At 49.6% G+C, this 126,252-nt stretch overlaps 1 protein-coding gene, 1 long non-coding RNA gene and 1 pseudogene across 2 annotated transcripts; 2 read left to right on the top strand and 1 right to left on the bottom strand.

The window, feature by feature from the left end:
• Positions 1 to 38,373: 38,373 nt before the first annotated feature.
• On the bottom strand, positions 38,374 to 43,615 carry LOC143434106 (uncharacterized). Its single transcript, XR_013103351.1, has 4 exons — positions 42,355 to 43,615; positions 40,367 to 40,585; positions 40,016 to 40,257; positions 38,374 to 39,557 (listed from the first exon to the last, which is right to left on the bottom strand). It is a non-coding gene; the product is annotated as an uncharacterized LOC143434106 (long non-coding RNA).
• Positions 43,616 to 43,681: 66 nt separating this feature from the next.
• On the top strand, positions 43,682 to 125,445 carry Myh9 (myosin heavy chain 9). Its single transcript, XM_034517390.2, has 41 exons — positions 43,682 to 43,845; positions 73,521 to 73,872; positions 78,552 to 78,708; positions 89,648 to 89,675; positions 90,399 to 90,492; positions 93,984 to 94,076; positions 94,565 to 94,628; positions 95,179 to 95,277; positions 95,564 to 95,707; positions 96,478 to 96,573; positions 97,382 to 97,500; positions 98,660 to 98,812; positions 99,656 to 99,829; positions 101,033 to 101,206; positions 102,925 to 103,039; positions 105,037 to 105,230; positions 105,335 to 105,456; positions 106,499 to 106,568; positions 108,577 to 108,737; positions 109,444 to 109,552; positions 110,555 to 110,686; positions 111,200 to 111,406; positions 111,805 to 111,942; positions 112,448 to 112,571; positions 113,035 to 113,206; positions 114,432 to 114,644; positions 115,189 to 115,333; positions 116,524 to 116,730; positions 116,891 to 116,995; positions 117,157 to 117,309; positions 117,485 to 117,733; positions 118,805 to 119,017; positions 119,110 to 119,322; positions 119,586 to 119,747; positions 120,560 to 120,688; positions 121,557 to 121,645; positions 121,727 to 121,850; positions 122,125 to 122,333; positions 122,709 to 122,817; positions 122,900 to 123,072; positions 123,980 to 125,445. Exons 2-41 carry the CDS (start codon positions 73,540 to 73,542, stop codon positions 124,095 to 124,097), a joined length of 5,883 nt encoding a protein of 1,960 aa, XP_034373281.1. The 5' UTR covers positions 43,682 to 43,845; positions 73,521 to 73,539; the 3' UTR covers positions 124,098 to 125,445.
• On the top strand, positions 45,052 to 45,149 carry LOC117719469 (U6 spliceosomal RNA; annotated as a pseudogene).
• Positions 125,446 to 126,252: the final 807 nt, after the last annotated feature.

Here is a 126,252-nt window from a genome sequence, read left to right as displayed (position 1 = left end):
AGCCCTGGGATTACTCCCTCCTTACCTGTCTTGTGTAGTTTGGGACAGGGCTGTGCATGCAGCTGGCAATATTTGAGAGTCTAATAACTAATTCACACTCAAATACAAATGACTGACAGCGACTGGGGGTGGGGGTTACCTGTTCCTTTTTAGGACATGTTCCTGGGAAACAGGAAGGAAGAAAGCTGGTGGTAGGATTTCAGCATCTTGTCAGGGCTGTCCAGGGGAAATGTGAATGTCTTGGGGGAGGGGCTGTGGACTTCTCAAGTGTTTGGCAAAATGAGATCACAGAGATGGCTTGACCTGGCTTCTGGAAGTCCTTTGTGGTCTCAGCTCTAAGTTACCAGCCTCATAGGAGGCAATGAGGGCTGTGCAGAGCCCAGAGCTGGGAGTTGAGGGCTTGGTCTTGGGGGTCTAGCTCTGCCTTTGCTTCTGATTGGCTGCACCTGTCCCTGAGTCTTACACAATTTTCTGTTCCTCTCTGGGCCTGAAGCCTTAGCTAGAAAATCAGGATAAGAATCTGCAGTGGGCACATTGACATATGCCTTTAATTCTAGGGCTTGGGAGGCAAAGAGTGAGTTCAAGGCCAGCCTGGTCTACATACCAAGTTCCAAGTTCCAGGACAACCTAGATTGTGTCGAAAGACCTAACCTAATCAGCAGGGCGGTGGTGGCGCATGCCTTTAATCCCAGCACTTGGGAGGCAGAGGCAGGCAGATTTCTGAGTTCTGAGTTCGAGGCCAGCCTGGTCTACAGAGTGAGTTCCAGGATAGCCAGGGCTACACAGAGAAACCCTGCCTCGAAAAACCAATAAATAAATAAATAAATAAATAAATAAATAAAATAAAGACCCAATCTTAAAAAAAAAAGAAAGAAAGAAAAAAGATGCAGAGGGTGGGGGTGGGGGTGGCTAGGGAAATGGCTTGGTGTCTGCTCTTCCAGAGGTCCTGGGTTTGACACCTAGAAACCACATGGTGGCTCACAACCATCATATAATAGGATCTGATGCCCTCTTCCGTATGCAGGTGTACATGCAGATAGAGCACTCATGTACATAAAATAAAAAAATTTTTTAAAAAGTGATAAAAAAAAAAAGATGTGAAGCTTTGTGCCAGCTGGTGTCCTGGTGCCCTGCAGCCCTGCCTGTCTCTCAGATCCAGCCCTGAGGTACATCCACTGCAGTTCTGTCTGGTTGCAGAGCCGTATTTCACCTGCATGATCGGAAGTGTTCTGCCCCAGTTCTGCTGGTAGCAGCCCCGAGCTCCCCACACCACTGTACAACCAGTGCCTGGGAACCCTCCTTTGCTCAGGAGAGTGCTTTTTCCTCTGGAGAGGCAGACACTGTTAATTCAAACCCCAGCCATCACAGAGCCGGCAAGACACTTCAAGAAGCCCACAGTGTGAACTAGCTAGAATATACTTCTGTTCAACCCTTTCTCTCCAGGACCAGGACCGGGACCACACTCCCCGTCCTCCAGCCTGCTCCCTCTCAGCTCCTTTGTTCTCCGTGATCTCTCTGCCTGGAGCTCTGTTCTGGGTTCAGCCTACACTGCCACCCTCTCCAGGAAGCCTTCCCACATCCTCCTCCCGGCAAACGGGGGTGCGGGGGGTGGGGGTGGGGGGGGAGGGTGCACTGCTCCCTTGCCTCCTCGGTTTAGTGAGCTTCCCTTTCAGACAATGAGGCTGCTGTTTTCACTGTTCCCAGCCCAGAGCCTGGCACACCCAATACGTGGGGATGGGATTCTTTTGACTGATAGTCTACGGCAGGCAGGAAGGGGAGATGTGCACATGGCAGGCAGCTGGAGGCTAGGGTGGCTGTGACTCACCGCACCCCTACAGAGCAGGGGGCAGCGACAGACAGGCTGAGTCAGGACCAGCAGCCTCCAGGAATTCTGATAAGAATAAGACAGAAAAAACGCCAGGGCATTTCTAGAATGCAGAGGGTGGGGGAGGGGAGTCGGGTCAGGGTAAAACTGCTGGGTTATATTGTTTACTTATTTATTTGTCGGGATGAAATAAATATTCTCATTCACATGGTTCAAAATTCAGAAGGTGCAAATGGGAGGATAGAGCATGAGGGTAGAACATCCTCCGCCCCCTGTACCTCAGCCTAGGTCCCCTCTTCAGATACAGCTGCCCCCCTCCCCCCACTTTCTGACACCAGTAAGCTTGTCATTCACACCATTCTTCACTGTACCTCTGTACCTCCCCCCCCCAATATCTTTCTCAGTGGTTAAGAGTCCTGCCTATTCTCACAGAGGACCCAGGTTCTGTTTCCAGCCCCCACATGGTGGCTCATACCACTTGTAACTCCAGTTTCAGACCTTCTTCTGGTCTCCGAGGACACCAGGAACACACATGATGCCGGGTACACGTACACACATATAGGCACAGGTATGCGGGGGGGGGGGGTGAACAAATATGTATTTTGAGAGCGCTGGTGTTGGGTATCCTTGACTTCTAAGTTTATATATGAAACTTACTCATCAGCGTGTGACCATTGGGATTGGTGTCCTATAAAAGAGCCTTAAGGGGCTGGTGAGCCCCTGCCCCCTTCTGCTGTGTGTGGAGAAACCCTGTGTGCAGGAAGAGGCCCTATCAGATATAGAACCTGCTGCTGCCACATCTTACCACCTCCAGGATGGTAACCAACTTTGGTTTATAAATGACTCAGTCTAAAAGGTTTCACTATGGCAGCCTAAACGGATGGCCAGAGAGCATGTCACGTCACGTCACGGCAACAGAAAGAATGAGCTCCCGCTCCCGCTCCCGCTCCCGTTGCGTGGCTGCTTTCAGGGTTGATAGAATACAGGATGGAGGGGGGCGGGGCTTGAGGCCAGAGTACTTGTCTAAGGCCCTGAGTTACTTCCTCAGTACCCAGAAATGAAGGAATGAGAGGATGAATGAAAGAATGAGGATACAGGATGCCCAGTTGCATTTGAGTTAAATAAACGTCTGATAAGCATTTTTTTATTAATCTGTGTCATGTGTGATTCAACCCAATGCTGAACCTCCAGTTTAACAGCATCTTGTGATCTAATCAATTAAGTGTTCCTTCCCCCATTTCGATGATAAGCCCCTTGCCCCTTCTTCTTTTGTCTAGGAGATGTTGACTACAGGAAATGAGTGTCTTAGTGTGTGTGGGACATTCCCTAGCCACTGTCACCTCCTCCTCCTTTTATTTCTTCTCCTATTTCTCCTTCCTCTCCTCCTCCTTCTCTTCTGCTCCCTCCTAACCCAAAGCTGAACCTCAAGTTTAACAGCTGTTTGGTTGGCTCCTCCTCCTCTGCCTTCTCTTCTCTTGTTTCTTTGAGACAGGGTTTTTCTGTGTAGCCCTGGCTGTCCTGGAACTCACTCTGTAGACCACGCTGGCCCCAAACTCGGGGATCTGCCTGCCTCTGCCTCCCAAGTGCTGAGATTAAAGGCATGTGACACTGTGCCCAGCATTTTATTTCCTTTTGCATTTATATATTGCTAATGCAAGTGTGTGTGCGTGTGTGTGTGCATGTATGTGCATGTGTGTGCATATGTGTGTGCATGTGTGTGTGCATGTGTGTGTGTGCATGTGTGTGTGTGCATGTGTGTGTATGTGTGTGTGTGCGTGTGTGTGTGTGTGTGTGTGCATGTGTGTGTATGTGTGTGTGCATGTGTGTGTGTGTGTGTGTGTGTGCGAGCACCTGCCATGTGCATGTATTGATGTACCTATGGAGCTTCCTGGCCACGGCTCTTCAGGACCAGGCTGATTTCCAGGACCCTGGCTAGTGATTGGGCATAGCAAGACAACAGCAGCCTTACAGCTTTTCTGGGAAGGTCTAGCCAGTCTCGTTCCCCTGAACTGGATGCTGAGGTTTGGGTATAGGCCGTATCATTGCCAGCCTGTTTTCTAGTTGGGAAGTGGTGATGGTGGAATTCTAACCCAGACATGTTTAGCTCAGAGCCTTAGAGCCTTTCACCACCCTGTGGTTCACTGGATGAAGTGGAGAAAACCCCTACTGGTCCTTCTTTGACCTTGGTGCCCACAGTGACTCCCTAGCCCTTTCCTCCTGTGTCACCCTGCTGTTCTGGCTTCCAGTCTGGTGAGTCCCCTTTCCTTGCTCCCACAGCACCATACTTAGGCATTCTGGGTCAAGTGGAAAAAGTTAAATAGAAGTTGAGCCAATATTAAGGCATTTACTTGCTGTGTGACCTTGGGCAACTCACTTAACCTTTCTGAGTCTCAATGACTGTAGACTGACTATATGTGTCCATTGGATGAATGAGAGGAGACGTTGATGGGGCTGCTGCTATGTGTCAAGTCCCTCTGGTCTTGGTGGACACCCAAGTGGGTCTGGCTGACTGGGGAACTGTATCTCTGGAGTTCTGCCTCATAGGGAAGGTGTGGCTAATTGTACTGTGAGGTTGGATAACTGAAGCTTTGTGACTGCCAATAGGAGATGAAGCCTAGACAAGCAGTGGGGCTGGAAATTATCTGGATCTGAGGCCAGAAAGGAACTGGTTCCAGGTTGCTAAGCTTTTCTAGGAGTCAGAATTAGAATCCAGGTTCTGCATTTTCAGGAGTCAGGATTAGAACCCAGGTTCTGCATTTTCAGGAAGAGTCGGAATTAGAGCCCAGGTTCTGCATTTTCAGGAAGAGTCGGAATTAGAGCCCAGGTTCTGCATTTTCAGGAGGAGTTGGGATTAGAACCCAGGCTCTGCATTTTCAGGTCACTCTGGCTCTTTGCTTGTCCCCAGCACTGGCCTGTTGCAGAATAAAGACACAGACTGGGGAAGGGACTAACGCTGAGTTAGAAAGAAATTCTGGCTGAGGCTGAGGAGCAGGATTTGGCTCAGCTGGTACAGTTCTTGTCTAACCTGCACAAAGTCCTGGCTTAGACCCCCAGCATTGCCTAAAACTGGGTGTGGTGGTGCAGACCCCCAGTCCAACACTCAAGAATGCAAGTAGGAAAACTAGAAGTTAAAGGTCATCCTGGCTAGATACTGAGTCACCATCCCACCTCATGCCTGGCTCTATAAAACATACCCTCGGCTCTTCCTTTTTTATAAAGCGCAGCATATGGGTTTGTTGCCTTACCTGGCAAAGAGGCTTTGCTGATGGGAACAAATGAAGGACCCAGGGATGGGCGAGGACATTCCAGGGGTGGACAGCTTCTGCCCAATCCCAGAGGTCCTCCTGCCTGTACACTCCCTCAAGTCCTGCATCGCATGCTGCAGTGCACTCTGCCTTCTCTGCCCCTGTCCCTCTACCCACGACCCTACCCATCTCTATCTCTGTGTGACCTACTGGTTCCAAGTCCCTTGACTGATACATGAGCCCCAGGAAACTGACCCCTGGAGTCTGTATTTGGGAGACTACTTGGAACATGTCCATGGTGGATAAAGGGAAGACAGTCTAAGAATAGTCCAGAAGGCCTGGGCCCTTAGATTAGGGCCTGTGTTTCAAGAATGACTCCAGAGATTGGAGGCTAGCCCTGCTGGCCTTGGCTGTGGGTCAGAGGCAGTAGAGTGCATGCTCCCCACTTCCTTGCCCCCAGGCAGCTGACCAAACACAGGAGTCAGTATGGGAGCAGGGGAGCAGCGGAGTCTGGGGAGGGCCAGGGAGCATATGGAAAGACAGAAAGGAAGAGCAAAACTTGGGACCTAGGGTGTCTGGGGAAGAGAGTGGATGAAGAGTTTCTGGGAAAGCAGAGTCATCTGACCAGCCCTGTGGTTCCACCGGGCTCTAGGGACCTTGCAGAAGACAAGGCCCCGCCCTCGTGGAACAAAGGTCCCCTCCTCACACCAGAGAGTGGGTAAACAGTGCCACAGATAAGGACTGACCAGGCTCCTCAGCTGCCAACAGAGGCCATGAAGGGGGCGTGCGACTCGTGAAGCCTGAGGCAAGAGAAGCCTGACAAGAGAAGAGGCTTAGCAAAGCCAGAGTCCCAGCCATCTGCACACACAAGACCAGCCCATAGTCAGGGAGACCAGACAGAGCTCCCGCCCTCCCTCCTAGGTATCCATCCAGTCCCACTGGTTAACTTTCTTGATTCCTCCCCTACTGATAGTCAGACCCAGAAAGCCTGCCCAGTTCCCCAGACCCCGGGTGCCCTGGGACCTCTCCAGGCTGCGGTTTTAGAAAACAATTTGGCTCCTTCTGGAGCCTGGAAGAAGAGGCTTCTGCCCCTTCCTTCTTAGTGGGGCTAAGAAATTCTTAGCATTCCCAGTGAAGAGGGCTGGGCTTTTCTTCCTGGTCAGCACCAGCAAGACCCACAGGAGCCATGTGAAGAGGGAACTTGACACCCCTCCCAGGCTCTCAACTCCCTCCCTGCTGTTGGTCAAACGGCCCCTTAGAACTGCACAGGGCAACCCGTGGCCTGCCAGAAGAGATCTGACCCCATCCAGCCCTGGGAATTGGAAGCTGGGAGATGAAGAGGGGGGAGGGGGTCATCCACAGAACAGGCCTGGCCTGATGCCTGCTTTTCTCCTCCAAATGCCCAGCCTAGCCTGGCATTAAGGAGGTATTCCATCCTTATTAAGAGTGGGAGAGTAAAGGCAGCATCAGAGAGTGGGATAGAGGACCACTTACGCTGTGACCTCAGGAAAGGGAGCCTGGAGCTCAAGCACAGGGTGGGGCACTGCATCAGCCAGCCACACCCCCATTTATCCTCACACAACCTTAAGACTGCACACAGCACAGGCAAATGGGCTGAAGCCAGAGAGGGTAATTAACTTATCCAAGGACACACAGCAGATAAGTGCAAAGCTGCATCTGGACACCAGAATGTCTGAACTTAAACAAGAGGTTCCATACCCCTGGGGAAAGGGAAGGAAAACATACAGGCCTGGTTAGATCAGCAGAGAGAGTGAGAGAGGCTCAGGGCTGTAGGTTATATGGCAGGTGAGGGGAGGCCACAGGAAGCCAGGCAGCCAGGCAGGTCTTCAGGGCCAGGCCAGGTGGACTCCAAAGGACATAGCAATGAGTGTCCCTTTTCATGTGTCTGGTTTTCTGAGCTTCTGTGCTTTGGAGAGGTGGTTTACAAATGGCAGGCTGACTGAAAAGATAAGCCAACCTCTAAAACCCTTGTATAAGGTTTCAGGAGTGCCCTGTAATCAGAAGGGGGTCAGTAGGTACTCGCATCTCTGCACTGAGGTGTTCAGCAGCTTGCTCTGGGCAAGGGTACCGGAGAGCAGGCACACTGGGCCAGAGTCTGGGTGTCTTGGTTCTATCAAAGGGCTTTAAACACTACTCTGCAAGCAGTGAGACCCTGGGCAGGTCACAGGACCACTCTGAGCCTCCAATAACCATACGCAGAGAGTGTTAGGGAGTCACCCTGACTCCACAATTTACCCAACACTTGCTGACTCATGCCAATGACCCAGAGCCACGCCCTTTTAGCCTGTTACAGGGACTTTTTTTTTTTCACAATCTGCAGAACACAATTACACAGCTAATGTCATTTGATCCTTACACAAACCCAGAAGCCAACAGGGGCACGGTTTATCATCTAGTTGGAAAGATGAAGAAACAGTGGTTCTGAGTGGAGAAGCCACTTACTGAGCTGTGGTTGTCTATACATGCTTGTCTCAGGGAGTAGCACTGTTAGGAGGTGTGGCCTTGTTGGAGAAAGTTGGACTTTGACATCCTCCTCTGAGCTTCCTGAAAACAGTCTTCTGTTTGCCTTTGGAAAAAGATGTAGAACTCTCAGCTCCTCCAGTGCCATGCCTGCCAGGACGAGGCCATGCTTCCCACCTTGATGATAATAGAAACCCTAACTGAAACACTAGGATTTACTGTCACCAGGGAGCAACAAGGCTCCCACCTTGTTGGTTGGCTCCCTGCTCAGGTTCCTCTTCCTCTCACGCCAAGGGTATGTTGTCCAGCGTCAGTCAGCACTGTTCAGCTCGCTGGGGGACCCAGAATTCTGATTGGAATTCCAAATAACAATAAAAGATAACAAGAAGCGGCTGGAGAGATGGCTCAGCAGTTAAGAGCACCAACTGCTCTTCCAGAGGTCCTGAGTTCAAGTCCCAGCAACCACATGGTGGCACACGACCATCTGTAATGGGATCTGATGTCCTCTTCTTGCACACAGGTGTACATGCAGACACAGCATGCACTCATGTGTGCCTCTGTGTGTGTGCGCGCACACACACACACACACACACACACACACACACGTGCGCACACAATAAATCTGTTTAAAAAGATAAGAATTGTAGTGATGCAGCCTGTAATTCCAGCACTTGAGAAGCTGAGGAGGCAGAAGGATCTCAATTGTTTCATTATGATTCTTATTTTTTATTAATTTTATTTTCTTTTATGTTCACGAGTGTTTCACTTGCATGGATGTCTGCGCACCACATATGTGCCTGCCTGGTATCCACAGAAACCAGAAGAAAGCATTCCCTAAGATGTTCTAGACCAGTGGCTCTCAGCCTTCCCAATGCTGTGACCTGTTAATACAGCTCCTCAGGTTGTGGTGACCCCCAACCATGAAATTATTTTGTTGCTACTTTGTAAGTGTAACTTTGCTACTGTTATAAGTCATGATGTTAATATCTGATATGCAGGATATCTGGTATGAGACACCTGTGAAAGGGTTGTTCAACCCAGAGGTTGAGAGCTACTGCTTTAGATGCATTCAGATCCCTTAGGTTAAAGTTACAGACAGTAGTGAGTTATGGTTTGGGTTCTGGGAATCAAACCTGAGTCCTCTGATAGAGTTCTCTCTCCAGCCGGTGGATTTGAAGCTAGCCTGGGCTACATACTGACTTCAAGACAGTACAACCCTGTCTTGAAAACTAAGTGGAGCTGGGGCTGTAGCTCGGTGGCTTGCCTCATATGTGTAAGGATTTGGGTTCAATGCCCAGCACTTCCAAAAAGATAATTATAATAATTATGAAATAACTAACTAGACCTAGAGGCCCACCCACTGTGTGGCCCACCTGCAGCAGGAGCCACTACCATGTGCAATTATATTGTGGAGAGATGGGAGAGACAGAGAAGTGGAGCAGTTCAAGGACTATGAAGAGAGGAAGAACTGGAAACACAAGGGTGGTAAAGAATGGGTTGATGTGAGTAGCCTGCTATGCCACCTGAGACCATGAAGTCCCAGCCCATGCTGCCGCTGAGCTGCCATGTCTGGGCCTGTGGCCATGCAGCACCCGGGGTCAATGTCGATTACCCATGTTACCCCCAAAGGTCAGATGAACATCCTTGATCTGGGCTGCCTCCTGGGACCATGTTGATGTCCAAGGGCTGTGCACAGCTGGCCCTGCCCCTCATGGGTTGTGACACTTGGGAGAGCTGGTCCTACATCTTGCCTGGGCAGCACAGTAGAATTGGCCCTGGTGACTGGGTGCGGGTGAGCTGCCCCAAAGGCATGAAATTTGGAGAGCTGGCCCTGCCCCACACCCACTGCAGCTGTGGCATCGGGTGAGCTAACCAGGGCAGTGCTGGAGAACTAGCCCTGGCGGTGAGGGTGTGGGAGAGCTGGCAGGCAGACCAACTCAGCTACCACCCAGGCTCAGATCCAGGGCTTTGAGTTGTCCCACCCCAACATCTACCCCATCTATAGACTGCTGGAGCATGTGTAGGAGCTGGTCCTGCAGATCCAAAACTACAGGATCTCCATGACACAGGGCAGCAATAGGGTATCTGAGAGGAGTCCCAGTGAGGTTCCAGTATTGATGGTGTAGCAGAAGCCAGAGGCCTCGAACCACACCAATGACTCATCGCAATGAACATTTGTAAGCAAAGAAGTGCGGACAAAAGGATACATTGTGGGATACACTGTGACACACTACAGCTTCCACAACCAGATGGTTTCTTTGGTTTTGTTTTATTTATTTGTTTTTAAAATTTCTTTTGTGGGGGAGGTTGTAAGGGTGGAGGGTGGATATGAAAGGATTGGGGGGATAAATGGGATTGGGGTGCATGCTGTAAAATTCATAGAGAATCAATAAAAAGTAAAAGAAAAGAGAGAGAGAATTAAATAAAGAGACAGAGACGAAGAAGAGAGAGAGAGAGAGAGAGAGAGAGAGAGAGAGAGAGAGAGAGAACTAATTGCCTTTACAGAGCTCTATACCCAGCCACCATCTTCTCCCATGCTGTCTGTCTAACTTGCTCCACGTGGCAGGTCTGTCTGTGAAGCAGAGATGTTACTCTCATCCTACACATGAGTTTCATTTCAGGACACACGCCTGGGAGAGGCTGAGCTGAGCTTCTGTTCGAAACCAGTGTTGTCACCCCAGGACCCTTGCACCCTAGAGGCCGTTCCCACTGTCTTCTTTACCTCTGTTGTCCCAGGAATTCCAGCAACCCAGTCCTCATCTTGGTGCCCTGGGACTCCTCCCACAGCCCTCAGCATTTTGTGTTGTGAATAGCAAGGGCTCCATAGATTGATAAAGGGAATTAAATACCATCTTATATTGTACATTATCCTGGGAGTGTTAGGGGGATTGTCCAAGAGTATGACCCTAGTCCTGCTTGCCTTCCGGTTGGTGCCATGAGGCGTGGTTTCAACTCACTGTGGGAAGCAGGGCGGCCAGCAGGTAGGGAGTGAGACCACCACGGGGAGGGTCTTTCTAGAGAACAACCCGTTTTGACAGATGTCAGTCTGGCTCAAACACCTCCAACTAGGCCCCACCCCTCAACACCATCATGTGACGAATTTAAGTTTAAACACAAGAACATTTGGGCACCTCTTCAATGCTAGAGACTGAACCAGGGCTTCACATGTGCTAGCCCAGCAGCACAGAAACTTTTTGGGTTTTTTTGTTTTTGTTTTTCAATACTGTGTAGCCCTGGCTGTCTCAGAACTTGGTCTGTAGACCAGGTTGGCCTCCAACTCAGAGACCCATCTGCCTGACCCACCTGCCTCTACTTTCTGAGTGCTGGGAACTTTTTTTTTTTTAAAGGTTCATCTATTTTATTTATATGAGTACAAGGTTGATGTCTTCAAACACACCAGAAAAGGGCATCGGATCCCATTACAGATGGCTGTGAGCCACCATGCGTTTGCTGGGAATTGAACTCAGGACCTCTGGAAGAGCAGTCGGTGCTCTTAACCACTGAGCCATCTCTCCAGCCCCAGGAACTTTTGATGTATACTCAAGCCGGAGTATCTACTGGCTGAATCAGTGACTGGGGACAGAGCCTTGAGTTTCATTCCCAGTTCCCCATAAACCTGGTGTGATGATGTACACCCTGCCTGTGATTCCAGCACTCCAGATGTGACAGGATGTGGACGATGGAGAATCATAAATTTAAGGTGATCCTCACCTACATAGAGACTTTGATATTTGAAGACCAATGACAAAACCGACCAATCAGACACCAGAGAAAGAGTAGGGAAGGGAGAATAGTCTATTAAGTAAGGCACAGGGCTGAGTGCATAGCTCAGTGCTAGAGTGCTTGCCTCAAAAGCACAAGGCCCCAGTGCCATAAAACAAAACAACCCACCCAGGAGAAGTGGGTGATCCCTGACGTTTGAGAACCATTGTTCCAGTACATTCTCTCTCTCTCTTTCAACAGTCTCTCTCTCAACTAAGCAATAAGAGTTCGCTTTGTCGACGGGCAGTGGTGGCACACGCCTTTAATCCCAGCACTTGGGAGGCAGAGGCAGGCAGATTTCTGAGTTTGAGGCCAGCCTGGTCTACAGAGTGAGCTCCAGGACAGCCAGGACTACACAGAGAAACCCTATCTCGAAAAAACAAACAAACAAACAAACAAACAAACAAACAAAAGAGTTCGATGTGTACCTGAGTCTCCTAACTGAAAAATGCTGCCTCAACGCTTCCTGGACGTTGGGGGTCAGGGTGGGATCGCAGGCTGATAGAGCAGTGTTTGACTAAGTTCCCACACACCCTGCTGTTCAGTGTTCCCTAGTGAACTCCCTCACTTCTGTTTGTACATACCAAACACAAAAGTAAAGCTTTATATTTTTATTTTTTTAAATGTTTGCTCTCACAGATAACATGGGGTGGCACTCATGGGAAGTCAAAGGACAATTTGCAGGAGTCATCTGTCCTTCTCCCATGAGATCCTGAATCAAACCCAAGCCATGAGGCCTGTGGGCGTCTTTATCAGTCGAGCCATCTCGATGGTGTGTGTGTGCATTTAAGATTTCTTTAAACGTTTTAAAATTCAATTTATTTGTATTATTTTATGTCTGTTGTGCCTGCGTGTATTTGCATACTGCATGCATGCTTAGTGCCTGTGGAGGTCAGAAGAGGGCATTGGATACCCTCAAACTGGAGTTGTGAATGGTTATGAACCACTATGTGGATGTTCAGAATTGAACCTGGGTCCTCTACAAGACCAACAAGTACTTTTAAAAAAAAGATTTATTTATTTATTTTATGTATATGAGTACACCATTGCTCTCTTCAGACACACCAGAAGAGGGCATCAGATCCCATTACAGATGTTTGTGAGCCACCATGTGGTTGCTGGGAATTGAACTCAGGACCTCTGGAAGAGCAGTCAGTGCTCTTAACCGCTGAGCGGCCTCTCCAGCCCCCAACAAGTAATTTTAACCATGGAGCCATCTCTCCAGCCTCAAGATTTGCTTTATTTTATGTGTATGACTATTTTATGTATGTGAGTATTTTGCCTACATGGACCTATACATGTACATATGTATACATATACAGGTACATATGTATGCATATACAGGTACATATGTATGCACATACAGGTACATATGTATGCACATACAGGTACATATGTATGCATATACAGGTACATATGTATGCACATACAGGTACATATGTATGCATATACAGGTACATATGTATGCATATACAGGTACATATGTATGCATATACAGGTACATATGTATGCATATACAGGTACATATGTATGCATATACAGGTACATATGTATGCATATACAGGTACATATGTATGCATATACAGGTACATATGTATGCATATACAGGTACATATGTATGCATATACAGGTACATATGTATGCATATACAGGTACATATGTATGCATATACAAGTACATATGTATGCATATACAGGTACATATGTATGCATATACAGGTACATATGTATGGATGCGTCTGTCCCACGTGAGTACCTGGTGCCTGGGGAGTTCAGATCAGAGGAAGGCACTGGATCCCCTGGATCTGGACTCTAACCATTGTGAGCCACCACATGGGTACTGGGAATTGAATCCCAGTCCTCTGAAAGAGCAGCCAGTGCTCTTAACCGCTGAGCCATCTCTCCAGACCCCACCCCTTTTTTTTTTTTTTTTTGTTTTAAAACAGGACCTTAAGTAGCCCATGTCAGTCTTGAACTCCTGATCATTCTGCTTCTGCCTCCCAAGTACTGCGATTACAGGCATGTGCCATCATGCCTACCTAAAAGATTCTTTAAAAAGTGCTTCGAACCTTGCTTGAGTTCAGGTTAGAGATACTAAAGATCAGGATGGCTGGGCGGTGGTGGCGCACGCCTTTAATCCCAGCACTTGGGAGGCAGAGGCAGGTGGATTTCTGAGTTCGAGGCCAGCCTGGTCTACAGAGTGAGTTCCAGGTCAGCCAGAGCTATATAGCGAAACTTTGTCTCAAAAAAAAAAATAAATAAATAAACAAAAATAAACAAACAAACAAAAGATCAGGATGGGGCAGGGAGGAGAGGTTGCTGAATGGGAGGAACCACCATGGGCCAAGGAAGCTGACCCTGAGGAGGGTGTGCTGATTAAACACTAGCTAGAGTCATCTGTGAAGAGGAAACCTTAACTGAAGGCTTGCCTCCGTCAGATTTCCTGTAGGCAAGGCCTGTGGGGCATTTTCTTCACTAGTGATTGGTAGAAGAGGGTCCAGCCCGCTATGGGTGGTGCCGTTTCTGAGTAAATGGTCCTGGGTTGTATAAGAAAGCAAGCTGAGCAAGCCATGGAATTCAAGGCAGTAAGAGGCACCCCTTCATGGCCTCTGCTTCACTTCCTGCCTCCATGTTCCAGCCTTGAATTCCTGCCTCAGTGTCTCTGAGTAATGTAATGTGACCTGTGGGTTGTAAGCTGAAAACAAACCCTTTCCTCCCCAAGTTGCTTTTGGTTATGGTCTTTATCACTATCATAGACACCTAACTAATACAAGGGATATTACTAGATTTTTTTTTATCTGTAGAGATATATTCACCAAAGTGGACTTTGTTTTTTCCCTGCTGATAGAAACTAGACTCGATGAGTTCAAAGAAACAATGAATGGAACGCATTGGTTCACATCAAAGCAGCATCCTAGGGGCCGATCTTTACTTTCAAGTGTAATGGGAAAGAGGGACTCAGGTGAGCAATATTGGGTCTCCCTTCTATGAGGTCTAGGCTGAGGTGCAGTCTTCCTCCACAGTGGCACAAATGGCCTGGAGATATAATACTATAGTCTGTCTGCTTAACAAAGGTGGGAGGAGCTTCAGAGTTAACTCTGAAAGCACAGCTTGGGCTACCTCTTCAGCCTTGAGCCTCGCCATTAAAGCTGGATGAATGAAGAGTTTTGATTGGCTGACTCCAAGGTCACATGTCAAGCCCTGAATTTCCCAGAGCAAAGGCAGCTTCGCGGAAATGAAGTGTACCAGAGTGGGGCGTGGGGGACAGGTTTCCCATTTGGAAATAGGATAATGTAAGAGGAAAAAGAAAGGGATGCGGAGAAAGTCCAAGGCAGCTTGCCTCCTCTACCAATGAAGACACATCCAGATCGTTAAATTGGGAAGAGGATGTTTATGGAGGAAGGGATGATGGGCCCATGGCTTTGTGGAGGATGGACTGATGGCTTCATGACCAGTGCTGCAAAATAGGTGACCACAGGCTCAATGGCTTAAAGCCATCAATATTTGCTATCTCGGATTCTGAGGACTGGGGACATTTTGTGAGCACAGACAGTTCAGGCAGGAACTCTGCTGCACTCTAGGACCTCATAAGGTGGTCAGCACAATGCTGGCCATCCTCAGGTGCCTAGTGGTCTCACCTGGTTCTCCTCACCTAGCTCACAAAACTGACAACGACAGCTTTAGGCATTAACCAAAGACCCCCTCACTTCCTTGCACTGTGGTCTCCCACTCCTTGGGTGCCTGCTTCCCTCAAGAGAGCAAGGGCTCCTCTCAAGATGACTGTCCCACTTCATGTAGCATCAACTCATGCTACTTGAGGCACCTTGGACATCCTCTGTGGATTAGAGACTTGAGACAGTATGGCCTTACTTATATTTGGGGGAGGATGTCACCCATGGGTGAGGCCACCAGGAGATGAGGTTTGTGGGCTTGCTCTAATACTCAGCTTCCACAAACCCAAGTACAGTGGCGTTGAGCTGAGCTATACCTTGAAGGGACAGAGGACCCGCAGAGTGTGTTGCTCGAAAGGAAGGCTATGTGGTACTGACGTTGTTTCTCTCTCTCTCTCTCTCTCTCTCTCTCTCTCTCTCTCTCTCTCTCTCTCTCTCTCCATCAGTTCTTGATGGCTCAAGTCTTGTTTTGTCACCTGCCTTGCCCAAGCCCAGCCACTGGCATGTTACAGGCCCTGAGCAATACACTGGACAGTTGGAATAGATGACAAATCCTGACAAATCCGAACTCTCCTTTGTTTGCTCACTCACTGATTTGCCATTCATTCAACAAGCAGTAACTGAACTCTTAGCAGGGATCAGACCCCTGCCAGATTCTGGGACACAGCTGGAATAAGGACAGGACTCTGGCCCCAAGAGTCTCAGACATCATAACTCAGCATCGCTGTTTATAGTCTGTGGTCTTGAATCTTTAGCACATCCTGTGTCCTGACTCTCATAAAGGACATTCTGAAGGAATTCAGAAGTTATCCACAAGGACAGTGACCCTGGGTAAGGCTCACCATGTGTCCACAGCTGGACTCCCTCTGTAGTGTTCTCCGGGACCTGCTGCCTGGCACTCATCAGTGCCTAGTGGAAGCAGGATAACCAGTCAGGGAAGGGAACCCCTGATCCCAGAGTATGGTTGAAGTCTGCTGCCTCTGGGAGTCAAGAATTCCAGCACAAAACTCAATGTGGAGTTTGTCTGTGGAGAGATGGTGTTCCTTTTATATCAAAATATTTCAAATAAAAATGTTAAAAGATCAACGAGTCGTGCCCAAGAGCCTACAGGTATATGGCCAATAGTGTTTTATGCGCACGTATGGCCAAGAATGGCCTTCCTCCTTTCTCAACTGAAACATGTGATTTCCTAGGAATCTCACAAGCCGGACTATAAACTCCGTTTATAGTAAAGGGCGTGACTTAACCCCAGGTGTATATAGCCTTTGTGACCAAGGGTTTCTCCTCATCAGATAACAATCCTGTCTGAAGCACCTAAGGAACCACCCTGTCATTTCAAGAGAAAGTGAGAAAAAAAAAGGCCCTTGAGAAGCTCTGAGATGGGACTTAAGGAGTCCCAGAAATCTTGTATATGACTGCAGGGAAGATTTGTATATGTCTTGTATATTACTTAAGCAGGACTCAGAGCACAGCAGAACTTGGGTGTGGCTCACACCCCCTCTCGGCATCTCTTTTTCACTGCTGTGATTAAATCTGCATTAAGGGCTCTTATGACCTCTTGCAGAGGATCTGAGTTCGGTTCCCAGCACCCCCTGGGTGGCTCATAGCCATCTGTAACTGCAGTTCCAGGGGACCAGACATCCTCTCCTTATGTGAAGACAAACAAGTAGAAACAAGTAAATCTGTTTTAAAAGATCTCTTTCTCATTTCCAGCCCCACCTCACACCAACTTGTCTTGAAAAAAAAAATCTTTTTTTCTAGGCAGGGTTTTTGTGTATAGCCCTGGTTGTACTGAAGCTTGTTCTGTAGACCAGGCTGGCCTCAAACTCACAGAGACCCACCTGCCTCTGCCTCCTGGGTGCTGGGATCAAAGGCTACTAGTAGCGTGAGACTGCCTTTCTAGCCCGTGTTCTACTGCCAATGATGCGGCCTCAGAACACACCGTCTGAGCTCCTCTTCTGTGTGCCTCACTGGTTCAGGTTTAGGGGTTACCCGGAATGGCCCCCAGGGAAACTGGGATGTACTCCTTGGGGAAGTCGCTTGGGGCCCTAGGAACTAGAAGGGCCTGATGTGTATCCACTGCCGCCTCCGCCACAAGCATGATAAGAAACTGACTGCAATCCCTATTGGGACACTTTGTTACTCAAAGGAGGAACATGGTCTGAGGTGAGAGGGGAAGATATAGGGTTGGTCACTGTGGAGGACAGAGACAGTGACAGTGACAGTCACTTGAGGGGTCTGGGCCTTGTGCCTGGGTTTAGGAGGTTCCCCTGAACCTCCAGTTGTGCTTTCTTCTTGCTTACTATAGGCAGGAGCAGTCTCTGGGAACTCTCCTGCTTAGTACAACCACCAACACCCTGTTCCTGGGGCCACAGCTGGATCTCCTTTCTCAAACCCTGCGGTTCTGACTTGGTTTCAAGGGAGTAGACTTGGAGGTGGGGATTTGAATATGCAGGATATAATTGGACTGTAGACCCAGGAAACCTGAGGAGGGAGGGAGGGAGAAAGAGGCAGTACTACTATCCAGCACTTTCCAAAGCACCCTAAGTTCCTCTCCCTGGGGAGCAGAGAGCATAGGGTACACATCTCCTGGTTATGCACCCTGGTGGCCTGGAAGCTGGACTCTGATGCCAAACTCCGGTCAAAAGGTCAAAAGCTGCTTCTGAAGGACGCTGAGCACAGTGTACAGCATCTCTGAATAGGGAGAAGCTAAACAAAGGGTCACGGGCACTGGCTGGGGGTTGGGGGGTGCACCTGCTTCAGTGTGAAGCTAATACAGAGTTTCACTATGAAACAGAAGCACTATTAAACAGGAAACCTGTGAGTGGGCGCCAGGGAGATGGCTCCGTGGATAAAGTGCTTGCCACAGAAGCTCAAGGACTCAAGTTCAAAGGCCCAGATCCCACTTCAAGCTGGGCAAGCCTTGAGGCTACCTATAATCCCAGATTCAGGGATCAGATACAGAGAATACCTGGGGCAAGCCAGAGTCAGTGAGGTGCTGGGTCAGTGAGAGACCCTGCTTCAGTCCGTTAAGTGTAGAAGGAGGACACCCAACATCATCCAGGGGCCTCTCCTTGTACATGCTCAGATGCACAATCCACCAGCACACAAGCACACAGACACTAACACATGTCCCAACAGGCACACACACATGCACACTTACGACCTCTTTTTTCATTTACACCCTGGCATGTGCACACACACACACACACACACACACACACACTAAATAAATGTAATAATAAAAACCAAACAAACAAAACAGTTCTGTGTTTTGATTTAATCATAGATACAGAAAATGGCAACATACAAAGCTCAGTTTGAGGAACAGAGCACTCTCTACTCTGCCGGCCCTCCCCCAGTTAGCGGCTTGTATAGAAAGAGGTCGCCTTTAATCCCAGCACTTGGGAGGCAGAGGCAGGCAGATTTCTGAGTTCGAAGCCAGCCTGGTCTACAGAATGAGTTCCAGGACAGCCAGGGCTACACAGAAAAACCCTGTCTCGAAAAACCAAAAAAAAAAAAAAAAAAAAAAGAAAGAAAGAAAGAAAGAAAGAAAGAAGTCAGACCCGGAATCTCTACAAGCCACAGCCCTCATTTGGATCTGGCTAGTCAAGCATTGTGATGGTTTGTATATGCTTGGTCCAGGGAGTGACACTATTAGAAGGTGTGGCCTGGTTGGAGTAGGTGTGTCACTGTTGGGTGGGTTATAAGACCCTCATTCTAGCTGCCTAGAAGCTAGTATTCTCCTAGCAGCTTTCAGATGAAGATGTAGCACTCTCAGCTCCTCCTGCACCATGCCTGCCTGGATGCTACCATGCTCCCACATACATGATATTTGAATGAAGCCTCTAGCTAAATGTTGTCTAAGAGTTGCCTTGGTCATGGTCATCCTTTCATAGCAATAAAACCCTAACTAAGACAAGCATGCTTTGTCTGTGTGTGTACGTATATAGCTCTGTACATTTTTTATCACATGTGTGACCAGCTGCCTTACTCCTGTATCTCTTGCCACTCACATCAGTCAACACCCGAGCTGCCCTGAAATGATATAGACTTTGAACTGTGAGCTGAAATAAAAACCATTTCTCTCATAAGTCAATCAATCTATCTATCAATCAATTTTGGTTTTCCGAGACAAGGTTTCTCTGTGTAGCCCTGGTTGTCCTGGAACTCACTCTAGACCTTCAATTAAGAGATCCAATACGTCTTCTTTCCAAGTGCTGGGATTAAAGCACATGCCACCATTGATTGGCCATGAATTGCCTTGGTTAGGCTGTTTTACCATAGCAACAGAAAAGAAGCTAGGACAGTTACTTATATTATCCCTTCCAACACAAGAGGGGACTGCACCAGGTCAAGAATTGAAGATCACCTTGGACAGTCTTTGGGCCTGGCCATGTTGCATGTTCGATAGGAAGGCAGTGTGGCACCTGCTTTCTCTGTCTGTATGACAGACAGATGGCCATTTGCACAAGTATAAGCACAAGTATAAACACAAGGTGACCCTCTAGGTATGAACAAGCAACAGAATATAAGGATTCCTGGAGCCCAGTATCCCAGAGTTTTGGTGCTGGCCCTGGAGTACTGCCAGCTGGGGAAGGCAAATATCTCAGTCCTAGCAAAGCAAAGACACTTTCTGCTCTTGTCACAGAGGCTTCATCTGTCCTCTAGTAGTGCTTTGCTGATACAGTGACAGTCCCTTCCCTCCCAGACCCTTGGCCTCTTGGTCTATGCAAGGCTTGTTGGGGGAATCCTGGAGACTGGAGACTGGGGTTCTTGTTCCCCATCAGCTTCTGCTCCTGACCCTCCTGTCACCCAGGCAGGGCTGACAGACTGGAAAACAGGATGAACAATCACGTTTAAGCTCCATTTAAGCTCCATTTACACCTCCCAAAGGGCCCCATCCCTTTCTATACCCAGCAGATCCTCTGTGAAGAGTTTCATGCCTTCAACACTTCTGAAAACCATAGGGTTTTTAACTGCCTCAGAACAAGCCATTAGCACCATCCTTCCCGATAGCCCTGGCTATCTGCCTAGATGTACTAGAAAGTTCTTTCTCACCGATCCATCTGCTTATATGAAGCTGAAAATGATCTTGTCTCATTTTCTGGAAGGTAAGGCTAAAGCTGAGCTGCCTGGTGAGAGGCAGAAGGAAGCATGTAGGGTTCGAGACACTGGTCCCTGGGTGGCATGCATTCTTCTGATCACAGCTTGGTTTCTCTGTCCAGCATACCTGCCCCTGCCCCCCATGGTCTTCTCTCTGATGCATCCCTGGCCCCCATGGCCTTCTCTCTAAAGCATCCCTGTCCCCCATGGCCTTCTCTTTGAAGCATCTCTTGCCCCCATGGTCATCACTGTGCAGCATCCCTGGCTCCCATGATCATCACTGTGCAGCATCCCTGGCCCCCATGGTCATCTCTGTGCAGCATCCCTGGCTCCCATGGTCATCTCTGTGCGGCATCCCTGGTCCCTATGGCCCTCTCTGTGCAGCATCCCTAGCCCCCATGGATGTCACAGCATTCTTGTTCTTAGTACTGAGTGTTAAGAGTTCATTGAATGAATGAATGAATGAATGAATGAAAGCAGGGGTGATAACTGAGTCATACAAGGGTCCTATGGGAGTTCCAGAAGTAGGGCCACAGACAGAGTGACAGTCTTTCTCATCTGAAAAAGTCTCCCAGCCCAGTGTGCTCACGACATTTATCACCTCCAAGATAGAGCCCTACAGCCATCTCTCAAAGCCAGTGTGCACAGAGCCTTTGTTACTGCTGAGCCATGCCCCGTGCATTTTCCATAGATGAACTCAGGTAGGCACTTTATCTTCCTACTCTCCAAAATGGAAGCTGAAGCCTCCAATAGAAAAATGTCTCCAACCCTCTGACAATCAGTGGTTCTGTCCGAGCCCCACTGGGAAACCCAGTTAGAAGAGTTCAGAGGCAGGTGCATGCCTCTGTCTTACCCCAAATTTAGAAGCCGTGGGGAAGGCCATGCTGCAGGGCCTGTCCTCTCCCACAGAAGAGTGTGTCCAGGAGACTCTTCCTGGCCCCAAGCAGACCCTGTGTAGTCTCAGTAGATCCTGGGCCTTCTAGATGAATACAGCCAGTCTCAATGGCTCCTCGCTCCCCCACCCCCCTGTATAAGAATGTGAAGAGGTGAACAGATGGCTGTATGGGGATGGGGACATCTATCACATGAGAGGCACTGAAAAGGTCACTGGGACACGGAAGTGCCTTCTGGAGGCATGGCCACTCATTAAGAGACTTACACTCTGGCAGAAAAGATGGACAGGAAGCTAGCAATGGTCAAAATAGTGAATAACTGCAGATTAATTGAAAATTAGAAGGTATAGTACTTGCAAGTGCTGGTGATAATAGAGGGAGAGGATCCACAGGGACACACTCTGGATGTAAGGATGTGTGGATGTGAGGATCTTTTTTTTTTTTTTTTTTAAATGTATATGAGCACACTGTGGCTATCTTCAGACACACCAGGAGAGGGCATCAAATCCCATTACAGAGGGTTGTGAGCCATCATGTGGTTGCTGGTTGCTGGGAATTGAACTCAGGACTTTTAGAAGTCTTAACTGTTCTTAACTGCTGAGCCATCTCTCCAGCTCCTGGATGTAGGAATCTTAATAAACAATCTGGAAAACAACTGGGTGCATATGAGCTGTCTCAGGGCCAAAATTCCCACTCCTGGAGTGTGGGCAGAGACAGTCACTGCACCACTGTTAGTACAAAGTGAAACAGACCACTTAGAGCTGGGTGACAATGAGACATAGCAGGTTAGACACTAGCACAGGAGCAGCTCCAAACAGAATCATATTGAGGTAGTGTGTGTGTGTGTGTGTGTGTGTGTGTGTGTGTGTGTGTATGAGCACACATGTGTCAGCATGTATATGTATACATGTGTGCGTGTGCATGTGCGCTTGTGTGTCTTAGTTAGGGTTTAAGAGTTTCTATTACTGTGATAAAACATCATGGCCAAAAGCAACTTGGGGAGAAAAGGGTTTCTTGTAACTTACAAGTCCCTATACTATGTCATGGAGGGAAGTCAAGGCAGGAACTCAAGACAGGCACTGAAGCAGAAGCCATAGAGGAGTGCTGCTTCCTGGTTTGCTCTTCATGACTTGCTCAGCTGCTTTCTCAAGGCACTCAGCACCACCATCCGGGGGTAGACACTGCCTACAGTGAGCCGGACCCTCTCATGACAACCACTAGTCAATAAAATGCTTCACAGGACTTGTCCATAAGCCAATCTGATGGAGGCATTTTCTCAGTTAAGGCTTCCTTCTCTCTGGTAACTCAAGCTGACCAACCAACCAACCAACAAAATCCCCACAAATACAACCAAAAAAACCTAGCCTGTGTGTGCACACGCGTGTACGCATGTACACACCCATATGTGCTCATGCAGAGGCCTGAGGTTTATTGGGTAGCTTCAGTAACTATCTTATTGTTAAGACAGGGTCTTTTGGGCTAGAGAGAAGGCTCAGGGGTTAAGAGCACTGATTGCTCTTCCAGAGGTCTTGAGTTCAATTCCCAGCAACCACATAGTGGGTTATAACCATCTCTAATGAGATCTGGTGCCCTCTTCTGGCCTTCAGGCATACATGCAGGCAGGACATTGTATACACAATAAATAAATAAATCTTAGGAAAAGAAAAAAAAAAAAAAAAAAAAAAAAACCAGGACAGGATCTCAGGATCTCTCACTGAATCACTAGCTCTTAAATTGGACCACCTGGCCACTTGGGCCCAGAGCCCTCCCTCATCCCCTTCCCAGTACTGGGATTATTCATGTATTAGCCAAGGTTTACAGGGTAGCTGGGGGAGGGAACTGAGGTCCATGAAGGAGCATTTGTAAGACTGGAAGGAGACTGGGAGCAGGGATGAGAGAAGAGAGAAGAGAACTTTCATACAGCACCAGAGGCCGTGTGTTCACAGAAGGTTTAGAGTTATGTCAGCTCAGTTCCCTTCACTACTCAGAAATAAAATAATGAATCCCAGCACTTGGGAAGCAAAGGCAAGCAGATCTCTGTGAGTTTAGGGCCAGCCTGGTGTACAGAGCTGGTTCCAGCAGGACAGCCAGGGCTGTATAGAGAGACCCTGTCTTGAAAAACAAACAAACAAACAAGTAAGCAAACTAATGGGACTGGAGAGAAGGCTCCCCAATTAAGAGTATGTATTGGTCTTGCTGAAGGCCTCAGTCAGGTTCCCAGCATCCTTGTGCTACAGAGCCCATGTGGAGGTCAGAGGACTTCTTCCAGGAATCCATTTTCTTCTTCTACTATGTGAGTCCTGAGCATTGATCTTAGGTCATCAGGTTTGGTGGCAGTTTATCCACTGAGTCATCTCTCTGGCCTAAACAGTTTTAAGGATGAGTTGGTACTTGGAAGGCAAAGGCAGGTGGATCTCTAGGTTCTAGGCCAGCCGGGTGTACAGAGCAAGTTCCAGGGCTACCCAGGGAATCCTGTCTTGAAAAACAAAAACAAACAAAGGATGAATTGGAGAGCTGGGTGTGGTGGCACATGTCTTTAATCCTAGCACTCAGGCAGGAGGATCTCTGTGAGTTGGAGGCTAGCCTAATCTACATAGTAAGTTAGCAAGGTCCAGGCTAGCCCGAGCTACACAGAAAACTCTGTCTCAAGGGGGGAAATATGAATTGGAGTTAAATTGTTGAACTGAGGATGAGCAAAGGTGACAAGGTGACCCAGTAGAATCCTACAGAGCATAAGAGTGGAGGCAGGAAGGGCCAGTAGACAGGGACCCCTGCAACATGGAGTATCTGGGGGTGGGGGTGGGGATGTGGCCTAGCTTAGCTGATGTTGGTGTGTGTCAAGGACTCATGACTGTGAACCCACCTGGGAATCAGAGAGGGTACCAGGAAGGGTCCTCCAGGGTGGAGTCCTGGCCCTGCCTGCCCTTGGCCCCAGAAGCCTTTGCTTGTTTCTGCAGCTTGTGACATTCCAGGATGTTTCCAGACATGTGGCTTTTGTACACACAAGTCCTTGTGGTCAGCCTGAAGCAGTGCTCTCTCATCTCAGAGTAAACACATTTGGGGTTTTATTTTTGCTCCCTCCTTGTTTATCGCTCTGAGCATCTCCCTGACTCCCCCAGCTGAGGCTCTGAAAGGAGGAGGGCAAAGGCTCTTCCGCCAGCCAGCGCCATCCAGCAAGAGAGGCCAGGGTGGCCTTTTGTTAAGGGCTTTCATCCTGGTCACGTGGACCAGCGCAGTAGTCCTTGGAAACAGCATTTTCTTTTTCCTTTTTTTTTTTTTTTTTTTTTTTTTTTTTTTGGTTTTTTGAGACAGGGTTTCTGAGACAGCATTTTCTAGTCCTTTATGGGCTAGCAACAGCCAGGGAAAGGAGCCAGCACAGCTCTGGCCCCCAGTCATAGTTTAATGGAAGGCAATAAAGACAGATAAACAGAGTATCTCTGTGGTCACATCCACTGATTCTTTTAATCCTGACTTCTGCCTGTAAGATAGATGTTTACCTACTCCGTGGACAGGTAATACTAGCAAGAGAGATACACTTACTGGTCTTAAGTCACACAGCAGCACATGGGGGTTGGCTGAATGGCTCTCTTTTCTCCTACCCTACCCTGAAATCTGAAGCATGGACCATCCAGGGTCACTGAGTTGATAAAAGCTAGAGAAAACATTAAGACCTCAGAGAAGAACGAGTTATTGTGTCCCCTTCTCCCGCCAGCTTCACTCCCATGTAATCAATGTAGAAATAATCACAGGTAACAATATGGAGGACATGGTTTGTCGTAGGTGCTGCTTTAAGCACTGTTGAGGTAGGTGCCACCAACACCTTCATGGGACAGAAGAAATGAGACACAGAAAAGGAAAACAACTCCACTAAGAACACACAGCCTGTGAGCATCAGTTAGGATTAGAGTCAGTAGCTTCCCAGGGGGCTCTGTTGTAGGAGACAGAGTCTCTGACTGGCCCTGAGCTCTTACCCCTTACTGCCTTGGCCTTGGGATTACAAATGAACCTGTTAAAAATGAAACTTTTTGTTATGCATGGTCTGCCACAATCCTCTAAGCCTTGAAAAGGGGCGGTAATGGAGGGAGAATGCAGCTCAGTTGGGAGAGCGTTGGTTGAGCGTACACCAAGCCCTGAATTTGATCCTCAGCACTACCTAGAATGTGGGTGAGAGGTAGGGGATAAGACTGGTGGTCCATGCCCATAATCCCAGCACTGATAAGGCAAAGGCAAGATGACCAGGAATTCAAGATCATCCTTAACTACATAGTGAACTATGGGCTAACCTGGGCTATATTTAAAGGGTGGTGGGTGTCCTTCCTGGCATTCAGGAGGCAGAAGCAAAAAGACCACAAGTTCCAGGCCCCCTTGAGCTCACAGAAAGACTCTGTCTGGAAAACAAATATTTTTTTCAGTTCATCATCTTTGAATGCCTCGTGGTCCCTGACATGGGAATGGTTCACAGAGTCATCAACTGTCACATCACCTATCTCCAAATCTTTTTGGCTTACAAACCTGGAACTCACTATGAGCTGAACAATAGGTGCCAGCCCCCTTTCTTCCACCCTGGGGCCACCATGCTCCCCCATCTCTATGTCAACTATGATGTTGTTTGTTTTGTATTTTATTAGCACAGATCTCTCTCCACAAGCCCTGGTCAGCCTTGAACTTACAAGCCAGCCTTGGCTGTGTTGGAAGATTTTGACTATTCTAGGACCTCTAGGATTCTCTAGGGAGAACCGTGGTGTGTGTCTTTTTGTGACTGGCTTGTTTTTCTTAGAGTAATGTCTTCAGAGTGGCCCAAACTGCCCCATGTGCTTTTGGGCCCTGTGTGAGCATGATGTTTCTGTTGCTGACTAAGCTGGGCGTGGTCATGCAAACTTTGATGTGCTGTTGAGGTGAGCAGAAGTGAGTGGATTAGGCACAGAGGTAACTTTTAGATTCTGGAGGAGATCCAGAGACCCTGAGAGCCTAGAATGTTCTTTGGAACACTGTTATAGGCACCCCTAGTTTCTGGTAGCCCCAACTTGAGACAGATGGGGTCAGTATCTTACATTTGACCTTCCCAGAAGCTGGTAATAAACACTCATCATCTGACAGGTGGTGGCTCTGGACCTCAGTGCTCTGTCCCCAGCTGTTTTCCACTGCAAGGAGAGAACTCAACACCAGGAAACCAAAGATGAGTTTATTGGCTAACATAGAGGAAAACCCAGAATGAACCGGACACAAGTATCTGGACAAAGTTCCAGTCAGTATGATATGAGGGAAAGCGACGTGGGTCAGCAAACAGTCAAGTCCCGCACTGCAGCCCCCACTCCCTGATTCAGGAAGGATATCGCAGTGTGTGCTGGCTGGTTTTATGTTGACTGGACACAAGCTGAAGTCATTTGGGAAGAGGGAACCTCAATTGAGAAAATGCCTCCATCAGATTGGCCTGTGGACAGACCTGAGGTACATTTTTTTGACTGATGATTGCTCACCGTGGGTGATCCTACCTGTGGAATGATGGTCCTGGGTTCTGTAAGAAAGCAGGCTTTGATGAGCAAGCCAAGAAGCAGCACCCCTCCATGGCCTCTACTTTAGTTCCTGCTTCAGGGTCCCACCCTCTTTGAGTTCCTGCCCTGACTTCCTTCATGATGGACTGCAACCTTCGAGCTGAAACAAAGCCTTTCTGCCCCAAGTTGATTTTAGTCATTGTGTTTCACCATAGCAATACAACACTCAACTAAGGCCTGGCCTAACGTGTGGTGTAGTGAGATACCACAAGGGAGAAAGGCTGAGACTTGGTTAGCATGCTTCCTTTCCTCCCTCTTGTTCAGTAGAATAAGGTCTTCTGTGTGGAGTGTGGCAGTTAGGCTTCCTCCAGGCTCAGCGAAAGAGAAACCGGAAATGTGTCCAAGGCTAGTGGTGTCCTGGAACAGCTGGAGAAGTTTGGAAGCGAGTGGCTCCTAGCCTGTGGGTGGTAGAGGCTCCTGTTGGACATTAGGATGAAGGGAGAGCAGCTGCCCCTTAGGGAGCGTGCTCTTTACCTTACTGGAGTGTCAGGGAAAGCCCAGAGGAGAGGAATGACTCAGCCCTGCATACCTCTGATGCTGGGGAAATCCACCACAAGACTTCCACACAGCTCACTTCCTTCCATAGCCTGTGACTTCAGAGCTGAGGATAACGTTTACATCAATGCATTGTCGGTTCTTCAGAGGTGACCTTTGGTGGCGCTTGATGTTTTCCTCATTTCCAAGGACAGAACATGACTCTAGCTTTCTGTGGTGAGTTCCAGCCCAGGAGACAGCAGACCACATCTGATCTCCTCATCCAGCTGGAGATGATGGAAAACTTCAGTTTATTGCTCCTTTATCATTCGTTATATTGCACAGAATTTTCATTTACATTAAAATGTGTTGCATCGTTTCTTTCGTTGGGTGCATATGACAGGCCAGTGTGCCTGGCATGCACGTGAACGTCAGAGAATAACTTCCAGAAGTCCGTTGTCTTCTTCATCCCAGGTTTGAACTCAGCATTTCAGGCTTGGTGGCAAGAGCCTTCACCCACAGAACCACCTCATAGACATTGTGTTTACATTTGAAACAATAACTTAACACATTTCCATGCTGGGTAATGGTGGTGCATGCCTTTAATCCCAGCACTCAGGAGACAGAGGCAGGCAGATCTCTTGAGTTCTATAACTCCTCAGGGAGGGGTGAACCCCTTAAGAACCCCTGCCTTATCCAGGATGGAATGTTGATGGGCCCAGTCTTGTGTGCTGGTAGCCACTGCTGTGTTGTGAGTCTATGGGTGTAACAGTTACTTGTCCAGAGATAATTTTTCCTTTTTGTCTTAAATTCATTCTATTTGTAATTGTGTGCATGTATTCCACAGCCCGCAAGTAGAGATCAGATAACAACTTTAAGAAATTTACTTACTCCTTCCACCATCAAGAGGGTTCTAGAGATCGAACTAGGACATTGGGCTTGTCCACAAGAACCTTTCCTATGTCCACTCACATACAGAGATGACTTTATTAACCGACAAGCACAGTGGTTTGCAAAAGTGGAGCTTCCGTTTAGCCTACCCACAGCTCATCACGGGCAGATTAGGAGGGTATTGTTACACCTTTTTCCAGCTTCCAAACTGAAGCCTCGGGAAAGGTCACACATTTAACCTGTAGATAGGATAGCAGCTGAGCCAGGTCCACCCAGGAGAGCAGGGGCAGGAAAGGGGCGGGGCGAGGCAACCAGGCAGGCCCAAGGTCAGGTCGCCGACTCCAACCTCCACCCCGCCTCCCTCTTGGTTCCAAGGGCCTCTTTTCAACCGTCCGGGTGCTTCCTGCTCCTGGATCTCTCAGACTCCGGTGCAACGTGCTGAACCGTGCCAGCTCGCTCAGAGCGGAAACCTGGCCGACCTGTTAGGCCTTCGCAACCATTGGTGGCTGTAGGAACGGGATAATTTACACGCGCGTTCTTTATTGGCTAGTAGGGCGGAAGTAGGCGGGCTCAGCCAACTACACCTGCCTGCGGGTGGAGCGCCGGCAACTTCTCCGCAGGCGCCAGGACAAAGAGGGCCATAGCTCAGGGGTCAGGCGGGACCCGCGAGCACTGAACCCTGGCAGCTACTTTGTGGGTGTGAACAGACTGGAACAAGACACAGCAATTACTTAGTTACTTCTGGGGGCTGGAGGGTAGGCATAGGAGGCAGATTTTATTCTGAAATATTTTATACCCAATCTGAACCATGGGGGCCTACCAAGCCATGTGTTTGTGTGTACATGTGTGTGTATGTAGTTGATCTTACCCAAAAGGCCTAGAAAATCTTAAAGGTATAGCCATTTTCTTAGGATTCTCACAGAAATTTTTTGTTTGTTTCATACTGTTTTGTCTCCAGACAAGGTCTCACTATATATACCACGATGGCCCGGATCAATGTTATGCAGACCATACTGACCTCAAACTCTCAGAGATCCTCCTGCCTTTGCTTTCCACATGGGGATTAAAAGTGTGCACCGCCACACCGCTTAGGTTATTCTTTTTATCCCTATGCGTGTGTGTGTGTGTGTGTGTGTGTGTGTGTGTGTGTGGTGTGTGTGTGTATGTATGTATTACGTACTATATGCACAGTGTAGATATTGGTGGACACTCATGGAGAGGCCAGAGGAAGACTTCAAGTGTCCTGCTCTCTCACTGTCTACCTTATTACCTTGATGCCTGGTCACTTATTGAATCTGGAATTAAGCTGATAGCCATCAAGCCACATTAATCCTCCTGCCTCAGCTTCTAGGAGTTGCAGTAACCATGATCATGCTTGGCTTTTCAGGTGGGTGCTGGAGATTTGAACCCAAGTCTTCATGATTGAGCAGCAATTGCTTTTCTCCATTGAGCTGTCTTCTCAGACTGTCCTTCTGCTCCGTGTCATTTCTTGAGTGGACCTGTATGAAATACCTGCTGTCTGTCAGCCTCTGTCCTCTGCATTAGAGATAGGGCAGGGAGCCTAGGCTGGAAGTCCCCCATCTTCTTGTAGTTTACAGCGTAATAAAGTGGATATGCTGGCAGACAGTGATAGAACAGGAAGAGAAGGCAAGCCACAGCTGCAGGAACGCCTCCCCTGGAAAGGGGTGATGACCTGTCACCCGGATTAGGGGCTTAGAGGGGACATTCGAGTGGAGGTGGTATTTTATTTTAAATGATGTAATGGGAGTGGACAGTTGACACTAGAGTGCTCCTGGCTGGGGACAGCAAGAGGAGTCCCTGTGCTTTGTCAGAGCCCAGAAAATGGATCTGGACTCACAAAGGACAAAGGAGGGGGAGATAGAGAGCCAGGGAGAGAGTAAGTTTGGGACCTTATATTTCCCAGGAGTGGCCAGCGTGGTCTCTAGTTCGGTCACTGAGCTGAGCTGTGACCAGTAGTGCAGTGTTCAGAAGCCGTGCTTCCTGAGGTTTACTTCTTCGGGAGGCAGCTCCCTCTGGACTTCAGTAAAGAGGATTCTTGATCTGGCCCTTGTCAGTGTGACCTTAGAGACCGCCTGGTCTGTTCAGTCTAAGTCTCCACACCATAGGTAAGGTAATAACAGCTATTGTACTGGAGCATGGTGAGGACTGTATATAACATTATGATCCTTTAATAAGACAATTGGATGTATGCCCATGTGTCTGTCTGTGTATGGTGCATGCATGTGGGTACCCACAGAGACCAGAAGAGATCATTAGATCCCCTGGAACTGGAGTTAGTGGGGTGTTGTGAGCTGCCTGACGTGGGTGCTAAGAACTAAACTCAGATCCTGGGGAAGAGTAGTCAAAGCTCTTAATGGCTCAACAATCTCTTTAACCTGTAGTACTACACCTTTAACCACAAATGTGCTGTCAGGCCAGGCAGTGGTGGCGCACACCTTTAATCCCAGCACTTGGGAGGCAGAGGCAGGAGAATTTCTGAGTTCGGGGCCAGCCTGGTCTACAGAGTGAGTTCCAGGACAGCCAGGGCTATACAGAGAAACCCTCTCTCGAAAAACTAAAAAAAAAATAAAAAATAAAAAAATAAAACAACAACAACAACAAAAACTGTGCTGTCAGGCTAAGCTTTTCACATACCTATCCCACTCCCAAGGCAAGCTGTCCTGCTTAGGGATAATACAGAAAACGCTCACGTGAGCGTGTTCTGTAGAGACACCTTATTTTGCAGTTATTTTTAGCCCCCAGGTGGATACCTGATGTAGAACCTATAGGTATGAGAAGCCAACTTAACACGAAAATGGTCTCAGAAAATGCCTGGCATGTTCTACAATCCCTGTACACGTGCCTCTGAAGCCATAGAAAGCCACAGGTGGAGAGACTGTAGGCAGAGTTGGACTCTCCAGCCCTGGGAAGCACCTCAAATTAAATCAAGGGTATTTACAGGAGGGCTGTCTCTGTCCCTTGGGCTCATTCCAGCAGTTTGATACTTTGGCCCTTGCTCACTGGGAGACACCCTGTCTGGGCCGCCTCCTCCCCCTCTTGCCCAACCGCCCTGTATGGTTTTGTCTCATTTCCGTGGTTGAATGACTTCGAGGTTGAGGGGCTTCTCTTGGGTAACAGTGGTGTTGTTGTCTCTGTCCCTCTTCCTCTCAGCCTCTCCCTCACCAGCCTTTGACCTCCAGAATCCGTTAAGTCATTCTCTGAGTTAGTTAAGACAACTGTCAAGATAGCACAGGCCCCTCAGTTTATAAGTTGTGTTCCCACATTTCCTGGATAATCAAACAAAGTGTAGCTTGGTGAAGTGTAGCATGCAGTTGTCATTTCTCGTTGCTTTCTATCTTTCTTTCTTGCCACCTTCCTTGTGACAGAGGTCTCACATAACCCAGGCTAGCCTCAAACTTGTAATGTAGCTGCAATGGCCTTCAGCTGTTGAACTGTATGCTCCCATCTCTCAGATACTAGGATTAGAGGTACTTGGCACTACACCTGGCTCACACTATAATCTTTTTTATAAATGAAGAATGCTAAGGCCCAGAACAGTCAAGTAGTTAGCCTAAGATCACACAGCAAGAAAGTGGCTTTTGTTTTCTTTCTCTCTCTCTCTCTCTCTCTCTCTCTCTCTCTCTCTCTCTCTCTCTTCCTCCTCCTCCTCCTCCCCTTCTTCCTCCTCCTCCTTCTTTCCTTCTTCTTCTTTTTATTTATTTTTTAACCAAACACATGTAACAACCTCATCCTGGTGTGCTGGGTTTCTTTCTTTAAAAAAAAAAAAAAAAGTTCATTTGTTTTATTTGTTTTGAGACAATGTCTCAATATGCAGCCCTAGCTGGTCTGGAACTTGCTATACAGATTAGGCTGGCCTCAAATTCACAGAGATCTGCCTGTTACCATTATACTAGGCTGTATGCCCTGGGCTTCTTACCTATGTCATTTTAACGTCACACAGCTGGTAGGTAGTAGAGCTAAAAAATTCCAACCCAAGTGTTAGGCTGCCAGGTCCAGGCTGCTCTGGACTAGGGTAAAGTTATGTTCTCTGCACACTGCTCAGAGCCTGTGCGCTAACCCATCCAGCCTGACTTGGCTGCTGAGGCAGTATAGGATGCAGGGATGCAGGCTTCCTTACATTGGAAGGACCTTCATATCATCTGGGCCATCTTCCCAGCACACATGACCATACACACAGCCTTTTGACATATGTAGAAAAGCAGTATCCAGGAGAAGAACCTGAGAGCTATTAGCACACCGAGTCAACCATGTACCACAGTAGAGTCAGCCACACTAGGGTATGGTGCCTCAGGGTGCTGTGCCTTGTTAGCCACAGGCTACAGGGTGGAAGAAGTAGGCTGGGCAGTAGTTTTCACCTTCAAATACCCTTTGTGTGGAACCAGGGAGGGCATCTTCACTTCCTGTTTTCTTTTTCTTTTTCTTTTTTTTTTCTTTTCTTTTCTTTTTTCTTTTTTTCTTTTTTCTTTTCTTTTTTTTTTTTTTTTTTTTTTTTTTGGTTTTTTGAGACAGGGTTTCTCTGTGTAGCCCTGGCTGTCCTGGAACTCACTCTGTAGACCAGGCTGGCCTCGAACTCAGAAATCCTCCTGCCTCTGCCTCCCAAGTGCTGGGGTTAAAGGCATGTGCCACCACCGCCTGGCCTGTTTTCATTTTCTTAAATCACAGAGTTATTGAGATATAATTCACGTGCCCCAAAGTTTCCCGTTTAGATTGTAGAATTTCATGGCTTTCAGGAGATTCTCAGAGTCCCACGACTAACTCCATGATGTAATTCCTAAACATTTTCATTACCCTAAAGAAACTTCAGAGCCAGAAGGATGCTTCAGCAGGCAAAGGAGTTTGTAGCCAAGCTTGGCAACATGACACCCTTCCCTGGAACCAACATGGTGTCAAGAGATAACCAATTCCCTCAAATGGTTCTCCAACCTCCACCTACATGCCTTGGCATGAACACACATGCTCACATGTAAATAAATGTAATTAATATTATTTAATTAAAAAAAGAAACTTCCTACCCATTAGTAGTCACTGTTCATTCCCTTGTCTGAGCCCTGTCAGTCACTATGATTGTTATGTATTGAGGGTGGCCTTGAACTCTGATCTTCCAGTTTCTCTTTCCCAACTGTTCAGATGACAGACACCACCACCATACTTACTTTATTGCCTTTTCTCACCAAACTTTTGGGTACATAATCTTGTTTTATTTGTTTATCAGGGACATTTGGGTCTGTGTAAGTAATGTTTCTGTGAGCAGTCATGTCTTGAAAAACGGTGTAGCTCTAGGTCTTGAGGAACTATACATTGTTTTCTCCCACTAACACGAAATACCACAGACTGGGAAATGTATGAAGAAAATAAGTTTAAAGCTTGCAAAGATGGTTCAGCTCTGAAGAGCACTAGTTGCTTCTCCAGAGGATCCGGATCCAATTCCCAGCACCTACATGGTAGCTCACATCTGTCTGTAATTCCAGTTCCAGAAGGTTTGGCCCTCTTTTGACCTCCTAGGGCATGTACACGGTGCACAGACATATGTATAGGCAAAATACTCATACACATAAAAGAAATAAGGAAATAAGTAAATTTTTTTTTTTAAAGTTAGATGTGATAGTACATGCCTTTAATCCCATACTGGGGATATAAGGCAAGCGTATCTGTGAGTTTGAGGTCAGCTTGGTCTACACAGTGAATTCCAGGGCAACCAGGCTATAGAGAGACCTTGTCTGAAACAGAAAAAGGAAAAAAAAAAAAAAAAAAGAAAAGAAAAGAACAAGTTGATTTCCTACAGTCCTTTAAGCTGGGTAGGTTAAAATCAAAGGTCCATCAAATCTCAGGAGACCTTTTTGCTAGGTCACAGTGTGAAGGGGCATATCAGGCATAGAGAGGGCTGAGAAAATCAGATTCCCTTTTCAAACAATACACTGGAGATAACTCACCTCCTGCTCAGATAATGTGGTATTATTATTTATTACTCTTTTAAAGACAGGGTCTCACTCTGTAGACCAAGCTGGCCTTGAATTTACAGAGACCACTTGCCTCTGCCTCCTGAGTGCTGACATTAAAGGCATCTGACACCACACCTGGCAGGATCTTTTCACTTCATAGTGTAACCCAGGCTGGCCTCAAATTTGTGTCAAGCCGCCTGCCTCAGTCTCTCAAGTACTGAGATCACAGGTGTGCACCCCTTAAAGGCCCTCACCTTCTAATCTCATCTTGGCAATATAATTTCCACATGAGTTGGGAGAAGACATTCTCACTTTGTTTGTTTGTTTGTTTGCTTGCTTGCTTGCTTTGCCCTGCTAGAGATCCAGCCACTATTTTTTTTAAATTATTCTTTGTGTAGATGTTTTGCCTGCACGTTCTCTGTGCCTGGTTCTCCACAAAGGGCAGAGGAGGGCGTATGACCACTGGACACTGGATTCAAGGACAGTTGTGAGTTGCCATGTGGGTGCTGGGAGCCACACTTGGATCCTTTGCCAGAATAACGAGTGCACTTAACTACTGAGCAGCTTCTCCCCTTGTCACCAGCTTCTCACCCACCTCTTTAAATGTATTCTTCTTTCTGTTTATTTAAAGTGATTCTTCTGTTTGAATAGACAAGGCAAGCTTAAGCTGCTAGAGCAGTCCGATCATCTTCAGGTTGGGAGGATCCACTTCGCCTTACAATAACAACCAAACAGTGAGCTCGGCTCACTATCAGAATCGAGAGGAATTTAGTATCCTTATCCTTTCTGACTCTCTTAAGATGCTGTGGACAAGACTGCTTTCTTCATTTCTTTTTCAGCTTCCCTGTGGAAACCGCCAAGTGGTGCAGGGTGGTATGGTGTGCGGTGTGGCTGCGGGCTGAAACACTCTGCCCTAGAGAGGGCTGGCCTGGCTCCTCCCTCTTTGCTGTGTCCTTGTGAACCACTTAAAGTCTCTGAGCTTGAGCCTTTCCTCTTCCTCTCCCTCTCTCCTTCCCCCTCTCCCTCTCCTTCTCTCCCTCCCTTCTCCATCTCTCTCTCTTCCTCTTTTGGGACTGAGGATGGACCCAAGGCCTCATCCTTGCCAAGCACATGCTCTGCCAATACATTCTACTGCAGCCCTAGTTTTCTCTTAGACCTGATGTGGGATCTAAGGAGATCACAGGACAGTTGGGTGTCTGTCTGAGCTCACTTGTCCATTTTAAAAACTTACCCATTCCCAAAGGCTTGATTCTCAATTCATTCACTCCTCCCTTCCTTCCCTCCTTCCTTCCTCCCTCTTTCCTTAGTATTGTGCATTGAACCCCAGATCTCTCACACATGTTGAGCAAGCCTCTACCACTGAGCCCAACCCTTTATTTTTTATTTTGAGCATGACTTCACTAAGTTGCTCAGGCTGGTCTTGAACTTTCCATTCTCCTGCCACAGCTACCTGAGTACCTAGAATGGTAGAATGGTAGGCCAGGCTCAGCCTTTCCTTCTTGTCCTTCTCTCTCCCTTTCTTTCTTTTTTTTGTTCTGTTTCTTTCTTTCTTTTTTTCTCTTTTTCTTTTTTGTTTTTTGAGACAGGGTTTCTCTGTATAGTCCTGGCTGTCCTGGAACTCACTCTGTAGACCAGGCTGGTCCTGAACTAACAGAGATATGTCTGCTTCTGCCTCCCAAGTGCTGAGACTAAAATCAGGGGCTACCACACCCAGCTCTCAGACTCTGATTCTAAATTTGACACTTGCTTCTCAGTGGGGACATCTGTGGCCTTGGAGGGGAAGCACAGGAAAAAGATATTGAAGATACTCTGCCTCCTACATTCAATTCCCTTGTCACCCCGCCCCCAGGAGCTGGGTTGTAAACTTCACCCGAGTGTCCAGTTTTTCTGCTATAAAAAGGAGATTAGACACACCTCACGGGGCTATTAGGATCAAATGGCTTTTGGAAAACATTCAGCCAGTGGCTCGCACTGTCATTAAAACGCAGTACAATGCATCCATCCCGCCACTCCAGAGAGAGTTAATGCAATGGTAGCTCACGAGAGGCACACAGCTGCCAGGCTCAGAGGAGCAGACACAGAGGAGGTCAATCATGCCCTACTGTCACAGCCACTGTCACAGTGGCATGTTTAAAGTTCTCTGCAGGTAGAGAGGAAGGGCGTGGCAAGATGGCTCAAGCAGAAGGAAGTGGTGAAGGACGGGTTGGGTGGCAGTTCGGCAGGTGGCAGGGGCCCTTTCTCTGCAGGGTAGATGAGAGAGGCAAGGAGTGGGAGGAGTCTCCTCCTGGCTCTATTACTTTCACTAATGCCAGTGCCTCACCAGTGGCCTGTCTCTACTGAGAAGGAAAGGACTGGCCTTTGATGTATAGATCCAAACCAGGAGCCAGCAAGATGGCACAGAGGATATGCGAGTTTGCCACGAAGCCTGAGGACCTGGAGTCCATCCCTTGGATTCCACATGATGGAAGACGAGAACTTACTCCTGTAACATTGGCTTCTGACCTGGACACTCATGTGCATGCACAGGAGCACACACACACACACACACACACACACACACACACACACACAAAATCAATCAACAATCATCAATCCAGCACACTAGATGAAATGTAACTTGACCCTCTTCCTCTCAAGAACACACCCAAGTCTTTGGGAATCCAAAGCCTGGTGGATAAGGGCTAAGTCAACACAGCCAAGTGGTTCAAGAGGGAAAAAAGAGACTGTGAAAGCTACCTGGGACCTGAGGGAGGGGCAGAGTAACACAGAGTAGGGGCTTAGCAGTCTTCCCTTGCCATTTAATTGCCTGGGATCTTTGGCAAGTCTCAACGCTGTCACATAGGGCTCAGTTTACTCATTTATGAGAAGGAGGTAAGCACAACCCCCCTCAAACAATAAACACCAAGATGAATGAAGTGAGGCAGTGCGAAGACTATCACAGTCTCCAGCCACCACACACCTTCATGCAGCCTGCTCATGACCGGGTTTTTGAAGTGGGTCAGTCACATATGGTCTCTCTGTACATGGAGACACTGTTCAGCAGTAGGAAAGAGTGAAAGACCGACGGATGCTCTGACGAAACCACGTTCCCGAAACACTAAGCTAAATAAAAGCAGCCAGACACAAAAGCCCACACGCTGTGATGCCACTTCTGAGGAATGTTCTCGAGGCCAATCCATCCAGAAAGTTGATGAATGGTTGTCTACTTCCAGACAGGGTAGGGGTGGGGTGGAGAAGGTTGGGGAAAATGGGGAAAGACTGCTGATGAATATGGGGTTTCCTGTGGGGTGTGGGGGATGAAAATATTCTAGAAGCAGACAACGATAACGATCGCACAATTTTAGACAACAAGAACAACAATCTACAGACTGACGGACTCTGTGTGAAATCTGTGGAATGGGCGTTATAGTCCAATAAATGTGCTTAGAAGAGCCGGCAGCATGTTTGTGAATTTGGTTCCCAGCACCGGTGTGTGGGCCCAAACAAATGAAGAATTGTACTCTCCAGCATGCCTTCGGTGTAGTGGGTTCATATGTGCTCTTGCAATTTTTATTGGCTTATTTGTTTGTTCATTCACTGTACAGATTGAAGGTCTTTCAAGATTCTGAGTTCCATGTTGGGTCCCACGGATGCGATGCACACACACAGACACACAGACACACAGACGTATACGTATATGTATATATATATGTGTGTATGTATGTATGTATATATGCCCTGAGGCATCTTATCAGGAGGTGGGCAAGCTGGAGGGGTGGAGAGTGCTGTGACAGTAGGGATTCCAGGGTGCTGTGGGGGAGAGAAGGGGGGCACCATGCCAGGTAGGAGGATGCAGAGAGGTCCCTGGAGGGAGGTCCACACTCAGAGGCTCCAGGGAGAAGGGCAGAAACACGGAGGCCAAGCTGGGCTCTAGGCAGTGTTGCCAAACAGGCTCAGGAGCCATTCATTGCTCCAGAGATATGGGGTCATGCTTGTTGACTGAATGCTAGTGAAAGAATGCTAGGGAGGGCCCTTCTAGGGGGAGGGGAGGCAGGTGTGGTCCTCATGGCTGATGATCAGTGATTGCTGAATGAATAGCAAATTGTGTGAAAGAATGCTGGACTCGCTGCTTTAATTACCCCCTCTAGAAATAGGAGACCTTTGAAGGTTTGTTTCAGGTAGGTTCTTACTGTGTACTCCAGGCTGGCCTTAAACTTGTGATCCTCTTGCCTCCGCCTTAGGCGTGCTGATATGCCAGCCTTAGAGCTAGGAGTGCGTGCTTGTGCGTGCTAGGCAAGTGATCCACCACAGAGTGTATGCCATCTCTCTGGAAATTCAATGTCTCGCATGGTGGGATCACCCCAGCCAGCCCATAGACATCTGATTAAACTCATTGCTTTTTGTTTGTTTTGTTTTGACACAGGGTCTTCTCAGTAGCCCTGAATAGCCTGAAATGTAGTATATGGCTCAGGCTAGCCTCAAACTTGCAGCAATTCTCCTGCCTCTGACTTCCAAATACTGGGATTACAGGTTTTGGTCACCAACCCTGGCTGCTTTTCAGACTTTGTTAGGATTCAGACCCAGCAAGCAAATTGGATCCAGTGCATCAGGGCTCTTGCTAGTTCTTGCCCTAGGCTAATTTTCACTTTCTTTCTGCTGGGTTTCACATCTGGGGCTCGGTGGGGGCTCTGCCCTCTGTTGCTGCACTTAACTTCCCTGTCCTGGGACTTCCCATTTCTACAATGCTCTTACAAGTAAGGCTGATGCTGCAAAGCCAGCGTTCAAGGACTTCACTTTCCACAGCAGGCTCTGGCCTTTTTCTAAGCTCTGCTGCTTTCTGAATGACACACTCCCCCTTCTGTCACTAAGCTGCCCGAAGTCCTGCACAGGCTGTGTCTCCTCCCTTCTGTCCTTGTGTCAGTGTGTCCTGCCTGGAATGAGCTTCCTTTGCCCTTTACCTGCATGTTCTCCCCAACCCTGGCTGAGCCACCTTTGCCAGAGGCCCAAGTATAGGACTGTTAGGGCATGCTCTACACTGTTTCTGAATGCCAGTTTTTGCCATGTGACCTGGCAAATCAAAAGTCCAGAGGCAGCACCATGACACTAGCGAATGACCTATTGGAAGTAGTAAGGCAGGAACCTGCATATTCCTTGTCCTACCTGCTCTGGCCCCACTGTCAGTGCTTGACACGTATAGCAAGCCACCAGAACACCATCCTCAGGAAAACCCAGTTTTGCAGGAATGATACCAGCCCAATCCTAAGAATGAAAACTGAGACACAGAACAATAGTTCAATATAGGCAGAGTCTGGATTCTGCTCAGGCAGCCCAAGACAGACACACAACAGAGGAGAATCCTGCCAGAGAGATACAAACATGTCAGGTGAAGCAGAAGGAACACTCTCTTTCGAGTGGGGGTTGGGGTTTTGAAGGATGGGTAGGAGCCCAAGGGTCAGAATCCTCAGAGAGCGAACGAAGGCTGTGCTGTGACAGTGGCTTGTCTGTAGAAAGGGCTGGTGGATAGTGCGACAAGCAGCTTGGACAGAAGGCCATGTAGGAGAGACACAGCATTCCCAGAGGCTGGGGTCCTGGTGCAACAGTCTAGGAGGCTGAGATTTCCTGAAGACACCAAAAAGGCTCTCGGGCAGGACAGGGGCACTTAGAGAGTTGGTCTGTGTCTTCTTGTGCAACAAAATGAGTTTTGTGAAGCCGGACACACCTGCATGTGTACACACACACACACACACACACACACACACACCGAGAAAAAAGAAACATGTAATATATATCTTTCTCCTTCCCCATTCCTCTTCCTTGCTCTCTGTCTCCATCTTTTAGGCCCCTTTCTTGGGCAGCATAGCCCCATTCATGTTTGGAATTAGAAAATTAGCCTTTAAATTCCTAATCCTCCTGCCTCCACTTTACAAGTACAGGGATTACACGGACAAGCACTATCGTATCTGGCTATAAGTACATACGTTTTAAACTTAGATTCTGTATATCAGAGACAACAAACATATGGTAACGTATGTTTCATAGCTCAGCCTGGCTTATTTCTCTTAACATAATGATCTCCAATCCCACTCATCTTCCTGTGAGTGACATCATCTTGTTTCAAGCTTCTTAAAGGTTAGAAGTCCATTGTGGACATTCAGAACATCTGCTTCAGCTGTTTACCTGGTGATGGGCATTCAGGCTAGATCCATAGTAAAATATAGATGTGCACGGAGCTTGGTGGTGGTTGGCCTAGATTCCTTCAGATGTTTATTACTTTTTTTTTTTTCCCAAGACAGGGTTTCTCCATGTAGCCTTGGCTGTCCCAGAACTTGCTCTGTAGACCAGGCTGGTCATAACCTCAGTGATCCGCCTGCTTCTGCCTCAGAGGGCTGGGATTAAAGGAATGTGCCGCCACCTCCGGGCTGTTTATTACAATTTTATAAAGTTGAGAAAATAAATAAATAAATAAATAAATAAGGAAAAGACTGCTAAATCGGAGGGGCCTGGGTGGAGCATGGACTTGGCAGTTACCTCCGTGGCCGGCACAGTAGGAGGTGGCAGAGTGGGTTGAAAGCCCAAGAAGAGAGGCACAGTCTGCAAGGAAGAGACCTTCTGCTGGTCAGTGGCCAGTGCATCGCTCTGCGCCTGCGCAGCTGGTTGCATGTGACTGGCGTGCGTGTAGGTCAGTTCCGCGGCTTAGTAGATGAACGTGGATAGTCCTTTAATTTCGCTGAATTTCACTTTTCTTACCTGCAAAATGGGGATAATATCATTGTGACGATGAAATACGCTATTTTTTAGGTTAAGGCATTTAATATAGTGCCTGCCACACAGTAAAAAAAAAAAAAATTCTTTCAGTGTGCGGCTCTTACAGAGGTGTGGGCAGCTTAGGTCCACACAATCAGAGGGAACCCAAGCAATTGAACCTGCATTCCTGCAGAGTGTCCACCCACCTACGTCACTAGGCTAGGGAGGAATCTGCAAGAATGGAACCAGAAAGAGTGAGTGTTCCTGGGGTTTCTAGACATCATTAGGGGCTGGGGTTGTTGATTTTCTCTCTTTTCATGTCTGCATAGTAAGCAAGTATGGACCGATTTATCCACTTTTTAAGCATCTATTTATTTTCATTTTGTGCGTGTTGGTGTTTTGCCTGCAGCCATGCCTGTGTGAAGGTGTCAGATCTTGGAGTTACAGACAGTTATGAACTGATGTGTAGGTATTGGGATTTGAACGTGGGTCCTCAGGAAGAGCAGTCACAGTCTTCAACTGCTGAGCTATCTCTCCAGCCCCTACCCTTATTATTATTATTATTATTATTATTATAATTATTATTATTATTATTTTTTATGTCAGAGTCTCATTATGTAGCCCAGGCTGGCCTCCAAACTCACTGTCTGCTGCAGCTTTTGGAATGTTATGAGTGTTGGAATTAGGAACATGAAACACTATGCCTGGTCCCATTTTTCTATTGAGTGACTTTTCTCTTACTACTTTTGGGGTGTGTGTGTGTGGGGGGGTCTAACTATATAACCAGGGCTGTCATGGAACTCATGAGATCTAGCTTACCCCTGCCTCGAAAATGCTGAGCACCAACTTTAAGGCATAAGCCAGTAAACTTTTTTTTTTTTCATTGACAATTTTATTTTGTGTGCATCAGAGGACAACCTGAGGTAGTTGGCTCTTTCTTTTGCCAGGGGACTCCCAGGGATAGAATACAGGTTTGGCAGCAGGCACCTTTACCTGTTGAGCCATCTTGCTGTTCCCTTTTGGCTGTTTTAAGCTTTGGTGAGCATTTCTGAACATCTTTTGAAGACTAAATAGTCATCTTTTGTTGGATACATGCTGAAGAGTGGAACTGCTGACTCTTGAGCTATATGTCAAGCTTTGGTAAATAAAACCAAGGACAGACTTGCTTAGCCCAGACTGGCCATAAACCCACTATGTAGCCAAGAGTAACAATGACATCCTGATCCTCTGGATGCTACCTCTGCAGTGCTGAAATCACAGGTGTGTGTCACCATGTCACATTGTCCCAAAGTGGTTGTAGGAGCACACTTTCCTGTAAGCAATGGATGAGCTGGCTTCCTCCCTATCTCTGATAATGCTGGGCATTTTAATTTTAGCCAACCACCCAAGGGTCTCTGCGTGTTGCTATGGCATATTTTATTATTTTTTTAATATAATTTTATTTTGTGGTGGTGGGCTTTTGAGACTAGGTCCTGCTATATACCCCAAGCTGGCCTCAAACTTGCAGTGACTCTGGGTTTACAGAGTGCCGCCATGCTGGGCTCCCTCATCGTTCTCATGCACATTTCCTGTAATAATGAATGTTACGCTTCTCTTTTAATCTGCTTTGAAAGTCTGTCCTTTCTTTAGTAAATTGTGTGTGTTGGTGGTGATTGAACTCAGGCCTTGCTGAGGCCTGTGCTGGATAAATGAATGCTCTATTGCTGAATTCCATCGCCAGTCTCTTGATGATTAGTTTTAAAAGTAATTATCTGGCTTTATATATTTCACACCTTTGAACTGCTTGTCTGTTTAGTTCAGGGTAGTCTTGAACTCCCCCTCCTTCCCCAGCCTCTTGAGTTCTGGTGTACCACCCATAACCCCTTGGACGGTTTTCTTCTTCTTCTTCTTCTCCTCCTTCTCTTCCTCCTCCTCCTTCTTCTTGCATTTGGATTTTTCTTATCAACTGGGAGGCAGTCTTTACTGTAATGTGGGTAGCAATCATTGGTCATCTGGGCTGCAAAATCTCTTTCTTTCTTTAGCTGTCTTTTGGCTTCAGAATGTAAGTTTTCCCTGCAGTTCATTCAGAAGGATCATTTTAACTGTGTTAGCAAGAACATTCCAACAGTTAAGAGCAATGACTAGAAATTTGCCTTCATAAAGTGATCTGAAAGCTATCCCCACTGACGTGTTGCAGGATCGACCACACAGATCAATGGGCACAACTCGGAAAAGGATAATTAGAGCAGAAAATAATGCATGGACAGATTCCTGATGGATTAAAGGCGAAGTACATTTTTTTTTTTAACGGAAAAAAATCCTCTCGTGGTTACCAAAATAAAACAAGTAAAATCTATCCTTAAAATAATTTAGTGACAAATATCTGAGATGCGTGTGAGTTAATTACTCAAAGGTTTACCACTTTAGTGTGGCTTCGACCGCATTCCAGCCAGAGGCACCCGTCAGAGCAAAGGTTCAGAGGCTGGAGGACAGCCGCAAGCAGGCTCCAAAATCGAACTCAGGACGCCCACACGGAATGCAGGGTTGAAGCCATGCCCGCCCCCACAGCCATCATAATTATGTAAAATACCACTTTTCCCATATATGGTACTTAATATCTGTTCTCCTGGTAGGACAGGATGAAGGGAAAACACGGTTCGCGGGGCGGAGTGTCAGAGCCTCAGACCTTCCCAGCACGCTCCCTCCGGCCCTGGCGCGGCCCAAGACTCGCACCAGAGCCGGGACCAGGAGCCCGGCGCGCCGGAGCCGCCTGCTCCTGATTGGATGAAGTCCGCGTCAATCTTGGTCCTGTAACCTGGCTGTCCGTTGGGCCCGCCCTACAAGGCGTGGCTCCCGCCTAGGAAGCGCGGGTGGAAGGTGGGGTGGGCGGAGGTGGGGACAGATTGGGAGGATGAAGCCCAGCCCTCTGGCTTCCGTCTCTTGTCTGTTTATAGGCCGAAAATCTGTCAGTTTAGGCCAAACTTCTGTTGGATTGGGCAGTGTGGAGAGAGGCGGGCTCCTGGAAGCTCCACCCCCGAGCCAGCGGCGGGTTGTAGACCCGCCCTCCTCTGGAAGGGCGGGGCAGGGAGGGCGGCGAGCACCAGAGCTGGGTGCGGTGAGGCGCGCAGATCACCGCGGTTCCTGGGCAGGGCACGGAAGGCTCAAGAACCTGACTTGCTGCAGCTCCTGTCTCGCGTTCGCCCCACCCCGCCGCGCCGCTCGAGCGCTCGAGAAACTCCACTCGGAAGAACCAGCGCCTGTTCCCCGGGCAGACCCAGGTTCAGGTGAGCGAGCTCTGCCGGTATGTCCCGCCCCGGAGCTACCGAGCGCGCGCGCGCGCGCGGCGACAAGACTCTAGGCGTTTGGGGCCGGCGGCCCTGTGGTTCTCGGCCTCCGCGTGGCCGGTTTCGGCGCGGTCGGGTGCGACCGGACTCCGCATCCTCACCCGAGGGGTGATAGGCAGCGAGGCCTCCGCTTAGGGAGCCGGGGGACGCGGTCCCCGTTCCTGCTGGACGCTTTCCCGGTGGGGGCACTTGGAGCTCGGCCTGTTCCTGTCGCCTCTGCGCTCCCTCCTCCCCGACGGCCGGCTCCGGCAAACTTTTTAACCCCTTCGGGGACGCTGCAGTCCCGGAGCCCCGGGCCGAGCCCGCCGGATGAGGTCGTGGGCTCCGGGCAGCGGCTCCTTTGTAAGTTTGGCAAAGGGAGGTAACGGGCAGGCGGGGACCGTTTGGCAGCTGTCAGGGCGTCCTTCTGAGTCAGGATCGGTCGGTCCCGCTGCAGACATTGCGCCGGGCTCGGTTTCCGCCGTCCGCTGCGGACTTCCTCATTTGTCCGTCAGCCCTTGGGCCGGGAGGGGGCGGGGAGAGGTACTCTGGGTGCGTGGGAAAAGGGGACCCAGCTGCCGAGGGGCTCAGGGCGCCGGAAAGACCTCCAGTCTGACCTCATTCAACCTTGGATTTCTATTGCCTGAGGTCAGAAGGCCTGGGTCCGCGAGCAGCTGTCCCGCCGCCCAGGCAGGCGTGCACCTGATTCCACCGCACCTTGGGACGCCACGCCCGAGTCAGTCTCTGGGAGCCCTGATTTTAAGACCAGGCCCGGCAGCCGCATCTTTTATGTTTGGTTAGAGGCGGAGTTTTGAAGATCTCCCCACCCCCACCCCCCCACTTCCTTGCGCTAGGGTCTTCACCCCATCCTGTTCTGGAGCCACGCCTAGGGCAGGAACTGCACCCTGCTCCTCCCGGTCCCCATCTCTCCCAGGCAACGGAGTCAGTACCCTCTAGGACTTGCTTGCGGGCTGTAGTGAAACTGAGGGCTGGGTGGGCCCGGGCGGGTGCCTGAGGCCCCACCCAGCGGTGTTAGGGAAAAGGTTCCTGGGAAGTACCAGGTCTTGGAGACTGGAGGCTTCCTCGGCTGGGCTATGGAGAGCTCCATTGGCTTCTCAGTTCTCTGAGCGGTTTTCTGGACTAGCAAAATTTCAAAGTAACTTGTGAGCTCCCTACGGCAGCATCTGTACTAAGATGGGAACGATACAGATTAGCATGGTCCCCTCGTAAGGATGACATGCAAATGCGTTGAGTTCTATATTTTTAGCCAACGCAGACTGGCATGTCCCAGCCGTCTCTGGTCTAGTATCTCTAAGAGCCGCTCACTCGCAAACACGACTAGGAGGTCTCTTTGCCTCCCAAGGGACTCCCTCCTCTGCTATATGCCAGCCAGCCTCAGGACCTCCATCTGGAACTCTCATGCCAATAGGCAGGTCTGTAACCCGCCCGGAGCCTCTCCCAAGCCTTGGACCAAGTGAAAATAAAGCTTTTGGAAACAGCAAAAAAATAAATAAATAAAAAGGTAACTTGTTCACGGAAACATTGTAGCCATTTCTGACTCCACTGTCTAGAGTCCAGACTGATAACTTCACCTGGAGGCCTACCTCCCTTTCTGTTAAGGAGGCAAGCTGCTTGAAGGCCCGTTTAGACAATCGATATCAATTTATATACAAGGTTGTTAGGGGTGGGGGTGGGGGTGGGGGGGAAAGGCCTATAGATGTGTAATTGAGCAAATATTTAACCGGCTTCTGCCAGGGACTTTGCCAGGTGGTGTGTGTGGGGGTGGGTGTGAATTGAGTAAGACCTGGCCCCTGCTTACAGGCACAGGAGAGCTGAGACAAACCAGTAGGTGACTAGTGTGAAGTGGAGATGTTAGGAACCCCAGAAAGGTACTATGAGGCATAGGACTGTGAGAGCCTGCTGGCCTCTTGAAGAGACTTGTGTCCTGGGGAAATGTGAAGACATTAAAGCTGAGTGGTAGACTAAGATACAAAGATAGCTTGTGCTGTGTCCTGAACAAGCCACAGACAAAGGACTCAAGGAATTCCTAGGCTCTGGGGGTCACTGTTGTCCGGGCAAGCAGGGAAACCACCATGAGGAAGAAAGACATTTCAGGCTTGGCAAACTGAGGCAAACACGTGGTGAATAAAGTGGGGAGTCATTTAGTGGATAATTGGGGAGTAGTTAAAAGCATCCAGGGATTGCTTAGTGTAGTTTGAGAGCCAGTGTGCTTGCTGTGTGGGTGACACCCCAGAGCTCTGCTCCAACGCTCAGCAGATCCTGGCCGGGGAGGTGGGCAGAGCCAGGTTCCCCTCAAACTTGTGTTGGGAGGCGTTAGCTAGCCCTGGGCGGAGAAGGGAGGCAGAGTCAGGGAGTCTCAGTGGGGTGGGCTGCTGGTCTGAAGGGCAGGAGCAGGGAGAGGAAAAGAAAGGCTAGGGTCCTGGTTTTCTTGTTTATTATTTAAAAAAAAAATTGAACTTTTTAACCAAAGGGTTTGGAGATGAGGCAATTTCTCTCTTGTGGAAGGAAGGGTGCATGTTAATCACAGCCTGCCTTTTGCCTGGTTTTGCTCTAGGAAAAACAAGGATCTCTTAGCTCTTTAAAGGAAGAGAAGCACACTAAGAAATGCAGCATTGTCCCCAGCCTGGTCGGGAATTGCTAGAAACGGGGTTGGCTGGAGTTTCCCTCACTTCCTCTTCTCACTAATCCTTCAATAAAGTACTTAAGACAGCCCTTACCAGCTTGACATCTTTATTTCAAAAGGAGAGGAGGAGTTTAGTTGTTGTTTTCCTTCTCTTGGAGGGGGAAGAGCTAGAGCCAGGAGAAAAAAAATCCCTGCCTTGACAGTTTCCTCCAAGCGTCGTGTTCCAAAAATATTTAGAATAACAAAATCTGTGTGTTCTCTTAATTAAACAAACGTCCTAATTTACTGAGCATAAAACAGCATCTCCACCACAAGGACAGGAAGTCCATTTTCCTTTTGTGCTGCCCTACAGATCCACTGCCTCTCAGCTTTAACCCCTGGTGCTCTGAGCCCCTGGGTCAGGTCCTCTGGTGACAGAACAGTGCCCTGGCTGCCTAGGCAACTGGCTCATAGATTTCTTTCTTCTCCTCCTCCTCCTTTTCCTCCTCTTCTTCTTCCTACTCTTCTTCCTCTTTTTTTTTTTTTTTTTTTAATTCTTAATAAAGAAGTAAATAAAGACAGTCTAGCTTAAGGGGATTGCTTTTCTTCCACCATGTGGGCCCTTGGGGTACAACTCAGACTTGGTGGCAAGGGTCTTTTTAATCCACCCAGTTGGTTCCAGAATCCCATCTTTAAAGTTGGGAAGAGTGGGACAGGGAAGGAACATAGGCAGAATTGAAATCTTAACTCTCCCACCAGCTTTGTGACATTACAACACGTTATATAACTGCCTGAGCCTCAGTTTTCTCATCGGAAATGTGGGAATCCATCCGGACTTACTCTGCTGAGCTGGATGCAAGAACCAGGGGAGTAGTCAGTATAAAAGGCCTGATACACACCGGCTGTCTACATTTTTCTTATTATTTTAAACAAAAATTTTTTTTTTAAACCAGTCTTGCCTCCCTAGGTGACTATGTGAGGGTGGAGGGTAGACTCCTTCCTTGGTTCCTAACTCTGTTTTTTTCCACCTCTGACAAGGGGTGCATGTAGCATGTGGTTATACAGACTGTGGTTTCTATTTTTCCCCTATAACATGGTTTCCCATGTTCTAGATGACAGGCAAGGGTAGTGTGGGAAGAACAGCTTGTGTGTCAGGGACCTGGCTTCCCAGCTGTGGTGCTGGTAGAAGGTAGGTTTGATTGTGTCAGGGAGGACCATATTCCCTGTTGGCCCACAAGGGTGCCTGGGAAAGCACTACAGTTGAGGGACTTCCTCCCTTCTAAACACCTCTACTTCCCCACTTGAGTTCTCTATGGGTGAGATATATATAGCACACTTTTTTTTTGTAGAGTTTGTGTGTATGTGTGAGTTTGAGTGTGATAAGGCCAGGTTCCAGAGGAGGCCAGAGCGATGAAGGGTTTCCCCCTTCAGCAGGAATTAGTTCAGGCAGTTGTGAACCACATGAGAACTGAACTCCAGTCCTCTACCAAATCAGTACACACTCTTAACCACTGAGCCATTTCTCCAGTCGTGGGCACACCTCTTTTTTGAAGGTAATTTGACAGTGTCTGTTGAAGCATAGCTCCTTCTAACTTCGTTCTAGGAATTCACCCCACAGATAAACTTGACTGTGCAGAAGGAAATGTCTAAGGATAGTGATGGTGGCATTGTCAGAGAAGGCAGCAGGAAACGAGCTCACTGTCCATTAGAAAGGCCACCATAATCATGGCACAGCTGTACAGCGGAAATCCTTGCAGCCCTTAAAAGACAGGCTAATCTCTATGTGCTCACAGGGCATGCTCTCCAGGGGGATGAAAGAGCACAGCTAGATACTAGGACATACTCAGTCATCATTTGTGGAACACCTTCTTCCCTGCTCATATGGTGATAGGACCTCATTGTCCGGTGTCAGGTTCCCCTCTGACTTTCCACCCCTGACCACTGAACGCTGGGATTACAGGCCTGTGCCCTCACAACTGTCTTAGGTGGAATGGGCTTACAAATGGGCATTCTTGCTCTTCTGGCTTAGAACACTTTGGGTCCTGTTTTCCTCAGCCTGCCTCAATCTCACTAGAGTGACAGATGTACTGTTCTGATAATGATCCCATCACCCACTCCAGCCTGGGAAAAATAAGGGGTGATTACGTTTTTTTTTTTTTTTTTTTTTTTTTTTTTTTTTGCTATGAGAAAAAGAAGTTTGCATGGAGTTTTTTTGTTGTTGAGATAAGGTATCAATCACTATGTGCCCTTTGACCAGTATCTCACTAGGTAGACCAGGCTGCCCTGGAATTCATAAGAGATCCACCTGCCTCTGCCTTTTGAGTGCTGCGCAGGATTAAAGGTGTGTCCCCTTTTTCGATCTGGGGTCATAGCATTCCAGAATACTCTTCTTTCCGCTCTGCCTCAGTTATTGCTCAGACATTTGGTCTGTGGTTATTAATGCATTAGCTGTGGAAAAGCTCAAGTTTTTGAGACTATATGATTAAAGAGGATCATGGTGACTTGGGGGGGGGTGACCTTGGTCTCCGGGAAGAGCCACTGCCAGCCTTGGATGGTGTGGATACTGGAGAGGCTGCCAGCTCTGCTCATCTTATGCTGGGATCCTTTTTCCAGTGCAGCCTGAGCAAGCACCTCCCAGGCTTCTGAGCAGGACCCGCCCCCTGCCAGACAGTATGGAAAGTAAGAGTGGTGTGAGTCACCCTAGAGCGGTCCATGAGCCAGCCTCTAAAGTAGGCCTGCCACCACATGGGCAGGCATTTGAAGGCTGATTGATGCCTATGTGTTGTTTCCTCTGGGCACAGGGCATCTGATGTGAGTCCCTCTCTGACCAGTTCCTAAGCCTGAGGTGATTCAGCACTGGGCAGGTGCCTGGAGAAGGAGGCTCCTGGCTGACCTTGGCTGAGGTCTCTCTAGCTTGTCTTCAATCTATTTGCGAATAGAACCCTCACTGAGGAGCTCGCTGCTGGATGGTGAGGTTTCCTGCAGGGCAGGTTGAGCTGCAGCCTACCTGCTGCCTAGAGGTACAGGTGGCTGATCTTTTCCATCCTCTAAGTTACTTCCTTGTAGCCTCGATGCTGCTGAAGTCCTTATGTGGTGCTTTATGAGGTGCTTTGTAGAGGAAGAAGGGGGCCTCCCAGGGAGGCCTGTATAGTCCCCATGGGCCAGACGCTTGTCTCCAAAATGTTTATGTGTTGAGATAGCCGTACTCAAATTCCATTCTTGTATAGAGTTGTCATGGACCAAAAGGACATTTGCAATTTGGGAAGTTGACCCTTAGATTTTCTAATGTTTTCTTCACCCTGCGGTGCTGGGAGTCAAGCAGTCCCAAGACTTAGATGCTAGGCAACTTCTTTGCCAGTGAGCTTTTCCCAGAACTAGTCTCCAACCTCTGAATATTGACTGTAATTGTAAATGGTGTCCTGATTAAAAGATAAAACTTAGCATCAAAGCTGGGTATGGTGGCTCCTACCTTTAATCCCAGCAGAGGCTGCCAAATCTCTGTGAGTTCAAGGCCAGCCTGGTCTATAGGCTGTCTTTGAAAAAAAGAAGCCAAACCAAATCACAAAGCTTCCTTCTGTTGGGTTTGCTTACAGTGGTAGTGTCAGAGCTGAGGGGGTCTTGGGTGCAGCATTTAAAGGAATATTTCTTCCCATGTTGATGAGTCCTTGCCCAGGACTCATGCTGAGAGTTGCTCTTGGCTTCACTCAGAGTCAGGAGATAGTGCTTTTGACTGGCACCGTCTTTCTTGGCTTTGTGGGCGTCCTTTAGCCTGTCCTCAAAAACCTTCCCTCCCCTAAAACATCTCCTTTGAGGCAGTAAGTTAAAGAATGGGGGAGGGGTGGGGTTTGTCTGAACTTCTTCCAGTTGGGTGGGCCCTTGGGCAGAAAAGTTTCCCAAAACTAAAAAAAAAATAAAAAAGAAAAAGAAAGAAATTAGTATCTCCTCTGGGGTAGTGCTGAGGAGAAGGGCGGGCCATCCAGAAAGCACTGGCACTGGTCCTCCAGCCAGTCTGAATTTCTAGTAACTTTGGCTCAAAGTCTCAGGATTGGTAACTTTTTTGTATTTTTCAATACAAACATGGCAGAAGGAACAAACCAAAGCTTTTTGGCCTCAGGCAGATTGTACAGCTTAGTGCTTGCCACTTGCCTCAGTTCCCTGCATGCAGCATGGAGATGCTAGCTTTGGAGTGGTGTAGTCTTCATCTTTACCTCACTGCCCTCCCCTCATACACTGTTGTCAGCAGTGTTCTCCTCAGGTGGTAGGCAATGCATGCTCCGGTTTTAAAGGTTTAATGTAGTCCACAAAGCTGTGCCTTGGTGACAAGTTGCGGTAGCTGAGGGACGCTGGGCAGGTCTCTAGGCTTGATGTTGAGACTTCTGAGGCTAGGCCCTTGTGTATCCTTCCCCTCGAACAACACAGCTCAGCTCAGCTTGTTACTCTGATCTGAACTGGCTAAGCATTAAGAAAGAAGGGTTTACAAGGCAGCAGCGGAACCTTTGTGTAGAATGTGTTTCCTGTGTTTTATGTGAAGTCACTGGGCTGGAGAAGGCAGCTTCCTGTGTGATAAACATGAAGAATGAGACAGTGGAACACTTTGGATGACTTAACCTAACTAGGCCAGAAAGGGGGTGAGAGGCTGGGCATCTTTAGAGCTCACCTGACTGTGAGGCCTGTAGAGTTAAAGGCTGGCCCCTTTCCTTTGTGGTCACTGCCTTCACATAGGGCCTGACACAGAGTCAGCGTCAGTCCTTGCTGAACAGAATTGAGGTCTCTGTCATCGTCATGCCTGTCTTAGGGTTTCTGTTGCCGTGCTAAAACACCATACCTAAAGCAACTTGGGGATGAAAGTTGTTTTTTAAAATTAGGCTTATATCTGTAGTCCTTCAAGAAGGGAAGTCAGGAACCTGGAAGCAGGAACTGAAGCAGAGGCCATGGAGGAACGCTGCCTTGCTCTCCTCATGGTTCTCTCAGCTTGGTCTCTTACACAGCCCAGGCCTACCTGCCCACAGGTGGCACTACTCCCAGTGAACTGGCTCCTCCCATGTCTGTCAGTAATTAAGGAAATACTCCACAGGCTTGCCTACTGGCCAGTCTGAGTTACTAGCCATTTTCTCAGCACAGGAGGAAGTGGCTAGAACGGAGTAGCAGCCTGAGTCTTTCTTTGGGTGTCTGAGTAGAGTCCTAGCTCGGCTAGAGACAGTGGTTAGGTTTTATTGGACACCTGTATGCAGCAGGCCATGTGCTGATGAGTTCTTTCTTCTCTTGCCTCCAGGAAGTAGAAACTCATTTTGCTGATGAGGTTTCCTTACAGAGATTTAAACTAGGGTGTGGGTGTGTGTGTAGGGGGAAAGGGTGGGTTTGCTTCTGCTCCTGTGGCCTTGTGGACAGCCTTCATTGTGAGTACACAAAGCTTGCAAAGAGGGTGGACTGGTCTCAGCTTTCTCCTTCTGGGGCTGTGAGCTCACTAAAGAGTATCATCATCCCCATTGCTGCTGGCCACTCACCGAGGCCTCCTGTGCCATGGGGTTTATTGCAGCTACTTTTCTCAGGAGTGTGGAGTTGGGGGTGGGGTGGGGCAGGTGAGAGGACCATGGCTGCCAGCATAAATTCAAGCCCAGGATGACTTTGCAGCTGTGGGACCCAGTGGTGGCCCCTGGGGATGGTGGCCAGAAGCCCACTGCTTTCTTAACAGGTGGGCTCTTGCCTATGCATTGTGTACTATTCATTCCTTGTCCGTCTGTCCTCCTGTCCAGCCCTTAGTTATTCAGTAAGGACACTGGATAACATGCATTTCCCATGCACAAAGATGGAGCCCAGGGCCAGGTGCTGGGAGAGCAGAGCTTTAGCAAGTGTGGTTTGTTTGTAGGAGCTGATGGTTTCTAGCTCATACAGGAGAGCAGGGAGGCTCTGAGAAGGCTGCCTGGAGGAGGTGGCACTTGAGCTGACTGCAGAATCAGAGCACAGGGCACCACGTGTCCAGGGAGAAGGGTTGGGACCTTGCTCAGGCATTTCCCTTTGTTCAGGAGTGATTCAGATTGGTGAAGGTTCTGTGACTCACACTGACTGGGGAAAAGTTCCCTCTCTTGGTAGGCCCAAGTCTTTTCAGAGCCTGAGGTAGCCTGTGGAGACCTGCTTTCCTTGAACCTTTTTCTGGGAAGTAGAGTGCCCTGTTCCACTCCCAGGTTGGTAACTTCTGACTGGCTGCTGGGCAAGCTGCCGGTGTCATCTGGTTGGGTGGTCAGACATCATGTTATTCCCAGGCAAAGGACTTGAGGTGAGACATTTTACGAAGAATTGTGAAACACCATTGCTACTGAAAAAGTGTCCTATGAAAGTAAGACGAGAAACTAGGAGCCTGTTGTTTGCAGCACAGACATGAGGACAAAGCTGGCAAGAAGCACCACACCATGTTTCTTGCACATATAAGTACACATACATGTGTGCACACGAAGACACATGCGCACATGCGAATGCATACACATACACATGCACGCACCTGCATGCACTTCACCAGATCCCAGGCAGAATGATACTGTCTACACTAAATTCTCACACAGTGCTGTAATATGAAGTTTCCTATGTTGCAGCATTCTCCATACTGGGTATTTAATGACCATGTTATGGTCCACTGAGGGGAGGAACTATTATTTACACTGTCAGAAAATACAGGGAGTTTTATTGTCTTTTAAAATGTATTCACTCAGTGAATGAGCATCTATTGTAGGTCTTGTCCAGAGATGGTTGTACATTAAGATGCTGGGTCTGAGATCACTGGGCCGCTCCCTGGACTCAGGTCTAATCCTAGGAACATGGTAACTGCCTTCTGGTGTTGTGGATTGAGACATGGGGGTTTGTAGAGGAGATGGGGCACCTGGCCACACAGTCGGATTCATAGAAAGCTGGTAAAACCACTTTGTCATTCACAAGCTGTCAGGAAACTCAGGTACTAGAGCCAAGAGCTAGGGGATCTTTCCCGGCTCTGTGTGGGAAGGTCGTCCACCTGTTACCTCCCAGTTCTACCTGTTTCCTATCTTTTGTGCATACCAAAGACCTGGGTCAGGAAACCCATCTGAAGAGGTGAGAGACCAAAAGTCTCCAAGGGGCCTTGTTCACAGGGTGGTCGCTGCTGAGGATGCTACTGAGTAGGAAGGAGACTGCTGAGGGTAGGGAGAAAGGGGGGAGGAAGGAAAAGGGGATAGGGTCCCTCCTAATGAGGGTGGGGAGGTCTGGAAACATCTAGCTACCTTGCCAGGGGCCCAGGACTCAGCTGAGGCTTTGCTGAGATGTTGTAAGAATTGTAGCAATAAGTTGCAACAGTTTGGCTTTGTTGTAAAAAGGAAGTTTCAGAATCCTTGTTGCAGCTTTTGAACTGATCTTTATTTGCAGTGGGGAAGTATTTGCAGGGTACCTGGGTACCAGGATGATGGGTCCCTACCTTCTTCAGGGAGGGCAGGCATTGTGCTTTGCTCTCTCTACCCCCTCCCCTCAGTTCCCACTTCCAGTTCAAGGCTTTGTGAAGTGTTTGGTCTTCTTAGAGAGCAGGAGAGGTAACTTTGTTTCTTGGGAAGGAGCCAGAAGCTTGTTGCCACCTGTCTTACTGGGGAATGAAGTGGGCTGCGATGGCCCCAGAAATGCTGATGGGACTCAGGCATTGCAGGCTTTGCATACCTTCTTGGGTCTCTCTCCACCAGGCAGTTTGTATTTCCATCAGCCCCAGACTTCTTGGGTTTGAAGTTTGTCATGGATCTCAATGCCCTGTTACCCCCAGGTTTCTCAAAGAAACGCCATCCAAGGCTTAATCTAGTTTTCTCTCCCCCCCCCCCCCCGTGGGTTGAAGTTGCTATTAAAGAAGAGTAATGGGGGCGTCCAGCACCTAGGGCATTATAATGCTCCTAGTTAAGACAGGCCCTCTGTGGCCCTTTTAAAGGAAGATTAGTTTATATGTATTGCCTGCATGTGTACCTCATGCATGCCTGATGCCCACCGAGCCCAGAAGGGGACTTTGGGTTCCTGGATGTAGAATTATGAATTGTTGTGTCACCATGTGGGTGCTGGAAACTGAATCTGGATCCTCTGCAAGAGCAGGAGGTGTTCTTGATGATTGGCCCAACTCCCCTATCCCCTTCCCCTTGTATCTCTATTCACTTCCTGTTTACACTGTGCTTGGTAATTGTAGGCCAAAGATTATCTTTTGAGTTTATACTATTTTACATTATTTGCCAGCTGTTCCAGTGCAGCCTAGACATTCTGGTGATCCTTCTCAGGTCTGGGCTGCCTTTTTTTTTTTTTTTTGAGACAGGGTTTCCCTGGCTGGCCTGGAATTCCTTATGTAGATCAGGGTATTCTTGAATTCACAGAGATCCACTTGCTTCTGCCTCCCCAGTGCTGGGATTGCAGTCTGCTTTGATCCCTATTTTACTCATCTGTAAACAGGATCCTCTAGGGGGTCTTAATGTGTGGATCACAACCCTTTGATATGTGACCCACCCTTTCACAGCGTCACATAGATGTCCAGCATATCAGATATTTTATTATGATTCATAACAGTAAGAAAATCACAGTTATGAAGTAGTAAAAATAATTTTATGTTTGGGGGATACCACAACCTGAGGATACAGGGTCACAGGGTTAGGAAGGTTGAGAACCACTGGGTTCCTAGGTCTTAGCTGGATAGAAGAGGAACTCAATGAAGTCTAGACAAGACTACGTATTGAAACTTTGTCTCAAACAAACCAAACCAAACCAAACCAAAATAACTATGCCCTTGCACCACTCAAACCTGACTCTTGGCTTGCTGCTCTATGGGATCTTGTGCCCTCAGCTCAGTCTGTAGACTGCTGTCCAAGCAGCCCTCATCCTTACCCTGCCTCAGTGTCCCTTTCCACTTCAGATCAGCCCTTAATGGTCAGGCTGGTCCTTTGAGCACCCAGGTTGTTCACCCCAGTGCTGAGTTTGGCCTCTCTCCAGATGAGCATCAGCGAAGTGTACAAGAGTGGTTCAGAACAATAAACGAACGCCAAGTCCCTGGGTTTGGCCAGCGCTGAGTGGCTACTCTAAGCTTCCTTGCTGAGTACTTAGCCTGACTGAGGTGCCTCTCCTAACTCTCCTGAAAGTGCTGGCTCCATTCTGGCCTTGCCTCACCACCGGGACCCTTGTGAAGTTCATCGCCCATGCTGGACTGGGAAAACAGCATGTTTATACCTGAACAGGTTTCATTCCAGCCCCTCTCTTGGCTCCGGTGGCCTCTGGTGGGTGGCTGTATTTTCTTGGCTTCTGAGGCCTAACTACCATGAAGTGTGTGTGTCTAGTATTTACATGAATAGGGAGGAGCTCTGGCTTCTGACCCCATTCTTTTCTCTCACTTGTAAGCCCTTTGACCTTGCGTAAGTTATGGAACCACTGTGTCAGGTTTTTTTCACTTATCTATGGACTGAGGAAAAAAGCAATACATCAGTGGGTTTGCTGCTCAGTGAAGCCTTATTGATTCTTTTGCATCTTATTTATTAGCACAGTGACAAGTTAGTCCTTATATTTTTTTCCCTGTTACAAATAAATGAATAAATAAATAATAAAATTTATTTTAGGTGCTGGAGAGATGACTCAGTTGGTAAAGTTTTTGAGTGAAGAACTGAGTTAGGATCTTGAGTAATTGTATCAAAAAAAAAAAAAAAGTGAGATATACTGGTACCTGTCTGGAATTTTAGCCAGGGGAGGCAGAGACAGGAAGGTTCCTGGGACCTACTTAGGGAAGTGCAGGTTTGGTGACAAATTTCTGTTACAAATATGGGGGAGGGGGACTAGAGAGATGGCTTAGTGGTTAAAAGCACTGACTGCTCTTCCAGAGGTCCTGAGTTCAATTCCCACATTGTGGTTCACAACCATCTATAGTGGGATCTGGTGCTCTCTTCTGGTGTGTCTGAAGATAGCTACACATACATTAAATACTCATATACATTAAATAAATAAATAAATAAATAAATAAATAAATATGGAAAGCTAGAGAGATGGTACAGTATTAAGAGCACCACTTGCTCTTCCTGAGGACTAGGGTTCAATTCCCAGCCTCTACCTACATGGGTGCTAACAACTGTCTTTAACTCCAGTTCCTGGGGGTCCAGAGCCCTCTTCTGGATTCTGTGGGTACTGTACACAAGTGATACATAGTCATGCATGCCAGCAAACACACACACACACACACACACACACACACACAAAGTGGAGAGCAGTGGAGGAAGATACCCACTGCTGAACTGCTGACCTCTGACCTCGCACATGCAGGAATATACACACACACCACACACATACAGAAAGCTATTTTGTATGATACTGTTTCATTATGACTGTGAAACAGTCTCATCAGGTTATTGTGGCTGAAGTCTCCTACAAAGGAAGACTGTCCAGATTAGTGTTGTCGTTTTATAGCATGACATGCTGAGACTCCAAGAACCTAATAAACAAGCCATAGGTAGGCAGCGAGAGAGCTAAGATCCTCTGTTCCCATGGCCTTTTTCACTTCTCATGCCACTATTGTATGGGCAATGGTGCTCCCATGGCTTCTGGGTTCCAATGGCCTACTGACTTCTTAGTACTTGGTATAAGGTCCTACCTCAGGTGAGTGTGGGTAGGCCAGGAGGTGTGTGGTGGGTTAGGAAGGAGCTGGTAGTTTTAGCCTGCTTTCTTCAGAGAACCCAGCCTTTTTGCCTCTTCCTGCTAGCTACCACCAGCATGCTGTTCTCATTCTGCCTTCTGCCTACAGAAGCCTGCAGCCTGTTGCCTGCACTGTTTCCTGTCCCTGTCAGGGTAAGGAGGAGGAAGTGGATGGTTAGCCTGGTACTCAGGAGGAATGCCTCACTGTCCCACACTGTGGAGCATGTGGCATCCCCTGCCCTGTCAGTGCTCTGCTGCTCAAGGGAGCTATCTCCTCTCCTTCCAAGCTTCCACAGGTGAGTTGCAGGCTTCTGAGGCTCCCTCCTGCAGCTTCTTAGCTGTGTGTCCTGCTTGTGAGGATGCTGGGGATGCCTGCAGGTGGCAAGGCTCTGCTTTATCACACACTGCAGTATCATGTACTTTGGGAGCACTCTCTGAAAAGCACCTGAAGCTGCTGTGGGGGAGGGGGCTCCCTCTTCCCTTGGAAAACCAGTCTTGGGCTTTAATTATCTTTGGGTTGAAATAGCAGCCCTCCCCTGCAGCCCACCCCTTTTCTCCTGGTTTCTGGACAAGAATGTGAAGAATGTGGTCCTCTGTTGTGGACCTGAGTCGAGGTCTGGGTGCTGAGGCCATCTGGGTGCCTAGGCCATCTGGACGCTGGGGTAGGACTCAAAGGCTCTTCTCGGTTTTACAGGCTGTTTTGTTATGCCTAAATTGACTGGGACATTCTGGATCAGTCGTGGCTTGTTATCAGTCATGACAATTCCAGGCTTATTAAATTCCTGTATATTCTATGTGGCCCCTTTGAGACTCCCAGGATTCTTACCTCAGAGGAATCAAGTTCAAAGGGATTGGCAGGGGAGTCTGTGGTGCAGGAAATGTCAGAATTAGGCCTGAGAATCAATTCTGCTGCTCTAGCTGTGGGATAAGGAGACCAGAGTCAACCCTGCGCTTTTTCTAATTGATCTATTGTCTGCTGTGGTCCTTACTGAAGTGCTTCATGTGTCTGCTGCTGCCTTGCATCCTAGGAAGCAGGGAGCAGGAGGCTTGGATGCAAGACCCTGAAGCCCAGAATGAGACTGCAGGATGCAGACACTAATAGCAAGCATGTATTAATTGTCTTTTGTGTGAAACAGGATACCAAGAGAAGTTAGCTGATGGGGCTGCTGTTTATAAGGGCGGTTGTTCTGAAGTATGAGCAGGATGAAGTACTTTGAGGTGGGTTCAGTAAGGGAGATTCCCAGTGATTAAGTAGCTCATTCAGACCCCTCGCCCAGACAGCAGAGCCTAACTCAGGAACATCACCACATCTGATCACAACATCTTCAGGGGCACTTCTGGGCTGCTGTCTGTTGTTGGCATGTTTGATTGTGTACACGTCTCTGAGCACAGATCTCTATACATATCATTGTATGTAAATATCTCGGTGTACCCAGATCTGTATCTGCCTGTCAACAGGTCTGTGTGTGTACATGTCTGTACATGTTTGTGTATGACCGGGTCTTTCTATGTACATGTCTCTATACATGTTTGTGAGTGTGCACATGAATATGAATGTGTGCAAGTAGGTCTTTGTGTGTACATATCTTTGTATGTCTGTATCCAGGTCTTTGGGCATGTGTCTTTGTGTGTATGTATCTGTTCAAGTATATGGGTCTCTATGTGTATATATCTGTCTGTATCTAGGCCTTTATTTTTTGTGTATATGTGTGTGGGTGTGCAAGTATGTTTAGAGGTGAGAGATAGCTGTGGTAGTTGGCCTCTTATCCTATGTGGATTCTGATGCTCAAATTCAAGAAGATGCTAGGCTTAAGGATAGGCACCTTCCCCTGAGCCATCTTACTGGCTTGTATCTGGGGCTTTATATATATATTGCTACATGTGTATGGGGGTTGTGGGTATAGGGCTTGCTTCAGAGCAGGATGGCCAGGCCTGAATGTCCCTAGTGTTGTGTTTTATACAAAAGAAAGAAAGCAAGACAGGATATGTTTGTAGTAGGAGGTATGCTGAGGTGGAAGGGGGTGCCTCTGCGGGCCCATGCTGAGACAGCCTTTCTCCTTGAGGTACCAGCCATATAGTATGGAATAGAGTTTATTTAGGGCATGGGGAGGGGAGTTGAGGGAATGGAGACAGAGAAAGGCAGAGAGATGGGGTGGAGGGAAATTCGGAGAGAAGGGACAGAGAGGTCAAGAATAGGAGAGTAATCGAGTAAGACAGTGAGGAGGGGGCAAGCAGCCCCTTTTAGTCAGGTACACCTGGCTATTGCCAGGTAACTGTGGGCAGAGCTTAGAAGGAATGTTAACACCTAGTGCAGTATCCCTGCTTTTTATGTACAAACTTGGCCAGCCTTGGTCATTTTGGAGTTCTAGCAAAGGGGCAATTCTGGTGAAGGACATGGTGAGGTCATTTCTGCCAGCCAGACTCCTATTCAAGGGCAGCTGGGATCGGCCATGCCTTTAGATAAAAAGTGTGATGTAACCCACCCTAGGAATTGTTATTTTTTTCCTCCTTTATGTGTGAAGCAAATAAGGTCTGGTCTTGCTTCATGGCTCCTTCCCAAGAGATAGGAGTGCTCTGGAATGCAGCCTGACCACCTCAGAAATGGCTGTCAGACTCCCTGGAGCTGGAGTTACAGGCCTTTGCCCTTATATGGGTGCTGGGAACTGGACTGTGGTCCTCTGGGCCGCCGGGAGAATAAGCAAGCATTCTTAACCCTGAGATGCTCTCCAGCCCCTTGTTTTTTTGTTTTTAATGTAAATTATTTTGAGAATTATCACTAGTAAGATAAGCATGTATTTCATCTAGAATATATACTGCTATACCCCAGTCACTATTAATATTCTGTGCCATAGCAGCCTTTCAAAATAATGTTTTTTTTTTTTTGTTTTTTTTTTTTTTTTTGTTTTTTTTTTTTTTTTTGTTGTTGTTGTTGTTTTTTTGAGACAGGGTTTCTCTGTGTAGTCCTGCCTGTCCTGGAACTCACTCTGTAGACCAGGCTGGCCTCGAACTCAGAAATCCGCCTGCCTCTGCCTCCCAAGTGCTGGGATTAAAGGCGTGCACCACCACCGCCCGGCGCAAAATAATGTTATATTTAACTATTACCAGTTTTTGCTGAATGAAAGTCAGTTGAGAGCTATGTTTTCTGTAATGGTACATAATATATTATTAAAAGGGAAAAAAAGAAGGAAAGAGGGGGTTGGAGAGATGGCTCAGTGATTAAGAGCACTGGCTGCTCTTCCAGAGGTCCTGAGTTCAATTCCCAGCAACCACATGGTGGCTCACAACCATCTGTAATGGGATCTGTTGCATATAAAGAAAGAGTACTTCTGGTGCCTATAAAGAAAGAGTACTCATATACATTAAATAAATAAATAAATCTTTAAAAAAAAAAAAAAAAAAGAAGGAAAGAAAAGGTCTTGGAATAGACTTGATCTCATTGCTTCCCAAGACCCAGGGCTGCAGGTATATATATGCACCATGCCCTGTCTGCTGCCTTCCTGATTCTTAAAGAATTCTCCAGAAGGCAAGTCCGATATCTCTGAGCTGTTGGCCATGGTTTCGCCTTGGCTTGGTCAAGGTTGGCAAGATCATGCCAGGGTAATATGTTGAACTACATGTGTCCAACAAGCATTAGGTTTTTGGTTTGCTGTTGCTGTCTTCTGGTCTGCTAGAGCCTGGAGCTCCCTCCCTTTGGCTCTGGACTGGCCTAATTGAAGGTGGGACTTGGTCCAGCAGGTAGTTTGACCAGTGTTGTTGCTTCCTCTGCCCAGTGAAATTTGAGTCAGATGGGTGTTTTCAGACTGTCAGTTTAGGCTTAGGGTAGATGTTGAAATTATTTTTTAATGGGTGGTACTGGTGTTTCTAGAAAGGAAATAAAGTTGATTCCAGTGAAAAATATAAGAACAGTACCAGGTGAGCATTTCGTGAAGCTGTTTGCTGTTTGTTAAATGTTTATAAATGTGTGTCTGTTCGTCTGTCTGTCTGTTTGCCCACCCTACCCTCCTGCCCATGTGTGTGTGTGCATGTGTTTGTATGTCTGTGTGTCTGTCCTCATGTGGTTTGAGATGAAATATTAAAGCCTGAGCTTCTTGGATGAGGTACTCTGGGGTGGGGGTGGGGCTGTCACAGCTCTGACCCTGTGAGGTTCCTTCCAACAGGTCTGAGCTGATTCTGGAGACCAATCTGGAAGCCAGGCCCTTGCAAAGCCAAATTCTGACTAGAGCTCTTGACAACATTTTGGGAAAGAACTGCATTCTTGGAAGGGATAAATCATGTTGAGTTGGGTTAGGCAGGGTGTGACTTCAAGCCCCCAAAGTATGAAGCACCAATGACTGACTGACTCATTGTGAGTTCAGCCATGACAGACTCATTACAGAGCAGGAGACACTGTAGGGGGAGGGGCTGTTTGTCTGGGGCACTAGCAAACATTGCCCTCAAGACCTTGTATCCTCAACAGTGGTTCTAGAGTTAGGTTAGACCTGCTACATCTTCCTTACCTCTCTGCTTTTCCAGTCACCACAGGGGGGCGGGGATTGCCTGAGGCCCAGAGTCTTCAGTGAGTTATCATCTTGCTGAGTCTGATTTCGCCTAAGACTTACTATGTCTCCTCCCTTTCAGGAGTGGTGTTTATGGTCAGAGTTCATTCCTGTAGTTGCAGGATCAGTTAAGGGAGACTGTTGGGACTGTCACTTGTGCTTTAGAAACAAAGATCAGTGTCTGTCGCACAGCTGGCCTGAAGGTGGAGGGGTTATGGTAACAGTGATCCCCTGTGGTCCCAGAGGTCTGGACCTGTGCTTGCACATGTAGTCACACTGATGTCTGGGCAGTGAGATGTGTCAGGTAGTATGGCTGTGTGAGTGTGCAAGGCAGATCTCAGGGCTTGCTGGCCAGCCAGTCTGGACAGATGCCAGCTCTGGGTTCAGTGAGAGTCTAAACAACTAAGCTGGAGAGTGTTAGAGGAAGACTGGACACTGACCTGCCATAGACAGTCTTCCCCACCCCATACTTCCAGAGAGCAAGAGGGAGATGGGAGATATTTTATTGGACTCGGAATTCTGACATTTAGGAAAGGAAGATTAGACGCTTCCTTCTTGTGGTCAGATCAGGTCAGGCCTTACCCAACACCCACCTGTGTTGAGAAGCAAGGGCCTTGGTGACAGTCGTAGAACAGTGAGGTTATTTGGGGGAAGTGGCTCTATAATTTAGCTTTAAAAATTATTTTTTTATGTGCTGGAGATTTGGTTCTGATAATTTCCCTGGTGTGTAAGGCTCTGGGTTAGAAATTTAAGCATCACCTCCAAATAAGGCTAAAAGACAAAAAAAAATAAAAAAAAAATATTTAACTCTCAGTAAAAAAGAATCTGCTGCTGATGCTCCGTGGGGTTGAGACCCAGCGGCCCTAAGACCAGCTAGTCTGTTACTTACTTATAGACAGGACCTTGCCATGGAGACCAGGTTAGCCTCAGATTCCCAGATCTGCCTGCCTCTGCCTTCTGAAGGGTGGGTGTTGAAGGCCCGAGTGTGAGCTACCGCCAGGCCCAGGCCTTGTTTCTGGCCCTGGCTCGTGCTGCTCTGCAGTGTGACGTGGACTCAGAGACAGCCATTCTGCATTTTCCCAGAGACAGTGCCATATAATTAAAATTTTTGAGAATGGTTATTTTTCTGCGTTGGTTTTCAGCAAACCATGCTCATGTGCTTGAGGGGAGAAAAACCCTCTCTCAGCAGAACCAAAGGGAAGGAGGGAACCCCACTGTTTGCAGGGCTTCAAGTTGCCCTCGTGCTTGTGTGGGCAGCTGCCAGCAAACTGGGAGAAGCCATCTGAGAGCACACTGCTGGTGTACCTGGGAGAACAGCTCCACAGGGAGACAGCAACCCAGAAGTGTTCAAACCTGAGGGGGCAGGGGACAAGCGGGAGAGGGAAGGGGAGGGACCGACTGCCCCAATCAGGTTGGGGAATCTCTTCCTGGAATAACTCACTTCCCTGCAGCTCCTGGATGGCTGAGTGAAAGCTCATTACATGCAGGTGAGGCTCCCATGTGATCTCACTGTGCAAATATTGAACCAATTAAAATTTAAGCCAGAGGCCAGTGTAAATGACTTACTGCAGCCCTAGCCCTGCCTGTTACCTGTCTGGCCTTAGCTCTGGGCCAAGACTGCCTAACCTGTTGTTGAAGGCCCGCCCCCATCTCCTTTTTTCTCTTTCCCTTACCCCTTCTCCCTCTTTCTCTCTTCTGTCCTTTCCTTATCTCCCTCCCTCCCTTTGTCCTAGAGACTTTAGTACCAAGGTCTTAGGTGCTAGGACCTCAGAAGACACACTCAAGTGTTTTGAGAAGTTCCGGTCCTTCCCACAGCATTGACCTGGGGACCCTGGATTGTAAAGAGGGTCAGAGGAAACAGTTCTGCACCTTAGAAAATCAGCAGAGTAGCAGAGCAGAGATTCTAGGGCAGGACTGAGCTGGGCCGTGGTGGAGGACGGATAATTTATACACAGCATTAGGAACCGGCTGCTGGCCCAGGGCTTGGAAGACTCTCAGTTTGCAGGAAACGGGAGGGGGCATGAAGCTGGTCTGGGGGATGATATGAGGAAAGACAGTCTGGGGAGCTGACTGGTAAAGAAAGGCACTGTGGAAAGATTGTCAAAGGCTTTGGGTGATGGGTTGGGCTCCAGAGGCCTGTCTGGGCAGTTTGTCCTCAGGGAGGACCGCTGCATTATTGGGAGTGGCTCGTATCACTTTCTGCCCAGGACTTATTCATTCATTCATTTAGAAATGGTTTGCATGTAGGAGACTCATGTCTGTCCTGTAGTTCTTGTGACATGTGCTACATAGGGTCCCTGATACTCTGCAAATATCTGCATAGAGCCCTGGGGCTGGCTGGCCACTTGTCATCTGGGAGACTGTAACTGTAGGACTCCAGGGAGTTGGGGTGGGGGTCAGAAGGTAAAATCTGGCAGCTTTTATCTTGTTCTCCTAGTTTGAATCCTCACCCTGCCTGCCTGGATCACCCTTAACTCCCATGCCTTCCTAAGCTGGGAACTGGATCCCGAGTCCTCTACTCTGTCTACACTGGGAACTGGATCCCCTGAGTCCTCTACTCTGTCTGCACTGGGAACTGGATCCCCTGAGTTCTCTACTCTGTCTACACTGGGAACTGGATCCCCTGAGTCCTCTACTCTGTCTATACTGGGAACTGGATCCCCTGAGTCTTCTATTTTGTCTACACTGGGAGCTGATTCCTGAGTCTCTTACTTTGTCTGCCCTGGGAGCTGACTCCCCTTCTCTGACTACACTGGTCCAGGACTTTCCAACTGCTGACTTCCCATATGTGGCCACCCACCCCCTCAGTAAAGTATGTAGGGTGAACTCTAAAATACAGAGCTGATGATGTCATTTCCGTCTCTCACTGTCCCTAGAATAAAGTCCACATTCCTAAATGGCTGATAAGATCCTGCTTAGGCAGGCGTTGGTGATGCCTACAACCCCTTGTAAATTCACCCCCACATTTACTACATAGGATGGAATCTACACATGAAATTCTCATGCCTCAGTTTCTTTTTTGATTGGCAAAATAAAATTTGTTTGTATTTATCATGTACACTTTGAAATATGTGCTGGTGTCCTTTGCTGGGCATAGGGTATTGTGGAATGACCACAGGCCACAGGTCGGTTTTAGGAAGAAGGCAGCCAGGCAGGCTTTGGGCTGAATCCCTCTGGGCCTTTCTCTGTTTTCCTTATCTTCTGAGCATCAGCTTGAGTTGGAAAACTGCTAATGCAAACAGGTCCTAGCTTCTTCTGTAAGCAAACAACATTCCTGAGGGGGGTGTGTGTGGCTCCTGGTGCTCCAGCAACTTCTATTTCCTCCCCTCACAACCTGAGGTCAGTGGCTGCCTTATAGAGGCTTCTGAGAAGCTGGCCTTGAGGCAGAGTGGCCCCTTTGTGGACCCTCCCTGTAAATAGCCATTGTCCTAGGTGTCTGTGCCAGGCTCCTTGTGTGTTTTGAGCTTAACAGCAGCCCTGGTAGACATCTTGCAAGTGTGAAAGCTGAGGCCCAGGGTTAGGTAACAAACAGGTGGTCAGTGCCAGGCCAGGCTCAGGTCCAGTTCTCCTGGCACATCCCTGTGCATAGTTCGTGCGCACATCCTGTCAGCATTTCCCAGATCAGCTTGGAGCAGTCTTTTCCCCCCCCACAGGATCTTCCTGAGAGCCAAGCCTAATTGGATGAACTTAGGTAGGCTTCCTTCTGCCTGCATCAGAGCTCTGCAGGAGGCTGTGGTAGTGTGTACTTCCTCTAATGGGTGGGCAGCAGAACCTGCAGAGCCACAGAGACACTTCCCAGGGAGGATGGGGAGTCAGTCCTGGAGCAGGACAAAGGAGACATGTGCAGCATTAAGTCTCTGTGGGGCATGAACTGCAGCTCCTTTAACAGCTGTCAATCTCCTCCTGTTCTGAAGTGAAGTGTTACTAGCTCTCAGGTCACAAGAGTTGTGGGCAGACAACAGACAATTGTGAAATTCAAGCCTGGTCTTTTTGGCCCCCATACTGTACCCATTCTATGTGTTTGGTGCACTCCAAGCATCTCTTTTGGGAATAGATGCCCCCATTGATTGTTTGCAAGTTTAAGACTGGCTCCAAGCTGATGGCCAAGATTGATGGCTGCAGCCCTTGTTTGACAGGTGAAGACTTAGCCCTTCGCAGATCTTTATGCACGGCACAGGCTCTGTGTAGCCGCCCGCGGCCACAAGTCAACTGGATTCACCTGAAAGGGGGGCTGGGAATGAAGGGGGAAGGAGGGCGAGAAGAGATGAGGCCAAGACAAAGTTCTCTGATCAAGGCCCAAAGCTTTAATGTTCAGCTCTCAATTTAAAGGGGAAGACCCAACCCACAACCCCTCCTGGTTTCAGATGGGTGGGATAATCCATAGTCAGTTCCAGGTCACGGCCAGAGATGTCTCAAGGCAAGCCCAGGGGCAGTTCTGCTGTGTTTCGGGCAGCCAAGGTGGGTAACTCCACCTAGATCCCGTCACTTGACCTTGCTGTGGCAACCAAGGTCTCTCAGTCCTACTCATGGGGGGGAGAGTACAGCTCTGCGTGTCAGCCTTCTTCCTGGTATGTTGCTCTGGTAGTTCCAACTTTGTCTTGGTATGTTGGGGTCCCAGAAAGTTCTAGAAAACAGTTTAGTCCTGTGCAAAGCCTTTTGGGGATGATTACATTATCTGCACCCCACTTTTTTCTTTGTAGATCAAGGCCTTAATTATGTTTTCCCTTTTTGTTTTGAGTGTATGACAGTCCATGAATGACACATAGTTTTCCTGGAGATGAGCTAGCCGTGTTCCTCACTCCTCTCTTCTGTACTCTGGCCCTTGGCAAAGTGCAGGTGATTTCCTAGCCAATTCTGCTCACTCGTTTGTTCGCTCTTCATTCGTTCATTCGTTCGTTCATTCACTCACTCATTCACTCAGGACTTCAGCTGAGTGCCTGCCCTGGGACATGCATTGTGCTAAACATTGGAATTGAGAAGACTGAGACCCAATTCCTGACCTCAAATGAAATTGTAAGTAATTACAGTTTGGCCAGTTGGTCAGTGTGGTGGAAATGAACCCAGGGCACAGAGAGAAGGGCCACCAAACAGGTCGTGTTCTTGCTGTATGAGATCTGAGGGCTTCCTGATGCAGAGGACACAGTCTCTTGGCGTCCTGATCAGATTGGGCGGTGTACGTGGAGTTGACATGGAGAGCTGGCGAGGACAGTGGAGAGGGAACAGAAAGACAGGGCAGCTTTCACGAGCTGAGAGCATGAGGCTTATTCTGAGTAGGGTGTGGAGTTACCTAATCTGCTTGAACCTACTCAGTAACGTCCATAAAACAGGAGAGCATGTATCTATCAGTGTGAGTTGGAGTGTCCTAAGCTGGGAAGGATAAGTGTGCACAGGACACTGGGGATGGAGGGCGTGTTCATCTACTGGGGACAAGTTTACAGTGACTGACTGACTTGGGTAGCCAGATGGAAAGGGTATGGGAGGTGGAGAGCTCAGGCAGGTGCTCCTCCAGGTGGAGGTAGCTCATTGGAAGGTGCTTAGTTGAGTTGGAGTGTGGAGAAGGCTGACTAGAAAGGGACGCACTCATCTGGGATCTCAGTACCCAGGGAGGAAGCCATGGGCTCCCTGAGACTATCCTGATTGACGTACAGTATTACTAACTAAATAGTATTGGCTGTGGAATTCTCCAGATAGGATGAGCTGGAACAACTCCTGCCCTCCCTCCTCCCTCCCTGTTGCCACCCATTTTCTGTTGCTTACCTGGACTGTTTGACGATGCTGAACCTTGTTTATGAGTCACTGAGCTGCTATGTTGGAAGTTCTATACACTGCCTTTTGTGTGTTTTAAAATTTAAAATATCCTAATTTTAAAATTAGGATATTTAGACTATTTACTTATTTGTAGGGATTGAACCTGAGGCTTTGATTGAGCACAGGACAATCTCTCTGGCATATTCATCCCTTGGTCCTAGGATGTGAATTCCTTAAAGTGCAGCCTGTTGGACAGTCCTATCTTGGTGACAGTGCCATCCATACTCATCATTGAATCCTAGAATCCTATTAGACCTAGAATTTGGCTTTCTTTGGACACAGGGTCTTGCTGTATAATCTTGAGCCTGGGCTGACTTCAGGCCCCTGAGCTCTCTAAGACTATAGGCATACGCAACCACATAAGGCTCCTGGTAGATAATTGTAAGTGACCCGCCATGCAGAGGCCTACAAAATGTTTTATTTTGTTTTTTTGTTGTTGTTGGTTTGGTTTTTTTTTTTTTTTTTTTTTTTTTGAAGGGTCTCTATATAGCCCTGGCTGGCCTGGAACTTGCTATGTAGATCAGGTTATCTTTCAGTTCATAAAAATCTCCCTGCCTCTTCCTCACAGATGCTGGGATTAAAGGCATGCTTCACCATGCCCAGTTCTGTGCAGTGTCTCTCCCCTCTCCTCCCTTGTGTAGGAGATTGAACATAGAATCTCCAACATGCATTCCATGAGTTCTGTGCTAGCCAGACTCCTGTGTCACAAAGGAGATTGGTCAGACACTTCAGAGCCAGGGACGATTTTCCAGCTGTGGACCTAGTGTTGAGGTACAGCCCACCTTTCCTCTCTCCTGTCTTAACTGACTTCTGGGGGCACTTTTGGTTGTCACACAAGGGACAGGATGTTACTAGCATATAGTTGGCAGAGGCCAGGCCTGTTCCTAAGCATTTAACAGTGCGCAGGTCAGCCTCACCCGCCAAGCATGATTTAGCTCTAGAAAAGTGCTAGAGAAATACTGCTGTAACCAAGCATGCCATTTGTTTATGAATCACTGCTGCCTTAGCCCCGCCCCCAGCCTGAGCCACTCCCCCTTTTGCATCAGCAGTGAGTATTCTTTCTACCCAACTTCAAGGGCTTCCCAGCCTTGGCGCTTGCCTCTGAGCTCTCATGGAGTCCTTGTTTCTGCTGCTTCTGCCTGCACTGAGCCTGCTGGCTGTTGACACAGCTTTACTGCCTCAGTGATGCTCCATTTCGTGCGTGCTTTAAGGAGGAGTGCTCCATGGTGTGCTTGCTTGTGCATGCTTTAAGGTGCCTATGTGGGATCAAACAACCTGCACATAGGGAAAGCAGCATGCATTGGGATCAGGGGCTGAGGCATGGCAAGCAGTCCCTCTTCAGCCAGCAAATCTGTCTAGTGGACACCTGCTGCATTTGGGTTTTGGGGACACTGACCAAAATGAAAGAAAACTGCTTTCTTTCTGTTTGCTCTGTCTGCCCTCCTTTGTCCACATTGACACCTCGGAGCTGTGTGTGTGTAATCTGTACTGTGTCTCTCTGCATTGTAAAACCTGAGAACTTTTGCACCTTTGCGGTGACTTTTTATGTGTAGATCTTCAAATATGTATTTGTTGAGAGAATAAATGAAGAAGTGAAGCTTATGGCTCTGAAGGTTGTTATAGCAGTTACTTTTATAGAACCAATGTCAGTAATGGTGGGATTTGGCCTTGATAACTTCATTGACCTCAGAACTAATAGATGTGAAGAGAGGGAGGATGGATGTGCTCACTCTTATTCTCAGGAGATGGAGAGACGAAGATGCAGAGGGGCTTATTAAGCTGGACTTAATCACCCTGAGCTTTCAGTGTGTACCTGATAGAAATCCTTTAAAGAAGGAAAGATTGTTTTGGCTTGTAGGTGCAGAGGTACCGGAACCCTCTGCCTTCTGCTGCTGAAGTAGAGAATCATCTAGGAGGGGGTGGAGGAAAGCTGCTTGCCTCATGGTAGTGAGAAGGCACAGAGATATCAAAGAATGGCCTGGGACAAGCCATGACCTCTGAGGACACTCCTTCAGTGATCCACATTCACTGGGCTCCACCCCTGAAAATGACTACCATCTCCCAATAAAGACATCTAGTTGTGAATCCACTGAAGGGACCACGATCCAGCACTTCTCCAAAGACCCACCTCTGAGCATTTGGGGACCACGCCATTAGCTCCTGAGCCTTCCTGGGGGACATAACACAGAGTTGAAGGTGCCAGGGTCAGGACTGGAACCTCCGCCTTCGGCCATTGGTGACTGCTGAGCCCGACTACACCTGGCACATTACTTTAGCTCCAGCTGTTGCCATTTTCAAGCAGAATCCCTGTGCAAGCTAGGGCAGGGCACCAGGCCCACAGCTTCGAGGAGACAGCCTCATGTCTGCCTCATCGGGGCTTCTCCATTTGTTTCCTTCCCAGTGGAAGGGACACAGAGCTTGGAGGCCCCACAGGTTTAAGGTAACCTGGACTTTGAGGCTTGTTGGAGCCTCATCTCTCTCCCCAGTAAAGTGAATGTGATGACATATTCCTTATGAAGTGGTGCCAGGATGGGGTGGAAGTCGAGTACTCATAGGCAAGCATGGGGAAGCAGAGGCTTGAGGTGAGTGTGACATTGGGAGAGGCAGCCTGGGAATCTTCCTGGTTGTCTAGGAGTGGAAAAGCTCATGGCGTCTCCTGCATAGTTCTCATCCTTACTGCGCCAGCAGTTTGCTTTCTGAATAAACACACAGATGAGAAGCAGGAAGGGGGTGGGGGAGACAACCTAGAGGATGCTTGGGTCCAGGCAGGAAGATGAGAGTGAGGGGATTGCATTCTGAGTTGAAAGAAGAGGTTTTTGGTCAACCTCTTTGCTTTCGGTTTCATCATTTCCTGAGAGTCCTAATTTAGCTTCTGGTGTGTCCTGCTCGGTTATGGCCTAAAAAGGCAACAGCTTGGGTTTCTGGAGCTGGATGGGTACCCGCAGGAAGCTGTTGGGGAAGGGCGGCCCAACCCAACCAGTCTTCAGTGGTCCAGAGCTGCAGTGTCCCTTAACTCCTCAAGTGCTGCCTGCCAGCCACAGGAGCGTCCCTGAGTGCCAGGGCAGGCAGTGTTGGCACAGTCTTGCTCTAGCATACACACACTCCTGCCCTAATGACAGCAGATGACTAGACTGCACAGACTTGTTTCCACACGTCTCCACTGCACTGAGCCTCACTGCAAGGAAGCCTACCAGTAATGAGGGAAAGTAACCCCCTCAAAGTGTACTGGAAAACTGCTTTGGGGCTAGCCTGGTGGTAGACTGCTTGTCTAGCATGCACAAAGCCCTGGTTCAATTCAGTTCCTCATATTGAAAATAACAACAAAAGCTAAAAAACCAGACTAAATCCAAACTACCCTACCCCTAAACCCCAAGTATGTCACTTCAAGCCAAACCAAACCAGCTTTGGAATACTACGAAGTCACTGAATGAGCCACAAAGAAGTGTTCTGGGTTTGAGTCCTAGCCCTCTTGGCTCCAGTGACCTAATAGTATTGCTTTATCACTTGTAAATGAAGCTTTGGGATAACACAAAACCCTGGTTATAGTAAGTTAGGGAGGTACAAAATGTGGATCTCTTCTCTGCCAATGACAGTTGTTTCTTTTCTTTTCTTTTTATTTGGTTTTTCAAGACAGGGTTTCTCTGTGTAGCTCTGGTTGTCCTGGAACTCACTCTGTAGACCAGGCTGGCCTTGAACTCAGAAATCCGCCTGCCTCTGCCTCCCAAGTGCTGGGATTAAAGGCGTGCGCCACCACTGCCCAGCGACAACTGTTTCTATGAGTCAGAATTAAAAAGGACCTGTAAAAAGAGAAAATAGCTTTAAAATATTGTATGTGTATCAGTGTTTTGCCTTCATGTGTGTGTGCACAGATGTATGTGCTTGGTACCCACAGAGGGGATAGGATCTCCTGGATCTGGAGGTACATAGATGGTTCTGTAAACCACATGTACATTCTGGGAACTAAAACTGGAGCTTCCACAAGAGCAACAAAGCATGCTAACTGCTAGGCAGTTTTGCTCTGTAGACCAGGCTGGCCTTGAACTCACAGAGATCTGCCTGCCTCTGCCTCCCAAGTCCTGGGATTAAAGGCTTGTGCCGCCACTGCCTGCCTTATTAAAAATATTTAAGAATATGCATATACACTCTGACTCCCATTACCCCAGGTCACACTGAGCTGTGACAGTTACGGCCCAATTCTAGGACTGAAGCCACAGAGGCAAGGCAGATTTGGGTTGGAACCCCATTGCATGATGGAGCTGGGGATTCACCCTCTTTGATCCTGTTCTCTCATCTATAAATTGAAGGTAATAAAAGCTGCTTTCTAGGGAGACTGACTAGCGGTGAGGTGTTCAACACTTAACTGTCCTACCTCCTAGTATTCTTGTGCAGGGTACTCTCAAGTGTACCCTCAAGTGTCTTGACTGGATGGGACAGGGTTTCACTATGTAACCCAGTCTAGCCTCTTAACTCACAATCCTCCTGCCTTAGCCTCCTGCCTTAGCCTTTCAAGGGCCTAGATTACAGGCTCGCAGTGAAGCTGTCAACTAGCCACACACTTAAGAGTTTTGAGACGTGCAATGGTGGCAATGTCTTCTCCTTTATGAGTTTGAGTTCTGAAGAAATTAAGAACCAGTAGCTGATAAAGCCTGGGTTCTGTGAGCAGAGCAGGGGTGTGGTGGGGAGACTGTTAGTTTATGTTAGTTTATGGTCAGGTGCCTTTTGGGAGGTAGAGGACCAGTGTGACAGAAGGTTTGTCCAGTGGCCTACTCTAATCCTGGACCATGTGCTGGGACGCTGGATCTCACTCCAGAAAAGATGATGGCTAAGGCATTTTACAGCTGCCTGGCTCTGTCTTGCTACCAGCTGACCCTGGACCCTGCCTTCTTTCCAGCAGACATTGTAAGGCAGATGGTGCCTTGTGCAGGGGGTTCAAAGTGTGCAAGGACAGCAGTTTCTTGATGCTTTGGGTTAGATAAGGAGAGTCACCAGCTGAGGGAGCTGCAGTGGCTGCCTGGATTCTCTGAACTTCTTTCCCTCTTGGGAGGGAGTTTGGGAGCACCAGGCTTCCAGGCAAACAGTCCCTGGTGGAGCCGTAGAAGGAGGCCTGGGCAGCCAAGGCCTTCAGCCTCTTTGTCATCCAAGTCCCTGTTGGAATCAGGAAACCTGAAAGCTGAGTAATTCTTGGTTCTCAACTGGGAACTTTGTGGTTTTCCAAAATAGGGTGGCTAGAATTGATCTCACAGAGTAGAGCTTATGTGTGTCCTTTTGGAGCCCTGGAGAAGCTTCTGGTTGCTTCTTCTGGTGGCTTTGGGCTGAGTGCTTTATATCCGGTTTCAGATCCTTGTTTTGGTTCACCCAAAGCAACAGTCCCCGAGGGATCCAGCCTCCGCCTCTGGACTTCAGTCATTACCTTGCTAAACATGGGGGTGCCATAGACCAGGACCAAGAGTCTTGAGCCTCTCTGCATAAGCTCCTTGCTCCCAGAGAACTGTGCTTACAGATAGGTGTTATCATACATGCGGGTCCGTTTGTGATTCTGTAAGTAGTAGCCTCTAACCTTTATTCTGCAAACGAGCTTTGAGAAGAATGAGTTTCGGGTGTTCTCATCCTCCTGTCCCACTGTGCCTATTCCTTTCCCTGTCACAGTATACCCCAGAGCCTGGCTTCTGTTTTTATTTCTGTTATTGTGCATTTGTAATGAGTTGCTATCTTGGCTATTAAAATTCTGTGTTTTTGGCAGCGTTTAATGGTGTGGTCACTCTGCTGCCTCACCAGTGGACTGTGGCTGAGTCTGTCTTTGTTGAGACTCATCCCTTTGTTATACTCATCCCTTCCCGGGATAGTTTTGTTTGTAAGAATTGCTGATGTGCTCACCATGGGACGATACACTTATTTATTAATTTCTAACCAAATCTCGCTTTCTCTCAGATGTGTAGGGTAAGAAAATCGTGGCAATGGCTCCTTCTGATTATGTAGAATTTCACTGTGATGTGGCTCATGTTCTGTCGTTGTTCCTCTCTTAGGTCCTGGCCATAAGTCACCATGGCCCAGCAGGCTGCAGACAAGTACCTCTATGTGGATAAAAACTTCATCAATAACCCACTGGCCCAGGCTGACTGGGCTGCCAAGAAGTTGGTATGGGTGCCTTCCAGCAAGAATGGGTTTGAACCAGCTAGCCTCAAGGAGGAGGTGGGAGAAGAGGCCATTGTGGAGCTGGTGGAGAATGGGAAGAAGGTGAAGGTGAACAAGGATGACATCCAGAAGATGAACCCACCCAAGTTCTCCAAGGTGGAGGACATGGCAGAGCTCACGTGCCTCAACGAGGCTTCGGTGCTGCACAACCTCAAGGAGCGTTACTACTCAGGGCTCATTTATGTAAGTGGCCAGGGGGTGGGAGCTCTTTACCCCTAGGTGCCAGTGCTCCCCCTGTCTGGGTGAGAAGAGGGCTTTGAGGAGGGCCAGGTGACATGCTCACAGCTGTTGCATCTGCGCATCCTAGTGGAATGCTTTGACATTACCCTCTGTTCCTTGCATTCAGGAAGAACATGTTCCCCCCTGCTAGCCTCTGACCTCAGAGCTTTGTGGAGATGTGGATTCAGGCCAACATAGTAAATCCCTTCTAAATGGAGTGGCGTTGTCTTCTGGCTCCCTTATTCTTCCGTACCACCTGGTCGGACCCTAGAGCCACCAGTTTGGTTCAGTCCCATTTTGGTGCCTCTGCTCTATTTTCCTTGTAGAACCCCAATGGTAAAGCCTCTTTCCTAAGGCTGAACAGAACTGAGCTGTCCAGAGTGGAATGGTGACATGTCAACACATTGGTTGATGTTGGTCTCATGTCAGATCCTACAGAGACGTGTCATTAGCGTCCCGAGAGCAATGTGTGCAAAGGCCCCAAGTACACCAAAGGCCAGAGTGTCTTTTTTTTTTTTTTTTTTTTTTTTGAGACTTTTGTTTTCAGATGGACACTTTTGTCACCACGTGGTTGTTATTGACAACATTTTCCCAGCTCCTTGTAGGCCATGTGAGCCTTACTGGCCCTGAGGTCTAATGGTTCGTCTACCCCAGATTTATCTTTTTTTTTTCTCTCTTAAAGTCTTTGAAAATAGAACATTCACTGCCCCCTTGGCCTTAGATATTTCTCCATCACAAAATCCATGCCTGAGTTTGCCATAGACAAATTTTTTTTTTCAGAGCTGAGGATTGAACCCAGGGCCTTGCGCTTGCTAGGCAAGCGCTCTACCACTGAGCTAAATCCCCAACCCGCCATAGACAATTTTTAGGTGCCCCGTTTGCCGGTTCCTGGATCATTTTGTCTCTCAGCCTTGGCACTACAGTTATACTTTCCCTTGCATTTGGCAGGGTCACACTACACAGTAGGCTCAGAAGGTGGTGGACCTTAGAGCCACAGCAGGGGCTCAACCATGTATCTTCTGTGACACTCTCCAAGGCCTGCCCATTGCTACCTTGCTTCTGCCAAGGTCAAAGGTTCCTCCTTTTAGCATAGGTGTTTAGGAAGAAATAATGTGGTGGTTGTTCTTCTTAAAATAGCTCTTTGTTTGAATATGCTGCTGCAGCCACCGTGGTCTCGCTCCCAAGGCCGAGCAACACAGTTCAGAACCCAAGGGAATGAAGTATCTCGGTTTCTAAAGCCATCTTATCTGACGGCTGGAGCCCAGTCTCAGTGTGCCAGACTTGCTGTTCATCTTAGGAAGGAGCAGGCTCGTGTGCTGAGGGGTCGCTGAGAGCTCCCACGGGACCAGCCCTTTTGTTTTCTGTGAGATGCCAGGGTGATGTCATGTTTCCACATTGTGCTTCCTGTCCCGCTGATTGCTTCTATTTCACGTGCCAAAACCCTCACTCAACCCAGAAGTCCCAGGTGGGCCAGATTGTAACAAGAGCAGTGCTTTTATCCACTGAATCGTCCTAGACCTGGGGTTCTGGTGAGAATGTGTATAAACCAAATCTAAAAACTCCTGCCCCTCAGAAGCCTCAAACATGAAATTCAAATTGGGAAATGAAGGAAGGAAAGCCTGTATCTGCCTAGATAATGGGGAATCCACATTCCCCTTGTCTGGGAGTGGGGCTCTCTTAGCACATCCACTGTGCTGTGCTGCTCTGCCCTGCCCCTTACTGTGCCACACAGTGCCTCGGAGCCTCACTTCCTCTGTAAAGCTTCTAGGTAGCTCCTGGCACGCACCACATCTGGACTCTGGTTGTCACTGTTTAAGTGAAGGTCCTATGCTTGGCCTCTTACTGGTATCTCCATTTAACTGAGCTCCTACTGGGAAATAGGCTGGCCACCTGTTCTTGCTTCTAGCTAGCTGCTCTCCTTCCCACATGGGCTCTATTAGCTGTCAAAGGGCACTCAGTGTTAAGTATACCCCGTGTGAGTGACAGTGGATGTGGTGTACGGAAGCCCCCCCCCCCCCAAGCTTCCCAGCCCCTCACTCCCCCAGCTCTGGAGGTAGGCATTGGCTCTGGGTTTGGTTCCTTTGTCAGGCAGGTCCCTGTGTCACAGTTCATCCCCAAAAGTAGCATCACTAGGGGTTGCTAGCAGAAGTCCCAGCAGATGCAGTGCTGTGGGGTGATCAAAGCCTTTGTGGCTGCTGGGCAGGGCCTCCCTCACGGCCTATATATGTGCATCAAGGTTCCACACTGTGACTCCAGGAACATTCAGGCTGCATTTGCCTAGCTTGTGGGCGGCATGGCCAATTCTGTACCACAGCTGCTCTGTTTTTTCCTTTGGGGGGAGGTGAGGCTTGGGACAGGGGGCGATTGGGCACAAAGAGCCTCTGTGGCCTGTGAATGGAGCAGCTTCCTGGTGTGGCCGAGTGGGAGCAGGGCCACTTGCTCAGTGTCTGTGTCTCTATGAGCATTGAGTGTGTTCCTTCCTCCCACCTGAGCTGTGCACCCCACTTCTCAGGGCTCAGCTGGCTAGTGTTTCTGCCTGGGGGTCAGCCCACAGAGTTCTTTAGAGCCCTCTGCAGTGTCCATCCAGCCATCCAAAAGAACCGTCATAATGACCCTCTGTCCCCTTTTGTTTCTGCCAGCTGTTTCAAACATCTGGCTCTGTGGCACACTCTACATGAGGGACCGTGTGTTCTTGGCTTTTATCGGGCTGGAGTTCCTACAGTATGAGTTTTCTCCAAGGCTGAGAACAAAGTCCTGGCATGACTTCATTTTTCTGTGGACTTGTGTCTTTTCCCCACCTGATGCCATCTAACACTCGCAAGGTGACCTCGCTCCTGTCTTCTATGCAGCACCTAAACCCTGTCACTATGGGCTTTCTTGCTTTGACCTTCCTGGTCCCTTGAGAATAGAGTAATTGGAGGGAGAACACACAGCTGAAGCCCCCTCTCCCATTCCCATTCCCATTCCCATAACTCCCTGGGAAGAAGGAGGGCTGCAGCTCCACCTACAGTCAGAGCCTCTTGTTACCATCCAAGTTGCTCTCCCTAGTGTGGAGCAGCTGACAAGTGACCGAGCATTGTCCTCAGCCTAGCTTTTCTTGGCAGTTCCAAGGAGAAAGCTTTTGGTCAGTGCTGGGGAAGAGCCCTGTCTTCATGCCTGGCTTTTATGCAACACCCTCCCCCCTCCCCTGCTTTTTTTTTAAGCCTTGCAGTTTACCAGAGAGAACACAGGGAGGCGAAAGGAGCTGGACGCACATTATGGTCAGCTCCCCAGGCTGCCCCTGGATCAGGGGATAAACTGTACAGTGAAGACACAGGAAGCATGGGATGAGGAAAAGCAAAGCTGTTTGGAGAGTGGGCCTCCAGACCAAGGAGGTTGGCCTTGGTGGTCTTGAGGCTTGAATCTGTTCTCAGTGAGGCTTTATGCCTTGTGACCCTTGACTGTCCCTTAGCAGAGGCAGGGCCCTCGCTCCCACCTTCCCTCCAGCTTGGGGTCATTTTTCCCCAGAAGATTGTGCTGGGAATACTGTTGCTGCTTGAAAACAGCCAGTTTCCTAAACTGAGCATTCCTGCATGTGCCTGGCAGGGGCAGTTCTTGTGCTGCTTAGCAGTCTGTCATCTGTGTGTTTGGAAGGAGCAGGAAATTTATTAGAACTGCTCACAAGGCATTGTGAGCTTCCTTAGAAACATGGAGGAAAGAGTGTGTAAGGTGATTGTAGGAAGGAGCACTGAGCCAACCCGTCACCTTGAAGTAAGGAGCCAACTTCAGCCTGTGCTCTACAGATTGGGAACTAGAGGCAGAAGGGTAAGGGACCCCCTCCTCCCAGCACCCTGGGAGCATCCTGGGATTTGAACCTTGGCTATCTGACCCAGGTGTTTGCTTTTAAAGGTCAAAGCCGACTGGAAGACTTGGGGATGTTGTAGGTGTTCAGTATTAAGGGTGTTGGCAATTTTGAGTTTCTGCCTCTGGAAAAGGCTTTTAGAGGACCCAAAAGTGGCCTTTATGTTACTGAAAGATTTACACAGGAATGCAGAGTGTGAGCTATTTTTTAGCTAGCGAGGGTCTACTTGATTTAGGAGGATAATGAGCTTTTCCAGTGTTAGAGGAGGGTGGTGTGTGTGTGTGTGTGTGTGTGTGTGTGTGTGTGTGTGTGAGAGTGAGAGAGAGAGTGAGAGAGAGAGAGAGAGAGAGAGAGATAGAGAGAATGAGAGAATGTTTCTTTGCAGTTTTCTGGGACACAGTTGGATCCTTTATCTGCATCTCTCACAATGAAAGATACATCTTATTGTCCTAGAATCTGAGTTTTTTTGTTTGCCTTTTGTTTTTTAAGACAGAGTTTCTCCTTGTAGCCCTTCCTGTCCTAGAACTTGCTTTGTAGAACCAAGCTGGCCTCAACTCAAGAGATTCACCTGCCTCTGCCTGCCAAGTGTTGGGATTAAAAGGTTTGTGCTCCCACGATTGGCTGGAATCTTGAGTTGTCACCTCCCCAACCCTCCAAGCTTTAGTAGGAGCAGGAACACCAGGGAGTGCTTTCACCCTAGGCTGAGATTTGGCCTTGGAAACAGTTGGACACTTAGACACACAATTTAAATGCTGTTGAGACTCAGACTTGTTAAAACATTTGTTTCTGTTGCTTTCTTTAGACCTATTCAGGCCTGTTCTGTGTGGTCATTAATCCTTATAAGAACCTGCCTATCTACTCAGAGGAGATCGTGGAGATGTACAAGGGCAAGAAGAGGCACGAGATGCCACCCCACATCTATGCCATCACAGACACTGCCTACAGGAGCATGATGCAGGGTGAGTGCTTTGGGACTGTGTGGTCCTTGCCTGGCCCCTCCAGGGTTCCATCTTTTCTTACCTGTGGTGTCAGTCACTTGCAGGAGCTGATTCGCACTGCTCTAGTGTCTGGTGATGGTGGGTCATCATCCAAGAGCCAGGCCAATAAAGGACATGTTAGTAGAAACTTTAGAGACTATACTGTTTTTCTACTTTCCCATCCTTCTAAGAGTTGCCCACATCAGTTTTCAGGTCTGTTCTAGGTCCTTCTATTTATTGTTCCTCATTCTTTCTCCCCGTGTCCTCCCCTCAGTGCCCCTGCCTTCCCCATTCCTTGTGTACAGTTGGTGATGTGCAGGTGTGCTTTCCCTTTTTAGAGAACAGATGTGAGGTCTCCCCTGGTGGCTGCACCCCTCTGTGTTCTCTGTCCCATCATAGAGTGCTTCTGGAGGATGTTTGTTTACTGATTCCCTCTCCCCCAGGCCACACCCCTAGGCCACTTCCTGACTAGACTGACTGACAGGTCACCTGTTCTCTTTGTAGGTCTGTGTTCCTACCTTCTCCCCCACTCTGCCTTCCCTTCAGTTGTCTCTCTGCCCCCTTGGGCTCCTCCTCCCTGGTCCGCTTGGCTGTCTCCAGGGTTCTCTCTTCTGCCTATGGGTGATTCTCTTAGGCACATCCTCAGCCCCGGCCTCCTTCAGTGCGGTGGTTTCTGCTGTCAGTGCATATGTAATCCTACGTCAGACCTGACTCCCAGCAGCCTGGCTGCCTTATTTTGATAGTGGTTTCCTGTGTTCTTTGTTCTTTAAGTTCTACAGTCCATCTGGGCAGTGGCGGTGATGCCCCTTGTATTATCTTTGCTTGGTTTAGTGGTTTAAAATGGCAGTGTGCACCCTTCCCTCTGCCCACAGTGCTATGTAGAAGGTATTTCTCCGTCGTTAATTAGGCAGCATGCCCAAGTTTGGCCTAGCTGTTGGCTTATGCTCACATCTATCAGAATTCCTGTGGAGGCCAGCCCTTTGGTTTGAAAGTAGGATGCCTGTTTGAAAGTGCTAATGAGAACAGTCTGCTGGGAGAACATTCTGTGAGATTCCAGAGGAGTCTGAGTCTCTGTCTCTAGAGGTTATGAGTCACTTTCCCTTGGCTCTCCCCTGGCTTGATGGAGAAGTGTGTTTGGGGTCTTCCTGAGTAGGGACGCCCTCGTTCTCTACAGGATTCAAGCTGCTCTCTTCGGGCCTGTCATGGGAGAGCGATGGAGAACAGCTCCTGCAGCCAGTCATTGGAGCCGGTCTTTTACTCTCATCAGAAAACTTCTAGGGCTCTTTTCTTCATGAGAAGAAAGTTTAGGGAAGGATTCCTGAAAGTCACATAGGTTAGAAGTGGTTAAGAGAAAGAGATTTAAAAACAAACAAACAAAAAAACCAAAAAAAATCCCAAAACCCAATGTGTCTCCTTCCTTCCCAGCCTTGTGAGGGAAGGAGCTGGACCCTGAGGGCAGGAACAGGCGGAGGAAACACCAGTGTGGGGGACCTGGGAGCTGTGCAGTGGCTGGGGCTGCAGTCTCATCTGAAGCCTGAGAAACTCCCACCTTCCTTTCTGTTTTGCTTTGGCCACCATGTGGACCTACTAAGTACATTCTAGGCTGTTGAACAGTGGACCCACAATGCCTTTAGCAGTAAATGTCTTGTTCTTGGGATGTGAAGGAAGTTAGTCACACGGTGCCTGTGTCATGGTGGGTAACTGGTAGAAAGTGTTTCCAAAAGGGACCCTGGATTCTTCCCCTAAGCCAGGTATTGTAGGTGGAATCTTGGCCTTCAGGCTGTTGGAGCTTGTTACTCTGTTTTGGGGTGAAACCTTAGGGCTTACGGAACCAGGTATTGTGAGTGGAACCTTGGTCTTCAGGCTGTTGGATCTTGTTACTCTGTTTTGGGGTGAAACCTTAGGGCTTACGGAACCAGGTATTGTGAGTGGAACCTTGGTCTTCAGGCTGTTGGAGCTTGTTATTCTGTTTTGGGGTGAAACCTTAGGGCTTACGGAGGTAGGTTGCTTTGGTTTTTGCATCTTAAAAGGTATAGCCAGATGGTTCCTCTTCTGTCCCTCCTCCCCCAAGAACTAGACAAACATTTCCTTCCTGAGTTGGCCGTGGTTTATGACATACTAGCATTCATTTTACCAAATAGGGTGGTTGGTGGCTTTGTCTGGGGACTTTTATGAGACAGACTTTTTGAGCCCTCCCAGGGCCCTTGTCTCTGAAGCCTTCAGTGCTGGCATTTGCCTGCTCAGTCTGGGTTCCTTGTGGTTCCTTCCATTTTATCTTTATGCTTTAGATGGCAGGTTATAAGCTACTATATAAGCTATAAGATAAAAATAGGTATATTTTTATCTGTCAGACATGACACTTGGGATGCTGTAGGATGCTTGGCAGTTATCCTGGCCTCTTTTAGTCTTCTTTTGTGTGACGACAAAAAAATATCCCCAGCCACTTCAATTAGATGTTCCCTGATAGACAAAATTATCCCCAGTTGAAAATCTGTAGACTAAGGTCAACCATCAGCAGCTGTCTGGACCCTGTACTGTCAAGGATTCAAGACACAATCTCAAAGAGTGCTGGGATAGATTAATATTGTCTGCCATGGGCACAGGATAGGGCATTGGAGAATACGGTTTCTGGCTTATGCCACACAAACAGGTGATAAGAAATGCTGGAATACCAAAAGGGCGGGTCTACTACATTGTTACTGGAGGCCCTGGCAGTCCAGATGGATAGAGAAGACGTTGGCCGACACGTCTGGGGTATCGTTGCATAGCAAGGCAAGCTGCTGCTGCCTGGTGCCAGGGCAGTGGCAACAGGTGTCAGGTGTCTTGGAGTTCAGGGAAGCTGTGGCCACTGAGGCTGGTATGGCAGCGAAGGCACCATGGAGGTAGAGCCCACGGGAAAATTGGCCGCTCTGTGTTAATAAGTGGTTCTGCTGTGGCCCAGACGTGCCTGCAGTTTTGTTTGTTGTTTTAATCTCCAGCCTTGGGTTTAATTAGAGTTGTGTTTGCATGCTTACCACTCTGGCTCTGGCTCTCCATGTTTCGTTTTTTTGCAGCTGTAGCCATGAAGAGGCCTTTCAGCCTTCCGACCTGTTGAGAGCTTGAGCTCACATTGCCGCCCAGCATGTAGGGTGCAGGCACATCCCAGAGTGGGCACTGGGGCCGCGTGTGGAAAGACTGGGGGAGGGGAGCTTTTGGCTTTCTCTGGGGCCCTTGTTGATAAGAGTGAGTGAGTGTTGGTCTGCTCAGTGAGAGAATTTGGCTTGAGCTGTTACTCTTCCAATGCAGGTAGAAAAGAAGCTGTGCTTCTTGTTAGCTCTGAGCCAGGTCTGGCTCACTGTCAGGGATGCTGGCGTTTCAGTGAGCTCACAGGGTTCTTCGGGGAGACAGCAGAGTTGGCTTGCATTGCAGGCCTGCCCTTTGCACTGTGCTAGCTTTCTCTCCATCCCGTCTTTGCTTCTCTGGAAGCTGCTTTGGAAGTGGTTGCTCACTGAATGACCACATTTCTCTGGGTGGTTGACTGACTTTGCTGGATAAACAGTGACAGCGAGCTTGGTGTGTGCTCTTCCCATCTAAGCATGGTCCTTCTAGCTCACAGGTGAAGGGATGGGCTCAGGTATGATAGCTGATGTGACATCTATTGGAACTAGGAAAGGGGGGGGTGTCTCTTGATTTTTCTGAACAAAAAGGTCATGGCCACCGTTGCCCTCTTTTCTGGCAAGTCCTTGAAGGAATTCTTTGTACTCTAGCAGTTAAGTGGGGGCACATGCACAGGAGAAAGACCTCCCCTTCACCTCTCAGTATCTGCTCATCTGGTTCCAGGTCTTCTTGAGGAAAAGCCCCTGGCTCATCAGGAGCCAGGAGAGTCTTTTAGGTTCTGAGTGGCAGCATTGGAGCTGGAGCAGTGGGAAGCCACAGATGTGATGACTCCACTTAAGCAGGAATGTGCTGGCCAGGAGGTCTGAGCCCTGCCAGCCTCCTCACAAAGGCCCCACTGTCTGCTGGGAAGTATGGAGCCAGCCCTGTGCCTGATCCTGTGCCTCAGGAGACAGTGTGGCTTTCCTGAGGAGGGCCATGCTCTGTGTCTGTGTGACACAGGGCTAGCCTCATGCCTTCTGTGTACTGTACACTGCAGAACATTTACTCATGCAGACCATAGGTCTTGCTGAGAGGAATGCTGACTGGTACCCAGAAGTACCAGATGTCGGTGTGGGGACTCTCTGATAGTGACACAGGTGTTGTGCCCTGGAACTTTGAGGGGGGGTAGGCATGGGGTTTTAAAAACCACTAAACCATTTTGTAGGCTACAGTCAAGGGTTTGCTGGGCCTCTTAGCCTCAGCTATAGGGAGAAGCCTTGTGAACAAGAGGGGCTGCCTAAGTGGAGTTTAGATAGGATAAAGCAGGACCCTTGCTCTTTGACTAGCTGATTGGCCCAGCTATATAGAGTCTTCATTTTTTCTCTGCCTCTCAAGCTTGACCCAATGTGGTGAGGCTAAAGAGTCTGAGGAGTGGTTGTAGGGCAATGCAGGCCTGTGTGTGAGGCAATGGAGGAAGGGGCAGCAGAGGACTGAGCTTCCATGGGCCTTTCCAAAGCCCAGTCCTAACACTACCCTCCAGCCTGTTCACTGGCAAATGAGCAGGTACCCCCTCCCTTTAGAGGCTTTTCAGTCTCAGCCACTGAACTGACTTCACAGTATTTCAGAGGGGCTTCAGCCCTACAGCAATGAGGCCTTGGGCTGAGAGTGACCTTTGTGGTCTGGTTCAGGGTCTCTCTTTCTCCCCTATTGCTGGTGGCCCAGTAGAGGCACTGAGCTGACTCACAAACCTCCCACCGACTTCTCCCACCCAGCTCTGGAGCTAGGAGCCTGCTCATGGCGGCTCCTTGGATGGCAGGTCTGCTCTTGGAGTGAGCTGCCTTATAATGTCACCAGTTCTCTTGGTGTCACACCTAGGTTCTGCTCTCTAAGGAGGAGCGATGAGATATAGATTTTTTTTTGTGTGTGTGTGTGCTGGAGATTGAACCTTGTAGATCACTTTCAATTCGGATTCAGGTAATCTGCTGACCCATATCCCTAGCTCAGTAGGTTCTTTTTCACAACTCAGCTTTATGGTTTTCACCAAAACTCAGCAGTTCCCACCACACCCATGCTTTGACCTGGGCCAGCAAAGCTACTTTGAGAGTAATTGGAGAGTTGAGCTCATGGTTTTGTGAGTCAGTGCACCCTTGTTCCTGCAGCAGAGGTAAATGAAGAGATGATCCAGTGGTTAAGAGCATTGGCTGCGCTTCCAGAGGGTCAGGGTTTGAGTCCCCTGCATCCATATGGTGGCTCACAAATATCTGTGACTCCAGTTCTAGGGGGTCCAATGCCCTCTTTGGCTTTGGAGGGCACTAGGCATGTAGACATACATATAGGCAAAACCCATCTTTTAAAACTCCACTGTAAAATCCAGTGGGCAGGCCATGTTTGCTTGCTCTCAGCGTTGTTGTCCAGTGTGTGTCCTGCCCTCCCAAGTTCTGGCAGAGACTGTGGCGGGGCTATGGCCCAGTCGGTGTCCTAGGGCCAAGCAGTGCTGTTATGTTCAGACCAGAGAGCCGCTTCCCTTTCCCCATTGGCTTTCAGGAGTAAAGCTATCAGATGAGCAGATAATTCCCTGAAGTCAAAATGGGCAGCCTGTACACATAAGTTCCTGCAATCTTGACCCTGGGGTACCAGCGCAGGGTTGACTCCCATTTTTGGCATTCAGATAGTAGAGCTTGTGTGTGGGGGGGTGTCATAGTCTGTTCATAGTCTTGTCTGTTGACATTTAGCTGGTCCAGAAATGCAGTAGGAAGTCCAAGCTGAAAGGTGAGGGTGTGCCACTGTGCTCCTGTGGCTTGCTCTTCTTGGCAGCCTCCAGCATACTTCTTAGTAGACTGGCAAGGTTGCCGGAGGCTTCAGTGTTTTTAAGGCAGCGTTCCGCAGCCTCGTGCTGATACGTCTGAGATTTTTAGGTGGGGTGGGGCAGTGGAGTTGTGCATTTGTCATGGGTAGTGGGCACTCAAGTGGTTTTGGATTTCCAGGCCAGAAACCTGTTGGAGATGCCTCTGCCAGATGGGCTGTTATCAAGAATGTTTTGTCTCGGCCTTGCTGGCAGAGAAATGGAAAAAGTTCGATTGTGCACCTGAGTTTTGCTGGTGCATCTGGCCAAGAAAAAGCTTGTTTGGGGCTTTGCTCACTTCAGCACAATGAAGGTCATCTCTGCAGCTTTGTTCTAATCATCCAGGCAGGGAGGGGTGCCAGACTTCCTGCCTTCTGCACCTGGGGCCCAGGCTTCTTGGACCAGGTCTTCCGAGGAGCACAGGCATGGGCCCAAGTCCATCTGTCTAGTGAAGATTGCTGCTAAGTGACCTACTTGGGGACTCACTCTGGCAAAGGGCTTTTGTTTTTTCTTTTTTTTTTTTTTTAAAGATTACTTATTTCATGTATAGGAGTACACTTTAGCTGTCTTCAGACACACCAGAAAAGGGCATCATATCCCATTACAGATGGCTGTGAGCCACCATGTGGTTGCTGGGAATCGAACTCAGGACCTCTGGAAGAGCAGTTGGTGCTCTTAACCACTGAGACATCTCTCCAGCCCCCAAGGGGCTTTCTTCTTAAAGGTCTGTTTGTTGGAGACTGCTAGAAGATCTCAGTTCAGCCTGTCTGCTAGTAAGTAGGAAGTGGTATTTCACACCCTCTCTTCTCTCTTTTCTGTCTACTTCCCAAGCCTGTCACCCAAGCCATGATCAGGCACTGTGGAGATGGCGTCAGAATCACTCACAGGCTCTCATTCATCATGAAAGTGGCCATGGCCTCTACATAGAGGCTGGACCCAGCCTGTTGGTGATTTTAACTGGGACAAAGGCCTGAGTTCTCTCCTCAGCTCTGGACTTGAATCAAATCGTCAGGTTCCTCAGGATCTGTGACCTTATCTCCAGGACACATAAGGCCTTCCCACCTGTAGTTTTGAATTGGAACCCCACATTTTATATGCTTTGCAAAATCCATTGTGCTGTGGCTTCCTGAGACCTAGATGATGTCCAGAGAGGTGACTCTGGAGTTTGAGCATGAGGCAGTGTAGAAGCCATCTTGCCCATGTAATCTTCACACAGTAAATCACTCTCAGGTTTGCTGTGGAATTTTCTCTAGAGCACATTCACCAGGAGGCTACTTGTCATAGTCCTGACTTGGGTAGGCATGTTTGCCTACCTTGACATATCTTTTTCTGAGCTCCAGAGAACCCAGTGGATCTGGAGATGAGGTCCCTCAGGGAGGCATTCACCCAGTTAGGGCCTTATGACAGTTCCTCCAGGGAGGTACACTCTCTGAGCCCAGCCATGAGTCAGTTCTAGTAGTGGCCTGCACCCTTCCTCCTGTACTTCCTGTCTGGCTGATGTCACCACTGTGTTAGTAGTCTCAAGCCTCACAGCCTTTTATGGACAAGAATCAGCCATAGCTCCTCTGACAGAGGAAGTGAGCCATAGCGTGTCTGCCCCTCCCCCATGTGTAGGACTCCAAATGCCTGGGATGAAACACCTGCAGAGGCCTCAGGTGGTCTTCTGAGTTGGCTAGAAACCTGTCCACTCTGGGTGGCCACATTAGCTCTGATCTCATTCTGTGGACCCAGCCTTGGGGCTTCTGGGTTTAAAGTCTACTTAGGAGCAGCAAGAGCTTGACTGCTGAGTGTTTAACTTATAAGAGCCTTTTTTGCGGTTCTGGAAGGTTCTGTTAGGAGTTTGGAGACGTAGTGTGGGGGTGGCTAAGGAAAGTATTCCATGTGGGCCTGAGGCATTATTTCCATAGGTCTTTAGAACAGACCCTGCTCATTCCCAGAGGTCAAGGGCAGGGCTAATGGCTTCCTTTCTAACTGCTCTGGGTATATAGATCAATAATTGTCAAACTGCTCTCTGCCAGCCAATGTCCCCTGCTCAGGGTTTTGTCAAGATTCTGACTGAGGAATCAGGCTTCTGGCTACCTCAGCCACATCCTCTGAGATAGGGCCGTGGGCTGAGATGGGGTCCTGGTGGTTCAGAGCCTGTGTGTCTGAATAAGGTTATGCTGGTGGCAGTTACCTCCCCAAGTCCCAGGTAGAAGAAAGAAAAAAGGGCATTTCAGATAAACTGTTAGACCGCATAGGACCAAGTACAGACTTGGGCAAAAACAAATGGCTTCAGGAGGCCTCCGAGTGTCCTCAGCCACTGAGATGACAGTGTGAGGCAAGACTGTCATCCTGAGTGCTGGCAGCAGAATGGACTGGCTCAGGCCTACCACGTCTGGGACTTCATTATGTGTAAGGGATGCCTCGAGCTCAGGAGCAGGTTTTAAACATAATGCTGTGAAAAGTTACCTGCCTTTCCTGAGTGGGGAGGAGGTCAGGTGTCACACTGAAACTTCCAGAAAGTGTTGTAAGGATCTTAAGGATTTAGAGGTGTGTGAGTCACTCTAAGCAGGTGGCTCCTCCATCCTCAGTGCTGGAGGAGGAGACCTCTTGGCAGGTCATCTTTGTGAAAACAATGGCTCAGCAGAGTGTGACGAAGCAGGTTGGGATTGTGTTTGGGCTGTATTGATGGCAGCAGAGAGGACAGGTCAAGGGGGAGAGCCAAGGGTCCTGGGTAGGCAGAAGTTTTATTGTGAGTCCAGCTCTGAGCTTTAAGCGTTGGTAGCATTTGCAGGCAGAGCTCTCTGTATGTGTATGTACATAAGTACATAATATGCTGTGGCCCTCTTTATACACAAGTGTCGGTGTATGTGCTGCTTGTGCACTGTGTTCCTGTTTGCATGTCTGTGCACATATTCTTGTGCACCAGGACACACACTTGTGTGTATGCAAGTGTGCTCCTGTGTGCATATAGGACTAAGTGCAGCTGCCTGCATGTCTCTGCTTTTGTGCATGTGTGTCTGTGTGGGTTGGCCACCCTGCTTCCTGTTCAGTAGTGAATAATTCTCTGACTCCTCCTCACATAAAGGAATTCCAGTCATCCAGGGACTGGGCCTGGACAGCCCTGGGAAACAGTTCCTTCTGAAAGGAATGGAGAATGTTTCCTTTTATGGTAGCACCAGGCCCTTTCTGCTCCTGCCTCGCCAGCACACGCAGGTACATTCTTGCCTGCTCCAGAGCGGTGACTAAACATGCCCGCCTGCAGCCACAGCTGGGGCCGACCACAGGGAGCTGCTGGGGGAGGGCAGGGCCTGGGATGACAGAAATGCTTGCTTCAGCTTCGTGGGCTATACTGCTGTTGGGGGAGAAGGGGTGGAAACAGCTCTCCTCTAGCCTGTCCCCAGCCATTCCTGCCCCCCTAACTGAGGCTCGGCTCTGCTTAGCCTCAGTTCTTGTCCGGCAGCCTTGAAGAATGCATTTTTTTTTTTTTTTTTTTTAAACAGGGCAAAGGGGAGGAAGGTTGAGTGCCTCCTTCTTGACTTCTCTCTGAGTGGTTCTCAGGGAGGTGGTGGTATTGGTATGAGTGGGATGATGGGCTCCCATTCCAAGATGGTTTCTTTTTTTTTTCTTGTGTTTTGGTTTGTCAGCTATATGGTTCACCCTGGCCTTAAGTCCACTGCAGTTCTGCCATGGCTCCCAAGTGCCTAGCTTGGTGGCTATTTCTTGGGAGATTGGAATGATGGCTGCAGCTGAAGCAGCTGCTGCCTGTGTGGGGGTCAGGCTTCCTGTTCCTGTTTCCTGTATGAGTCCTTATAGAATCTGGATGGCCATGTGTACTCAGCACTGTATGCTGCTGAGATTGGGCCAAGCTAGAAAGCCCACCTACAGGAGGGCCGGTGATCTGCCTGGTCAGTCGGCTATTGCACACAGAAAGCCATGAGTCATTCACCCAGCACCTTGTCACATGGGGTCCAGAGCCTGTGAGAGAGCTAGGAGTGCCAGTGTGATGGCCAGCGGCCACCAGTGCCCCTGACTGGTTCTCTGGCTCCCCTTCCCCTTCCTGAGCTACTGCCACTCTGTTATTGAGATGACAGTGAACTATCTGTGAGTTGGTTTACTGTGCTCACAGGGTCAGCACCAGGTTTATTTTATGTGTTATATTTATCAAAGTAATCATGAAGTAGGGTGGGTAGCCAGTGTACGCTGTGTTGTGAAGCCCTATGGTCATGTACCTCACTGGGTTCTGATGTTACTGAACGGCTGGGGACTTTAATTAACTATAGGGTTTGAGGTCTGCACGTTGTCCTGGAGCTTAGCTTTCAGAGTGCAGGGAACTAGTCGTTCTTCCATGCAGAGAACATTCCTCTGTCTTCTTGCTGAATTTGTGAAGTTAGGGTGGCTGTTGGAAGTTCTTGCCACTGGCGTAGAGAGCAGGCTGTTACAGGCGCATGCCAGAAGCTGCCATTCATCCCTGCCTCCCCTCCCTCTATCCTGTCATCATTGTGCCTTACATGAATCAGGCACCATGCATGTGGGTTCACATGTGTCCCTTTTATACGTGCTGCCTTAGAACATGGAGGACTGCATGGGGCTCAGAGAAGGCCATCATCTCTGGTCTTAGACTCTGTGAGGCAGTGTCCCACACTGGGACTTTCCCATTGCAAGCTAGGCCTTGCCATGCTGCCTGCTCTGATTTCTGGCCCCTTAAACAGTATTCCTTGCTTAAATGTGGGCAGTGTTGTAAGGGCCTGCTATGGGCATCTTTTCCCTGATATTCATGGGATGGAGTGGGCAGCAGGGGTGTGCAGCCAGAGCTGGGGCCAGGCAGCTGCCTGGGGCTCCACCATTGTAGATGTTCTTCCTCCGAGGCTGTCTGCAGTCAGCCCAGATCAGAGGCCTGGGAGGGGTCCTTCAGAGAAGCATTTAAGTCTTTGTTCCTTTTCTTGGCAACTCTTCATGGAGATGGGAAGGGAGAGGTTTCTTCTTCCTATCCAAGGTAACCCGATGTCCTTTTTGTTGCAGACCGAGAAGATCAGTCCATCCTGTGCACGTAAGTATCTTCTGAGAGAGAGAGAGAGAGAGAGAGAGAGAGAGAGAGAGAGAGAGAGAGAGAGAGATATTGATTGAGAGATTGAACTCATCCCTGCTCTTATTTCTGGGGAAAGATTATTTTTATTCTGTCAAAAGCAGGTTGATAAGCTTATTCCCAGTTCAGGGCCCTCCCCTCCCTGAGACAGAACTCAGGGCTATGCCTGGTGGTCCCAGTGAGCCTTGTGTGGGTGGGTGTGTGACAGCAGAGGAGCACCTCAGGCTCCAGCAAGAGCCACCAATAGGCTTTTCCAGAACCCCCAGCATGCCTTCTGGCTCTGATTTGGGCTGATATAGCTGCTTTCCATCTTAATAAGGAGGTGGGGAGTGGAACAGAAACTTCCCCCCAGGGATGTTTCAAGGGAACACATGTAAGTGCCTTTGGCTCCCAGGTCAACAGTTGCCTCCCTGATGTCTAAAACATTGGGCTCTGAAGGTTGCCAAGTGACCAGGGTAGGCAGTGGGTATGAATCGACTTTTGTCTGGCTCTGGCAGGCCATGGGAAGCAGACTGAGAGACGATCCCAGAGCGTCACATTTGGTTTGCTGTTTCTTTCCCTTCATGTTGGGTCCCTCATGGGTACTCAGAAGGGCAGAGTAGTAGACAGCAAGCAGCACTGTCTACCACAGGGGTGGAGGGTCTACCAGTGGGGTGGAAGGTGAGGACTTTTTAACTCTGTTGGCAGAGGTGAGTCTGGAGCAGGGAAGACGGAGAACACCAAGAAAGTCATCCAGTACCTGGCACACGTGGCCTCCTCACACAAGAGCAAGAAGGACCAGGTGAGCGCTCAGTGCCTCATCTCTAAATGAGGATGCTCCTGGGAACAAGCAGAGGCCGACCTGCTTCCCTCGGCGGCAGCTTAGTGGCCTTGGGAGTGGCTGGGTAGTAGCAGGTCCATTCCATTCTTGGCCTCCGAACTCTCTAAGTTGCTATGAAAACTGGAGCCGTCCCAGGTTTACACAGCAGAATGCTTGGCATGACAGCTAATTGCTGCTCTCAATTTGATGGAGGAGAGGAGGATTTGGGTTGACCTGCCTTCGATCCCCTATCCTTGTTCTGTTGTGTGAACCAATGCCACTGGGTGGACAGTCCCTCACTGAGAGAGCACAGTTGGAACGTCATCTTACCTCCTTTTTTCCCTCCCTCCCCCCTTGGTGGATTGTGGTGGAACTGCAGTGCCCTGGCTAGGTGAGATGCACGTTTTACTGCACGTTTGCACCAGGAATGCGTGTTCTGCCATCGTGTGCCCTTGGACTCCATACATTCTTCTGAGCAGCTTTTCACCCCACACCTTGTCACTCTCTGCAGCTAGAACTTTCCCTAGAGGCTCGGCTCACTGATTGTCTTGGGAGGAGGGCTGGGCGTGACTCACATGGCAATTCCTGACTGGGCCAGCCTCATCACCTGGCTTTTCTCAGAGCTCCAGACCTGCCTGAATTCCAGTTGGGCCCTGTGCACTTCTGATCTTGGCATGGTGGGATGTGCACCTGCCTTCCCAGAGCCCCACACGCTCGGTGGTGCACACCAGCACAGATGGCTGGCCCCTTGTCTCCTGGCACAAGCTGGGAGAGATGCCAGGAGGTCCCAGATTGGAGTTTTCTGGTTTCCTTGGTTGCCTTGAGAAATCTAAGTGCCAGTGATGTCATCCCAAGGCTATTGGGGTGCTCAACTGACCTCACTGGCTTCACCGTACTGGTGTCCTATGCACTGTGTTCACTAGTAAGTGGGGTGTGTCTCTGCATGCATAGCTGGGTTGCCGCCACATGACACCCATTTACCGTCTTTTGGAACCAGACCAAAAACAATTCTCTACACGCCAAGCTTCTTGAGACTTTCTGAAACATTTTTCATGGAATTATATTTAGAAACTAATAAAGTTTCTTTTCTCTCTCCACCCCCCTCCTCCTTCATTTTCCATTCTTTATAGGAGACCTGTTTTAAAAACAGAACTGTGAGGTTAGGAGGTCTTTGGCTGTGGTTTTCTGTCTCTGAATTTGGAGTAAAATCTATTTCCCAGCTATTTATTGAATGCTTGGTATGTGACTGGTTTTTAGGAGGGTGCTGCTGCAGTGACAGGACCCTAGTTACAGAGCAGTGAAAGGGCCCCATGTGCCTCATGTCTGGGTTCCAACTTTAGAGGGAAGGCAGGCCTCCAGCATACAAATAATTGGGGTCTTAGGGTGATGCGGGAAGAAAGCTGTGGAGACACATCCCGTGGTGGGCACTCTGTGCCTGGTTCCTCCTCCAGCTAGAGTGATGATGGACTGGCTGCCTCTGCTGTGCAGTCACTGCAAAGGCCATTGACCAGTGGAGTCGTTTTCCAGGCTTGACGCTCTACTGTGATTTTCCATACTTGACATGCTCGCAATGTGAGGCCTGTCACACTTGTTTCTGGGAGAGAGCTCTCTTACCTGCAGCAACTGACTTAACCTCCCACACCTGCAGGCCAAGCCCACCAGACATTTTATTCGGCCTTGGCTAGGTCTGTGGATTTTCAGAGCTGATCTTACTTAAGAGACAGGCAGGGTGGACTTCTGTAGTCTGAGCAGCCATCCTGTCTCCCTCATTTTTTTTTTTGTTTGTTTGTTTTTCGTTTTTATTTTTAATGTACTAATGGAGCCCCCTGGCTGAAATTACCCCCCAGCCCCCAGAAAGTTTTTCAGAAATTGAACTTAGGATCATACACCAGCACATTTCATATTGTGCAAATTTTATTCACAAAGTCTTTCCTGTGCCTAATTAGATGTCCGTAAAGCAAACTGTCACGACCACAGCAGCAGGGAATGGGCTCTGGCTGCTCCCGCTTGGCCCAGTATTCCTTCTCTCCGTAGCAGCTGTGTGTGGGCTCAGGCAGAGAAGCCTGGGCTCTGCCTCTAAAAGTCAGGCAGGCAGAGGCCCTGTCTGAGGGAACAGGAGTGGCCCCGCCATCCTGGCAGCCTGGCCTCTGCTTTGCTAGGAGTGTCACTGGGCAGGGAGCAGCTCCTATCCAAGTCTGGCTGTGTGGGTTGCCTGTGGGCTGATCCCAGGTCTGCTCAAGGCTTATGGGAAGAATCTTGGCACTTGTTGACTATTGGTACCAAGTGCACATGCAGAGCCATTGCTGAGGGCGTGGCTGTCCTTCCCCTGTGGCCTGGCCTCACTGACCCTCTTCTCAGGAGTAGAGTGACTTCTCCACTTACGTGATTGGGACATGGAAGTTTCTGCAGAAGAGGGGAGCCTTGGCTGAGGTGGCAGGGTGAGGAGGCTTAACCTGGCTCACTTCTGGACTCTGGTGGACTCCAGAACCTTGCAGGTGCCCTGTAGACACGTGGTGTCTGCAGCAGGTGTGCTGGAAGGCAGGCAGGTGTGGTGTTGCTGACTCTTGTGAGAGCTGCTGCCACTGCTTCCATGTTACCTTTCATCGCTCTCAGGTAGCCGCTGTCCCCATAAAGCCCTGGCCACTCTCTAGCCCTGCTAATAAATGTCAGCCCTGCTTGGTGGGGGTTGAGTGCTCTCCCCTCCAGAGGTCTAACTGTCACAAGGAATAGGGTCCTGGGTCCTCAGCCAGTTTTGGCCATTGTTCATCACTGCTTGCAAAATTGATTTGGTGGCCAGTGGCCAGGGCAGGGCTATCAAAGTGACTGGCGATGGTCTGGGAGAAGACTTGAATTTGCTGATACATGGCTTAGTGATCCTGAGCAAATTGTCCCTCTTTTCCCAACCTCAGCTCCTGAGTATGAAACAGGGCAGCTGTCTTCTGCCTATGTAAGCACCATAGGTTCAGGGACAAAATGCACACGGCTTTCCTCCGGCACCCAGCAAGCACCAGGATTCCACAGATAGGATTTGTGAACATTATTGATAAATATCTGGGGCTATAAAATGGGCTTCACCGATCCCTCATTTAGATGTCAGGGAAGGTTTGGAGGTAGGAGCCCATAGGGGCAGTACTGTAGGGACAGTACCACTGACTGTCTCAATGGGATACTTGTGTCTTTTGTATGCAAAGGGAATTGTGGAGATTAGTTGTGCGGAGGGGCAGAAGGCCAGTGGCCATAGGGTGAGACTGTCTCAGAGACCCGCTGTTTCCTAATTTCCCTGCTCTCGACACTCTTTCCCAGAGCTAGTAGCTTTCTGATTTCCTGACAGGTCAGTTTCTGATCAGCCTGTTTGCAAAGGCCCAGCAGGAAGGAAGGAGGAGGGCAGAGTGGCAGCTCCCAGGGCCTTCCCTGCAGGCCTCTGTTCCTACAGAGACTCTGTGGCCTTTCTGAGACTCTGGGTTCCTCCACAGGGCGAGCTGGAGCGTCAGCTGCTGCAGGCCAACCCTATCCTAGAGGCCTTTGGAAACGCCAAGACGGTGAAGAATGACAACTCCTCGCGATTCGTGAGTACTAGTTGGTGGTTCCCGGTTCTCGGGAGACAAGGCGCCATGCACATACCTTGGCACTATGGCTTTCTGGTGCTTTTATCCCAAACAAAGACTTGAGTCTTTGTTCACTCCTCCAGTTGGTGTTCAAGTTCTTGACAGCATGGCTCTACCCCTTCCTGTCTTAGTTAGAATGGCCACAACCGCCTTTACAGAAGATTGGAAAAGCCAGTGTGGAAGTATTATCTGTGCCCTGTCATACCAGCAGCCCGTGGGTTCACAGGGTCAGGTCACATGGGAAGGAGAACTGCCCATAACAGGCAGGAGCCCACTCCAGGCTTGGGCGCAGTGATTAGTTAGCCTAGTGTCTCTGAGTCCTGAGTCTTGTCCTCAGCTTTTAAACACAGCTTCTGGTCTTCCTTAGCCTCTAGGTACAGGAGCAGGGCTGAGTGAGACCCCTTGTTCCCTCTCTGAGATTTGTCTCCTCTGTATTTGTCTCTCCCCAGGGTAAATTCATTCGTATCAACTTTGATGTCAATGGCTACATCGTTGGTGCCAACATTGAGACTTGTATCCTTATGACTGACCAAATCAGGAGATGGGGCATTGTAGGAGGTGGCAGCCTTCATAGAAGACTGGCTGCTTCCTGATTTCAGCACCTCCCCTTCTGGGTCTCGTGTTAGCACTTGTGTGGCATCGGGACAATATCAAGAATAGCTTGACTCATGGAGGAGCTGACTAGAAATGTGACCCGGGGCTCAGAGGAGAGGACTACTGGAAACCATTAGTGGGGCCCTTGTGTGGTAGCCCCATGGTGGCTGCTGTTCTGTGTCTCCCTTGTAGCAGCCCATGGCTTTTGTGGAGTATCTCCACAATACTGTCACTCAGCCCTCAGCAGAGTCCCTTTAAGCAGACATGGCTCTCCCAGTGTGTGAGCTGCAGCCTCTTTTAGTCCAGCAGCCTCTTTGAAGGCTGGAGGTGAGGTGGTTGGCTTTGCTCTGCTTTGCTGTTCTCTGCCTTCCTTCCTTCCTGGTGACATTCAGTTCTTTTTGATGGAGATAGGACTAAGGCAGGGGGTTGCCTTCCCTCCAGTGTGTGTCGCTCTTTAACCTACCCAAAGATCTTCTGGAGAAATCTCGGGCTATCCGCCAAGCCAAGGAGGAGCGAACCTTCCACATCTTCTACTACCTGCTGTCTGGGGCCGGAGAACACCTGAAGAGTGAGTCAGGGCCTGGCTGGGAGGGGCTGCATGTCACTGGGGTGTGGAAATAAGACTTGGTCTAGGGAAGAGAAGCAGGGAAGACTTCTGTCTTCAGGCACGGCACAGGCAGAGCTTCAGCCTCAGAGCTTTGATGCTCTAAGTTACGTAAATGCTAGCTGTATCTGCTGTCTCAGCATAGAGTGGTCCTGGGTGATCACAGCCCCAAGTCTTGGCGGTCACAGCATTGCCTGGAGCCTGTGAGTCTCATACTTCACTGACCATGCCTTTCTTCTCCTCCTCACAGCTGATCTCCTGTTGGAGCCATACAACAAATACCGCTTCCTGTCCAATGGCCACGTCACCATTCCCGGGCAGCAGGACAAGGACATGTTCCAGGAGACAATGGAGGCCATGAGAATTATGGGTATCCCAGAGGATGAGCAGATGGGTAAGGTCAGGCCCTCCTGTGGTAGAGGTGCTGAGTCTGGCTGGCAGCTTGAGGCTGATGAGAGGCCTGTAGAAAACCTCCTGTTGGCTTGGGGCTGGGGGTCCCTGTGTAATGGAAGGAAGTCTTTAAGAACAGGCTTGAGGGTTTGCTCCTGGTGATACCACAGGCAAGCAAAGGAAACAGAGTCATGACTCTATGAAATGTGGAAGAGGCTGGCAGGTCAAAGATGCTCTATTTAGTGGCAGACACTATTTAAACAGATGAGTATAACTGTCCCAATAAAACAGTATTTATAAAAGCAGGCAATGGGCCTTGAGCCAGAAGCATGTCCTTACTGTAGGTTTAGAAAGGCTGAACATAGGCCTTTGATCCCAGTACTTGGGAGGCAGAGACAGGTTGGATCTCTGAGTTTGAGGCTAGCCTGGTCTACAGATTGAGTTCCAGGTCAGCCATGGCTGTTACACAGAACAACCTTTCCTCAAAAAGAAGAAAAATAAAAGAAAGAATAAGAAAGGTTAACCATATTATCAGACCTTGTGCCTGACTAGTGCTGTCAAGCTGAGGTGTAGGAGAGACAGGCCATCCTCAGTAGTAGTGAGCCCCCGAGGCAGATAGCCTCCACACTATGAGACAAGGCCAGATACTCTGACACCCCAGGAAGTGCAGTACCTATGCTTAGCCAAGGATCTCTGGTGGACTGGCTACCCACAACCAGTTGGGGCTTCCTCCAACCTCTGTCCACTCTGACCTGTCTTTTTTAAACACCAAAGGCTTGCTGCGGGTCATCTCTGGAGTCCTTCAGCTTGGCAACATCGTCTTCAAAAAGGAACGGAACACTGACCAGGCGTCCATGCCAGATAACACAGGTAATACCAGGCTGTCACTGAACTGAGGGTATGCTTAGGAGAAAATCAGCAGAAATTCCAAACCTGCCTCTCTTTTTAACTCTGTGTTTGTGGGAGTGTAGCCGCCAGTTTTGTTTTGTGGTTTATGGGGTTTTCTTGCGTTGGATTTCAGCCATGTTGCTCAGGCTGGCTGTAAGCTTGAGGTATTCTGTTGTTACCTGTCCTAGTAGCTGGGATTACAGCTGTGCCTTGTTGTGCCCTCCTCCAACTGTATCCTTTGAACAAACATAAATTACACATAGCAAGTGTCTGTGCCAATGAGATAGGGTACCTAGGAACTTTCTTTTCTGGCCTGAATTTTGCTCACTTGTTTCTGAAGTTAATCCACTTGTCCTGGTGCTAAAAGCCATTTCTGCTTGAGGGACAAAGTAACCTGAGCTTCATCCTTGCAGTGGTCAGGATGTGACACCATGCAACTCAGCTCTCTCAGCCACTACTGTTTCCTGTTTGTCTGAGTCTTAGAACACTGTCTTCACTTGCAGTCTCCTAAAAACATTCAAAGTGGGTTGTGTGGCTTTTATTGGATACTTCTATGGGACTCCATACTGCTGGGCCTCGGGTGGGCCTGTCCCCTTGAAGGCCTGATTTTGGATAGAGACCTCTATTAACACTGGTTGAGGCCTCGGGTGTACCGCCGTGTCCGTAGGCCTGCACTGTGGCTAGCTTCAGTGACTGCGTTTGCCATTGCACTTTTCTTCTGCACTCACAGGCTACATGTGGCTTTAATTAAACCACGTCTCACCCTTGCCTTATTTTTTGAATTTGTCAGCTGCTCAAAAGGTGTCTCACCTCCTGGGGATCAACGTGACTGACTTCACCAGAGGCATCCTTACCCCACGCATCAAGGTGGGCAGAGACTATGTGCAGAAGGCACAGACTAAAGAGCAGGTATGTTGTTGTGTTGTGTCTCTCTGTGTCACACGACCTGGGCTGTCCTGGGAAGATAAGATGTTCCTGCAGCTGTGCAGTGTGAGGCCTGTGTGGGCTGCCAGCTGTGTGGAGATTGTTGACTAGAGCTCCTTATTCAGAGCTCAGCGCTGCACAGAGCAGAGGCTGAGGGACACGCCCGCGCTGCACAGAGCGGAGGCTGAGGGACATGACCACGTCCACCTTTGGAAAGTGCTGCCTTTAGGGTGCTTGGTGCTCAAGGTGATGCCGCACCCTGCCTCTGCTTAAAATGAGGCCTCGCTGTTTCTGTGGTGTGGGTCCTGGTGCCAGCAATGATCCCCGTCATATTCGGAACTCAGGCCAAGTGGCTGTTTCTTTACCACCTGCTGCCTTGCTACATGTGTTGAGAGACAAGCAGGGTCTTTACCGCCTGTGCCAAGCAAGTGTGTTTGTCATTCCTGGGCCTGGTGCCCTTGAAAGCTGGACTTCCTCTACCTTCAGCTCTGGTCATGGAGGATCCCATTGGATAGCTGTGAGCCTGTGGCTGCTCTTGCGAAGGGCCATGGTAGAAAAGACAAGAATGTTGTTTTCAAAAGCCAGTGTTCCTAATTGCTGCCAACTGTTCATGTCAATAAGAATTAACAAGAAAGTTTGATCCCCCCCCCCCCATTAAAAAAATGCTACAAAAACACTTCAGAAAATGCAACAGAGTCAGAAGAAGCAACAGTGTTTATTGGCTTTCCCATGAGGGTGATTATTTCCTGCAGACTCTTTCTTTTTAACTTAGTTTCAGTTCTGGCTTTTTACTAGGAGCTTTAGAAACCCGTAGAGCAGATCTCCAGTCTTGGCCATTCTTTGCCCTCCTGTGCTCACCCATGCTCTTCTGAAGCAAGCCTTGGGATGTCACCGCTTTTGTAAATACTTTATGCAACTGTTGCATTAACAAAGGTCTTTGCAGATATCTGGGTCCAATATGCTGTGGGGCATGGAGGTGTTGCAGCTGTTGTCATTGTTCAGAACTTCATTGAGCGCCTGTGATGCCTTCCTCATCCATGCCTAGGCTGTTTCTCTGGGGAAAGCTTCACAGCGAAGTCACTGGGGCAGAGGCAGGGGTTTTCAGACTTTGTATCTAACCTCATGCCCCTGATGTTGTCCCTAGGCTGACTTTGCCATTGAGGCTTTGGCCAAGGCTACCTATGAGCGGATGTTCCGCTGGCTGGTGCTTCGCATCAACAAAGCTCTGGACAAGACCAAGAGGCAGGGCGCCTCATTTATTGGGATCCTGGACATCGCTGGCTTTGAGATCTTTGATGTAAGTTCTGACCTTCACACTCCCCGACTTCCCCCTCGGCTTCTTGGTGGCCGTCTCCTTGGCGAGTCTATTGTCAGGATCCCATAGCTGCTCACACTGGCAATCTTCTGTGCATGGAACACTGTTGGTGTGCATTAAACAACACAGGTGCATGCCTGTGCCAGCCAGCAGGGTTAGAGGGGCCGGCCTTTGAGGTCAGGCTCCTGGAGATTTCATGGGCACCTGAAATCTGCTTGTTCTCCTAGCCAGAGTTTGTACTTTGAGGTCACACATTGTTCCTGTTCACGAAGGCTTTGAGATCCAGTAGGAAGAGCTAGTGAGAGAGCGCCTACATCTGCTGCTCACAGTAGACCTCAGAGAAGCCAAGAGCTTAGATCTGGAAAACTCGCTCTTCACTTGTCACTAATTTCTCACTGAAGTGTTGTAACTTTTGCCCTGTGGCTTGAGTGTAGTGTGCAGCCACGGTGGTAGCAGCAGGGTCACAGAGATCTGTAGCCGTCACTTTCCTTCCTCCGTATGGAGAGGAAGCCCACAGCTAATCCTTGTTCATGAGGAGCACAGCTGGATGGAGCACAGCTGGATTTCGTAGTCAACCAAACACTTTTCTTGCTAAGTCTCTTTGTTCATCTCATAACAAGATCCTGAGAAGGGCTTTGTCAGCCTGCTAGAGGGCAGCTGTCTTCAGAAGGCAGAGGCTTCTTGCTGTGGAGTAGGGCATGTGTAGAGGGGATCCTGACAGGCCGTGTTTGGAGGTGTCACAGTGAGCCTTCCCTGCGCTCTCCTTCCCTGTGGTCCTGGGCCCTTGGTAGGAGGGACCTCTCTGATGCCTTTTTCTCCCTGCAGCTGAACTCCTTTGAGCAACTTTGTATCAACTACACCAACGAGAAGCTGCAGCAGCTGTTCAACCACACCATGTTCATCCTGGAGCAGGAAGAGTACCAGCGAGAGGGCATCGAGTGGAACTTCATTGACTTTGGCCTGGACCTGCAGCCTTGCATCGACCTCATTGAGAAGCCGGTAAGAGCCACTCTGGTCTGGCTGGTCCCTTGCTCCTCTCTGTCATGCCTACTTGTGGGTATCTAGTCTTCCTGCTGTCTGGAGAGCTCACAGCCCAGGCCCTTGTCAGAGATACCCTAATCGAATGGGATGTGACTAGGGCCAGCGTTCTATTTTCCTTAGATCCAGCAGGTACTGACCAGTTTGTCTTAAAGAAACAGCATGCTTTTATAAAGTAAGATTCCTTCCACCCCTTCCTGCTATAGCACAGAACTGTGCAGCCATTCACATAAAACCCAGCTTTAATCTCCTTGGCGCCAACACAGCCACACAACATTTATCCATGGCCTTGACTGTTAAGATGGCTGGGGCTAGAAGAAGCCTTCCTCCTCCTTAAGTCCAGCCATATTTATAGCTAGATGGAATTTAGGGCACCACTCAGTTGGGCTTTTGGGTTTGTTTACTGTATTGAAGCTTGACGTGTTTCCATCTCTGAGTCAGCTCCTGAGTGTGGTTGGGTGATCTAGCTGTAGTGTTGCAGACATTGAGTCACATAGAAAGATTATCAGAAGGCCCAGGAGGAAGTCTAAGCACTTTGAAACACGGTCAGCGGCAGTGGGACATGGAACATGTACTTTGCTGACCTCTTGAGGTCTTGTTTTTATTTTTTCCTTAATTGAATCTATAGTTGTCAGGACCCTACCTGGTTCCAGAGTGTCAGACACTTGCCGAGATGTCTGAGTAACCATCTCTTAGAAGTTCAGTGTCCAGAAGACTATAGGGTCTCTGGGGCTCTCCCCTTTTCTCTTTTAGGCCTCTAGTTCCCTCATTAAGCAGAGGTGTAGTTACAGTGTGTGGGCCATGGCTTGGGCAGAGGGGCCTTTAGTTCAGGGACAGTCATTTTGGCAGCCTCTGAGCACCCTGGAGCTAGACACTCGGTGGCTGTGGCCGTGGAACTGTGCAGTTAGTCTTACTGAGGCTTCACTAGTTACTGTCACTGCTGAAGACCCGCTACAGTGCATCATCTCTCAGCCGTGGCCCAGACTCCAGAGGTACCCTAAAACAGAGTTCTTAACTCGGGCCCTGATCTCTAATGGCAATGAATTTCCCGAATGCCTGTCCTCTGTGTGAGAATTTTGAGGATTCGTGCACCTGGATCCTCCTGTGGCTGGGCATAGCTCCTTACCTTGCTCCTTACCTGTGCCCTTGCTGTCCTTCCTCCAGGCTGGTCCCCCTGGCATCCTGGCTCTGTTAGATGAGGAGTGCTGGTTTCCCAAAGCCACTGACAAGAGCTTCGTGGAGAAGGTGGTGCAGGAGCAGGGTACCCACCCCAAGTTCCAGAAGCCCAAGCAACTGAAGGACAAGGCTGATTTCTGCATCATCCACTATGCTGGCAAGGTGAGGCGGCCAGAGAATGGTGGGGGTGTGGTGAGGTGGCCAGAGAAGGGTGGGGGTGTGGTGAGGCGGCCAGAGAAGGGTGGAGGTGTGGCTCAGGATGGCAGGGTTGATAATGTGTGGTATACATAATAAGTAGTAAGCCTGCACACGCTTTCTGAGCCCCTTCACACATGCCCAGCTGTGCCGTTGGAAGCTTGTAGACTGTGGCTGGGTGTCAGGGCTGTGGGATAATGTGTTTTAGGGGTGGAGGGGCTGTAGCTGTAATCTGGAGCTGAAAAGAGACCCTGATACTTAGGAACTGAGTGACTTAGGGCAAGGTGCTTAATCTCTTGGAGCTTCTGTTTCCTGATCTGGCAGCAGACAGAGATGAGGTGAGCTTCTGTGGGTCAGTCCCCAGGGTGAGGTGTCTTGGCTGTGCCTGTGCTTCTTTAGTGTTGACAGCACCCCAGGTTTCTCCCACAAGAATTCTGGCTGTAGCACCCTCCCACACTGTCTCCAGACATTGTCAGGCATGTTCTATCACAGGGGGAAGGGAGTTGTCCCTGCTGTAGATAGTGGTCATTGTCGTGGGGCTACACAGCTGGTGTGTGGTGGAGCTGTGCTCAGCCCTTGGCTAGGATTCATCAGAGTGTGCGTGCTTCGGGGGCCTCTGCCTAACTTAGTCTATGCTAAGATGGAAGCTGCTCTTTGCTTGGCAGTCTTCAGTATTAGCTGAGACACACCTTCTGGACTGTTGGCACCTCTTCATTGGTGATCTGGAGCCTTTCCCATGCTCTTCTGGCCTGTGTTGTCTGGCCTCTCCTGTGAGGCCAGTGTGCTTCCTAAGGCTACTGAAGCAACTGTTAAAATTTCCCAGAAAAATACAGTAAAACCCAAGCACTATTTACACAGCTGCCCTCGGAAGGCTTCCTGGCCTTCTGTTCCCTCCCGCCACCCAGCAGTGCCCTGCTACCAGCACAGAAGCTCACGGGATGCTTCTACTGCATGATGTATGCCATGGAAGGTGGGACTTTCTTCTTGCCACCCAGGGTCTGACCAATGAAATTAGCTCTGCCATGCCTGTGCCGGGGGGTGGGGGTAGGGTGGCTTGCTGCTCAGCACCCGCTCTGGGGTGCCATCTTAGAGCACGTGCGTGCTGATCTTAGGACAAAGGAAGCTCCATCCTGTTCCTCAGAGGCAGCTGCTGCCATGTGGGCTAGAGAGAGGGAGGCCAAGGTGCCCACTGCTCTGCCTGTATTGTTCTGGGACCTTCTACAATGGAAGTGGGACTTGTGTTAAGAGTGTATTTGAAAAGGTTAGAGCAATGCATGCAGTTATAGAAAAGGTAGGTGTTCTCAAAAGACAAGAAAAAGCAGAAATAACTTGCCTTCTGACTACAAAGAACTGTTAGTTAATGTGGAGTGTGTTCTGAGGTGGACATAAAAGGGGCTCTTGCTTGTGTTCTTACTTTAAAGACAACAGCATCCTGTGGCTAGCTGTGACATCATTCTCTCAGCCATCCCTTGTCAGCTTGTGTTGTTCTTAATAGCTGGCTTCCATTTGCAGCCCCTCAGAGAGTGTCTTGTCAGTACTTGTTACCTCTGTCCCTTGTCACTTGCTTCTTGGGGATGGCAGTACCAGGTCAGAGGGTGTTCACACCAAGGCTCTCTGTGTCCCTTTAGCAGGACTGAGAGTCTGTGTCCCCAGAGCAGCTCATGACCAGTCTGTGCCTCTTCCAGGTGGATTATAAAGCCGATGAGTGGCTGATGAAGAACATGGACCCTCTGAACGACAACATTGCCACGCTGCTTCACCAGTCCTCAGACAAGTTTGTCTCTGAGCTGTGGAAGGATGGTACGCCCTTTGCCCTCCAGCCCTGCCTCACACTGGGCCTGTCCTCCTCCCAGTCTGCAGAGGACCCAGCTACCATACAAAGGACCATGACACCAGTCAGGTGTCTTGTCCTTTGTGACTCTCACAAGGAAGATCTGTCTGAGTTGAAAGGGACAGTTTGCCCCAAACAGCACCATAGCCATCTCCTCTAGGGCAGAGGCTCCCTAGACTTTGCTGGCTCTGGCCAGGGGCCAGACACCTTCCACAGGTGGCCCAGCCTTAACCACAGGCCTGCAACCCCAAGCATCCCTGCACTTCTGCCTCTCCTCCTTAGGAGACTGGTTGCCTTGAAGCTGTTCTTTTTCTGTCTCTCGTTTCCCCCTCCTCTGCCTGGGTCTTGCTTTAACCTCTCTGTTGCAGAGATGCAGCGCACTCAGAGAGCCTATTTCTATCGCCGCTTTCCCATTCTCCACCTAGAATCAGGTGACTGCCCGGCTGCCCGCACTGGGGTCTCCTGTGTGGCATACCCGTGGCTGTGCATGCTTTGTACCGTTCTGTCTTCCTTTCCTTATCCCTTGGCTCCTCCTGCCTTGCTGTGTCTGTTCCCTGTGCTGCCCTGGCTCCTGTCCGCAGCATGCCTGGCACAGGCCTCCAGTAGTGGGCTGTACTTCTGAGGGACTGGGTTGGGATGTTGCAAGTTTCACACAGGGAAAACCATGAAAAACACTGACTTCCTTAGAGCTCCCCCTAGAGGCTGCTTGCATAGCTGTGTGTCTGGCACGAGGTTGGTGCAGTGTGTGTGCTGCTGTGTCTAGCTGAAGCGCAGCTGTATGATCACCAGTTATTCAGAGAGCACTAGCCATGTAGGTCAGCAACAGGATACATAAAGGGACAAGTCACCACGGGGCCACATTCTCCTGATCCTCTAGGACCCACGTGTTTCCTTTAGCCACTCGTTCCCAGTTTATTTAACTGGCCCCATGGTGGGGTACTGAAGTCAGATGGCTTGCAAGCCCCACTGTGGCTTTCACTTTAAGCCACATTTCAATTTTGTAAAAAAAGTTGTCCTTATATAAGTAAGATCTCTCTGGACACACAGGAGTAGGAACTGGACTTTGCCGCAGAACTTGTAACCTGTACCTAGTGACAGTTGCCTTAATTTAATACTAGCCTTTGCTATAAACTGGTATCATGGCTGCTGCTTGGATTTGGTTGACATGCTTTTGTTGTTACCGTGGAGAAACTGTTCACTTCCTTGCTGCGGAGTGTGAACCATACGGATAAGAGCCATGTCTTTTGGGGTTGGGCTAGAGGATAAAGACCTGTGGGCAGCACCCATGTACCATGGGGTACTGCGTAAATGTTCCAGGAAGACCTTTATGAATACTTTGGGCAGCACTGGGTTTTCAGAATGGTTTCTAATGCTACTGTGGGCTGCCCTGGTACCTGCTACACAGCGTGTCCTCCGATCATGTCTGTGATGGCAAAGCATATCTGGACATCCCATTGCTTGGCTCCTAGTCCAGTGCTTTTAAGAAAAGGTCTCTGTGAACTTAAAATACTTTTTTTTTTTTTTTTTTTTTTTAAATCTAGAACCACAGGAACCTACATGTGCTGAGCCAGGGTTTAAGGCAGAGCCAACCTCGGGGAATTCTCTCAGTCCCAAACACATTTCCAACTTCATTGATTCACCTTGGGGATCAGCTCTGGAGGGGCTTCCCGAGCTGGCTAGGGCAGGGGCATGTGTCCCGAGCTGGCTAGTGTAGGGTAGGGACATGCGCATAGGTCAGCCTTTGGTATGTGCTAGAGATGTACCTCAGGACTTTGCTGTCGCCCCCTGTGCCTCCTCCCCAGGTCAGATCTGTCCTATCCAGAAACCCTTGTACGTCTCAGCTCAGGGCAGAAGGCTCCTTCCTGCAGCTCCATACAGACTTTGCTCTTTGTCTTGACATCTGTTTCTTGTGTGCCCCCGTCCTTCAGTGTGGCATAGGCACTCATACGCTTTGTGTTCTTCACAGTGGATCGAATCATTGGCTTGGACCAGGTGGCTGGAATGTCTGAGACAGCACTACCCGGTGCCTTCAAGACCCGAAAGGGCATGTTCCGTACCGTGGGGCAGCTGTACAAGGAGCAGCTGGCCAAGCTCATGGCCACCTTGAGGAATACCAACCCCAACTTCGTCCGCTGCATCATTCCCAACCATGAGAAGAAGGTGCGGCTGCTCGGCTGCACCCCTGGCATCGGGACTCACCTACCCATTACTCATTAGCCCCTGTGTACAATAGTGAGACTATCTACATATATTTTCCTCTCCAGGCTGGCAAACTGGACCCACACTTGGTGCTGGACCAGCTGCGCTGCAATGGTGTCCTTGAGGGCATCCGGATCTGCCGCCAGGGCTTTCCCAACAGAGTGGTCTTCCAGGAGTTCCGGCAGAGGTGAGCTGGCCTAGGCCCTTTGTTTGGCCCAAGGTACATGTGGAGTAAGCCTCAGATGGCCTGTTTAAAGGGACTTTCAGCCGGGGCTGTGTTCACATGTGTGAATGGCAGGGTCCCTGCATCCTTCCTCAGTGCCCTGTGGGGAGATGGTTCTTAGTTCTGGTACCACTACTGTCTCCCTTACTTTTTTGTTACTGTGAGAAATACTGTGGCCAAGGCAAGTTAAAGAAGGAGAGGTTTATTTAGGGCTTATAATTCCAGAATAAGAATCCATCACATCATGGCAGGAAGTGTGGTAGCAGGCCTGTACTGGAGTGGAAGCTGAGAGCTCACATCTCTAACTGTAAACAGAAAGCAGGACAAACTCCAAGTGGCACCAAGTCTTTAAGCTCTCAAAACCCATCTTCAGTGACACACTTCCTCTCACAAGGTCACATTTTCTAAGCCTTCCAAACTGGGCCACCAATGGAGACCTTAAATTCAAATGTCTGAGAACGAATCCAGCACAACCACTTATGTGAGGATAGTTGCCCCATCTCATCACTGGAAGGAATGTCATTGTGCAGGGTTTCATTTCCAGGGCTGAGGATGGGCTGGTGGGAGGGGAGCAGCCAGATTCATGGTCACTGAAGGGTCCTATGGAGCAGGGTTGGAAGGTGCTGCAGCTTCCTGCTGTCTGAGCAGGAGCTTGTGCCGGCTTCATCTGTCTAGTGGCTGTTGAGTGCTGATTGCTACCATGATGCAACCATCTCTTCTTTCTTGGGCTGATATGCAGTGTCCAGGGAACCTGTGAGCATGCCTGTCCCTGGGTCCCAGCTGAGGCCTCTGATGGTTAGCAGGAAACAAGCACAGCCCGTAGCTTACTCCTGGTGCCTGCAATATTCCGGTGTCCTTTCCAAGCTCACTCCCCTTTTAGCTGTTTAGCCAAAGAAGGAGCAGGGTGTGACTGGGGTGGGATTCTTTCTTTGGGAGACTCAGTGACCCTGCTACACCTAGTTTCCGAAGTGTGGATACAATGACCAGTTTCTCTTTTCTTCCTCAGGTATGAGATCCTCACCCCTAACTCCATCCCGAAGGGCTTCATGGATGGGAAGCAGGCCTGTGTGCTCATGGTGAGTCCTGCCGCAGTCCACTGCAGTGGCCACCTCTGACTGTTGGGTCACAGCTGCTCACGTGACCTGAAGGTGCCAATGCTGTGTGGTCTCTGCTCTCTGCTTGTGCTTAGGTTCTGATTTTTCTAAGTACCCCGAGAGGCTACCCTCAAAGGCCTTGGGTAGTCTGGGATGTGTTGGAACCAGGACAAACCCCAAGGACCAGGCCAGAGGAGATAGGATTCTGACAGAAGCTGCTCTGGTCTATCCAGGGACAATTCTACTGCTTTCTTGGCCGTTTCCTTTGCCTGTTGTACTCAGTGTGTCCACAGGGCTGAGTGGCCCAGGGGTTTATCCAACATCTGGACTTTCCCTCCTTATGCCCTCCTGCCCTGGCTTGATGAGCAGTGCACACTCTGGGTTTTGGTTGGAAAATAGCTACACTGGGGGCTCAGTCCCACCCTGGGCCCTTTCCTGTGTTTCTTATGCATCTTTTTATTCCCAGCCTGGCTTCTCTCTCTGAGTAGCCACTGCTTGCTGTCTCAGAAGTCATGGAGGCAGGGCTGCTGATGGAAGAGTTAGAAGACAAAAACTCAGCACTCCTCATGGAGATTAAGTTTATGTGCAGTGGTTGGAAGATTGAGATGGAGAAGGATGTGAGACAGGGGGATGCTGCCTGCTGTCCATATGCTTGTCAGCCAGTGTGGGGAGGGCAGGGTTGGGGAGAGTCTCCCCTGGGGTCTGGATTACCTCTTCTTCATGGACCCTTAGCCACTTTCTTGTGGGGTGTGCTATGTGCCTTCTACAAGGGCCAGAGTTCTCTCCAGGGCTCTTCAGGAAAGATGGGTATGACTTCTTAGGTCTTGTCACATTATAAGAGAGTTAGGGACAGGCAGGGGACAGGCCCACACCCATCCCTACTTTTCTGACTTTCTGTCAGGACTTGATAGACTTGCAAGGTTATTTAGGAACAGGTGTCTTCCAGAACCCATGTAGAATACTCAGTGACAGTCCCAGTGGGAGCTTATTCTAAATCCCTCCAGACAGTCAGACAGGCTGGCTGATCCACGTATCTGCCTGCGGTAGTTACTTCCTCATTGCTGGGACCCTGGACTTGACAGAAGGCAACTTCAGGGAAGAGAGGGATCATTGAACTCACATTTTGAGGGTTGAGTCCATCATGAGGGAGAAGAGGGCATGATGGGAAGACAGGGAGGCAGCTGGTCCCATGGCATCTGCACTGAGCAGGAAAAATGAGTGGCACTCAGCTGCTTTCTCCTTTTGCCCATTTAATTCAGTTCAGGACCCTAGTCCATAGGATGGTGGCACCTGTCCCTCCTCAGGTAAACTCTGGCGACCTCCTCACACAGACACCCAGAGGCGTGTCTCATGGCTGATTTTTCAATCAAGTCAGTTGACAGCAGAGAGCACCCTGCCATGTGGGCTTTCTAAGGAGTGGAGCTGCTCTGGCTGGAGTTACCCAAGTTTGTCATGATGACTAAAACTTGCTTGGGGCTCACTGGGTGCTTGGGCCCTGTGCTGAGTGTTTCTCACACTCTCTTGGGTAGTGCCTGTAGCCCTGGTAGGAAAGAGGTACTGTTACGTGCTTTGTCTCTGTTTTTCTTTTTAAACTGAAACATCACCCCCATATAGTTGAGGGAAGTAGCCTCAAGAGAGGAAACAAGCCAGGTAATGTTAGGTCCTGAGGCCCATGAAGGCCCTTTCTTTAATCTTGGTGCCAATGAACTTCAGCTGCTTCACCTGGAGACACCCGGACTCCAGGTGCAGGAAGTAGACAAGGTCTCTGAAGAGTCCTGTGTTTATTTGGCAGTCTAGTTTGTCACCTTGCTTTGTGTTACTCCCACTCTCACTGTCCCTGAGACCCATGCCCTCTTGTCCTGGGGCAGAAGGCTCCTGCAGGAGGTGCAGCTACTCCTGATCCCCTGGGATAGCTGGGCTGAGGCAAGTCCTGGCCATTTCTCCCGGTGTGCCGAGTGGCGCAGTCAGTGGTCTGCTTTCCTCCCTCTAGATCAAAGCCTTGGAGCTTGACAGCAACCTGTACCGCATTGGCCAGAGCAAAGTGTTCTTCCGGGCAGGAGTGCTAGCCCACCTGGAGGAAGAGCGGGACCTGAAGATCACCGATGTCATCATTGGTTTCCAGGCCTGCTGCAGGGGCTACCTGGCCAGGAAGTAAGTTGCAGGGACCCTTACCCCACACTCCTCACCTGTGTTCCTGCTGCTGAGGGCAGTGTAGACAGCTGTGGTTGAAGGCCCTGGAGCCTTTCAGAACCTGTTTGGCCCCAGGCTCTTGTGGCCCCTCTGCCTCCTGGATTTCTCAATGGGTAGAAATGGCTATGAAGGAGTCTGCTGGGAGTCAGTCGACTGAGCTCCGTGTCTGCTTACTTAGTCCTCACTTGTCACCATGTGGGGATGACACCCAGGCCTGTCTGTGCCTGTCCTGCTCCATGGAGGCAGCCTGAGCTCAGACTGTCAGAGATCTCCCTGCTGCAGCAGGCAAACGTGCTCCAGGCCAGTCCCCGTGTGAGCTCTGAGCCCTGGAAATGAGCATGAATTTGAGGGAGAAAGGGAGCCCTTCCGCCCACACTTACTCCCCACTTCTGCAGCATATCAGCTGCTAGTGCTGTGTACCCCCATCGGCTCAGGCAGGGAGCCGGCAGGGCTGGATAGCCCAAGTCCCCTGGACACGGATGGAAATCACGACTAAGGCCACAGGAGTTCTTGTAGGTCCTTCATGCCTAAGAGTACCTTGCTGGAAGGCAGTGGCTGAGTGACCTGAGCCCTTGTCATTTGTTGTGTGTTCAGTGATTCCTGAGCCAGGGTTGTTGGTGTATGCTTTCTTCATCCCTGAGTTGCTGACTGTCCCCTTCCTCTCCAGGGCCTTTGCCAAGAGGCAGCAGCAGCTGACAGCCATGAAGGTCCTACAGAGGAACTGTGCTGCCTACCTCAGGCTGCGCAACTGGCAGTGGTGGAGGCTCTTCACCAAGGTGGGTTCTCCACAGGCAACTCAGCCTCCTCTTGCTGGAGTTGGGTTTGCTGCCCACATTGGAAGCCTTTCCTGTAGCTCCTTAGGGCACAGCAGTGTGAGCCTGACCTGGTCCTGTCCAGAGTGCCTGCCAGCAACACTGCTTGTTTGCTGTGGATGGCACTGTCTGGGCTGGGCCAAGCTAGAGAGCAGAGTCTGTAGGTGAGGGCTTGCCTTACCTACACGTTGGCCCCATGTGAGACACTAGTCTCCTGTGGTGCCCCACGGCAGCCAGCTGCTCAGAGCTTCTACTCTATACCCCCAGTTTTTAAAAGTAACCTTTGCAAGCTGGGTATGGTGGGACACATCTTAATCTCAGCCCTCAGGAGGCAGAGGCAGGCAGATACTGTGTCTACATAGTGAATAAGGATAGCTAGGACTACATAGAGACCCCGTTGCAAAAAAAAAAAAAATTCCTTTGCAACTTGTTCTATTTTTAGCTTATATGTATAATGTATGTTAAATACCAAAAAGCATTAGAAAGATCATAAAACTTTACTCACGGACCCTTCACTCTGAACCACCACCATGATGTTTCTACATTTATCTTCACTTGCAGTAAGTCTCGGCTATGTAAACTGTATGCATTCTTATGTAGCCAAGCTCTGACTTGTGTACGTAGTCTTGTATTTTGCACTTTGTATTTAGAATTCCATCAGCATCAGTTTTTAGGAACTATTCCCTAGAGGACAGAGGGATCGTCCCTAACTCTTGCTCCTATAAACAGTGCTGTCATCGACATCTTTATGCACATATAGACATGGTTTCCTTGCAGTGTAATTAAGCAAGTCAGAGACCTATAGCATGTTGTACCAGACTGACTTCTGGGAAGGTTGTACCTGCTTGTACCCCCTTCCCAGATAGCAGGTCTGGGTGCCTCTCATCTCTAAAGCTTGCATTCCAGAGGTGAGGGAGCTTCAAGGGGTGGGTGGCTGGCCTTAACTCTGCCTGTCTTCTCTCCCAGGTCAAGCCCCTGCTGAACTCAATAAGGCATGAGGATGAGCTGTTAGCCAAGGAGGCAGAACTGACAAAGGTTCGAGAGAAGCATCTGGCTGCAGAGAACAGGCTGACTGAGATGGAGACTATGCAGTCTCAGGTAGGTGTCAGAGTCTCCTCTTGTCAATCCCAGGTGCTCTCAGTGCTGCCCCCTGTTGGCCACCAGCAGGCAGCTGGTTTGCAGCTTAGAAAACATTTGCAGTCTAGTGGGAGAGCAGTGGTCAGCTGAGAGCCTGAGCCATAAGCACCCAGCCTGGAGCTGCTTGAGGAGTATACACCAGCGCTGTTGCTGTGACAGTGTGCCTAAGATAACTTAAAAGGGTCGAAGAGATCCAGCCTGTGGTCAGGCCCCTGCTGAGGCTCAGTGCCACAACCGAGAGTGGTGGAGCTGAGCTACTTACTTCTTTGTGCAAAGGAAGCAGAGGGAAAGAAGGGGCAGAGTTTCAATATTCCCTGCAAGGGAACGTGCCAGTGGCCCCTGCTTCTAAAGTTCTCAGCAGCCGACAGTGCCAGCCACTGGCAACCAAGCCTTTTGTGCCTGCATTGGGGGGCATTTCTTATCTGGACTAAGTGGAGGCCGGAGGAACTTAGTCTTTGCACACGTTCTTTGCAGCTAATGGCAGAGAAGTTGCAGCTTCAGGAGCAGCTGCAGGCGGAGACGGAGCTGTGTGCCGAGGCTGAGGAGCTCCGGGCCCGCCTGACAGCGAAGAAGCAGGAGCTGGAGGAGATCTGCCATGACCTGGAGGCCAGGGTAGAGGAGGAGGAGGAGCGCTGCCAGTACCTGCAGGCAGAGAAGAAGAAGATGCAGCAGAACATTCAGGTACCACCTGCACATGCTGGGCAGGGCGGGGCTCAGGGCTGTGTAGGGGTCAGGTGTGGGCCAACAGTCGCACAAGATGGGCACACAGATTCAATTACCACATCCGCCTTCTTTGTCCACCTGGGCATCTCTGTGGAGGCTTGCCGTTTGTGACAGTCACTCAGTGTCCACGACTCACATCTCCATGAGCGTTACCCATTGAACATTGAGGCTACTGAGTTTCTCTCTTTGGTCCGTCCTCCATCAGCTTCAGCCTAGGCCTCTCTGTGGCTGGCTCAAGCAACCCTGGGAACAGTGTGATGCTGTGTCAGTCACGTGCCCCAGTTCTCATACAGGCTTCCTGAGTAGGGGCCAGATGTGTGTGTCCTGTGCCCTCCTCACGGCTCCTCTCCCTTTAGGAACTCGAGGAGCAGCTGGAGGAGGAAGAGAGTGCCCGGCAGAAGCTGCAGCTTGAGAAGGTGACCACCGAGGCCAAGCTGAAGAAACTGGAGGAGGACCAGATCATCATGGAGGACCAAAACTGCAAACTGGCCAAGGTGGGGCCTGGTGTTCCATGCAGTCATGGAGAAGGTCAGGCAGTGCAGGGCCAAGACATGCCTACCTGCCTGTTCACCTGCAGTGCCATGCCTCTGTCCAGCAGCATGCCACTTCTCCCAGGGCACACAAGGGCCTCTGGGCACCAACACCATGTACAAAGGGTTTTCTCATGAGTGAGGAGGCTGGGGAAGAGGCTTGCCTTTTCTCCTTGGTAAAAGTCTTTACCAGCTTTTAGGATTGAGGAAACGCCAGATGGCAGCCTCTTAATAGGGCTAACCTGGGGCCACTTGTCTTTTCCCTAAACTAGTTGACACCTAGAAGTCTTTCTTACCTGACCCCAGGGAGGTCTTGGATGCCTACATTTGTAGTGTCTGTGAGCTTCGCCAAGTCTTTAAGGCCCCGCCTTACCCTTGATCCATACATTTCTGGTTGAGTCTTCCTTTGGAAGAGCTAAAGTATGTACTCAGCCAGCACTGAACTCTGACACTCTTTCTCCACTTGCAGGAGAAGAAACTGCTGGAAGACAGAGTAGCCGAATTCACTACCAACCTCATGGAAGAGGAGGAGAAGTCCAAGAGCCTGGCCAAGCTCAAGAACAAGCATGAGGCAATGATCACCGACCTGGAAGGTGAGGCGCGCTGGCCATGAGCGTCCTGTTCATCCATAGGCAAGCCAGGCTCAGCCCAGGGCTAGGCCATTGGCTTAAGACAAGGTCATCAGGCTTTAGGGATGCTATCTGGTTCTCCTGGGAGTCAGGGCTGCAGACTCACTGCTGCATGGCTGGACGGTTGCCTGTGTGAGGAGTGATAAGCATGAAGCTTTGATATGGCGTGTGTCAGGCACAGCCATTTTAGAAGCTGTTGAACTTTTGACAGCTGTGAAGGGAAGAAGGAAGGAGCTGCAAACTCCAGGTGCTGTGTGGCCCTGGGAACACAGAGGCCTTGGTAGCTTATGGGGCTCTGCTTCATCTTAGAGTTAGAAGTGGGCGTGTCCACGGTGTCGCTCTAAACTGTATATGTGTCCTACAAGTACATAGTGTTTGGTTTTATACAAGTAATTAAGGCTCTGGCCCTTCTTGCCCTTCCTGGCAGAGCGCCTCCGTAGGGAGGAGAAGCAAAGGCAGGAGTTGGAGAAGACCCGCCGCAAGCTGGAGGGAGACTCCACAGACCTCAGCGACCAGATTGCCGAGCTCCAGGCGCAGATCGCAGAGCTCAAGATGCAGCTGGCCAAGAAAGAGGAGGAATTGCAGGCTGCCTTGGCCAGGTAAGGCTTGGCTCCTAACCAGTGTCTCATGTGCGGGGTCTTCCCGTCCCATTCTTGGTGCTGCAATAAGCCGTGAGCATGCTCTCTGCCTCTGTCTCAGAGCCCATGGGAAGATACTTCTGATCCACAGACAGTGTGTTTGGAGTGTTTAAGCTTTACAAAGCCATCTATAGCCCATACTCCCTGTAGTCCTCCCTCCCCATTCTCTGTAGTTCTCCCTCCCTCCCCCTTTCACCCATTTCCTTTTCCACTTCCCCTCTGGTCTCCTGTCCCCTGCTCTTTCCTTGTTTTGTGGCTATAGGCATATATTAAAAGTAAATTTTTCTTTTTAATTTTTTTACATTTACCTATTGGAGGGTGCTCAAGGATTATGTATCATGGTGTACTTGTGGAGGTCAGAGAGCATTTTGCCTGAGTCTTTTTCTTGCATGTATGGGTCCCAGGGATTGAACTTAGTCCTCAGGCTTGGTTGCAAGCCTGCTGAGACATTTCACCACCCTATATACATTCCTTTTTAAATAGCAAGTTTAGATTTACCGCAGGATTGAACAGAAAGTCGAGATTTCTCATATGCCTTGCCCCCACATGTACAGCCCCCCCCCATCTGCCACTACCATTATACAGTGGTTTCAGCTGACTTTAACAGCTCTTAACCATGTAGATTCCTAGCACATCCACATTTTAACTTAGTTATAGTGATCTTGACCTACACTGCTTTATTTCTTTGTATCTTTTCAGTAAACATTTGAATTTTTATATATTTAAGGCAGTCTTAATTAAGAAAATGAAATAATTCTGTTGTCCAGTTCTCAATTGGTATTTTTCTTTAATATATATTTTTAAATTTTGTGTGTGTGTGTGTGTGTGTGTGTGTCCCCTTGGGAACTAGAAGAAAGCTTCAGGGCTTCTGGAACTGGAGTTACAGGTAGTTGTGAACTGCCATGTGGTGCTATGAGGTTGTGAGCTGAGTTCAATTACTGAGAGTTGAACTCAGGTCCTCTGGAAGAGCAGCTGGTGTTCTTCTTAACCGTGAGCCATCTCTCCAGCTCCACATAGCATTGCTCTTAAACGTCCTGGCTGGCTTAACTCTGCTAAGGTTGGTCCTCAGTCCATGACTGTGACTGCCAGATGGTGCTCTGCTGTGCCTTCCTGAGGCTCCTCTGCACGTTCCCGTTGCTTGGTGGTGCGAGTGGCCCCGTGCTGAGGTCGCTGATCTCTTTGGCAGAGTGGAAGAAGAAGCTGCTCAGAAGAACATGGCTCTGAAGAAGATTCGAGAACTGGAAACTCAGATCTCCGAGCTCCAGGAAGACCTGGAGTCTGAGCGAGCCTGCAGGAATAAAGCTGAGAAGCAAAAACGGGATCTTGGAGAAGAGCTGGAGGCACTGAAGACAGAGCTGGAGGACACGCTGGACTCCACGGCTGCCCAGCAGGAGCTGAGGTACCACGGGCGGGTTGATGGGAGGTGCAGCTGGGGAGGCCTGACTGCGTGAAGCAGGGAGTGTGTGCGCTGATGGTTCCTTAGCAGCTTCTTCACAGAGTGGAAGTCCTGCTGCAGGACCTGGTGAAGGAGAATGGAGCTTAGGGCTGAAAAGGCACAAGTCTGCAGTGTGCATGCTGGGTTGGGCCTGAGGATAGATAGATGACCAAGGAGGCCAACTGTAGGGAATCTGTGTGAGGCTGGGTGTGGTGGCGCACACCTGTAACCCAGCACTCGGGAGTTGGAGGTAGAAGGGTCAGGAGTTCAGGGTCATTCTTGGCTACAGAGTGAGTTTAAGGCCAGCATGGTCTACATAAGAACTTGTCTTAAAATATGAGGAAAGACTGAGGGGGGGAGGGAGGGAGGGAGGGAAGGAAGGAGGGGAAGGGTGGGGAGAGACAAGCTATGAATTGCTCTGTCCCTTTCCAGCGTCTGCAGAGTTGGGAAAAGGGATAACATCCCCCCTAGGAATGTTGTCTCCAGTCTCATGGTGTTTTCTGGCCAGGTCGAAACGTGAGCAGGAAGTGAGCATCCTGAAGAAGACTCTTGAGGATGAGGCCAAGACCCATGAGGCCCAGATCCAGGAGATGAGGCAGAAGCACTCACAGGCTGTGGAGGAGCTGGCAGATCAGTTGGAGCAGACCAAGCGGGTACGGGAGCTCTGGGAGACACGACCAGAGAGGGCCCAGATGGACATTGTTGCATCTGAACCAGAGCAGAGCAGAGAAGAGCAGAGAGGTGCAGTGTCAGGCTGCTTCAGACCTGAGGCTGGGCACCAGCTTTGTCAGAATGACATGGGCAAGTAATTTCCGCCATGCCTCTGTTTTTCTGCCAGTATAGGAGGATGGTGGCTGGTTTGTTGTGATTATCTGAGGTTGAGTTGATCATACTGTAAAGCATCTGAATACTTAATGCTCCCTTAACCTGACCAGAAAACTCAAGGAATGGCCATGGCCTTCACCCTGAACCTAAGGGGACCCAAATGGTCCCTTCTGACTAAGGTTCTTTCTCACACACTCCCAGCTGGCGTCTTACTTGGAAACTCTGATGTTGTCCATCCAGGCAGTCAGTAGCTGGTGGCTCCTGGACAAATTCTGTCTCTCTTTGGCTTCCAGCTCACGTCCCTGTTGGTGGCTGGACAGTTTCTTCCGTGTGGCAACCTAGAACATTTAGAAGCACACCTCGACCCACCTCCACCAGCACTGTGCCATCTGTTTTTTAGTGTTTTTTACCCAGCATGCCTTTGTACTGGCCCAGGGCCCTGTGACCTGTGACCCTTGACCTTGTTAAGTGCACTCAATGCTGTGTGTGCTGAGCTGTTAGTAAGCTGCACTTTCCTACTTTTGTTCTTTTGTTTGTTTTTTAAGATAGGGTTTCACCGTGTGACCTTGGCTGTCCTAGAACCTACTACATAGACCAGGTTGGCCTTGAGCTCACAGAGATCCACCTGCCTCTGCCTCCTGAGTGCTAGGATTGAAGGCACACACCACCTCACCTGATACCTTCATGGTTTTTGGAAGGATGTCACGTTATTGCTTTGAATATCACATTTCAAGTCTAGGAGCGGTTTTCCTTGTATTGTGAATGTTGCTGGAATCTCTACAGATGACCCATGAAACTTCATATACTAGAGTGTCCCCTCCATTTGGAGAGGGAAAGTTTGGCAGTATTCTTTACCTTCCCTTAGGATCTGAGAATAAACACCACCTAGGCTTTCTTAGCCCAGGCTCTTGAGTCAGGCAGCTGTCTTTAGACCTAGAGTCCTTGCCTCTTCAGCAGCTTTAGAAAGTCCAGGCACATACCCACTGGATACTCACCACACCCTTGCCTCCTCCTCCAGGTAAAAGCAACCCTTGAGAAGGCGAAGCAGACCCTGGAGAATGAGCGGGGAGAGCTGGCCAATGAGGTGAAGGCCTTGCTGCAGGGCAAGGGTGACTCCGAGCACAAGCGCAAGAAGGTGGAGGCGCAGCTGCAAGAACTGCAGGTCAAGTTCAGCGAGGGAGAGCGTGTACGAACCGAGCTGGCTGACAAGGTCACCAAGCTGCAGGTAAGCTTCTGCTGGACCCAGGCCTGGCATGTGCTACACCCTCCGTGTGCTTCTTCATCCTAGCTCCTCAGTCAGGACCCCATGGTTCAGCTTGGGTAGTCCAGCTCTGCAGAAATAGTTCTGAATGCCCACAGTCTCTGCCTCTCTCTTCCCTACCCAGGTTGAACTGGACAGTGTCACCGGTCTCCTTAATCAATCTGACAGCAAGTCCAGCAAGCTTACAAAGGACTTCTCTGCACTGGAGTCCCAGCTTCAGGACACACAGGTGAGGACAGTGTTAGGGCCTGGAAACCCCAAGAGCCTTAGCTGTCACACCTGTGCTCGCAGACAGACAGACACACCTGATAACACATCCTCTCCTCGTCCTCTGTCGGGTTTTGGGGTGCTCCTGCACCTCCTGAGCGGCCCCTCTGCCCTCTTGAGTAGGAGCTGCTGCAGGAGGAGAACCGGCAGAAGCTGAGCCTGAGCACCAAGCTCAAGCAGATGGAGGATGAGAAGAACTCCTTCAGAGAGCAGCTGGAGGAGGAGGAGGAGGCCAAGCGCAACCTGGAGAAGCAGATCGCCACCCTCCATGCCCAGGTGTGGTGTCCCCTCCCTCCTGGGAAGAGGGAGCTGATTGAAGCGGGTCTGAAACTAGGTTGGACTCTGGTCCCCCTTGATGGTGCAGCAGGCTTGTCCCAGGTTGTCCTGGAGAATGGTGTGCCCAACCTGGGTGCCAGTGTGGTTGTTTGCCTCACTTCCCTGTCCTGCCCAGGTGACCGACATGAAGAAGAAGATGGAGGACGGTGTCGGGTGCCTGGAAACTGCAGAGGAGGCGAAGCGGAGGCTTCAGAAGGACCTGGAAGGCCTGAGCCAGCGACTTGAGGAGAAGGTGGCTGCCTACGATAAGCTAGAGAAGACCAAGACACGGCTGCAGCAGGAGCTGGACGACCTGCTGGTGGACCTGGACCACCAGCGGCAGAGCGTCTCCAACCTGGAAAAGAAGCAGAAGAAGTTTGACCAGGTGTGGCCTCCCCTCCACCTCCTGACATCCTCTCCCCTCGGCAGAGCAAAGGGCTGGCCATGGCCAGGCTCCCAGCCTGCAGCTTGGTGAGGGACTCTGAGAGGAACCAGAAGAGGATTTAGGAGCAGGTTGTAGACTCTAGCCAGTCCTCCTTCTACCATGGAGATGCAAACACTGGGGCCAGATGGAGTAACAGAATAAAACATCAGGGTCAACAGGTGGTAGACAAATCTGCCCCCCCACCCCTCCGCTGTGCTTTCAAACTCTGTTTATTTACACTTAGTTCTTTAGTGTGTACATGTGTGCACATGCTGAGGTCAGGGGACAGCTTGCACGAGTCCATCCTTTGTCATTTACCTGTGGAGCCATCTCCTGGCCCCATGTTCTTCCAGATAAAGTGTCATTGTACATAGGCACACTCGTTTTCATGCTGCCACTGGCTCTTAGCATGGTAAGTGGCAGAGCTGAGTGGCCTGCGAGCGGCTGTACAGCCTACAACCTCTAAGGAATGTAGCTTATTATGAAAGGCCCCAGTCTGTGGAGCAGGTGAAAAGTGCCAGAGAGACAGGAAGGTGAGGAATAGTGAGGGGCCACACACAACAGGTACAGTGGCTGCAGCCATCTTTGGAGAAGGGCCATGAGTGGGATTTAAGCTTTTAAGCAGATCTTTTCAAGAACCTGGGACTCCGCACTGGGTGACATAAGCTAGAGAATTGAGCGGGGAGGTTGCAGAGATGGCACTGTTCTTCTAGAGAACGAGTTCCATTCCTCACACCCAAGCCAGGCAGCTCACGACCACCCATCACTGTGGCTCCATGGAGTCCAGCACGCTCTCCTGGCTTCTACTGGCCCCGGCACATGCATATGTATGCGCATGTGCACATTTGTGTTGTGCGTGTGTGTGCACACATAATGGTGAACATCTTTAGAAATTTAAGCAGAGATCAAAGCACAGAGCTAGAGGAGTCCCTGCCCTCCTTCTGCCAGGACACAGAGCTGGTGTGAGTCCCTGGACCTGTTGGTCTGGGTCTGGCTTCAGTCTCAGCCTCACAGTAAGACTTCTTTCTCCAGCTCCTAGCCGAGGAGAAGACCATCTCTGCCAAGTACGCAGAGGAGCGTGACCGAGCTGAGGCTGAGGCCCGTGAGAAGGAGACAAAGGCACTGTCGCTGGCCCGGGCGCTGGAAGAGGCCATGGAGCAGAAGGCAGAGCTGGAGCGGCTGAACAAGCAGTTCCGCACGGAGATGGAGGACCTCATGAGCTCCAAGGACGACGTGGGCAAGAGTGTGAGTGCCGGGCTCAGGGGAGCCTGGGTGTGTGCTCTGAGCTCAGGGTCTCATGCTGTCTGTGGCTGTAACTAACTTGGGGGCTCTGCTAGGTCCATGAACTGGAGAAGTCCAAGAGGGCATTGGAGCAGCAGGTGGAGGAGATGAAGACCCAGCTGGAGGAGCTGGAGGATGAGCTCCAGGCCACTGAGGATGCCAAGCTCCGTCTGGAGGTGAACCTGCAGGCCATGAAGGCCCAGTTTGAGCGGGATCTGCAGGGCCGTGATGAACAGAGTGAGGAGAAGAAGAAGCAGCTGGTCAGACAGGTGTGTATGGCCTCCTCACTATGGGGACACCAGGGACCGCATCTGTCTGCCTGTGCAACACCTGGGCCTCGAAGGGGCTCCTGGACCATCTTCCCACTACCTTGTTTCTCAGTCCTCTGTCTTAGGGCTCAGTGACTTACTTTATACTTTGTCCCTGGTGGCCCCAGGGAAACCCCAGAAGTGGCCTGAGCTCATCTGAACTCAGTGCTCGGCAGTGAGAGCTAAGCATGAGCCCTGCCTTCTGAGCTGCCAAGTGTTCTCAGGTGCGGGAGATGGAGGCAGAGCTGGAGGACGAGAGGAAGCAGCGCTCCATGGCCATGGCAGCACGCAAGAAACTAGAGCTGGATCTGAAGGATCTGGAGGCACACATCGACACAGCCAATAAGAACCGCGAGGAGGCCATCAAACAGCTGCGGAAGCTTCAGGTGAGGCAGACCGAGGCTGGGAGTCAGGGCTTGCCCCGCTGTGAGCCTCGCAGGTGAGGCTCATGCTCAGAAGGGACACAGTAACAAGAGGGGACTGAGTACATGCAGAAGAGTCAGGGATGGTGGCCACTTAAACTCGAGCTTCAAGAAGAGACTGGTAGTGTTCAGTGATGGACGGTCTAAGCTGATGGCTCTGAGAAGTGGCTCAGAGCTCGGGGCACATACTTTTGGGCAGTTTTCACTCACCAGTGACCAAGACTAACATTCATAAAAACAGCTCTTGTGTGGTCTTTCACACAAGTATACCAGCTTAAGAAAGCTTAAACATGTGGGCAAGGTAGTGAGGTATAGGAGACCAGCTTGCTGGTGGCATTCTTAAGAGCTGCATGTAACAGGAGTCACACTCTGCCTCTGAGAACGCCACCGTGAAAGAAAAAGAGGGTATTCAGATCATCAGGAGGGTGACAGAGGGGACCGAGTTTCCTGCTTTGTTGTTGCCGTACCTGGCAGGAAGCATCCTTACTGTCTTGTCCTGAGCTCACCTGGTGGCCGACTGTACGTCATGGGTGCCATTGGATGATGTCGCTAGCATCACCTTCCAGCCAGCAGGAAGTTCTAGCGAGCAGGCAGACAGGCCCAGCGTACACTGTGCCCAGGGGTCCGTGCTATGAATTGCCACTTGCCTTTGCTTACATTTCTGCCCATTTATAAAAAGGTTGGCTAAAATCATGCCAGGCTTGGAGCAGGTCACTGTTGGGTCGAGGCCCCTAGCAGGTGAAGTAGCTGGTGATGCTGACCTCTCCTTCACACAGGCCCAGATGAAGGACTGCATGCGGGAGCTGGATGACACGCGCGCCTCCCGGGAGGAGATCCTGACACAAGCCAAGGAGAATGAGAAGAAGCTGAAGAGCATGGAGGCCGAGATGATGCAGCTGCAGGAGGTGGGCAGCTGGGGGCACAGGAGGAAGAGTCAGCAGGGAGGAAAGGGCAGAAAGGAACCGAGCAGCTTCCAGGAGGGAGTTAAGAACGGGGTTCCTCTAGAGCTCTGTCCTTTAGCTGCATACCTTAGCATGGTGTGGTGTGTATGTTCATGTATGTGCATGACTGTAACAGGGAAGAGGATGAGATGCAGCCCTCAACATGGCAACAGACCCCGCCTCTTAAATGAATATGTGGCCCTTGAGTCCCCAGTTCATTTCATGAATCAACGCTGTATTGATTATGAGTCTCTATTAATTGCGGAGGGCAAGGAGGGGCCTGTGTACTCCCTGGGCTGCTGTTTTAGTTACACATGAGGCACGTGGTGGGGAGGGGTGGGATGGTGTTTCCAGGTCTGCTGGACTTCCCACAATGGGCCATCACTGTTTATAAAGTGCTCAGTTGGACTGTCTGCTCTGGCATGGCTTGGCTCTTGGCTGGGCTCTTCTCCTGGGTCTGGGGTGATTCCCTCGGTTCTCACCATTTGTGTGGTGCTCTGGAGGCTTCCACAGCCCATCTGCTGCCCTCAGTGTCTGGTCTGACCATATGCAGAGGGACCAGCACTGCAGGTCTGTCCACAGGCCTCCCTGTCAGGCCTGGGTGTTTCCTGTTTACAGCCCTGGCTCCTGGCTTGACTCCAAGTTCTTAGACTTAGGGACTTTATAAGCACAAGCCTAGACTGTGCCCAGGGCGGACTTAACCCTGGGAGCAGAGGAGTCCCTGGGAAAGGGCTTTATGGAGGAATGTGCTAAGGGCGCAGAGAGGATGGTGAGCTGCTGGCCATGAAGACTGTTGGTCCCAGTGGGTCACATTCTGGTGTACTTGTGACAGGAACTGGCAGCCGCCGAGCGTGCTAAGCGCCAGGCACAACAGGAACGGGACGAGCTGGCTGATGAGATCGCCAACAGCAGTGGCAAAGGGTGAGCCAGGAGGAGGAAGCACAGGGTGCTGGGAGGACCTCCTCAGTTGTGCGAGCACTCACTTCTCCGGGTCTTCCCCAGGGCCCTAGCATTGGAGGAGAAGCGGCGACTGGAGGCCCGCATTGCCCAGCTGGAGGAGGAGCTGGAGGAGGAGCAGGGCAACACCGAGCTGATCAACGACCGGCTGAAGAAGGCCAACCTGCAGGTGAGTACCCGACACAGTGGGCCTAGTGCACTGGGCTCCAGACTCTATGTGAGCTCCTTGTGGTGCCATGGTGGGCAGGAGGAGGATGGGGGCTTCCGACCCTGTGAAGGCCTGCGCCTCGGAGACTGTTTCAGGAAGTTTCTGGGGCCTAGTCATGGGCTGATCCCTTCCTGGGAGAGCTGGGATGTGGTTGGTCTTGGTGTGTGAGATGGTCCTGTGTGTCCCTGCAGCTGGGAGCCAGCCTCCCTGAGGTCACCCTACTTCCTTTCTGCAGATCGACCAGATAAACACCGACCTGAACCTGGAACGCAGCCACGCACAGAAGAACGAGAACGCGCGGCAGCAGCTGGACCGCCAGAACAAGGAGCTCAAGGCCAAGCTGCAGGAAATGGAGAGTGCCGTCAAGTCCAAGTACAAGGCCTCCATCGCAGCCCTGGAGGCCAAGATCGCACAGCTGGAGGAACAGCTGGACAACGAGACCAAGTAGGGACCCTACCCAGATTGAGGGCACAGGGTTGGTCTCTGTAACCTTTGGTTGGGTCAGAAATTGGTTCTGTCTTCAGGCCCCACAACCAGCCTCATTTGCTCTGAGAAGTGTGTGGAATTTGAATAGAAACCCATAGGCCACACCTAGACCCGGGGCTTTGTTGGCTGTTTTTAGTGAGAGTCAGCAAAACTGAAACTTGGAGGTAATGATCATTCTGGGTCCCAAGCCTCAGTTTCTCCATAGATGAGCTTCTTCAGTGGCCTCCAGGCCTCCACGTGGTCCCAGGAAGTGGCAGTTGCGGTTGCCATCTTGCTGGCTGTGTTATTAGGTAGAGAGTGCCCCTTTTCAGTCACCATTTCTGTCCTACCCAGGGAGCGCCAGGCAGCCTCCAAGCAGGTGCGCCGGACGGAGAAGAGGCTGAAGGACGTGCTGTTGCAGGTGGAGGACGAGCGGAGGAACGCGGAGCAGTTCAAGGACCAGGTCTGTGCTCGGGCAGGGCCCTGGTTCCCCGTGGGCTGCACTCAGGGCGGCTCACCAGCGCCCCTGGCACCTGTCTCTGCAGGCCGACAAGGCATCCACCCGCCTGAAGCAGCTTAAGCGTCAGCTAGAGGAGGCTGAGGAGGAGGCCCAGCGGGCCAATGCCTCACGCCGGAAGCTGCAGCGTGAGCTGGAGGATGCCACGGAGACTGCCGACGCCATGAACCGAGAGGTCAGCTCCCTGAAGAACAAATTGAGGTGAGCCGGCCTTCTGTCCCGTGACCACACTCCCCTACCCAGGCACATCCTGAGCACATTGCAGAAAGCCATTTCCTTCCAGAGCTGGTGTGCAAGGTGGTGGGATGCAATGACAGACGCAGAGGTGGCTGTCATTGTGTGTCATAGTGTGTCATAGTGTGTCCTTCGGGGTCCCTGCCTCTGGGACTTAGCCAGGCTCTGCAGATTCTTGGCAGTTGGTTCCCAGCCTATCTTAATGGTCCGTCTTGCAGCTCCAACCCTGATGGACGGTACTTCCATGCTGGGGTTTTTCAGTTGTCTGTTAGAGGCCTTCTGGCCTGAGTCTGCACTCCTAGGAGATGTCCCAGAGGGAGTGCTGGTGTGGGTCGCTATGCAGCACGCAGGAAAGCTTGATTCTGTTAGTGTTAGAATGTTGCTCAGTGACCATTCTCCCTCCAGAGGGAATCTTTTTTAAAGCATGAAAACCAGACTTTCCTAAGAATTCCATCTGTGTTTTCTAACATGATCAGAGGATGCCCCCAACTCCTGTGTGAACAGTTGTTCCCTGAGCTTCTAGTCCCACTTACTTTTTGTTTTGTGGTGCTGGGATGGAACTCAGGGTCCCATGTGCTAGGCATGTGTTCTGCCACTAAGCCCTCCCCCACCCCCTACTCACCCTGCCTACTTGTGAGGCTTGAGCACAGGACCTGATGCAGGAGGGAGCTCCACCTGCCTCCATCAGCCTCCTGTGCTGGTGCTTTGTAGAAAGGCACCTGGCAGGTAAGGCTCGCAGTTGCTCTGATGGTCCACGTCCTCTGGCAGGGATGATCCCTGGCCTCCTTCCCTCTAGAGATCACTTTGAAATCTATGTATTGGGCTGCCCATTTCTCTTTAGCTGGCCCCACTGACCCTCCGCCTCTGCCCACAGGCGTGGGGACATGCCGTTTGTCGTGACCCGTCGAATTGTCCGGAAAGGCACTGGGGACTGCTCAGACGAGGAGGTCGACGGAAAAGCAGACGGGGCTGATGCCAAGGCAGCTGAATAGGAGCTTCTCCTGCAGCCCAGAGATGATGGACAGACGGCCCTGCCTCCCTACCCCAGCCCTTCACACCCCTGCCTTGAGACTGCTCTGCCCATGACCTCCTCCTCCCAGGCCTTCCCGAGGGTATTGCTTCCTCTGCTGCAGCCCTGTCAGTCCTCCATACCCTTTGAGAATCTGATACCAAAGAGTCCAGGCTGACTTAGGCCGGATGACCCGCAAGGTCTTGCCCCACTTGCTTGAAAGCACAAGTGGTGGGCAAGAAGGGCGGCCATGGGAGTGGGCACAAGAGTTTTCTATGAATCTATTTTTCTTCAGATAAAGGTTTTGATAGCTCAGGCCCTCTAGAAGTGTTGTTGCCTTCCCCACCTCTGCTGCCCGTTCCCCCCACTCTTTCCTCTGCTGTTGGCAATCACACACGGTAACCTCACACCTGCCCTACAGCCCCTTCCCTGGGCCCTTCCTGGTCCAGAAGGAGCAGTCCAGGGCTTATGCCTCTGTGCTGGGTGCAGAACATGGGGCTCTCTGGGAATTCCCTCTACTCCCTTCTGGGTAGCACTGGTGCCTCTGCTCCTTCCGACTGTAAAATGTCTCAAGTGCAATGCCCCTCCCTTGCCGAGGGCAGACTGTCCTGGCACTGGGGCAAACCAGACAGGGCATCAGGGCCACGCTAGAAAGGCCAGCAGCCTTCCGGTGGCTTCTCCCAGCACTCTAGGGGACCAAATATATTTAATGGTTAAAGGACTTGCAGGGTCTAGCAGCCAGAATATCCAAGGGCTGGGCCCACTGTGTGCTCCTGTGTGCCTCACCTAGGACTGGGGCCCGGGGCGGCTGCGCTGCGCCACCCACTCTAGCTTCAAGTCTGCCTTCCACATGGATGCTTTGGAAAGAGAAAAAAAGGTTTTATTTTTTTCCTTCTTGTAGTAAGTGCTCTAGTTCTGGGTGTTTTCACAGCCTTTCCCTGGAACCATGTTAGAGAGAGTAGCCTGTCCTGCAATGGTCTACACTGGTCGCTGAGTCTCCCTGCTGCCTCACTGTCTTGTAAATGCTGTGATTAGATCCCCTTACGGCAAGAAGGCTTTTTTCTTTCTTTCTTTTTTTTTTTTTTTTTTTTTTTTTTTTCTATTTTTTTTTTTTTTTAAAGGAAAAACAGTCAAATCATGAAGCTACATATTGCTAGAAAAGCTCTGAATTCAGGTCCCAGTTGCTGTAACAAAGGAGTGAGTGGGACCCGCACCCCCTTTTTTATATAATACAAGTGCCTTAGCATGTGTTGCAGCTGTCACCACTACAGTAAGCTGGTTTACAGATGTTTCCACTGAGCGTCACAATAAAGAGTACCAACCATGTCCTACTCTCTGGTGTCTGGGTGTCTGTCTACAGTAGAAGGAGGCCTGGAAGGGCTGGGCTGTCACATGAGACCACACTTGACTCTGCTTAGCAGTTTGAGGGGGCTCGGAGACATCCTGGGCAGCGGGTAGGGGCTCACAATCCTAGGAATCAGGAGCCTCCTCCTTCCATGCAGGCTAAGAGGCTGGGCAGCCATGGGCCCAGGGAAGGTTCAGGTAGGCCTCTCCTTCCACAGGCTGGTCTCTCCTTTCTCCTCTAGGAGGAAGGAGGTTCTGGAGGAGATGCTGCAGTTCTAGAAGCAGAAAGGGGAGGAGTGGGTGGTGAGCAGGAGCTGGGGAGGGGTGCAGTGTGCACAGCAAACTCAGCATCAGCCGTGGTGGAGAAGCCCCAAGCTACAGGAAACAAAGCATCCAGATAGTGCCAGACCAATGCCAGTGCTAACGGGAAATCAGAAGGCCTGGGAGACAAGACTGTCAGACTCCGTCTGGTGGCCCAGAGCAGACCTGCATCCTGCTAGATCTGCACATACTCACCTTCCCCCGTTCCTGAGTGTGCCTCTGAGTCTGCCTTACATTATTTGTATTTATTTGCAGCACTGGGCTTGGAATCTCCACCCTGTGCTTCTTAGCAAGAAAGGGGCTCCAGCCCTTGACTGTAATTGACTGCCATGTTGATTTCTCTTGTCAAGTCTTGTGATGAAGATTTGGAGGTACGAACTAGCCTGGCTGAGCCAGCAGTTTGTGTGGAACCCTATCGTGGCAGCAGCAGCATCTGATTTTGTTTTGTTTGTTTGTTTTTATTGTATGAATGT

Source organism: Arvicanthis niloticus, chromosome 13, assembly GCF_011762505.2.
Source record: "Arvicanthis niloticus isolate mArvNil1 chromosome 13, mArvNil1.pat.X, whole genome shotgun sequence".
Taxonomy (NCBI): domain Eukaryota; kingdom Metazoa; phylum Chordata; class Mammalia; order Rodentia; family Muridae; genus Arvicanthis; species Arvicanthis niloticus.
Note: the sequence above shows the minus strand (reverse complement) of the source record. Positions and strands in the feature narration are given on the sequence as shown.

Coding starts and splice junctions, on each gene's coding strand:
- Myh9 (XM_034517390.2), top strand. CDS start 73,540: ATGGCCCAGCAGGCTGCAGACAAGTACCTCTATGTGGATAAAAACTTC. Junction 78,709..89,647: donor CTACAGGAGCATGATGCAGG/GTGAGTGCTTTG, acceptor TTTTTGTTGCAG/ACCGAGAAGATCAGTCCATC. Junction 117,310..117,484: donor TCGCCACCCTCCATGCCCAG/GTGTGGTGTCCC, acceptor TGTCCTGCCCAG/GTGACCGACATGAAGAAGAA.